Genomic DNA, 141,191 nt, shown 5'->3' on the forward strand with positions numbered 1-141,191 from the left:
CCTTTATAAGCTGCATTTTGCCCACAAAACATGCCCAGCCTGCCAGAGGGACGCAGGAGTCTCCAACCAGTGCCCTGGTAGGTAAGCAATCGCTCAGACCTGGCAGGCTGCTGGTGCAGACCTCGCTGTGTCTGTGCTGCCGTCTCCTCTCCAGGGCTCATCGTCTCCTTCCCCTTAGCCCAGACCAAGCTGAGCCTTAGCTCAGCTCCACGGCCCCAGCCCCAGCAGGATGACACCAACAGCGAGCACCCGATAGCCAATGCCCAGCCTCAGGGAAATCAAACCCAAAGCTACAAAATCCCACCGCTGACCCCACGAGCCCCACAGCTACGGGGCCAGCTGAGGATACTGCAGTGCTATTTTCTCTCCCCATCACTCATGCCGTCTCTTGTAATCTCCTCACTTCTGCTCCCCTCTTTCCCTCCCTGCTCACACTACTCATTCCTCCTCCACCCACCTCTCCCTATCCCCAGATCTCCGCATTTAATGCTCCGTTCCCGTCTCCTTGTTTATTCTCAGCACCATGTGCCAAAGACACGCCAGGCAGAAGGGCTGTGACTCTCTCCTCTGCTGCCCTAAGCGAGCAAGCCCACATATGCTGCACTCAAGGGGAAGAAAAACAACAACTCTGTTTTTTTAAAGACTCCGTACATCCTGCCTGTCCGCAGAGCATCCTTGGGAGGGATCTGCATGGCTGTGACCGCCATTACCTGCTGCAGTAATTAGAAGCGGTATTTACAGCCATGATACCATTTTAATGCTGGTTTGCATCTGCTGTACTTCCACTTAGAGAGTAAATGTAGTGGGGAACAGCTGTTTGCTGCCGCTGCCTGATGCGACATTCCCCGGCCAGCGATTTCGCCCTCGTTACGGTGGGCTTTAATTGTTCCAATTACCGTCAGAGGGAGAGGTCCCTGCAGCAACAGGTACAAGTCCTGGCCCAGCTTTTCAAGCAGACATTACCTAACACCGGTCCTTTTCATTTCACTCTTCTAACAGAGGGGAGAGATGCCAGTCTGGATGCAGATGTTGCCTCCATTTTGTGGAGAAGCCGTCATCAGCCAGCAGGAGAGGAAATCCAGCTGGGGAAAAGGGGCCACGAGCAAGAACTTGTCCCAGCAGATGATGGAAAGGGAGAAATGAGGGCTCCTTGTGAGAAGGCAGCAGCCCTGAGGTCTCCAGACCCACAGGCAGCTCCAGCACATCCCTGCCCCAGACACGGGGTGGTACCTGTGCACGGATCAGGCTGTTGGCCCCCAAAGCAGCCTGGGGTTGTGTCTGGCTGCCTTTGCCTTTCTGTTATGGCTCAGGGGATGCAGAGCAAACCATGCTGCTTGGCCAGCATTTCCCTCTGGGAGCTCGTGTCCCCCAGCCAAGGGGCTTCCAAGTGCATACACCTGAAGGGGGGAGGCTGCTGTGAAGTCTCAGGGTCACTCTGCACAACTGATCTTCTCTGACCCCCTGCAGGGCATTTGCCTTAGCCCTGAGCGCTCCCCCCTGTGCTCAGGTGACAGGTTATTAAGCAAATTCTAGCTCGAACCAAGCTCCTGTCACCAGACCACACCTGAAAAACAACCCAGAGCTCTCTATATGGGCAAAGTCACGAGTCAACCTGCACATCCCAGGCCAGCTCTGCTCTCACCACCCTCTTTCCCAGCATCTTTGATTAGTACAACCAGAACAGCACTGACTATGCTAAGAAAACCATCCTCAGGGCCCTGGGTAAGCATCCTGCAGCCTAGCTGCTCCCTTCCCACTCTGCTTGTGCAAGGTCACCTCAAACCTCCTCTCCCAGCTAGTCCTGAAGTGCACTGGCAAATCCTCAGCAGCGTTTGCTTTTCCACAAGCACAGCTTGTTTGCTGCTACTGCCTTACTCTAGAGCAGTGGGGCTTTAGAAACAGAAGATCTGTTCAGCTGGTGATTCCTGGACGCACAGACATGTATTTAACTCGATTTCTCTTCTCTACCCACACGCCCAAGCCACCGGTACATGACCTCGGGCACGCTCAGCACTTGCCGCAAGAGGGCTCCTGCTGCTGCCGCCTCCTGCGAGTTGCCAAAGAGGAGAGGTTTGGCGGAAACCCGAAGTGTTTGTGAAGTGCCATACCCACACAGCTGTCCTGGATCTAGATCTGTGAGCTCCTTATTGTTCTGGTCTGAGTTTTTACCTGCTGGGAACGAATCATCTCACAAGGTGTAAAGCGGGGAAAGCACACGCAGAGCCCCCAGGGCTTGCACGAAGGAGCAGGCTGCCACAGCTCCTGCAGCAGAGGAGGGAAGTGGCTAACCCCTGGCCGACCAAGCTCCCGTGACAGGTTACCGGCAGGCTTGAGGTAAAAACAACAAGTTCTGCTGCTCCTGCCCAGCCCTGCAGCCTCTCCCAGGAGCCGCAGGATGGCTGTGCCCTGCTGCTCATCCTCTCCTCTGCACTCAGCAGAAGAGCATCCCCCAGCCTAGACACGGGACTTGTCTAGATGAGACAATATCATGAGTGCAGCCAAAAAGCATCTTAAATCACTGTGCTGACATAGATATGGACACAGCCCTACTCACCCTGCTTTTGGCTAGCACTGGTACAAGCACCTGCTCTTTGGCTTGCCCAGGGCAATCAGCGTTATGCCAGCAGAGCAGAACTGAGCTCCTCACAGCACAGCTCAGCACACGGGCGAGAGCTGGGCAGCACTCCTGGCCCGAGGCTGCTCTCCCAGAGCAGGCACAGAACAGTCAGCACAGATCTCCGAGGTCAGGCTCAGGCAGCAGGAGCAGGACCAGCTGCTTTCCCAACACCTGCCCCAGCTGCAAGAGGGTCTGCTCCAGACAGGGCACCAGATGAGATGCTCGAGCATCAGAGCAGACGTGGGGAGACTTCCCTGCAGCTGCAGGGCTCACTTTGTGTAGCCACAGGGGTCTGCAGCCAGAGCCTTTCATTTTAATTCACTACCCCAACCCATCTTCCCTACTGAAACCCCTCTGCTCCAGGTTGGTGCTGCCTCCTCGCTGAGCACACCTTCCTCATCTCAGGGCTCTCAGAACTACACCACAAGTAGCTGTCAGTAACAGCAGCAGCTTGAGGCTGCACCGTGAAAGCCTCTCTGCTGTTTGAGGAGAGTGAGGGTTATGCATTTCCCCCCCCATAAAGCCAACAGAAGGCTCTTAGTTTATTTAGGTCAATTAACTTCGGCTTTCAAATTAAGTTCTCATCTCGTTTTACAGACAAGCTGTAAGCAAAGCAGAAAAAGGGTCAGCTGAGGAGAGCACGGCCCAGGATTCCTAGGCTGTTAAGTAATTTAAAACCAAAGGGGAAAAAGAAAATTGAGATCAGGGAAGAGCACGGACCACCTAACCACTCCTGCTTCACATTCGTGTTCTTCCTCTGCTCTGGGCATCATCAAACTTACAGAGCAGAAAGAGTAAAGAGGAGCTGATATAGAGAGCTGTGCAGAGGAAGCCATTTGTGGCACATCGTTTTTATTGGTCTCGCACACCCGAGAATGATGCTCCATATTCTTGAGTGCCATCTACTGGCATTTTTATCTCTCTGCTATATATTAAACCCAACCCCAGTGTTAAAAGAGCAGTCAGGTTGCAGTCAAGCACTTGGAAGCAGAAAAATGCCAGAGCCCGGACTGCACACACAGCACAAGCCCGGTCCCCTTGCATAAATGCATCAGAACACGCTCTGTAATGACGTGGTCAGGGAGCACTTTCTGCACGAAAAAGCCCCCTTTCATACACCAGATGGATCGTGCTCTCTTAATGAGCAGCTATTCAATATTTTTCTTTATCCTCATCATTCAATATGTAGCTCCATGTCCTGTGTATGGCATGCTATTGAAGTCCTGCTCTAAATAATGAGCTATTAATTTTCTCCTGGGCTTTCACAGCATTTATTATCATAGTATCTGAGTGCTTTGCAAACATTAATTTGCCTTACAACAGCCCTGCGAGGAATGGTGGAATTATCCCCGTACAGATGGGGGACTTGGGCACGGCCACAATAAAATCAGACGGGCACAGCGTGCTGGGGTGCTGCGTTTGGGATGCGGGAAGGACTCATTTCTCAGAGCTTTGGGAACCAAAGCTTTCGGTGCATTCAGAGCACTGCTCTGACAGCCTCCACAGCCAGCTACGAGCCTGCAGCTTCCCCAGTTGTGCCCAGTGCCACCTCCCACAGTGGCTGGGAACCCAGCACTGCTGGGGTTCATCTGAAAAGAAGCTTCTCTGCATCTGAGATCACATCTAGCAAGTCTGCTGCAAGCATCCAGGCTGCCCTAATGCCTGCAGAGACAGCCCCCAGGAGCGATGCTTCCTTCTGGGATGGTTTTCTCTCCCCACAGACTGCACATACAGCTGAAATAATTGCCTCCATGGGACAAACCAGGGCAGTTACATACTTCCTATGGAACATCTTTGTCACAACAACCTGCCACAAAACACTTCTGAGCACACCTCTAGCAGGCTGCAGGCTGGCAGCAGATGACCAGAAGCTGTGGTAGAAGTGTGCCAAAGGCAGAGAGCCCAAGAGCGTCATAAGAATGTAGAGGTCTGGCCATTGCTAAATAATAAATAGTCCCTGCTGATTCAAAGGAGCCCAGCAACTCTCTGAAGCTTCAGAAGGTGGTAAAGCAAGCCAGAGCACAGCCGGCAAGTCAGGGACAAGGACAAGGAAAGGATAAATCCCTTCTTGACACCTACTGCTGCCCACACAGTCCTGATGCCGGGCTGTAGTCCTGGCATCCACCCAGGAGAGGCTCACAGCCAGCAGCCGCCTCACATCACCACAGCCTTTTTGGTAGGGGTAGCACTTTAATCCCTCTCCCAGGCTAGTGCATCACGCCAGCGCAGGGCTCTGCCAAATCAGACATTCATTTTGCCCTGACAGGGGAATTTTCCATCCCCCAGTCACTGTTCTCATTCTGCTCTTCACACCCAGCAGAATTGCAAGACCCTTTCAGGGTACAGAACTCATTTTTTGTTGTATTCAGAGAAGGCAGCACCGCTCGTTTGCATCGTGACAATATTACATTTCCTCATTACTTTCCATCCTTTCCCATCCCTCACTCCTCTTAAGATCTTATTTGCATTTTTGATCAGACCCATACGCTGAGGAGATGCCTTCAGGGAGCTGGCTGTAACAGTGCCCAGGTCTTTTTCCTGGGCTGAATCAATTAATTCACACCTCTGGGAATACAACGAATTTTTTCCTGCAATGTGTACAATTATTCCCAGTTTTCATTGGTAAGAGAGGAGGAGAGAGGGGCTTTGAAATGCAAAGTCATATGTGCAAATCATCATCTCCAGCAGCGAAAGCTGTGCCCACATGCTGCTAACACAGGCGGGCAGCATCTTACCTGGGCAGGATTGGCCTTGGCCTCTTCTGCAGCAACCCGCCCGGCTCATCCTCGCACCAGGTCCCCGGCGGTCAGCGATGGCCCTGCCAGGAGAGGTGGGGATCGCTCAGTTAAAGATTGAATCACCCTCTGCAACACCCCCTCACGGCAGCCCCGCTGCCCTCCCCGTTTCTAGTTTTTAAGCTTTCAGCTCAGAGCTGGAGCCTGCAGAGCTTAACCACAACCCCAGCACAGAGCACAGCGGGGTAAAAACCCAGCGCAGGGCTGCTGCCAGGTCTACAGAGCACATTTTGCTGACCTGAGGTTCCTCAGCCCAACTTCCTCCTGCGTTGCTACAACATTTCAGTCTGTTTAATCTGCTTCGGCTGCTCAGTGCAGGACAAACCCCGTCCCCCAGCAGCTACCTGCGTGGAAGTGCTTTCATTTACCAAACTCACAGAGGCACAGCCGGGAATGCATTTTTTTTCTCATATGCTATCGAAATACTGCCCGAGAGGAGAGCAGGAAGAGCCTGGCGTGCTCCAGAACCTCCCTGGAGGTGGCACCAGAGCTGGTGCTCCCCTAGCAGGCCCCTCAGGGTGCTTTTTACTAAAGGTTTCCCCATGCCCTGCCCTGAAGCAGGCTGTGCTCTGTGCCCACAGCCCCTACATGCAGAGGGTGCACAGCTCGGGTGCTCCTGGCCCCTTTTTCTCACATCCCCCCCAGGCCCAGGAAGCTTTCAGCACCACACAGCCTGCAAGAGCAGCAGCAGCACTGGGAGCAGCTGCTGAACCAGCACAGCCCATCAAAAACCAGTCCCACAAACCTCCGCCAAACTGGATTCTGCAGGTCCCCAGCTGGTTTTGGCTCGGTGCTGCTGGCCTCGTCCTGCTGAGGGGATGTAAAGGTGCTGGGACCCTGCCAGCAGCACTGCGTGCCTCAGTTTCCCTCTCAATACACAGGAGGAGCTGCAGCCACCTCTCCGAAGGGCTGAGGCATCTCAGGTGCAACACCGACTCCAGCCTCAAGTGTGGCAACTCGAAAATGAAGTTCCCTTCCTTGGACAAGCTTTGGGCACACCACCTAGGTTGAACTCTACGGAAAACAGTTAATTAATCTCTCGTGCTGCGGCCTAATTCTCTTTTCAACATGTGGCTGTCACTTCCCTGTCATCACAGCTGATTTACAATGGGGTTTAATTAAATCCTCCGTACATTATTCAGTATTCTCTGAAGACAACACCAAAGCAGCCAAGGGTATTTAAAATGTCACCTGCTGAGACGTATCATCTCCTTCTAAATAAATATGACAGTGATCAAACTTTGGCTAATTACAGTGACTTCGTTATTTGTTTGTATGTTTTAATATTTAATTGCTTTCGTGTTCATCCAATTACAAAGCAACAGCAAATAGAAATTAACTTTTTATCAGCGTGTTCCCAGCCCGGCTAATCAGCACTTCAAAGGCCAGACACAATAGGAGGCCATCCAACCTGAGAGCGCTTTACAATATATTCTCTGCTGAATGGGCCGTTCTATTAAATTAAGGGAGAATTGTGTTTGTCAGTGTATTCCCAGCTCCCACCCGGATTCCCTTTATGTGGCCATTTACCGGCCTCCTTGTAGCATCCTTGCAGCAGGAGAGTAAATTGTTTGCATTGCTCCTGCCCTCCTGCAGACAGCACCTCGCTCTGCATCAGCTGCAGCACGGGGAAATCGCTTCCCTCTGCTAGCTTTGCCTTCCCACTGCACAGAGGTGAGGCTGAGCTGCCAGCTCGTGCCCAGGGAACAGCACACGAGCAGCAAGCTGAGCACACCCATGCCTTGAGAGCACGGGCAGCCTCCCACAAAGCCCCCGGGCCAAAGTCACCTCTTGGCTTGAATGGGGACAGAAGCTCAACCTGATGACTTCTTCCCCCTAAGATTGAGGGCTGTTGGCATCAGCAGAACTGCAGCAGCAGCTGGAGTGCCAGGGGGGCAGGGGTCTGCAGTCCTGTTATATTCCTGCTCTGTCACGTGTGCCCACGGCAGTCGGTCTCGGATTTGCAATGGGTGCCATTGCATGGTCTCTGGCCGGCTCCCTGGGAGGTCTGCATCCGTTTTAGCAGCTATCAACAGAGGGCAAAACTAGCAAAAAAAAAAAGAAAAGCTTGAGGGCACATGATCAATATAATCAGAATGATTTTTGCCAGTGCAACAATCTATCTGCATTGTCAGAAACGTGATGTGGAGAAGACGTTAAGCAAGCTGGCTGCCCTCCGCAAACCTGCCAGCAGAAGTGCATGACAAGTGCAGAGAAAGAGTGATTTAGAGTCAGAGAAAACAGATAAATAGCACATTTACCAAACATCAGGGGAGAAATACAACCAGACCGGCACATGCATAAGGGACCCACATTAAAGAGAAGGGATCTGCGCTGCATTTGTCCTGCGCTGCCTTGCCGTTGCTGCTGTAAGAAGCCAAGCCTTTCAGCTACCACATCAGAAGCCTGGACAAGAGCTCAGGAACCGGGCCTCAAACAAGCACGGTTTTAGGAAGCACTCTGCATAATAACAATACTAACCAAGTGCCATCTCCTCATTTTAAAAACTCAAGCAAACAAATCTTCCCATACATAAAGCCAGGCCAAGATTAGAGGTTTTTCCCTTGGAAGCATCCACAAGTTCTCACATTATCCCTCAGCCTCGCCGCCTTCTGGATTTCATAAGGCGCCTTTTCATGTACACACAAAGAATAAAAACCACATTTACACAACTGAAGACGAGACCAATTTGTAGGCTCCTTACCACACGTGCCAGTATTCCTTAAGCAAATTGCAGCCAAGCCCCGAGAAGTAAAAGTGTCCAAGAGTCGAGGGCAACTGCTGGGCCTGCACACAGTGCCAGGAGATGCTCCAGTGACTTCTTGTGCCTTGGCCTTACCTATTTCTGCAGCTCTACTGCAGCAGGAGCATAGTTAAAAGAAAAACACAGACGACCTAGTTCTCTAGACCATGCTGCAGCAGCAAGAGCTCATCTTTGACCCTGGAGCACCAGGGGACCGACACCCAGAGAGGCACCACCTTTTTGAAAAGGCTGCTGTGACACAGCTTCACACAGAAATCCTGTATTTTTTTAATGGAAAAAGAAAAAAGTATTTTCAGATTTTATTAAAAAAAACACAAAACAACCTCTTTTTTCCCTACTGAGAAACAACTTTGTGGATAATTTTAGGCTTATCTCATAAAATATTAAATGAACAAAGAAATGTGTTGGAAATACTTTGATTTTATTGAAATAAAATATTTAATTTGACCCAAAACACTTTCAGATTTTTTTTGATCTTTGAGACTAGATTCATTTGAGAAATCAAAGATTACAGAGTTCTCCAGGCAAACAGATCTGATTTCTTCCCAGCGTTAGCAAGGATGCATTCACTGTACTGACTTGCTACTGCTTTTGTTTTCTTAAATTTTCTCCTGCAAAGTTATTCCAGTCATTAAAGGCCACAGAAGAATCAGGCTCACACCAAGAAGGAAGCTGGAATAACTTTGATCGGTCCTTTGAAACAGCTGGGCAATCAGCACAGCAGCAGCAAGGCAGAGGTTTTGGAGGAAAAGAACCGAGAAGAAACGCAGAAATATGCATAGGAAGAAAAACAGGCTTCCCACTTTGATGAAAAATCTGAGCATTCTGAAGTCTATGCACAAAGACTTCAGCAAAATGCACTGCCAGTGACATGAGAAGGGGCAGCAAAGGAAAAACAAACTTCCAGCCAGAAAGACGTTTGGCATCACAGGAAAGTCACATTTTTCTCAAAAGCAAGAGGATGGGAAAAACTGGTCAACGTGCTTCAAAATGCTTCATTCCAGACAAACGCTTGAGATACAGACCCTTCAATAAGGAAACTAAAGAGAGGAAAATATCCTGTTTTTCCCGGCCAGTACTGCCAGGCTGCTCCCTGCCCAGCAGCCGTCACTGGGAAGCCACGGGGGAGCTACAAAGCGCTGCTCTGGTCCTGCAGGAGCGATGGGGACCGAGGCTTCAAAGCACTGCAGTGGCCCTACCTGATACTGCTCTGGGGTTGCTACATAAAAAAGCACACAGCCACTCGTTCCTAGCAAAATCCTGTTTTGAATCAGTTCGGTATCTTTTGACATAAGGAAAAAAATTGCCGGAGAAAGCTCTGAAGTCACCAGGATATCATCTTCCGACACGCAATCCCCCCAGCTCGGAGGGAATTTGTATCCCCAGGCCTCAGCGAACTGCAATTGTACAACGCCAACCGAAACACAAAACCCCAGGCTCAGCTACCAAACCCAGCCTGGACCAAATCAAAGGTTTCAGCTGGCACAGCCTGTTCCCTGTGTGACTCACTGGAACTTGGAGTTATGATTTACCACCCTCATCTGGGCCAAGAACAGTACTGATATTATTATTATTACTGTAGCTAAGCCTTGAATGTTTTCCAGGCTGGCAAAGCTATCTACCACTCAGTTTTACTGCTTAGTTTCTGCATTTTTCAGCTCTAATAGATGGGGTGACGGAGCCCAGGGCGTATAACCAGATTTCTGAAGCTGTCATGTCATCAAAACTCCAGAAGTAACACCACACACATGCTGGGGATAGCATGAGAACCAGGCCTTCCTCTTGGCTTCCCATTTCTCTGCTCCTGGGCTTTTATTGCAGAGATGGTAATGTCTAAATCGAAGATTTCACATCAAAGTCCTAGATCCAGACTCAGAAGACCACAGGAGAATCCCAGCTTACACCCACTGAGAATCGAGTTCCTGACCTTCAAGGCTACAGAGAGAGGTAACACTGGAAGCTTCAAATTCAGGAGGAAAAATGTAGGATGGTCAAAAAGATCCATCGGGAACAAATACAACACCTGCAGTGGTTTTGGTCAGCACCCCCTGCTCAGTGCAGGTGTCCCCAAAAGGCCAGGACACCACACGCACACCCAGGAGCCTAAGTGGGACCGAGGCAGGGCCTGAGCAGCGACCTGCAGCTTGGTGGTGCTGCCCCTGCTCCGTCCCCGTGTCTGAGGGGGGCCATGGCAGCTCTGAAGGCTGCGGGGTGAGCTCTATGTCCAGGCTGAGGGACCCAAATCGCCAGGATCCCATCTCCCAGCAGGCACGGAGCTGCTCAGGTGCCTCCACAGCCCAACCCAACTGATCTCCTAGGACAAGCTGAGCTTCGAGATGAGGCCAACGTGGGTATGGTGGATCTCCATGCACAGCATCAAGATCCACATCGTCAGCAAGCCAACACGAAGGCCAGACCCTGGGAGGCAGCGAGCAGCCTCAGAACCAGCTAAGCACGAGCTGAAGCTCTGAGGAGCCCCAGAGGCAGCAGGGCAGGGACCAGCACCCTCCAGCTCCGCATTTCGGCGCTGCCCTGCCCCAACACACAGCTTTTTCTTCTGAAAGAGCTCCCAGGAAAACCAGGCGAAGTCACAGAGAGGAGCGGATCGCCTCCCAGCACACACAGAAGGAAATCAAAGCCAGCAGTTTGATACAAGCCTCGCATTTGCAATTCTGAGCCTCTAATAGGAAATGGCTCCCAACTGGGGGAGGGGCAGGCAGGAAATATTACAGCAATGTTTTGTTGCACTAATTACCAATAATGGCACATACCATGGTACCGACCACAGCCAATTCATTTTGAAAGCTATATAATAATGTTTAGGATCAGGAATTAATTTTTATAGCCACTGGAGCGGATTTACTCATACTGTAATGCAGATTTATTACAAATTAAATTTCCCAACTCCAGAGGTTGACTTGGAGAGGCTCAGCAGGACTCGAGGTGAGACACCCTGATGTCAGGGGGAGCCTCAGCAGCTCCAGGTCTCAGTGCCCCTTAGCACAAACATTTCCACGTGCCCACCCTGTGCTGCCCAACTCGGCCCCGCAGCACCGACATGAGCAGGACCACACTGGGTGGCCTTCCTCCAGGCAACTGAAGGTGAAAGCCTGGTTCTTACTGTCGTAGGGCTTTAAAAGGTAAAATTGCAGCACTACAGGCTTCCTGCGTAAGGAGAGCTCCATAAAAAATTCATAAAGTGAAAACTTTGAAGCATAGCCAAGAAGATGCAGTCATTAATTTGCAGAAACATCTCTGGTGTCAGGCGGTGACGAGGAAGTGGTTCAGAACATCTTCTGCTCGGGAGAGCGCTGCTGGAGCGGGACGGATGTGCAGAGCTCTGGGCACAGAGCTGGGCCTGAACAAGGCAAGCCCAGCCTGCCCAGGGCTCCTAGCGCCATCCCAATGGGGACAAAGCATCACTGCTTCCATTAGTGCCAGAACCCAACCCTAAACCCAGCTGAATTGTTCATGTATTATCTTCACACCCCCACGACGGGCACCCACCAGGATGCCAGTCAGGGTGCAGACCTGGGCAGCACCCAGCTCCCACTAGTTTCTAACTCGGGAAAGAGGTCCCAGCCCAGCACTTGGCAGTGCCTGAAATAGAAAATCCCATTCAGCCTGAGCTTTGCAAGAGCTCCAGCAACAGCGCAGCCGCCAAGAAGGGCAGGAGGGGGCTTGCAGCAGGGTTTCAGCATCAGCTCTGCACCGTCTGATCGGTGGAGGCACCAAACAAAAACCCACTCAGATTCCTTCGGAGGCAGAGCGACCGAGCTGGAGCTGCTCCAAGCCCTCTCCTGGCTCGGAGAGGCTCCCGGCCACAGCCCCATGTCCCAGCCCGGCCCCCTCCTGGCCCCAGCGTTGCAGAGGATTGGAACAAGCCTGTTCTCACGTTGGGTTTTAATGACAGTCACAGATCCCGCCGCATTAAGCCTCATCCTGGGAGAGGGATGCGGAGGGAGGAGAGTCATTAGCTTATCCCTGACGCCCTGCAAGGAAGAGGAGGAGGAGGAGGAGGGGTTTCCTATGCTAATGCTGCGCAGGCTGAGCTCCCACCGATGCTTTCCTGTGCTCCAGAATAAATGAGACTTTCCTAATTCTTTCCCCACTGCAAATAAACAGACGGGGAGCCTGCACCATGCGGCTTGTACTGCCCTATTCATCACAGCATCCCGACTGTAGGTAGCGGTGATTACAGCTAATTATTGGCAATTACCACCGCTGAGCTGGTAGGTGTGTTTCCCCAATAACTTTCAGCAGCTCCCAAACCTCTTTGAGGGCTTCTCCATGCTGGAAGGAGGAAGGAAACGGCTCTCCCCTCTGCTTGGAGCCAGACCCCCCTCCCAAAGCCTCTCATCATCAGGCATCACGGCGCGATCATTAAAAAAAGAACAGGAAAAAAAAACCCAACCCCGTAAGCCCCCAGCACCGGCGACGCACCGACAGGTTGACGGGGAACCTTTCTGCTTGGAATGACTCTTTCTGCCTTTTGCTCCTCAAAAGCTCCTGCAATCGAGCCCGGATCCCCTTGCCCCTCCTCAAGCATCTAATTCAATCCATACACAAAAAAAAAACCCACACCACAGAAAAGCGCATGTACAGTCGGCGCCTTTCCCGCATATAAAGTACCACGGCAGCGGGTGAGGGATGGACCCTTTGAGAAATTCGTATGCCAGCCTTCCCACTATAGTAATTTCATTCTGTCTTTGTAATTGTCTGATATTACATTGTTCCCTGCCGGAAGATTAATTAGCTAGTCTTACCCTCCAACATACCATCCCTCTGCAACCCTCAAGGAAGCTGGAGTGGTGCCAAGTCGCGCGGATTTGCTATTCTGGCTGGCAGCTGCTACTGTCGCTGCAAAAAAGCCTCCTTTTGTCCCCGAGCAGCAGTTGCTGTGCCAACTGACCCCCGCGGCCCCGGCCAGCCCGAAGCCACCGCCAAGGAGGTGGCCAAGGTTCAACGCCGCGGGCTGGGGGTGGGAAAAAAGGGCGGAGGGGGGAGAGAAGAGGAACGGGAAGGGGGAGAAAAAAATAGGAGAAAACGCAAAATAACAAAACAACACAGCCAACCCTGACCACCCCCCCACGCCCCAACCCTCCGCCTGGCATAATTACTCACGCTCGTTAAGCATGGCTGCATTGCGTATGCGAGTCACGCGGCACGGGCGCGCGTCGGGCTGCCGGAGCGGCGATGCCGCGGTCCCGTCTGGCGGTGGGCAGGGCGCTGTGGCACCCCGCGGCAGTGTGCGCCCTCAGGGGGGGACACCCGGCACCCCGTGCCCCCGGGGAGGGGGACACACGGCACCCCGAAGCCCTGGCACCGAGCCCGGCCCGGCGTTGCGGTGGGTTTGCAGCTTTTGTTCCCCCTCCGCCTTCACTCCCCGGGCACGGGTTGGGGAGTTCGGGCTTACGGTGCCTGGTGGATGGGATTTGTATGGTTATCTGCTCGAAGATGGGGGGAAACCCTAAAAAATAAGGTGTCCCTCTAACATCTAACACTACAAAGCGATGCTGACAAGCATGTCGGCTGCCGTTCCAGACCGCTCCAGAAGTGGTATTTGTTCTGTGCTCCACAGAGCGCACTCAGCACCGTGTACGCCTCCTGAAAGCACCACGGCAGCTCATATTGCTGGATTGCTGCCTGGTTTGCCCCAGCCGTGCTGTGCAGCTGCCCTCACTGGCTTTGCAGCCATCAAGGCCATGGGGCAAGGTTGGAAAGAGGCACCAGGAGCACCTACAGCTCATGGTTAAGGGAAAAAAATAAAGGGAAGGGCAGCCCGGCAGCGGCAGCTATGAGCAGAGAAGGTTGGACCGGATCCTTCACACCCCGGCACGCAGCCTGCCCATCCCCTGCACCGACACCCCAAGGGCAACCCCACAGTGGCAGCACCTTGTGCTCTGCTTCCCTTCCATCACCACACAAAAATGACCAATTTGGGATGTTTTATCCTGGGCAGCCAGAGATCACCTCTCCCCAAACACTCACAGACCAGCCCCACAGGGACAGGGGCACATCTCAGCAGAAGCTCTCCACCAGTGTGCACGAAACCAGTTTGAAACTGGGTATTACAGGGCTGCAGAAAAACAACCCCACGCCATCCCAGGGGCTAATTAAGCTCCTTGACGAGGCCAGCAGCTCTGGACCACCTCAGCGCCCGCCTGCACCACCAGCCCCCCTCCCCGGGTGCTACGGAAACAGGAATTAAGCGGTGATGAATGCGGCGTTAATTAATTAAGAGAAGACGCGCACGAAGGGGGGGCGGGAGGCGGGGGTCCTGGTGCCGCAGGCATCACCCGAGGAGGGGCCGCCACACGTTTGTTCCTCGCCAGAAGGCACCGTGGCACCCGGCCGTCCGCCGGGACGCAGGGAGCGGGAGCAGCGCCCGCGGCTCCACGCCGCCATCTTCTCTCGCCACGCAGGCCGAACACCACATGGAGTCCGCACAGCCCAAAATGGCCGCTCGGGAGGGGTTAGTGGTGGAGCTCGGAGTGGGTGATGCCAGGGGACCGGAGCGATCTGCTTTGTGTGTGGAGGTTGTTGGCAGATAATTAGTTAAAAATGTGAAGCTTCTGAAGGAAAGGCAGCAAAGGGCGCTGCTGAGGTTTGGTTTGCATTCTGAACCCCCGTTCACCACACAGCACCCGGAGAAAAAGGACCTGGTCATTGTTACAGACAGCTGGGTCTCGGAAAAGGGGAAAAAATGGTTAAAACCCACAAGCGACAGTGGTAGTCGGTGCTATTTGTCACACACAGCCTCCACACAAGGATATCAGATCACACACCGGCTACAGCACCCCCACACAGCTCAGACATGAGCTCTGGGTCCATGCTCAGCAGACCCAGTTGGCCAGACCCTGACCTGGGACATGATCTCGGTGAGGATCCCAATTTGCCAGGCCTTGCTCGGGTGGCAGCAGAGCCCACGTGTGATGGGGAGCACTCAGCCACGGCTGTCCCCACCACAGGCCAGTCCCAAATCCCCTGCGCCAGAGATGCTCCGGGCATCACCAGGGCACCCTGCCAGGTATCTGGGAGCTGACTGCTTTCTTCCTCCTCCCATTTTACACACCTGGGGCTGTGACCCAAAGGTATGGCCATGCCTAAAGCCACTCCACGGATTCATCACTGGTTTTGGCACACTGCCTCCAAGTGTCCCTGGCCCCAGCTATGCCATGCTGGTGTTCAGCTTCACCACCCTCTGGGCTTTGCTCAGAGCTTCTGCTCCAGACAGACTCCACCTGAGGGAGCTTAGTCCTGAGCCCAGCAGGGTCTCAGGGGTGACTTATGGGTTTATAGGATCCCCATTCAATACTGGGCTGCACATGTAGTACCTCAAGCTATTTCTCCAACCCAGAGTCTCCACTGCAGACTCCAGTCCTACATCACCTTCACAGGCCAGCTTTTTGGGATCCTCCAGAGACATAACTTCCCTGTGCATTTCCTAATATGCCAGCAAAAGCCTTTCAACTCCCACCACCCTTCCCTATGCCATGGTTTTAAAGCCACTCTTTCCTGTTATAGAAATAACCCCACCAGGGCACTGCTGCACCAGCAACCTGGTTGCTACTCCTCCTCCTGACTCTCACCCAGAGCACGTTATTTATATAACATCTTTTAACACTGACATTTTCAGCACACTTTTTCTTTAACCACTTGCATTTAAAGTAAAAATGCCAACTTATGAGTGACTGCCCTCATTACAGTTCCAGTCCTCCAGCTAATTAATGCCTGTTAGCTTTGGCTTATACGCCAGGATGCCTAATTCCAAAATACACAAGACTGCCAAGTTACTTTGCAAACAAATGCTTGCCTTGAAGAAAGAACCCAGCATTACTCACCTCGCTTCTGTGACCTTACAATAACCCTTACTTGCAAGGTGTCTTAGTCTGCAGAGAAGGAAAGCTACAGCTTGTCCTCCTCAAAAGGAGATTGTTAGCAAATCAAAGATAAAACGAGGAGGAAAGCAAAGAGAAAGACAGATCTCCAGAAGAAAGAGAAACAGCCAGAAGTCCCAGGACTGCTTATTTAGCAAGGTCACAAAGGGGACCAAGGGTGCTCAAAAGAAACAGCAGGATACGAAGGTGGGAGCGGTCCTCCCACCAGCCCTCCTGACAGCACCAGCACATCTGAAGGCAGCAGGTTTAAAACTGATTAAAAAAGGAAAAGCCTTATGCAAACTTAATGCATAATTAACCTGACACACGCACTCACAGAAGATATTATTGAGGTCATGAGAGCATTAGAGCCACAAAAACAACTCCATAGTTATATGAAGAATGAGAACATCCACTGTTAAATTATTTGAATACTCATCTAATGAAAAGGATAAAACCTGCCGCATCCTAACCATGACAAGGCTCCTCTCCAGGAGGATTATAGATCTCTTACATCTTCCACCACAGCATCTGACGGTCAGAAAGGAGAACGTGGCCTGGATGAGCCCCTCTCTAACCCCTGCAGTTTCCTCTGCCCCTTCCTTCAACACCACCCTCAAGGCCTCAGAATGCAAGCACCCTTCAGACCCACCCAGCCCTCCAGGCTGGCATTTGGGATCCCTGGCATTTGGGATCCAAGGCCCCAGAGATCTTCCTGATGCCAATTAAAAAGAAAAGTCTCCTGTTAGCCAACATCTGCAAGTGGAAACACCCGCAGGCCTTGCCCTCCTCTCAGCTCCTGGCTGGCTTACAACCAGAGCAGCTGTTTCACATTCCCCAGTTTTAAAACCTCATGCTAAATCAGGGTCTCTCTTGCCAGAAATCCAGCAAGAGACAGACTTTGTGAAACATTTCTGAGACAAGAGCTGCCTCTCCCTAGATCTCTCTCAGGGGGATCATGACCCAAATGCCTGAGGCTCCCTTGGGAGAAAGCCAAGGACAGTCTCTGGTGGTCCCCAAAACCCAGTTCTGCTTTCACTGCACCCTGACACCTCAGGGCCCACCCTCCCAACCACCCCAACACCTCACCTCAGGGGCTGTGATGGACTCACCAAGGCTGAGCCTTCATGTCCTGCCTGCCCCCAGGCCACAGCTCTGGTATTTCCCCTGCACACAGGCCTGAGGCACTGCCAGCAGCCCTGAGGGGCCCGGCAGGGCAGTGCCAGGCTCTGCCTTGCTGCTCCAAGCACTCTGAAAACAAATAGTGTTTCCAAATACTTAATTTTACAGCTAATTTTATGGTATTTTGCTATTATAAGCTTGGGATACTGGTTACTTGAAGAAACAAATACCTTTGGGGGGCCTAGGCTCCACCCTCCCAAGGAGGGAGGCAGCCTCCCTGACTCTCCTCAAAGTCCCCAGAGGCAGGAATGTTTCAGCTATTGGTGTGCCTGAACCCCGGCTCCCACAGTAAGGCAAGCATGTAGGCAGTACTTACTATATATTATATAATATTATATATTACAGCCTTTTATATTTCAAGTAGGGAGGCAGCTGTCATTCATGTAGCATGGAAAAGCCCTGATACAAACACAACATCCGACGTTGGTCCATGTTACTGAAAGGGAAAACTGCTGGTGGTAGCCCCGTGCCTCTGAGATGCAGTTCCCCCATCTATTAGAAAACAAATTCAACCCTTCCTTAGCTCACAGAAGCATTTTAATTCACACAGAACCCCCGGCAAAGCCATTAGTGCTGGAGAGGATGAGGCCACTCTGCCCCCTTGTCCTGCCCCCTCGCAGTGAGTTACCGCCACCAGCTCCTCAAGGTGAGAGGCAAAAGAAGGTAGCTTGGGTTGGCATTATACTGCTTTTGAAGTGGCTTCTCACACGCATGCAGGACAGGGCAAACAATGCCATCACCAGGTCAGATCTAATTCCCTAGGGGGAATGTGGAGCTTGCCCATCTTCTGTAGGCAATTCCCCAGAATCTGTTAATTCCTCACCCCAGTCAGAATTAAAACCTCACCTTATTCAAGCTGGAGCCATGACTAAATGCCAGTGACTGCCTGTATCGACAGCAGATCATTTGTGCTAAGTAATCCTGTAACACCAGCCCTACACCAAACTTCCTTCCAGTGCCAGCTCAGCACAGAAAATTCACAGCACATGGCTGCTAATCTTCCACAGGCATTTTACTACTGACTTTTGGCAAACTCCCCTGCTCAGTGCATCTTCCCTGGCTGTACCCCTTATCCAGCCACACAGCCAAGCATCCAGCAGGGAATGGGAAGGAGAACACGGCCAGGCTCTCTGTGCATCCAAGCACCACTAACACAGCCTCCCATCAAACCGGGATCTGCCAACACGACGCTCCTTGCCCCCTCATCAGAGGGACTTGAACTCACCAACATCAAGGTCCCTTTCCTGACTTGCTCGCAAGAGCCAGGAGGAAGCCGCAGATATACTGTGAGCACTTAGGAGGAAAAACATTACAGCATCTAAAGGCACTTTAAATGATTTAGATACAAACTTGCCTGTAATAAGACATCTATTTTGGTTAATCTCTTAGTTGCAAATCTTGAAACTCTTGAACCTGCCTCAGGCTACTGTCAGCAGCACTTCATTTAACACTGCTTATTGGGAATAACTGCTATTTCCCACTGTAACCTCCAAACCTCTTAAAGTCTTATTGCTTTGCCCAAATATACTTGCCTTGAGGATACAGCGGGTTTTTCTCACTAAGAACTGTTAAGATGATTTGAACACGCTGAATCAGAAGAGACCGTTTCCCAGGCAAAGCAGCCAAGGCTCAGAACACCTTTCCTACGACATTTAGGGAGCAATGCTTCTTTGAGTGCTTGCTGAGGTTACGAAGCTGAGTGTCTGCGGTTTGATCACTCATCACAAGCAGAGGATCACAGGAGACAGGCACATGTTTGATGACAGCTCCCTGCCCTCTCCATCCCACCCAAAGCACATTGTGGAGGCACAGGGGCGCTCGGTGCCACCAGCTGGTGGCAGCTCAGCCACATTCCTGCAGAGAATGCGGTGCTGCTCCCCTCCACCAGCCCTGCTGCTCACCTGGCCCAGCCTGGATCTGCTCAGCAGGCTTAGTTTAAGCACCACCATTCACACTGCAGGCAGCTGGACCCCAGAATAACTAGCAGGGACTATATGGGTAGACCACCACAGCTCCAACCCCAAGTAACTGATGGGAGACACAGGAGCCCTGCAGCAGGGGTGGTGGCCATGCTGCCTGAAGACACAGGGAGCATTAAGTGACCAATTTGTCCCCAGCAGCAGTGTGCCACAGGCAAGAGTGACAGCAAACAGAGGTACAAGAGCCCTCCAAGCACATCATTTCAATACAGTACCTACATCTGTAATACAGGATTTTCCAGACCCATGCCCAGGGCATCCAGGCACCTCTGCAGATTTGCAGGCCCCCAGACACAGCGCTGCAGCCACAACTTCCTCCTCGCCCAGCAGGAAAGGCCTGGCCACTGCTGTTTTGGCCCACTCGGTGGAGGATGTGGGGACCACGGCCCCCCAGAAAAGGAAGGGCTCACACCATGCACATGGCCAATATGGGACCAGCTTCTGGTCCCAGCAACACACTCAGAAGTACAGGCTCACAGCTTGTGTGACCCGAAGCACTTTATGACATCTCAGCACCGCTCATCCCACCAAAGGTCACGGCACAGATACTCCACAGCTGACATTCGTGCTCCAGCACCCTAGCTTCGCTGATGATAGGGAAAAACAAACTAACAAACTGTTTTAATCAGCTCTCTCCTGCAGCGAGGAGCACAAAGCGTGTGCTGCACCCTGCTAAAAATAGAAGAGAAGCTGCACTGGGGCAGGTTGGTGGACCAGAGCCCCCAGAGCAGTGGGACGTGGGGCAGCTCCTGCCCTCTGCTCCTGCGCTGCAGAGGTGCTCAGAAAAGGCACAGAGCATCCATCACCTGTCCCACATGTGATGGGGAAAGGAGCAGAGGAGATGTGCTTAAATAAAAGCGCTCATCCAGCTCCTCCTGTGCTCCGACTGCAGCCCCCTTGCTGGGAACGCTCCCCAGCACCCCTCACCCATGGGTGGGTGCCCCTGGGCAGCCCTGCTCAGTGTCCTTAAGGTGTCAGAGCAGGGAGGAACACCATCAGCGATGCCAGTTCCACCTCCTTCCCAGTGCTCCGCACCTTCATCCATCAGATGGCTTTCTCCTCTGCTAGCTGAGCTCCCTTCCCTTTTGGAGAGCCTCAGGAGTCATTTGCAGACATCTCAGCTTTCTCAGTGATTCTTTTCCTTATTAAATATTGCTAATGGAAGGTTTTTAGACTCTCTGCCGTACATCCACTTTCTGTTCTAGTGTAAATCTTCATCAATCTTCCCTCTTCCTTCTGTTCGAGTCTTTAAAAAAAATAAATTACTGGAATAAAAAGAAAAGCACAAAATAATTGAAAGGAGCAGCTAAAAACAGAAGGGTAGGGAAGCCGAAGAAAGTTAACGTGATTGAAAGGCTCAATAAAATCAGAGGAAAGACGGAAAAATCCTGTTTTCTAACAAAACGGATGATGAAAAGGGCCTTTTTTCAGCTAAATATTTTTACCAAGAAAAATGTCACCGGGCTGTTACTGCCATGCAGGCCCGGTGCAGTGCCCCACTCGGTTTCTGCTTTGTGCAGACACATTGGCACCGCTGAGCACGGCGCACGTGAAGACCCTGCAGTGAGGCTTCTCAGGGGGACATTGCCTGTCCCTTCAGCCTTATCTGAAAGCTTTTCTGCTGCTGTTTTCCAAATGTAACCAGTAAAATCTTGGCAAATTGCTTGTGGGAAAAATGTTCCAGCTGAAGGCAGCCTGAAGGCTGGTGGCTTCAGAGAGCGCTGCGCAGAGACGGGGAGGTGGGTGCGCAGCCGGGGCTCTTACAGCCTGTTCTCGGCATCATTATGAGCACATACATGATTAATGAAAATGTTTATCCCTGTGACCTGCCATAGTGAGCTAATATTTAATCCAAAGCCCATGTGAAACCCCAACCTGGCTCCTCATCTACCTCCTCATCTCGCTGGAGCTCTCCGCGCTGCGAGCTGCCCTGAGGTTGGGCTCTCCGGGGCTGACCTGGGAGCCACCTGGGCTTTGTCTGGCTTCCCGCATAAGTCCCACACCTTTTGATCCTGTAACCGCTGCCACTCGGGACCTACAAGGTTCCTCGGATAATCCCGGAGAGCTGGTGCTTTGTAACTCCTCTCACTTTGATATTCAAGGCGAAGCCGGACAGCCCACACATGAAAAGGCAGGCTTCCCTTTCTTCCCAGCCTTAATTTCATCTGCAAATTAAACATATTGAGACAGTTGTTTATAGAGGAGTGCCCTGATCCTCCCAAGAGGGCCGTGGAGCCTCCGGTGTGTAATTTGGCTTTAGGAACATGGTTTTAATCTGGGCTTTCTGCTGCAGCGGAGAGAAGGGCAGGGAGGGGCCAAGGGCTGAGCTGGTGCCTGGCGGGGCCAGAGCACATGAGGGGATGAAGGCTCCTTGAGCACCTCCATCCTTGCCCTCAGCAAGGCTATTTCAGGATGTAGTTCATCCAGGCTACAGGTTTTACATCTAAAATAAGGTCCGCCAACTTTGTTAGCAAGGGTTTCCAGCTGTGATGGACAAAATGAAGCCACAAGATTCCTGCTTGCTGTCGGTGCTGCAGGCATGTATCCTGCTCCTGTGCAGGGGGGAGCTGCTGGGGGCTATGGGGGTGGTGCAGGGGAGCAAAACCCACAGGAAAAAAATGGCTCCAGTGGTTATCCGAAGGGGGAATTTGGTACACTACCATGTGCTGCGGGGTATGGCTTTAAGCTTCAGTAAAGTTTTGGAGTCTCTGGGAAGCTCGTAATGTGCCTCTGATGGAAGCACCACTTCTGAAATCACAGTTTTTAGCTTAGCTGGGGAGTGTTAATGAGAAAATACTGCAGGCTGCAGGTGGAAGTCTCCCAAATCCCATAAGTTAGAAATAAATTATTCTGTTTTCCTAAATGAAGCAGTGCAGCGCTGCTCCTCCACTGGGCTGCCGGTGAGAATTAGCAATTTGTGCAGGACCAGCCAGAGCTCAGCCAGGTAAACACAGAGCAAAGAGCTACAGACTGGGATTTGCTGGCAGCAAGGAGGAAACCCTTCTGCTCTGGCTTTGAGAAGGAGCAGCAGCGGTGGGGTGGTGCGAGGGGGCAGCGGGAACGGACGGACAGACCAATCCTTCCCACTGCAGCCAGAGCAGAGATGATCAAAAACTGCTCCCAACTGCAGAGCAGCAGCCTCACGGTAATTAAAGCTGGAGCGAGGCAGCTCTGCCTATGCCTGCTGCAGGCCAGCTTGCACATCAAACGGCGGAGCTTCCCATGAGGACAGGTCCCACGTCGCTGCGGTGGGGTTTTGATGAGCACCACAATCGGTGTGGAAGTTACCGGCCAGGAGAGCCCCTTGGCAGCAGCTCAGGCTGTGCGGGTGATGTGCAGCCGTAGGCAAAGGTGCCCGGCCTCTCGGGTACCAAAGGCTCATCCGAAAGGACCTTGAGCACTGCTGGACTCCTTCCCAGAGAGGGTTTGTCCATCCCTGGGCAGGTCTCCAATGAGGTTACTAAGGAGGGAGATGGGTGAGTACAACGCCGGGTATTGAGTGCTGCGGGTGGGCGATAAATCTGGGTGCCGATGCCTGGGATCAGTCAGGAGCAGGTGAGAGAGAGGCAGGGCAGCACTGTGGTAAATCCATGTGCTTTTGGAGGTGATTACCCTCTGAGTAATTAGTTTTTAAATCAGGCAGGCATTTTGGGGAGTACTGGCTACGAGCTGCTTTAATTATTTATGCTCCCTTTCACTCTTTCACTCTGCAGGCAGCCTCTGCATGAGATACTCGCAGGGCTGGCTGGACAAGGAGCCCCCTGGCCGTGTCCCTGTCCCCCTGGTGCCACCCGGCCGTGCTCAGGTTCCCCCAGCTCTGCAAAGCAAATGGGAGCAAGCGCCCATCACTGCGTAAAGCCCTGCTCTGCTCGGTAATTAAAGCCTCACTCATCTTCACTTCCCTCATTTGCTGAAGCGAGGCCACTCCACGAGGTGTTAGTGCAAGGCCCTCTGCCAGCCACGGCATCGTCAGGCGAACGTCCCCCCGGGACAGCCGGGGCCGTGCACGCAGCCCCTTACTGACTGCTCGGCCCCAAACCTCCCCAGCCGCCCCTCCTGGGACGCCCTGGGGGAGAGGGGGTGATTTCACAGCAGCGAACCCTTCCCTGAGCTGGGGTTTTGCTGTGGCACCCCACAGCCCCCTGCTCCTGCACCCCATCGGGGCGTCCTGGCTCTCCCCTGCTCCAGAGCCTCCGAGCACCTGGGAGCCACCCCCACAAACCCCCCTCCGACCCCAAGAGCTCTTCCCTTGGGCTACACAAAGCTGCTGAGCAGGGACCTTTGCCCGCCTGTCCCTCGCCATGGTGAGAAACCATTTCTTGGTCCCCAAAAGCGCCCATCCTGGTGCAGCCTCTGCCTCATCATGGTGATTTTTCCCCACTAAGAGTTTTTGCTCAGGGTCTTGCTCTGGTTATAGCACCAAGAACGCCCCATCCCCATCCCCATCCCGGAGGAGCAGGGGCTGCGAGGAGCCTGAGCCAAAGCCACCGCAAGCTGCAGGGTTTCACGTGGCAATACTTTAACACGGGCAGCACTTGGGCTAAGCTTAGCACTAGGGCAAGAGGAGCCCATCAACGTTGAACCTCCCTGGATGCCATACATGACGGTCCCATCTCCACTGCTCCAAATCCCAGCTGCCAGCAGAAAGAACAGGTCCATAAAGCCGGTCCTGCACCCTACAGCCCCCCAGGGAGCCCAACCCAGCCCAAAGCTGATGGAGATGAGCAATAAATGAAACCTTCCCCCCAAATTGGGCACAGTCCTTTCAGCCTCTGCCCTCACCCCCAGCCCCGCAGGATCCATGCAGGAGCGACCCCATCCCGGCTGGGGACGTCCCCAAAAACCAGACGTTTCCAAACAAGCCTCCTTCTATTTGCATTCGAAACATTTATTTTGGGAAATACATATTAAACACTATTATTTATACAAAAATGGACTAAATTTGTCATAATGCTTATAACCCCCAAAAGGCCATTTTAATAGATCTGGATGAAGTTTTTTTTTTATTGTATTATTTTCTTTTTTTCTTCAAAAAAAAAATCAGGTTACAAAGGAGAAAGCGGCGTGTCTTGCTTGGCCCAGCTTGAGATATCGACTAGAGGAAAAAAAAAAAAGTTGAAGATGACATTTGCAGAAGTGCCTCACACAAGAGATTTTTCTCCCCCTTAAAAGTCTTTTTAACACTTGAAATATATATACTTTTTTTTTTTTTTTTCAGTTAATACATTTTGTTTTGTTTTTGCTAAAATATAGCAAGTCAGCAAGTACATAACTGTTCCTCCCCAGCAGCCCAGCAGCCCTCCCAGTGCTGCTGCGGAGGGGAAAACACGAGGAGGGGGAGAGCGCAGCCTCCGTGCCATGCGCACCCTGCGCCACCGCTACCACTTCCCCGGGGCAGCACGGGGCTGGGCACGGCCCGGGGACAGCCCCGAGCACCCCTCTGGCTGCCCACGGGGGTGAGGTGTGGGGAAAATCTGCAAATTGCCCCCCCAGCGCAAGGTTTGGGCAGCCTGAGCAGGGCGAGCGCATCCCCTCTCCTCTCCTCTCCTTCTGGCCACCTGCGATGAAGCCGCTGGGTGGGCTCTGCGGGTGTCCCCCAGTGCTGGGGACACGCTGCCCTCTTAGCACATGCCGAAAAAAGGGTGATTTGGGTAAAGTTTCGTCCCTTGGAGAGGGGAGCGGAGACTGATGGGGCTGACAGCAGAGCGGCAGGCGGGGCAGAAAGGTTGCAGAGCTCTGCGCCAAGAGCACCTGCTTGCATGCCACGCGGTGTTGTTGAACACCCTTGCAGGGTCTTTTTTACTGCAGACCCATGGAAACACGAGGCACACGGGGGGGCAGAGCTGAAGGGAGAGTGCCCCAGGGCTGGGGGGGTCCCAGGAGCCCTCCCCAGGGCCGGGGCCGTGCACGCGGGCATGCGGGGCTCAGTCCGATACGGGCACGGTCTCCTTGCACGAGGGCTAGGCAGATGGAGGAGCGTGTTACGCACATACACATCACACAGGGGATGCAAAAAAATAAAAAATAAAATAAAAAAAATACCTAACGGCCTCCTCTGTCTTATGGAAAAGCCTGATAATGACAAGGGTCAGACAGGACAAACTCCCCACCGCCGCTTTGCAGAGATGTTCCGCTCTCAGCCCCCTTCGGACAAAGAAACTTGGAGCCTTCGATGGCACCGAATTACAAATAAATATACAAGGCTTCCCAGGAGCTCAGCCACACTTGTGGTCCAAGCGAGAGGGGAAAAGGAGTCTCTGCAAAGCGCCGCAGCTCGGGGAAGCATTTTCCAGGCTGCGAAGACGGCCAGCGCGAGCCCCCCGCCCCCCGGTTCCACCGTTGCAAGGTACCAGTCCCAAAAGGCACTTCTCCCAGAGCGGGCAGCTCTGCCGGGCTGCGGGAAACCCCTAAAGGCTCCCAGGTTATTGCGTGTAGGCAGGGGGGGGTCGGGGTTGGGGCTGGCTGCTTCTGGAGGACTGCAGAGGGCTCGCGAGGAGGAGGAGGAGGAGGAGGAGGAGGAGGAGGCAGGAGACAAGGATGTCACCGTCTTGCTCTCTTCATACCACCGTACCTTGCTTCTGGAGGCTACATTCACACGGAGAAACCCTTGCCTTCAATGGACGGAGAAGAAAAAACGGCAAAGCCACAGGGCAGAGGTCCTCAGCCTTTGGCAAATGCCCCCTGGAAACAGCCACGGAGGGGGCAGGAGACCCCCGCCCGCTGCCCTACCCCTAAACCCCGCAGCTCTGGGGCAGCGGGAGGAGGCTGCCCCATTAGGCTGGAGGACGGCGAGAGCCCGACCCCAACGGGGGGACGGTCCCCAGCCCGGCCACCCCCTCCTGCCTGAACGGGGCCGAGACGGAAAGCCGTGCCACGAGGCGGGGGGACGAGCGGTCACCCCACTGCACGACAGCTGGTTATTTGGTCAGTTAACATGGGCGGGGGGCTGGGGGCAAGGAGGGACAGTGGCAGAGGATTTATATAAAAATAAAGGGGGGGGGGGAGAGGGGAGAAATAGCGAGCGTGAGCGAGCGAGGTCCTGGCTACAGAGTGAGACGGTTACATTTCGTTAGCCACCAGCTCCTTGTCGGTCACGCCGTTGGAGAGCGAGCTCTGGCCCTCGTTCAGCCTCTTCACCCTGTAGGCTTCGAAGTGGATGTTGCTGGTGATGTCCTTTATGTTCTGCATGTGTGTCCTGCACCAACACAGACAGGGGGTGGTTGCAGGGGGCCGGGGGCTCACCCAGCGCCAGCCCCAGCCGCCACCTCGCACCCCTCACCCTCTGCTTTCCAGCTCCCTCCCAGCCCAAATGTCCCCAGCCCAAACGTCCCCAGCCCCTTCTCTGGTTCCTGACACATCCTCAGGGTGTGGGGTGGAAGCAAAGGCAACGATGGGAAACTGAGACCCGAAGCCTTTGCACGTACTGACAGCCCGTGCTGTGGTACGTGGGGAGCCCTCGCTGCACGACACCCTCCTGGGAAGATCCCGGTCCTACAAATCCCTGGGGTGAGGCTTTGAAGCCCTGCACAGCTCTGCCAGCAGCAGCTCCACGTGCGGGGCAGCCAAATTGAGACCAACGTCCCCTCCAGCCAGCTGAAGGGCTCAGCACCCCGCTCCCCCAGCAGGGACACCCAGACCTCACAACAGCACGATGCAAGAGGGTGGCGCTTTGGGACTGGGGAATGGTGCACCGGGGAGGACCTGGGGCTGGTGTGGGGTCAGCAGGGCAAAAATACCCCTTGGGTGCTCCAGGCAGGTGGGATGGAGGGGAGTGAAGCAGCGGCTGTGTCCCGGGGGGGGCTCTCCCCTTTCCCTGGATGCCACCCGCTGAGCGCAGGCTGCGGGGAGCAGCACGGCCCTACTGACCTGATGAGGAGGTCCCGCAGGTAGGCGAACTCACAGTGTGTCGTGTTCTCCACTGCGAGGGGGACAAAAGAGAGAGAAAAACCCATCAGCGTGCAGCCAGGGCAGAGAGGGAGAGCACGACCGGCTTCACTGGGGCGCAGGGAGCTGAGACAGGGACCCAGCCCCAGGGCCACCCGTGCAGGATGCTCAGGAGTCCTCCTTGCTGCCGTGAGGCCAGAGATTTCCCCACCCGCCCGCCCAGCTCAGCACGACCCCGTGCTAACGGGGCTTAGAGCAAGGAGCAAGAGGCTGGGGGGAAAGCAAGGGGTGCTGCTCTGCCGCAAGTAATGACAGCCGGCACTGTGCCAGGTGTTTGAATTTAGAATCTCAACTCCCCTTTTTGATTTTTTTTCCACCCAAAATGATTTCTGCAATCTGTTCATAAGAGAATAAGTAACATTGTTCTGCAAAGGCTGCCCACGGGCACGCTGGCTCCTTGTGTGGCACCTGCCTTTGGCACGGGGAGACCGACACGGAAGGCGATTCGTGTCTCAGCCCTCCCTGAGCCCCATGAACTCAGAACTTCCCAGGACACAGCACAAGAGGGCAGCAGAGATTTAAAATACACTGATTTTCCTGGCAGCTTTGTTAAGCAATCCTTCAACGCGGGATTCCTATAAAAGAGAATCATAAACAAGAGAAAGCTGTCAAATGGGGGGGAGGAAGGCAGGGGGGTGGCACCAGTCAGCCGGCTGCCCACAGCCAGGGACCAGGTAATGTGCTGATGGGCTGCAGCCATAAGCCTTTGCCTAACCTTTAAACTCTGACTTAAAATGGTGGAAGGAGGAGAAAAAAAATGTTAAAAAAGAAGGAAGACATCGATGGGATGAAGACAGAATGAAGAGATCCCACCAGGGCACCACTAAATGCATGGAGACCTCTGGATGGTGGGGAAGGCTCTAAGCTGGGCTCGAGAAAGAGACCTCAGCACTGAGCTTGTCTGCCCTCAAACCCAGCCGGCAGGCAGGTCACAGTGTGGGAAGCAGGAGCCTGGCCAGAGGGGGAGACAAGACACTGAGAAGCGTCCCCTCACACCCTCAGCTGCCCCCTGAGCTGAAGGACCTCAGCACAGAAGTGGCTGAGTTATTTCCAGTCCCAGAGACGGGGGAGGTGGCTCTCCCGGAGGAGCAGGGAAGCTCTGGGTCCATCTCGATTTCCACTGCTGCTTTTGGAGCTCATCACCTTCTGCCAGGGCAGGGAGTCGGGCTCGGGAGGTGGGGAAACAAGGGCAAGCTACCTTCAATGGTGCCCCACTTGGTCTTCCTTCCAAGGATTCTTCTTCCATTAACCTGGTACTCCTGGTCGCTGCCCACCACTGCAAACGGGATCATTTCCTGAGGAAAGAGAAAAACAAGGTCACGTTTTCCTCCCGAGAAATCAGTCAGGAAACCGAGCTGGTGAGCAAAGCCCTGGGCCAGGCTGTTTTCAGAGGAGACCTTCACGGGACAGGCCAGCCTGCCCCTGATGCCGGGGACCTGGGCAGCACCCAGCCAGAGGAAGGCAGCAACCCGGGGCTCGGTCACCCCCTGACCCCAGGTGCTGTCTTGGTACTTTGGAGTCCCTAATTTTTATTTTTCTTCCTTGATTTTGCCCGATCCAATTTTCCAAGTTAGAGACTCGTTCGCTATTTCCTGCAGCAGGGAATTCACCTCCACAGAAGGAGCAGGCTGCGGGCAGATCCCCTGCAGCCGCCAGGAAGGGGGCTCCCCGTGCTGCAGGGGGCATTCCCTGCACCTGGGGGGGGGGCACGAAGCCCCCAGACCTCCCTGCCTGCTGCTTCCTGAGGGCACGTTAAGACACAGAGCTGGGGGAAGGAGCAGCAACAGGGAGGCAGCCTTCCCCAGCTGCCTTTTTTGTACTCTCTGTCCCTGCTCTGAGCTCTGCCATGACCCCAGGCAGGCTGCTGCGGGGCTCAGCACCTTCAGAGAGAAACCACAGACCCTGGTGAGGACCCCGCGGCATCCCAGGTGCTCGGAGCCGCAGACCCCCCACCCGAGCACATTTAACGGCGACGCCAGGCACTAACCCTGAATTTCTCGTTCACTAGCCGATCTTCAGAGTCTTCATCAAACTCCTTCTGCGGGTACACGTCGATCCCGTTGGCGAGAAGATCGGCTGTGATCTGGGAGGGGAGGAGCAGGGGACACGTGAAGATTCGGGCAGAGGAGCTCGCCCCCACCACGGCGCTGCCCCAGCCCCTGCAGGAGGATTCAGGAGCAAGCCTGCAGGGCACAGCAGTGCCCAGGCACCGTCACCTTCCCTCTCTCCCCCAAATATTGCCCACCTGGGGGACAGGGACCTATGTTTAAGTGCCACACACCTCCAAGAGCCTGCCCTGTAAGGTCTGCAGGAACCTGGTGCCAAGCCAGGCTGAGAGGGAGCTGCAGCTGGATGAGCTGGGCTTTGTGTTGGCATTTAACAGTACAAAGACACAGGGTGCACCCAGCGATGGGAACACAACTGCCAGGCACGCGGTGCTGGCCCTCACGTTGTTTTTTGGCACTTGCTGCCCTGCCTGGAAAGGTTTCACAGCACTGCCTGCTCTGAGCAGCCAGGGACACAACTGCCTGGAGCGGTCTCCAGGACACTGCCTCTGTGCAGGGCAAAGGGGCACCAAAATCCGAGTCCTGGGAGGTTAGGGTTAGGGTTAGGGTTGGGGTTAGGGTGAGGCTTAGCTCAGGTCAGCACCAGGAGCACAGAGGTTCAGCCTTGAGCAAAGCTGCAAACCCAAACCCACACCTGTGCGCCTGCTCCTGTCGCTTGCTATGGCCACCTACTCCCCCCACATCAGCCTGCACTGCAGGCTGGCAAAGGAATCAGACCAGAAAAACCCCAAACCAGTCCCCACACACATACCTGCTGGGGATGACCACTATTTTATGGGAACAACCCAGCAGAGCCAGCTCCACGGGGCATTGGACCCCATTTGACCAACTCAGTGCCTTGCAGGCACCAACCTGACGCGGTGCCCGCAGCCCCAGGCAGCTCCTCACCTCCTGCACTCCCCATCCTAAATCCCCGTCCCTAAAGCTGTCCTTTTGGCGAGGCCACGCTGCCCCTTTCCCTTCGCTCCACTCCCTGCCCGGAGGGGAGATGTGCTGCACCCCGGCAAGCACTGAGAAGCGGAGGCTGCTCAGGCTGACCCTGTCCCGTTCTGGGTCTGCGTGTCGGTACCAGGCTGCAGAACCCAATTCCTGCCCATCTCCTCCCTGCCCTACAGCACCCGGTGCCCGAACCATCTGCATTGCAGCGGGGTGTTTGGGGAATGCTGGCTGAGTGACCAGTTTTGGCAAAACCTGGCCAGTTCCTGCTCAAAAATGCCATTCTGGCTCAGAGCAACGAGCCACGCGGTGGCCAGGGGCTCGCTGCTTTGTGCAGTGAGTGCCGGGGCCGGCACGGCCGCAGCCACGCCGCGGCTTTCAGCGCTGTGTGAGCAGCCCCCAGCTCCCAGCAGCACGGGGCCCGCAGGGAGGGAAGCGAGCACACACCACACACACCTTCGGTGGGCTCAGCCGCCGCTCCTCGGCTCCCCACCAACGCGATCAAGGGAATTTCGTGGCTCGCTTCCCCATAAATCTTGCCCGGCTGAGCTCAGCAAACCCCCCAGTTTTTGCCTGGTTACCGTGTGGCACAGGGAGGGTTCTCCAGGCTGTGCGTGCAGCGCCGCCCGCCTCCCGAAATAACCCAACCCAGCCCCAAAACAACAACAACAACAACAAAGGAGGCAGGAGGAACAGGCCCCGAGACCACGAGCTCCAAACGTACTCCGCGCTGACAGCGATCCAAGAGAAACACAAGGAAGCGTTTGGAGCGAGGGCCTTCCCTCCTGCCACATGGGATCGCTCAGGGCTGCAGCCCGAGGAATGCGCCGGGCTCCCAGCCAGGCGCTCGGCTTCCCAAAGCTGCCTGGGGAGAGGGGCAGGGGGAGCTGCGGAGCCCCCCCAAGCACCCCCGGCCCCTTCCTTACCCTCTGCTTGAAGTAATCCCTCTCCTCCAGCGTTAACGTGTCGGCTTTGGCGATCACCGGGACGATGTTGACCACCTTGCTCAGGCGCTTCATGAACTCGATGTCCAGCGGTCGGAGGCTGCAAAACACGGCAGGAGAAAAAAAAAGGGCTCAGCCTCTTTGCTTTCCGAGAGGAAAAGGAGAGACATTTTCTCAGAAGCTCGGCGGCATGTGGCAGCAAGGTGCCCAAAGCCAAGTGTGTCCTCGGCAAAGCCGGGATGCGAGCACGGCGCCGCAGCCTGCCCGCGGCACACATCAAGCTGGGGAGAGACCACGGTGCAAAACCTCCAGCTGTGCCCACGAGGACATGCTGGCAAGGGCCAGGGCCAGGCCGGCACGATGGGGACGTGGCCACAGGTCCCTGCTCTGATTCACCCTTGCTCTGTCACACGCGAGCCAAGATTTCATCCCTCACCCACTGGCTCGGATGAAAAAAAGGCTCTGCCCATTCTCACGCGGCACAGAAGAGATGCTGCTTGTTCCAGAGGGCAAAAACATTGGGAAACTTCTACAACCAAAGTCTCGGCAGAGCAAAGCTGCAGCGATTGCACAGCCGAGCCATCAGCCCCTGGGGAAATCCCTCGCTGCTGTGCGCTCCTGCTGACAGCGCGGCCGCGACCCCCGGTGCCACGCTGCGCCTGGCCCTGACCCTTCCCTCTGCCCCTCCGTCCTCTCTGCTCCCTGGAGGTATTTTTATCACCGGGGGATCCCAAGCTGGCCAGATAAAAGCCTGCCTGGGGATGCCTCTGCCCGCTGCAGGTCCCCATCGGTGGCTCTGGAGGTGACGGGGACACGGTGGCCACGTGCGAGCTGAGCAAACGCTGCTCAGCACCTGGGGAGAAACCCAAATAAACGGGGCTGTGACTTAGGGTGCTCAGGTGCTCCCGGTGTGGGGGAGCACAGAGCAGAGCCCAGTGCCCAGGGAAGCCAAAAACGTGCTTAGAAGCAGGGAGGAGAGGGCCAAGAGAGCACCTGCTGCCAGCATGCTCAAGCCAAACCCCACCGGGGTGGTCCCCTCAGGCCCTACAAAGGGCTCAAAGGCTCCCACAGACCCCACACAGCTCCCACGAACCCAGTGAGAGCCTTGGGAGCCCAAAGGGAAGGGGCTGATGCTGCTCCTCGGCAGTCCCCAGGTGGCATCTCCACCCCACAAGGCCACCCCTGCCTGGCCCCACAGGGACACCCGGCCTGGAGAGACCCGGCACGGCGCTCCTGCTGATCCTAAAACCACAGCTCGAGGCTATTCCAGTGCAGACATCAGAGCCCGTCCCCGGCCAAACCCCATCTCCTCCTTGGGGCTGGGCACACCCCGCACCACAAGGACCTGCCCCAAGCCCCCCAGGACCTGCCCCGAGCCCCCCGTGCTGTTTGCACGCACGGCCCCAGGTGCTGGGCAGGCAGCGTGAGGACAACCAAGTTCCTACCATGAGCTCAGGAGCCACAGCTCACCCTGGGCCCCAGGAAAGAAAAGGAGTTTGGCTATTTAAAAAAATTAAAAAATAAAAAAGACTGAAAAAAGTACAAGGAAACCCCCACGGACACATCTAAGCAGAGTGCTGCTGGCAAGCATTGTTTGGAGCTCTGCAGAATGTATTTCCCAGACCTCCAAGGAAGCCATGCACTCATGTTCCTTTCCCAGCAGATTTCTTTCCCCTCCTTTCTCTTTACCATTTTTCAAACAGTTTTTCCCCTTTAAAAGCCTCTTCCCCACCGAGACTGTGCTGCTGCCTCCTCCTCCAGCTCTCCTTTCGGGATGCCCACGTAGCTGAGTTTCAGGCCGGGCGGCACCGAGCCCACCCGCCCCGCCACCAAGCCCCCCGCCACCTGCTGAGGACGTGAGGGTGGCGAAGCAGCACCACGAAGCTGCTCCCAGGACACACGAGGACTGGGTGGGACAGGAGGGGATGAGCACAGGAGCCCCGTGAGCCAGCAGCACCAGGGGGCAGCTCCCTACATGTAATTCCTCTGAAATTCCTGCTGCTTGGCACCACCCGGGAGAGCAGGGACAGTTCTGGTGCTCCGCCACCACCGTCCTGCCACCAGGATGCCCCCAGCACCGCCGTCATCCCCTGGGAGCCCAAACCAGGTTCAAAGCATCGACACCAGAGCTCAAAGAGCATCAGCAATGAAATCACTAAATGTACCAACGAGCAAAACAGCATGAGAAAGTGAGTTATTTCTTTTCAGGTCCGTGAGATCTGCTCTTTTCACAAGCACATCATGAAACAGATGCTCAGGAAGAAGCAGCACGTGTTTTCTTCCCCTTCTCCAGGTGCTCCTTAACTGTGCAAGCTTGCAACTAGACACACGCACGCTTTGGACTGTGCTGGGAGGGGCTGGAGGAACAAAAAGGGAGCAGGCGAGCTGGAGCAGGGGCTGCAGGAGGGGCTCCAGCCCACCCCAGCGGGTGCTGGTTGCTCCCGGGTCCCCTCTCGCTATGGGGCTGGGGAGAGCAGCGCACCCGGGCACGCGTCCCGGTGGCTGGGCACACACCGTGCCTGCACAGCCCGCAGCCACGTGCACAGCACAGGTCCCCTTGAACTGCCATTAGAGGAATAAAAATTCCCCACAAACTGCAGTTATTTCCTTCGGGTTGTGCCAAGGAGCTCAGCAAGACGCTGAGCCGTGCTTCCAGCCGACACCAGCGAGCACCCAGCGGCCACCCAGCCCCGCCAGCACCCTCGGGGCACCCAACCGAGTCTGCAAGAGGTGGAAAGCGGCCGTGAGGTGTCCGTACGTCAGCCAGCACCTCCGGCACACGCAGCAAAGGGGGCTGCCGAGCCCAGGGCAGTATTTCAGAGTCACATTTCGCAGCCTGGCGGTGCTTCACAGGGGTCAGAGCTGAGAAATTTATTGGGTGGCAAAGAGCTCGGCTTGTGCAGCTACAGCCAAAAGCCCCTGCCAGCAGGTTACTTAGCCTTTGCAAACATGGTTTTACGGGAGTGTTACAAGAAGGACAGGGTGTGTGCAAGCTAGATGGGTTGCAAATCCTACCCTGACCTCCCTGCGAGGGGAGAGACAGCGGCAGCAGAGAGGAAATCTCTCCCTGGATTAACCCTTGAGCAGCACGGCGGGGAGGCACCAGCCTGCACTGAACGCTGCAGCACCCGTGTGGAGCTGCAAAAACGAGCTCAGAGCCCTGTCCCTGCTGCAGGACGGGCCCCACGGCTCATGGGCAGTGCGGGGGGAGCACGTCGGGGCGATGAGCACCGTAAGGGGAGGTTCACAAGGGGCAGAAGGGGAGCCACTGCCTCGAGCTTTCAGAGAAGCACCACTTCCCATGGATTTCTCGCACCCTGTGGGGTTTGCCCCCCTTTCTGCAACCATCAGCTTCACTCTCAATCTATTCCCATCCCCTTCCAGGAGGGGATGCGTGAGCCAGCTGCGGGTGGGGACCCCTGGGCAGGGAAGGTCCCCGAGCAGTGGCCACAGCAAGCGCTGGCCCCAGGCGGGCCACCAGGACCCGCCCGGCCGAGGCTGCAGCAGGGGGAGCAGGGTCTGTGCACGGCTCAGCAACAACGTCCTCCAACCGCCAGGCTAGCTCGGATATTGGAAACACATGTTGAGTGCAGAGAAAGAAAAAAAGCAGCTGAACTTCCCCGCAATTACTGCTAGCCGGCGGGTGAGAGAAACCAGAACGCGCCGCTGGAGAGGCTCCGGCAGGGGACGGGCTCTGCACCGCTGCTCCCCGACCCGCAAACTGCGCCCCGTGGGGGGCTGCACATCCCGGGGGAGCTGAGGGAAGCAGTGCCTGTGCTCCTTCACCACAGCACACCCAAATCTGCCACCTCTGCCTGCTGCAGCACAGCGCTCCATGCCCGCAGCACACACGCTGGTAAGGGTTAAACGCCTGAAGCCAGGAGAAAAAGCCAGAGCGTGGCTCCTGCTGCAACACCCCGACCTGCAGGACCTGGTCTGCAGATGGTTTGCAGATCGGTCCCGAGATGAGCAGGACCGGCGAGCCAGACTGGCCCAAAACATCGTCCCCTCTTAAAGGGTTTTTGCTTTACCGGGTTCTCTCACGTGTCAGCACGGCCCCCGCTCCTGCTCAGCTGCCCCAAGCAGAGGGGGGTGTAAAGGAAAAGTCCTGACCGGCCCGGTGGTGAGGCTCCTGCTCCCTCCTCAGAGGCTTTCCAGCCTCATCCGCACACGCAAGCCGTGCCTGTTACACAAGCAGAACATAACTGGCCCATGCAGTCATTCTATTCCAGCGAAGAATGCATTTTTGGTCTACCCACTGACAGAAGCAAAACAAAATCTTTTCTATTGAAATAAATCTCTACATGGGGAAGAGGAAAGGGCTGGCATTAATACAGCTCTGGCAGTCCGAATCTAACTTTTGAAAACAGAAAAAAAAAAATTCCCCAGGCAGACAAAGCCAGAAGTGGAAGGAATTGACACAAATCAAAAGGAAACTTCAGTCTCAGTTCGTGTCGCGGTGCTTTACGTTGCAGCTTTCAAAACACTAAAGTTCCCAAGATTTCCACTAGAGGCTGTGTCTTTAAAAAAAAAAAAAAAGAGGGGGTGGGGTAACGAAAAGCACCAGGTTTAGCCCTTTGATGCTGTCACTTGAGAAATGCCAGAGCCAGGAAGGCGCTGCGCAGAATAAACGGCATCCCACTCGCAGACTAATCAAACAACCTACAAAATGCCCTAAAAGGGTTAGGGTGTTTGCTCCCTCCGTACGGCAGCACTTCGCCCCTTACACAGGCAGGGGAGCTGGGGAAAAAAAATAAATAAAATTCTCCTGTTTGCAGAGGCAGCCCCAGCAAATCTGAGAGCTTGCTGACTGACTGATGCCCATCGGCTGGGCAGGCAAGGTGGCCAGGGCAAAGCGATCAACTGAAGCCCTGAGAGGCAGTGAGGGCCCTTGGGGAGAAGAGGAAACACCACATTTTTCTTGGCTAAAGCAGCTCTGTGGTGTCGTAAGGAGTGCAGATGCTACAGCCTTAGGAAAAACAGCTTCATGCGGGCTGCCTGAGGGGCTGCAGCAGCCTCGCACAGGAGCCCTACCTCACCTGCCCCGACTGCCTGCAGCCAGATGCTCGTGAATGGCCCCGAGCTCCTCCGAGTCCCCTCAGAGATCCCGAGGGACCCGAAGGACGTCCCCGAGCAGCTGAGCTGCGAGACTGGAGGCAGAAAGGGAAAGGCCAAGGGGCTGAGGGCGGGCGGTGGGTACGTACGAGTGGCCGGTGGCGGGGATGAAGTATATACAGCAGTGCACCCGCGTGTCGGGGATCCGCTTCTTGCGGTTGATGTTGATCTCCTCCTGCAGGTACTTCTCGTACTGGTCGTTGATGAACTTCATGATGGGCTGCCAGCTGCAGAGAGCCACAGACACGAGGTTGGGTTCGGGGGAGGGACCGGGACCACCCTCAGCCTCCCCCCCCGGCCTCTGAGCAGGGGATGCCTCGTAGCCCAGGAGCAGGAGCATCCACCCCAGCTTGGTATGGGTAGGAGCTCCTGAAGTTGTCCGGTCCTTTCCAACACAAAAAGGGCCCAGAAAGCCCTAGCAGGCACGGACATGTCCCCGTCCTCCCAATCCCATCCCTGCACCCCACTGTGGGGCCTCCTGGTTTGTGCTTTGGGGCAGCGCTGCAGCAGAGCAGGTCCTCGGGGGTGTTTTTGGACAGCCCCCAGTGCCCAGAGCAGGACACGGTGGCTTCCAGGGCATCCTGGAAATGCCAAATACATGGGGAGCGAATATGGGACAGGAGAGGGGAGCTGAATGCAGCTGGGGTCCAAAAACCCCCCGTTCCTCCCTGCCCCGGAGATGTGTGCACACACACGGGGGCTCGCGTTCGGCACATCCTGCAGCCACCCAGCACAGAGAGCCACTGTCCCGGGGCCATGTGGCAGGGCCCAGCCTCGGGGCCACATGAGCGAGGCCCAGGGACGAGCCCTGCTGGCACACAGCTGCTCCCGGCCCCGAACAAAGGGCATCTCACGGCACGGACAGCACGATGTTTGTGGGTCCACAGCAGGGCCAGGGAACGCGGCACCGCGCTGCCACCCGCACCAGCCCTGCTGCTCTGCAGGGACAGCACAGGGACAGCACAGGGACACAGCTCAGCCCCCAGGACCAGCTCTGGGGCAGGGTGTCCCAGGGATCAGACGCTTTCCCCCCCCCTCCTACAGGCACGGCTGCCCAGGCAGCTCACCAGTTCTCGTTGTTGATGTGGTCCCCAAAGCCCGGGGTGTCGATGACGGTCAGCTTCATGCGAACCCCCTTCTCTTCGATCTCTGCAATGAGAAGGAAGCAGCTGTGTGAGGCAGCTCCCGAAAACACCTGGAGGTCCGGCCCAGCCCCCCCCAGGGAAAAAAAGTACCTTTACAGCTTTTCCCAGGCACAAATCAGCCCTCCAAGGAGCTCAGCACCACCTCTGCCCTGAAACTCAGCCCCCCACCACCAACGCCCCTTGTTCCCTTCCATCATCATTAGGTCAGTGCTGGAGGGTAAAAAGAAGAGAGGCGTCTTCCCAGCCCCACGAGCACCTCTGGATGGCCACAGCCCCCTCATGCAGATGGGAGCAGAGGTTTGGGGGGCCCCCAGCCCCCCCAGGCCTGCCGGGCCACGAGGCAGAGCAGGACCGAAAGCCAAAGTGCCAGCCGGGCTCTGCGGGGTCTCACCGTGAGTGATGGATTTGATTTCAATGGTCTTGGGGATCCGCTCCTCAGCAGTTGGCTGCACAGATTTCCGGCTGATTTTGGACTTGAAGAGGGTGTTGATTAACGTGGATTTCCCCAGGCCGCTCTGACCTGGAAAGCAGCAGGACAAGGCACAGTCAGCACCGTCCCTTTCATGAACAAGCTCGCCTTGTTCATGCTGCCACCCAATTCCCCAGGCTGCAAACAGCCCGCCCGGAGCCTGCCAGGGGAAGAATGAGGTTTTGCAGGCTCTTGGGATCGTTTCTCCCAACAAGGAGCCTCAGCTCAGCAGGGAGGGAGCACGGGGAAGCCTGGAGCTATCGCCCAGGACATTCCTGGAGCAGCAGACGGGTGGGTGGGTGCCTCTTCTGGCAGGGGAGCGGGGGCTCAGCCCTCGGGATCTCATGTGCAGGCTCTTGGGATCAGTGCTGTGATCCCTCTGCCCCGGGAGTGCTGCTCAACTGGCTGCAAAGAGCATTTTTTACATTAAAAATGTCACGGGAGCCTGCACAAACTGGTCCTGCAGTGAACGGGTTCACAGTGACCTCCCAGCCCACATCCCAGGACGCCCTCCTCTCCCAGACCCATTTCTGTAGGAAAAAAAAATCGAAAAGAGGAAATGCTTGGCATCAAAAGAGCCCGCTGGGAAGCTACAGGGCAGCTGCAGGCTTCAGAGAATTAATAAACTCCTTGGGTCAGGCCCTCCTGCATCCCCAGGATGCTCCCCAGGGCTCCTGGAGGAGTTTCCCAGCACATGAGCATCCCTACCCGAGGCTGCAGCCCCACACAGCTCCTTGCAGGAGGAAATGATGGGAAGGCCCCCATCACACCACGGCCACAGCCTTCCCCCTCTCCCAGGAGCCCCCAAACTCTTTTATCAAATTTCACACCCCCAGAAGAGCCACCAGCACCCAGCTGTGAGCCGAACAAGCCCAGCCACCCAAACCTCTGCTGGATCTGCACCGCCAAACACCCGCAGCGTTTCCTCCCTGGCTTCCCGAGCCCGTCCTTCCCCTGCCCCGCTGCCCCCCCAGCCCTCTCTCCTTGGGGATGTGCCTACAGGGGATGCACTGCAGGAAGGTGCACGGGACCACAGCCAGCTCCAGGCTGCGTCCCAGCCCTCTGCAAGCAGGATTTGCTGGCTCCTGCAGCAGAGCCACCGCCACGGAGCTGAACTGCTGCACCCGGGGAGGGCACGGAGAGGACAAACCCTGTCCCAGCAGCAAACAAACAGCTCGCCGAGCACGCGGCCGGCAGCTGGCCCGGGGGGAGCGCTCACCCACGACCATGATGTTGAACTCGAAGCCCTGCTTCATGGCTTTCCGTCTCATCTGCTCCAGGATGGCATCTATCCCCACGTAGCCGAAGTCTGCCGCCGGCTTCTCCGGCCGCGCCGGCGCTGCCTGCTTGGGGCCGGCATCCCGCGGGGCGTCCGTCATGCCGGGTGCGTGGCTGGGAACGGCCTCGGGACCTGGGGAGGCAGAGAGAGAATGGTCAGGGGTGGAAAAGGGCCGAGCACACCGCGGTGCTCCTCCGGGAGGAGCTGCCTGCCCTGTGCCAAGAAGGAACGAGGCGCACGCGGCATCTCCGCACCAAGCGGGGATTTGGGGCATCTGGAGGCTGGGAGCAGGCACCCAGCATCATCCTTCGCCTGTAATTACCTCAAATCTGGGATTTCACTTCTTAACACGTGCACATTGATCCCTGCCCCCATTACCGAGACTACTGGAGCACAGCAAAAGGACGCGGCCCTGCAGCCGGGTGTGCAGGGGGAGCACCCCGGGGTGTCCCGCTCCCGGCACCAGGGAAGCCCTCAGCACGAGCCTGGAGTTCATGCCACGAGGGTGACGAGGGCTTTCAGCAGAACAGCCCTGTGCCAGGACACTGCCATTAAAAACTCGCATTCCTACATCATCCTACAGCTGTAATTACAGCAGTACACTGGCTGCCGGCGTAGATGCCTCACAGCCACGTTTTGGGGAGCCGGATGGCTCTCTGTCACACAATGAAAGTCTCCAAGTCCCATGCCCACTCTGAGCTGCCTCTGACACGGTGCCCGCAGGCCCCAGCTCGCCCCTCACCGCCCTACCCCAGCGCACACCGCTGAGAACTAAAAACTAACACATCTGCCCCAAAATGGGCTGCAGCAGAAAGCGCCCACGCAGTAATGGAGCCGTCACGATGCTGCCCCAGTTCTGCCGCCACCCGTCAGAGGGAAAGCAAAAAGCCTTCAGCTTCCTGGAGAAACGGGGCGCTTGTCCCACCCGCAGGGTGGCTACGGGGCGTGCAGCTCACCAACGTGCTTTGGGGCTCCGGCTATAAAGGAGGCAGAGGTCTCTGGAGGATGAGAGAGAAAAACGTGCACCGATCTGCTGCCTCCTTTCATCTCCTCGCCAGAAAAGGTGGTGGCACCGTCCTCTCCCGTGGGCAGGACCACCACAGGCAGGCAGGCAGGCGGCCGTGGGGGTCACGGGGCGATGCACTCTGCTCGCAGCCCAAGCACGGAGCGTGCACAAGCTCGGCCCCGGCTCTTTGCGGGCTCCTGGTGGAGCCGTGAGCCACGGTGAGGATGCTCCTGGAATGCAGGCGTGGAGAGGGAAGCAGCCGAGGGGTCAGGAGACACAGCGAGAGCCTCCGCTAGCCTGGGCTGCTGCTGCTCCATGCCCAGCTCCCTGCATGGCCAGCCGAAGCCTTTCATTTCCTTGTGGCTTTTTGCCAAGCTCTCTGTTCTTGTATCCTAAAGCACCACTACGGACTTCAGCTCTTCTCCCAGCTTGTTGGCCTCAGATGAGGCGCTGCGTGCCCTCCTCTCCCTGCCTCCCAAGGGATCTGAGCGCAGGGTGCAGGCGGTGCCCAGGGGCTCCCTCCTGGCACCACTCCCCCCGTCCCTTCCCCCCCGGTGACCGGCACAGCCCGGGGCCCAGCACCAGCCCAGAGCCAGCTGCGAGGCAGAAGCCCTCACATCCTGCGAGCACAGCGCGCTTTGAGTCAAGCAGGAAAAAAACCAAACCAAACCAGAACTGATCACCCAGACCGATACGGGTGGCTCTGAGCGCTTTTTTTCCACCCCCCAGCCCCGGGCTGTGCAGAGCAGCGTTACTCACGGGGCCGCTGGGGAGCAAACACGCAGGTCTGGCCCACGCAGCAGCAATCTGCTCCTCCCGGCTCTGCACCAGGCGCACACACACAGATTTGGGCTGTAGCACAGCTGGCAGCACGCTGCCGGCTGCTCCCTGAACAGATCACAGGCCCGGCACGCCAGAGGTCCTTCCACGGGCCCTGGGTTAGCGCTGCTTCAAAGTGGCAAGGCCAGAAGTGGAAAAAAACACCAACATACCGCTAGAAAAATGATAAATCACGTGGGAAGTGTGCTGCCACCAGAAGCACGAGGTTATGAAACGCTTCAGCTGCTGCCAGCAGCGGGAGGGCTGCAGGTAGGGCACCCACGTGTGAGAGCCCGAAGCACGCTGGCCCTGTAGGACAGGGCAACGGCTACAGGTGAGGAAAATTAAACAAATGGAGTGGGAAATCAGCCTCTGGCGGTGGGGCCAAAAGCCACGGGAGGCGAGGGGTTCCCACGCACCACAGTTTGTGGCCGCGGAGCGCGCAGGCGCACGGCCCCCAAGGTGCACCCGCGCGGCACGGCCAGCAGCACGGCCCCCGCTGCTGCAGCTGGCCCGCAGGAAGAAGGGAGTTAAAGGACAAAGAGTCCCAGCATCTGGCCGCGGCTTGGGGAAATAATAAATAAATATGTCGCAACGAGGAGGGATCTGCGGGCCAACAGGGATGCACAGACACCAACTGCCCGGCAGGCTCCCCAAGGAAATGTTGCAACCCACACATTCGCTCTTCCCTTTGAGCTTCCCATCGAGGCAGCAGCCGGGAAGGAGCCGAGCCTCTGCTAGCAAGCACGGACCCAAGCATCCCGCTTGGCTGCAAGAGATTTGTGCCAGCTTTAAAGGCAGGATGCGGCCGAGCCACGGGACCTCTGCGGCACACGGCGCAGGCACAGGGGGCTGAGCTGATGGGTGCCAGGGAGCGCTCTCGGAAGGCGTTTGGCTGAAGTAGGAAGATCCTGGAATGAAATTGGAGCAGAAGTGGTGGCTGCCCACTCATCTGAAGTAGAAAGACCCTGGAATGAAGTTGGAACAGGAGCAGTGGCTGCCCCAGACAGCTGGATCCAACCCTCGTGTTCTCCACGGGGACGGCGCCAAAACGGCGGCACTCGGTGTGCCAGCACCGCCCGCCTGGCCACAGCGCGGTGGGAAGGGATGGATTAACACACACAGCGCTGTGAGAAACGGCCTGCTTGGTGCTGAGCCCTGGCAGCAGCAGGATCAGGCCTCAAACAGCGCTGCCTTTCAGTGCCACCGGGACCCCACTGCTCCGGGCCTCCCCCGCGGGGGCAGCCGGAAAGCGCAGGGGCTGCTCGGGTCGCCCATGGGACTGGGAGCCCTGCGCTCCCTCCAGCTCCCCTGCACGTGTCCCTGGACAAACAGGAGCTGTGCAGCAACTTGTGCACAGCCGTTCCCAGGTGTCCTCGGCCAGGGAAAGCCCTCCACGCAGGCACTGGAGACCGCAGGGCAGCGTCGAGCACAAGGCAACGCGTGGCTGCAGCATGGGCTGCGGGGTGACATCGGCCAGCTGCTCCCCAGTTGTTTTGCCAAAGGCTCGGGGCTGTTGCGCTGTAATTCATGCACGTGAGATGGGAGCCAAGGCCAACAGCCGCCAAAAGGCACCCCCAGAGCGGGGAGCCCCAAGGGGACACAGCGAGAGGGTCCCCGTGGGGTGGGTTTCGTAAAAAGACTTTGGGGAACCGCTGCACCGACAACAGGCTGCAGGCAGGGTTGCAAACACCAGGGTGGGCTCCCTGCTCCCCCCAAAACAGCCCACCTCGTGGAATCCTCACGGAAAATTTGGGAGAGGGGCCAGCGGGAGACCAGAACTTGCACTGCGGGCACACAAAGCTGGACAACCTTCGCAGAGGCTGAAGCAGGAACGTCTCGGGCAGCCCCACGACCAGCCCGCAGAAGACGAGGATGCTGCACAGAGCTTTCTGGGGTGGGGATAACTCGCCTCAGTGCTAGACTGGGAACACATCAGGCTTCCAGGTCTGCTGGACGGGTTTGTGCTATCACGGAGAGCAGATTCCTAGCAGGGAACAACAGCGTGTATCAGTCAGCTGAGGGCAGGAAAACATAACAGCTTCCCAGGCAGCTGAGCATCCACAGATGTTTTCAAGAGAGCAGCGCAGACCCAACTAACCTTCCAGTGATTGGGAGAAACAACCCTCCAAAATTATGACTGTTGGGTGTAACAGAGACATTTTTAGAAGCAAAGAGTGAATTTATAGCTCCCAGCTAGCTCAGAGCAGACTGGCAGGGCTGCAGAGCACGCCGCTTCCAGGGCTTTTCTACCTTGCACGCCAAACTCGCAAGCTGTCGGCTCTGAAGGCTTTGGCACCGTTTGAGCATCGGGGAAGGGCTGTTCTCCAGGAGCCCCGGAGAAGGGCACAACTTTCCCCTGATCTTCCGAATCAGCACCAAGCTCTCTCGAGCTGAGCACAGCTGCTCGGCCGTGCCCCAAGTGATGATGATGAGGATGGAGGGGAAGGCTGAGCCCTTGTGGGCAGCCCCTCTGCGGGTCCCCCCTCTGCTTCCCGAAACGAGCTGCAGAAACGGATCCAGCCCACGCAGCAGGTTGCAAAGCCACAGCTTTCCCCTCCGAGGGGAGGGCAGGAGGCAGGCAGCAGAGCCAGGGCTGGATGCAAACCCTGCGTGGCCCAGGAGCCGCCCGCAGCTCACCCTCAGACCCAGCGCGGGGTCCTCCAGCCCTGACTGCAGCCCACCCGTGCTGGCCCCAACAGGGGGGTGCAGGAGCACGAGGCAGCCCCCCGAAATGTCAGTGTCCTGGCAGAGGGCCCAGCCTAGTGTCCCAAAGCCAGGCAGCAGCAGCCGAGGGTACCTAAGGGACGTTGCTGTTGTGTGCTTGCAGCCGAGCCCAGCTGGCACAGCCAGGCCCCGAGCTGGAGCCGTCTGCTCCCGTCCCTGGGCACCAGGCTACGGTTTTGGGCTGGCCGCCAGCCCGGGCCCATCTACCCACTGGTTACGCTTCCTCCTCGGCTTGCATTTCCACCGGGCTGACAACAGCCGTGACCCAGAAATAGCAGGGGACGCTCAGCTACACCTCACCAGACCAAATCCTCCCAAGAGCCGGCGGAGCGGCGGCCAGGTGGCCTGCAAGATAAGAGCAAACCCCTTCCCTTTACACCCTCGTGGGGCAGCCTGGGTGGAAACAGAGGCACAGCCAGGTCCTGCTCTCTCCGTTGGGGCAGGGGGGGCGGTCAGCCCGCAGTGTGAATTCATCTGAAGCAGATGAATTCAGGAGGCAGAACCCCCCCCGCAGCATTAACACTGCCCTACAAAACACGGCTGCACGGGATGCTCCGGAGCAGCTCCGGGTGCAAAGCCTTCTGACTCACGTGAGGGGGAAATACATTTTCATAGCGAACTCTGGGGAAAAAAATACAACAAAACAAAACAAAGCAAAGCAAAGCAAAGCAAGCAGTGGTTCCTGCTTTGGGACAAGCACCCCCAGGGGGACGTGGTGCCGAGCCCTGGGCACACGTCGTGTGCGTGCGCAGAGGCTCAGCCGTCCCCATGGGTGCGCTTCCCCCTTTTGGGCTCCGAAAGCAGCCCCCCACAGCCCAGCCCCACTTTTTCCCCATTTTACACCAGACTGGGACCCCGCAGCGCCGCTTCCCTTCCAGGATTAACCCTCCGGCTGCCGCAGGGGCTGCAGGGCTGGGAAGCAGAGCGCTGGTGCCGGGACCCACCGCGCGGTGCCAGCGCCGGCCACGTGCTCGCCCTCCCTCCCGCCGCAGACAGCGGCCGCACGGCCTCGTTTCTGCGACCACGTGAGGCCAACGCTGGGCTGACAGACAGGAAACCGCTCACCGAGACCTGCAAGGAGGAGTTGTTGTTGCTGTCGGCCTTTTCCGTTCGCTGGGAGAAACTTGAAAGAGAAGAGGAGGTCAGAGCCGACCGCCAGGCTCACCACGCCGGCTGAGCACCGAGCGCTGCGCACGCACGTGGGGGTCTCCGGGCACCCGGCCCGAACAAATGCCCTGCTCCATCAGAGAGCCCCCCCGCCTTGCTGGGGGCTCTCCTGTACTCCTGTACCCACACCGTGCAACCCCACGCAGTGAAACACTGGGGCCCGTGAAGCCCGGTATAATTTCTGCCCCACTTTCTGCCCCGCTGCAGGAGGGGACGCGGTGCCAGCCCCCCGCTGGGTGAGGATGCTCGGCACGGGAGGGACAGCGAGGCCCCGGGGGAGGGGGGGGGGGCAAAAAGCACCTCTGCCCCCGCTGCTGCTCATCTGCAGAGCTTTGTGCTTTTGTGCAAGGGGAGCACAAAGCTGCTGAAGCGCTGCGGGATGCTCCCACTGCACGCACCCGGGGCTGGGGCTCGCTGCCTGCGCCCCCCCCCCCAAGCTGCGGCCCCAGGCGAGGAGGGGGCACCCTGGGACCGAGTTGTGCAGGAGCAATGTACGCCCAGGGCCGCTTTTTTTTTAATTTTTTTTCCTTGCCTTTTTCCTTCTCCTGTTCACAAAGGCCAATTGTGTCCGGGTGCCCCGGAACACCACGCTGCAGGGCCAGGCTCAGACCGGGGGGGGGGCTCCCCAGATGCAGGCTCCCCAGCATCTCGCCCCCTTGCTCCAAGCCCCCATCCCCGCCCCCCCAGCCCCAAACAGTCCCAGCATCGCCACGGGGGGCCGGGGGAACAGCAGCCCCCCCTTGGGGAGCCCACAGCCCGCAAGGAAGGTCCGGGGGGGGTCAGCGGGGGGGGTAGGAGTGGAGAGCACCCAGCCCAAGCCGGGGTGCCCCCCTTCCCTTCTAGGCGAACTCGGGGAGTTTGCACCCCCGCCGGCAGCAGCGAGCCCCTTTGGGGTGCCCCAGAGCATGGCACCCCAAATGCGCCCCCCCAAAAAAAATAAATCCCCCCCCTGCCCTCTCCTCCTGCCCCGGGCACCGGCGACTCACCCGCGGCGGCGGCGGCTCCGGCAGCTCCCCGCCTCCTGCTGCTGCCCTGCCTCCTCCTCCTCCTCCTCCCCCTGCCCTCCTGCTGCCTCCTCCTCCCCCATCACCCCTCCTCCTCCTCCTCCTCCTCCTCCTCCCCCTCCATCACCCTTCCTCCTCCTCCTCCTCTCACCCCATCACCCTCCTCTTCCCCCACCACCCTTCCTCCCCCTTCCCCCTTCCTCTCCCTCCATCCCCTTCCCTCCCCCACCCCCCTTCCCCTCCCCCAGCTCTGTTCCGCTCCCTTCCCCCCCCCCCTCCCCAATTCCCCCCCCTCCATCCCGGCCGCTGCAGCCCCGGACAAAGGGGTTGATGCAGGGACACTGCGGGGACAAGGACGCGAGGCGCCCTGCCCTGGGCGCTGCCCACCCCACAAGCTGGCTGCTTCCTAAAATCCAGCCCCTGGAGCTGAATACAGACGTTATGGGGCCCTACAAGACCCCCCTGCCCTACACCCGCACCACCGGGGCTTCTCCTCCTCCTCTGGTTGTGGGGAGAGGGAAGGGGGCGGCTGCGAGGTGCACGGAGCCGGACCCCTTCCCTAATCCCCTACCCCAGACCCTACAGTTCTCGGAGGTCCCATTACCAGGAGAGGGCCTGAGGATGATGGAAGGGTGAAGAAGGATCACGTCTGTGGCCTTCCAGACCCCAAAGGGCTCCCTTTCACACGCACAGCCTCTGGGGGACATGTACTGCCTGCAGGCACCGGGCACGTCCTTGGCCCTGCAGCTCCCTGCAAAACTGCACGGGACCAGGGGCAGGAGAAGAAGCAGGATGAGGAGAAGCAGGAGAAGCAAGAGCAGGACAACCAGGAGCAGGAGAAGCAGGATCAGAAGAAGTAGGAGCAGGACAACCAGGAGCAGGGCACCCAGGAGCAGGGCACCCAGGAGCAGGGCACCCAGGAGCTCCCCACGCTCAGCAGCCAGCAGAGCAGGGCCCCCGCGGTGAGCACCCCGCCGCCAGCAGCAGTGCCGCCCCCCGTCTCCCCTTCCCGACCACTTCCAGCCGCCGCCGTGGCCGAGCCTGCCCCGAAAACGCTGGCTGCAGCCCGTGGCCGAGCCTGGCGCTCCCCCACTTCAGCAAGTGCCACAAATTGCAGTTTCTGAGAAACCTCCACCCCAGCGCTGAGGCAGGAAATCCAGCCTCGGTCTGCTTACGCTGCAGCTGTGCGCAGCTTTCTGCTAGATTACGCCGCGTTTTATGACTTAAAAAAAAAAAAGCCTTAACCCCTATCAATGGGCATTAGTGCTTTAATCTCCCTAATCTCCGGGAAAATCCAGTGCTCGATGCCAGAGCGGGCTTGCCCAAGCAGCAGCGGGGGCTGCTTGCGGGACGCTCCAGCCTTGCGAGAGCTCGGCACGAGGCAGGAGCAGGACGTGGAGCTGGGGAGCGGCGCTGCCCGGCTCCATCGGGAGCTTCCCAGGGGAACCAGGGGAGCGAGAGCCCGGCTGCACCCCGCTTTGCAGCCGGGCCCCTCTGCTCCTGCCCACGCCGCCGGCTCGCCGCCACGCAGCGGCACGTCTGCAGCTCCACGCAGGTGGAAGCACCCAGACCCAACCTACCGCCTGGGTCCTCCCCGCGGTCGCTGCAGCTCTGCAAAGACATTTTGGGGCAGGAGGCGAGCTGCCGCGGCGCACAGGCTGCTCTCCAAGTCAACTCGTGCAAAATGTTTTGTTTCGACTCAGCGCTTTGCCTCCGCGCACCTCCTCCTCCCGAGGAGCGCCAGAGGTGGGGGGGGAGCGAGCAGCAGCGAAGGTCAGCGCTGCGGCATCCTTGGGCTCGGAGAAATAAAACCATGGGGCTTTCGTAAGCGTGCCTTTCCTCCCGGCGGTTTGGGGGCTGTCTGCATGGAGGAGGCACCCACGCAGGGACGGCAGCAGCCTCCGGGATTTGTTTTCCCCGGGGCATCTCTCTGTTCCCAAAGCAGGAGCCCTGCTGCGCTGCTTCTGCCCGTGCCCGTTCCTGGCTCGGAGCTGGGAGCGAGCAGGGGGGAGGGAGGCAGCCTCATCCCTGCCTTAAAACGAGGAGGAGAAGCATTAAGCGACTTGCCCAAGGTCACACACAACTTACAGCCGCATCCAAAGCCCCGGCTCAGAGCTCCTAACCACAAAGTCATTGTTCTCCTCTCAAATAAAATCAAATAGAAGCACAGGGTTAGGAGCAATTCTGGCGAGGCCCTGCTGGTGTTGTAAGCACCAAGGGATTTGAACTGGCTGCAACGAGTTCTGGGGGAGATCCCAGCCATTGTCCTTTATCTTGCATCAGAGAGCTGCCCGGCAGCGGGACCAGCCCTGGGCACAGCCGCCCGGCTCCACCGCTGCCCGGCGCTGGGGAAGACCCCAAACCTGCAGGCGAAGGCAGCTTTACCAGGACTCACCGGCCTGCGAGGGGGATCTGCACCAAATCCCTGGAGCACAGGGAGTGGGGACGGCTTTCCCTGGGTGCACGATGCAATATCGGCGATATTCACCACGCTGCGCCCTGCCGAGCCCCGGCACGAAGTGCAGCGTTTGGGCTTCGCAAACATTTTTTATTTCCTAATGGTGCAGCTGTGCTGACCACCCGCACGGCCCCGCTGACTCCGGTGGATGCGCCAGACGCTCAGCCACCCTGGCAGTGTATCGATGCATTTACCTTCCCAGCTGTATTTATCATAACCCCGGATCGATAGCAGAAGGAAAAGCACAGCCAGAGACCCGGGGGGAGCACCAGCAGATGCAGTCGAAGCAGCAGGACCGTGGAAAAGGACACGGCCTCGTGGATCAGAGATCCCAAAACTGAACACCAAAAGAAATTGTCCCTGCCAGCAAGGGCAGAACGTTCCTCATTGCCAGCAGCACCTCAAGCAAAGCAGCACTCCCCAGCAGCCCTGCTGCAGGCCTGCCCCAGCCCCCAGGCAGGAAGCGCTGGGGCTGATAAGCCCTCGGTGCCCTCTGCATGTCCCGAGGGCCCTGTGGTGCAGAGCCCAGCGCGGCCCCGGCGTTTCCTCCCTCCCACCAACACCCCCACGTCTGAGGGACACCAGGAGCAAGCGGCTCCTCTGGCCCCAGGAAGGCAGGAGGAGGGCAGGCAGGAATTATCGCGCACACGTGCAGCTGGCACCGCGTCCTTGGCACGAGTCAGTGCCGCGCGGGGAGGCCGCACCTCAGCACCCTGCCCTCCCACAGCTCCTCGCCGTGCTCGAGCAACCCGGCGGTTTCCAGCAGGGAAGGGACTCTGCTGGAAGCTGCTCCAGGGTCACACACGTTTGGAAAAAAAAAAAAAAAAAAGGCAGGGGAAAAAAAGTTTATCTCAACATCCTCCCGCTTGCAGGGGTAATATTGCCGCTGGCGTGCCAGTTCGGACAGAGGCAGAGGGCACCTGGGATCTGCTCCCCCAGCGTCGCAGATTTGGGCACAGATTTTGCTCGTTGGGGGCTGATCTGTCTGTGCATTGATGGCTGTGTCTGAGAGGGCCCTGGGACAGACGGCACAGCCCAGAGGGAAGGAAACGCACCTCGCTCTTGTGGCCGGAGTGATGGGTGGGATGGAGACACAGGAGCATGAGAGGCGCGTTGCTCCCTGCCCGCAGCCCCCGGGGATGTCAGCCAGCCCCGCTCGGTCCCAGCTGTGCCGGGGCCGGTGGCCCTTGGGGTTGTGCTGGCTCCAAGGCCTCTCCCAAGCCCTGCGTGGGGCCGGGGTCAGCGGGATAATTGGGTGCAGCTGTGGGGTGCTGCAGAGCACGGCCGCGGCCGTTTGCCTCGGGGCGATCGCGTCTCTGCGTGTAAGGAGCGGAGGGGTGAGGGAGAATGCAGTGGGCATCCCTCAAAGTCCTAAAGGGCGGCTGTTCGGGGGCCCTACCAACTGCTCCTGGTGTCGGTTTGATTCATCTGGGATCCCAGTGGGGAAATCCCTGGTCTGCCCTTACCGGGAGCTGCCCCGATAACCAGCATCGGGCACGGCCACCTTCACTCGTGCTCGGCCATGGCAGGTCAGAGCCAAGCAGCGGGTACCAAAACAAACCCAACCCAACCCAAACAAACCCAATCCAACCAACCCAAACCACCTCCTCGCACCCTGGGCAGGGGAGCTGGGAGCTTCCCAGGAGCCATACAGGCACTTTGGGTTTTTAACAGCCCTGCTACAGGCGGCGATCGAGCCCTCAGCTCCCCTGCCCCAAGGATGCCTCTGCTCCAGCCTGTGCCAGCGCCTGGCTGGGCACCAGCCCCACCTCACTCCTGCTGCCGGCCCCATAAGGGCTGTTTTAGGGTTTCTGGTGCTGGGGAAGGACCCTGAGCCCACCCTGCCCCCTGCTCACCTCCTGTAGCACTGCTCGGGGAAGCTCCTGGCGCCCAGCACAGAGCCATTCAGCAGCAGCTCTGTGTCCCCCCCGGTCACAAGGGGTTAACGCGCTGCAGCTGGGCCAGCAATGCTGCAGGACAAAGGGAGGCTTCATGTCCTGCCATCCGCCAGCGCAGAAGAAGGGGCCCTAATCCGATTCCCAAAGAAAATGTGGCTTTTACAGCCCCGCGCAGCCGGCTGGGAACCCACGGCCAGTGGAACCCGCCGGGGGGAGGCCAGAAAGCTGGACAGAAATCATTCTGCACCAGGAGGGAGAGCTGGATGAAGGCGACAGCCCCCGAGCAGTGCTAGGGGACAAGGGGGACACGTCCCCAGACCCCAGCATCATTTTTCTGCCATTTCCCCCAGGCTGGAGGCAGCGCTGCCCCCAAACTCCACCTGGGTGCCCCGCACACACAGAGCCCCCTGCCAGCCCAGAGCCCCCCCCAGCCACAGCAGCTCCTCCACAGGGGGATTTCCAGCAGATTTGGGGAGAGAAGCTGCGACCCCGGGGCCACCACCCGGCCTGTGAGCCGGGGACAGCACCCACATGTGCTATGGGGGCAGCTGGAGCATCCCCACACCCATGGGACACACGGGATTTGTGCCCCTCGTGCTTCTGTTACCCCGAGACACCGCCTGCCGTATGTCTGCTCCCAGCAGGATATGTCTGCTCCCCCAGCAGAACGTCTCTTCTAAAGGCTCTGAGGTTGGGTACATCCCCCTGGAGCTGCCCACGAGCCCCGTGACCCCACAGGTATTCTGCTCTCAGCACACAAAGTCATGCAGCGTAACCACAAAAGCAGCACAGGGGCCCCAGCTCCCCGAGCTCTTGGCTACGCAGCCTTCCACGTGCTCCACGCATTTGTTTTGTTTCTTTTTTTTTGGTCCCCGACGTACTGAAGGGCCCTGAAATGGGGCTGTGAGCCGGGCACGCATCCTGGGTGCGTGATGGTGCTGTTCCCTACCACCTGCAGCCACGACTGGACGGGGAAGCAGTCCGCAGGGGTTCGCACGTACCCGTGGCGGAGGCCGAGCCTGACGGAGGCAGCTCGTGCTTTCACAAGGCGGTGCCCAAGTCATCGCTGGGCTCAAAACCACAAACTCCATCAAGCGTTGCCTGCGCATGCAAATCTCTCATCGCCCCAGCCAGGCCCACGCACCCTGCGGGGGAATTCAGGCAAACAAACGCCCGGCCCTAGTGCCGGGGAGCCCGGACCCTCCGGCAGCGGCACACGAGCTGGGGCTGCAGCGCCGCTCCCTCTCCGCCCCACGCAGCATCTGCACAGCCCAGCAGTGGGAACGCCAGAAAATAAAGCAGCTCGCTTACCACACGGGACAGTGGCCCCCAAAGGCGCCCGGTGCTGCAGTGAGATGCTCCTGAGCTCCTCTGATCCGTGCGGTCACACAAGTCCACCCCCAAAAGCGGCGAGCGTGAGCCCAGCTCGCGGTGCACGGCACAGAGCAGGCTCCAAAGAGGAGCAGGGACCTGGGATGCGCATGAGGGAAGCCACCACAACGCTCCGTCAGTGCCCCCTGGCCCTAAACGATGAAAGCCACAGACAGACAGCTCAGTGTGCTGCAGCACGGCACCAACAATGGCCCCGTTGGCGCCCAGCTGCTCCCCAGCCCCGAGCGGAGCCGGAGAGCTCTCGGCCCTGAGCGTGTCCAGCCAGACCCACCCTGGATGCTTCTGGTCTGGTTGCACAAGAGGTGGATTTAGCAAGCGAGGACTGAAGCTGTCCAGAACAAGCCCTTCCCAGGCAGGAGCCCCCCGCTGCGCGTAAAGGTGCCGGGTGAGGACGCGCGCCCCGGGGACAGCAGGGAAAGAAAGAACATTGCCTGCAGGCACGAGCCATGAAGCTTCAGCTGCACGGCTGGCTGGGCTGGCACCCCGCTCTGCCTGCACCCCGAGCTGCCTGCACCCTGCTCTGCCCGCGAGCAAACCCAGGACAAACCGCGCTCAGCACATCCTGAGGGTTCCCGTCGTGCCGCTGAAACACACGAGTTCCCGCTCTCCCACGATCGTTGTGCAAGCAGCCGTCCCGAGTGGCAGGAGAAGAATAAGGAGCTGTTGTTAAATTATTATCCTAAAAAAAAGAAGGAAGAAAAGCCCTCCCCTCCCCAGCTGTGACGGTTCCCACTGATGCATGCTCCTGATGCACAAGCAAGGCGGCCGTGCGCCCCGTGGAGCAGGCAGCGCTCACCGGCCTGTGGCACGGCGCTGGGAGCTGGCAGCAGGATCAGGGCCTGTGCTGCCCACCCCAGCCCCAAAAGCAGCCCAGGAGAGGCTGGATGGGGCCCTTCCGAAAGAGCCAGCTCCAGAGAAAAGCAAAGGGGGATGGGGAGGGCGACACAGGAAGGGCCCCCCTGTGGGGCCGGAGCCCTGGGGCAGGAGCCCAAGCATTTCCCCAGCTGGAAGGAATTAGCCCTGCCCCTCCCCCTGCCTTTTCTTTATTTTTTATTTTATTTTTGGGGGGTTTCCCCAGGCTCAGAGGGGCTCTGAGGTGCCTGCAGCCTGCCCAGCCTGAGCACAGCCCTGGGCACAGCCCTGGACCGGCAGTTCTGCTATGGGGAAATCCGTCCCGTCAGCGACTGCGTCCCCTCCACAGGCAGCGAGTTGGGGTCCCAGGGCCCCTCCAGCTTCCTTTAACCCTCCCCTTTCCCCCCCCCAAGCCCTATCACCCCCTCTCCACCACCAGCCTTCAGCACAGAGGCCGCCAGCCCCCCTTACACAGCGTGCAGGCTCCCCGGGGCGCTGCAGGGCCGGGTTTTCCAGCAGCGGCAGCGCAGGAGCCGCGCCAACGCAGACGGCGGGGCCGACACGGGCACGCACGTGCCAGGCAGGCGAGGCTGGGAAAGGAGCCCCCATTGCTCAGAACCAGCCTCTGTGACCCCGTTTTCCTGCTCCCCGGGTGCTCCAGCCCCTCAGGAGGCCGGTCCTGCCTCCCCCTGAGCCATGGGCACAAACCCGGCGCCCACCCCGGCGCGCAGAGCCACGTGCTCAGAAAATCCTCCCCGTCCCGCAGGCCCTGACAAAGCGTTTCCCTGTGCTGACGCCTGCATCATGCCCCTGGTATTTCTCCCTCGCTTCCTCCCCTGTGCTCAGCCACCGCTCTGCTCCCCCCTCCTGCCCTTTCCCTTCCCGTGTGCGCCCCTCGGGCTCCAACTCGCCTGCACCGAGCCGCGGAGACCCCAGCCCGGCCCTCGCCACGGGGATTTGCTCCCCAGGGTTTGGGGATTGCTCGGGCAGAGACTTACGCAGCCGGGGAGCAGGGGAAGGCCAACGCTCGCCGGAGCTGAGGATGCTGCAGCGCCCGTCCCTGCTGCCCCCCGCATACAAGCACGTGGGCCCGCTGCGTCCCAGCTCCCCGCCCCGCGTCTCCCAAACTTCGGAGGAGTTTTCGCCCAGTTCCCCTCGCACGGGGCTGGCGAACCAAATCCCTCCTGGCTCGCTGCCTGCCTCGCAGCCAGACATGAAAAGCACTCGGGTTTCTCCCAGGGCAGCGCGGGTAAATCCTGCCAACATCAAAGGCAGCACAGAGGAGCTCCCCCCCCCCCCATGCAGCGAGGCCGGGGCTGCCTCCTCGCCAGGCACGGCTCCGTGGTTAAGGTGCCGGCTGCACCAGCACTCGAGACGTGGCTGTGATTTTTTTTTTTTTTTTTTTTTTTCTGTCTCTGTTTTAAACTCAGCCACACATTTCCTGGGTAACTTGGGGCAAATCAGAGCCCCACAGCAGCCGGGGAGTGGCTGCTGTGGGTCCGCCCGCTGTCTGCCACCCGGGCACCAACCTTCGTGGCTTCGGGAGGTGCGCAACACCAGGAAATAGCTTCCAGCTCCGAAGGGATTTACAAGAGCCAGAGCAGCACATGGTTTCTTGGCCCACGTCGGAGCGCTGCTCATCCCTCCATCCCACACAGCAGTTGTTCCTGCCAGATCACCGCTCGCCCGGGCTGCTGGGTTAATTTTATGGCTGGAGCACTGAAAGAGCCTTCGCTTAAAGGGGGAGGTGGGAGGGCTGTGCCATTTAACACTTGGCTGTGTTTGTGCTATGATTAATATCATCCAGCGCACAGATACCAGATGTTCTCGGGGCAGGCTGGAGCGCATCCTAAATTACACCAGGGTGGAATTTTTGGGCAACTTGCAGGGAGTGCTGCGGGCAGGAGCTAAAGGGAGAGCAGAGATTTGCACAGATGCACACAGGGCTCTGAGAAAAACACCCTGTGGGGTCACTGCCCGGGTCAGCATCCCAGGCTGGCTGTGATGCCACTGGCTGTGCTTTTTCATCATCAATGAGTTGGTATTTTGTTGGCAATTACTCCAAATCCCACTCTGAAGTTCCCAAATCCCACAGCTTGGGCTGTGACCACATGTGAGCTCCACAGCTCAGAGGCTCCCCAGCCGCTCCCCAGAGGTCTGGCTGGAGGAGGGCATCACTTGCCTGGGGCCAGCCTGCTCCCGGCACCTAAGGGACACTGGGAAGGGGCACGGGGGACCCCAAACACCCTGTGCTGCCTCAGGGATCCTGCAGTGAGTGTACAGCACCCCCACAGCCCCCCAAAGCACCCCGCTCCAGCGGCAGCTCCCCCACGGCTGGCTGCTGCCAGGAGCACCTCGGGGTCACCGACGTGGGCGTCCTGCTAATGAGTTCCAGAGGGGCTGGTCTTTGGAAAAAAGCAGGAGCCAAATCCTGCTGCGTTGGAAATGGCCATCGCAGCTCTTTACAGGCCACACAGTGTCCTGGGATAGAGCTGAGCTCCGTCAGGGCTTCTCCTGGCCGGAGAGACGGGGCATCTGCCCACGCACCGGAGCAGAGGACAGTGCCTGTTCCACCTTTAGGGCTCCCCATACATCGCACGAAACCTACAGAGGTACCCAGGCCCTGGCCCACACACCGGCAGAGCTGGGCACTACTGATTATACGACTGGTGACACTTGCTAGCATCATTGTCACTGAGACAAACAAATAGCACCCAGGGCAGAGGGCACCAGCAGGAGCCGTGCCTCCCTGCCGCACAGCAGCCCCGCCTGCTTCTCCCCCTCCTGGAAACCTCAAACCTGGGCACCCCGAGCAGCCCGTACCCGGCTTTGTAGCATTCAGCTGCAAAAACCAGCAAGGAAACAATTCCTCCTCCCCAAAGCACCGTCACTCACCGCCGCCGTGCCGAGTTGGGCAGCGCCGCGCTGACCGCAGGCACGAGGAGTCCAAGTCCCACGGCGCTGCCCTTCCGTCCCTGCTGAAACGGCGAGGTCTGCCTGACACCTAAAGCCTGCCCTGGCGGAGTTTGTTTGAGCAGGAAGGAAGAGAAAGCTCTCGGCAGGCCCCCGGAAAGTCCCGGTTACAAAGGAGCCCCGAGTGATGCGCTCGCTCCCGGCTGGGCTCTCCCCCGGCTTTTCTGCCAACAGAATCGTGCCGTGCGTACAAAACCGTCTCTGAATCGTAAATTTACACCCAGAAACCAAAAGTAAAAGACCCCCGTTATTCACTTCTTTGAGCAAAGGTTAAATCCAGCTAAATACATCAGCTCTGGAGGAAAGGAGGAGGGCTTGGCAGCCAGGGGAAGGAACGGGAACGTGGGAATTCCTCCTACGATTTGGCAACGCGCTCTTCCTTCTGCATGCGAGCCCTCTGGGGGCTGCTCAGCCTCCTCTAAGAAAGCCCCCCATTCACGGGCCCCGTAAATCCCACGGGACGTCCTGCGCCCAAGGAGGAGTTTGGAAGAGGTTCAGGATGGAGCCGAGCCCTGCCCTGCCCCTCTCCTGCTGCCTGCAGCTCGGCGCTGCCACGGCGGCGGTGCTGAGCCCTACCGGGAGGGCTGCCTGCCACGGGCTCCATCCTTCACAGCAGGCACCCCACCACCAGGACCAGCCCCGAGGGAAGGGCTGATGGTGGTGTTTAACCCCTGTGGGGCTCGCAGCCCCCCCCAGCGTGGCATCCAGCCCCCTCCTCGCCCTTCACCCGGCTCCCCGTCACAGAGCACACCGTGGGGTTTGGGGCATTTGTTCCTCCAGTTGGGGCAGGGCTGTGCTGGGGGATGCGGAGGGGTTAGGACTGACAGCCAAAGAGGTGCTTGGCCACCTAATCCCAATTTTGCTGGCTCTAACAGCCCCCAGGCCATCTCAGTATATACCGTGCCCACAGCCATAATTTGGAGCTGAGTGGGAACCGAGTGCCTGGGGCTCGGCATCACCCCGGCACTACGCACACACAGGACAGGAGCAGCGCTCAGCACCAAGAGCACAGCATCCACACACACGTGGCAGAAGGCAGAAAAGCCTGAGGATGCTGTCTCTGGGCAAGCTGAGGCCCCCCAGTTAGCAGCTGCTGCTGAAGAAGCCCTCCCACAGGATAAATTCGGAGCAGCTCTCCTGGACACAAACCTCTCAGACACCAAGGGTCCCTCCCTGGCCTCCTCCCCGTTTCCTACAAGGACCAGAGCTTGCAGCAGGCTGCAGGACCGGGGCTGGGGATGCTCCACGCAGCAGTCCCCAGGGGCTCGGCACCGCGCTCCCCACCAGCTCGCACAGCCCCATCCCACAAACCCAGCCCCAAGCTGCAGCGAGCCCCATCGCCCCCTCAGCCAGCGCAACCAGACGGGCCCCATGGCAGCCCCAAACCCTCTCAGAGCTGCCTCTGTCCCCAGGAAGCGGCGCCGCAAGCTGCAGATGAAGGCAGATAAGAGCAGTGCCTCGCTCTGCGGCTCTGCAGGGCGCCGTGCTCGCTTCTTGCCCCAGTGCTGCTGACTTCAGCGCTTCCTGGGCCCCAAACCCTGCTGTGCCCCGCGGCACTGATAAGACTCGAGGCACCAGCCCCTGCTCAGACACAAGGCAGAATTGGACCATTTTGGTGCTGAAGGCAAAGCATCGCAGAGGCATCCAAGACCAGACCCTGGATCCGGAGCTTGAGGGCATCCAAGCACAGGCTGAGGTGCAAACCTATCATTTAGGGTATTTTTTTAAGCAAACTCTGAACAAAGCAGGATCTCAGGGCTGCATGAAAACCTGCTGAAACTCACCCCCTGCATCCCCAGTTCCCCCCCATTTTGGATCGAGGCCCCCATAGGGAGCAGCTTTGTCTCCCCGATAGCCGCAGCTGGGCGCGATGCACCGACCTCTGCGCAGCATTTGGCCGAGCCCTTCCCAAAGCCTTCCCAGCCGCTTCCCCCAGCACCACAGCCCGGCTCTCCCGTCCCCGCAGAGCCGTGGGAAGGGGGGCACGTCCCACACCAGGTCGAACTGGCCCGCGGAAGGGCTCAGAGGGGACCCCGGAGGTCAGCCAGAACGAAGAGGAATAAATCAGCCGCCCGGCGATTCGCACAAAATTCCCCCTTCCCGCAGAGCCACGGCTTCGCCACAGCTGCTCGGCAGAAAGCAGCAAGGCTCGAAATGCCTCAGCGGCCCCAAGGAGGACATTTCCTCTCCCGCTGAATTCCCTGAGGATGCCCACGGCCCCAGGAACCCGCGTGGGGAATCGCTTCGCCGACTTCTTCCTCGAGGTTTTGCTCTGAGACGGGCGAGCAGGGCAGCTGCTGCCCTCCAGCCCCTGGCGTGTGGCCGCCCTCCTGCTCCTTGCACCACGTACAAGGAACGGGGACAGCTCTTCCCCCACACCCCCTGAAACCATCCTGCACGGGGAAAGAAGGGACCGAGGACAAAACCCCCAAAGGAGGCCGCTCTGTGCATGGCTCCGTGCACCCACCCAGCAGGGCACCGCAGGCGCTGCTTCGGCTCCTGCCACCAGAACGAGACGTCCCAGCACAGACACAACAGCCTTCGTTTGTCTTCCATTATGGGCAATTTTGGGGATTATCAGTGACTACCAGGGGAAAGGCAGCACGAGTGAGATCAGAGTTGCCCAAGGTGCTGTAGGGCACAGCCTCGGAGGCGTTGGGGTTCCAGCTCCCACCTCAGTGCTCTCCTTTAACCCACATTACTTAGGTCCTTCTCAGACTCCTGCTTGCAATTTGATTAAATTTGACTCAAATTACCTAAATTTCCATGCTCCAACCAACAAGCTGGGGTTTGGAGCAGCCTTCCCTAGCGGTGCGGCGATCCCCTGTGAGCCGTGTCACATCTGGAGCCACACAACCTTCCCCAAAGCTCCCCAAACCTCCCGTTTCTCTTCCATTTCTGTGCATCCCCGTCCAGCACGGACAGGCAGGGAGCTGCTATTCCCTGCCTGGCCAGGTAGATGGTGCTCAGCCAGCACGAAGTGCAAAACTGCTTTGGGAGACAGCTTTCTGACCCTGCCTGAGGCCGTCATTCAGCATTGTTCCTGCTGACAGATGCAGGAGGTCCCGCTCCTGGCCCCAACCGCGCGAGGCTGACTCAGATCCTCGTCATTCCTCTCTTCCAGACTTTCCCCCGTCACTGGGGGATGGCAGGGGCCCTCTCGGTGGCAGATAAAACCGCAGCGAACTCTGCACCAAAACTCAGCGCCTCTCCATGCACCGCCTCCAGCCTGACCCAACCTCCCTCATTTTCCCGACGCAAAAAGCCCTCCCGCTGCCACGCTGCCCCCATCTCCCCACAAAGCCCAAACCCCGAGCCCAGAGCAGCAGGGGACCGTTTGCCCATTTTTCAGGCTGCCCTGGCTCACCCCAGGCTCCTCGCCGGGTGCGGGACGCCCAGGATCGCTCCGGAGCCGCGCTGACACCACGGGAGCAGGAAGCTTCAGCCATTTCCTGCAGGCACCGCTTTGCCCTTCCAATATTTGCGCCTCTGCAAATCGTTTGGGGAAGCAAGCCTGGCAGCTGGGGCTGTGAGAGCAGAGCAGGGGCTCTCCTGGGGAAAATCCGTGCAACCCGTCCAGTCCCTGCTTCCCCAGAGCAGGCAACAAGAGAGAAAAACCCAACTTTGCATGTCTAAAAATGAGACGGCCTCAGTTTGCTCCCTGTTCTAGCGACCACCACACAAACCACTCGAGAGGCTGAGATGAGGCCAGAGCGACGATTCCTGCTCCCCCAGGGCTCTGCAGAGCAGTTTTGGGGCACAGGCGGATGCCTACACTGCTCCCATCGCCTCCCCGTGCTCCTTCCCTGGGTGACACACAGGGGCACCGCCTTGCTGCTGGGGGACAAAGGCTCCCTGGGTCCACAGAGAGGCATCTGATTCACCGAGCTCATCCTTTGCGAGGCTTTTTCTGCCCAGGAAACGAAGCCAGGGAGCAGAGAGGAAATCCCAGAGCTCCTTCGGGGCCGGGCAGGAACCCTTCACCTCCCAACCTCGGGGCGCGCGCTCCCGAGCTGTAAGGGAACTTCTGTGTCCTACTCGAAGTAGGGCAGGGAGGACGGTGTCCCCGAGGGACGGCAGGAGCTCGGATTTCATCCCGCTCCCCCATAAAACAATCTCTGGAGACAGCAGGGGCCACGCAGGGCACCGGCACCACCACGGCCTCATCCCAGCCAGGTGCCCCCAGCCCATCACGGGCGTCCTCTCGTCTCCTCCGAGGCCACAAAAAGGGGCAGTTGGGGGAGCTCAGGGGTGGCACGACCCCAGGGAAGGGCTCAGCAGCCAGTGAACTCAGCCTCCCGCTTCCCCCCCCCCCATTTATCAGCGCGTTGGGCTGCAGGAGGAAGTGAGTTCAGCCAGAGTTTGTCTAAACAATTCAGTTTTATCAGAAACGCTGCTCACATCTACTCCTTCTTTTTCCAGGACAAATCTGGACAACTCCGAGGTAATCTCCATTCTCCTTCCTATCTGCACAAGATGGAAACAGGGGAGGACACGAGGCAGAGAGCATCCCAAACTCCCCGCCCGCGCCTGCTCCACCCCTCCCAGCATCAGGAATCTCCATCACCGTAAATCAGGAGGCAGCATCCATCCATCCATCCATCCATCCATCCATCCATCCATCCATCCATCCATCCATCCATCCATCCATCCATCCATCCTTTGCTCCCTCCCATTCACACGCATCCAGATGTTACCTTCCCTGGACTGCACGACCCGTAAATGACTTCACTGCAGCCCCGAACAGCCCCTTGTCATCTAACCACCCAAGAAAATCCAAGAGAAAAAGGCAAACAGATCACCAAACACATGGGTTTCTGGAGACCACCCGCTGATTTTCAAATTTAGGAGAAAGCAGACAGAAGGGCGGAGCAGCCTGGAGAGGGCTTGATGCAGAAACAGGCGGACATCCTCCCTCTCCCCCGGGCCAGCTGCAGGACCCCCCGTGGATGAAGGAAGCAGTCCATGCAAGGACCAAACCCCAGACCTCTTGCCACATCCACCAGCTCTTTATTAGGACAGAAACTGGAAGGGGTGAAGGGCAGAGGGATTCACCCGAGGTGATGCGCGACTGATGCGCGACTGAACACCAAGAGCAGCTCCTGGCCAGGCTCTCCTGCCTCCCAACCTTGAGTCATCTTCTCAGTGTTTTCCAGGCTCCCAGTCCCTGAATTTATTACCGCTACAGATGGCCATGAACCTCCAAAACACGTTGTGTGTGTGATGGAGCACAGCACCCTCCGTGCTGTAGCGGCAGGAGCTGCACAGCAGGCTGTAACTGGGGACTCATCCTGCACTCCCACGTACCAGCAGAAGGCTGCAGAGGACACCAGCACCTTGCTGCATGGGTTAAAAGCAGCACAGCCTCCTGGATCAGAGAGATCGGCATGCAGGGTAAACACAAACTCCATCCAGAGCCAAAACGTGCAAGGGAAGCGAGCAGGCAGGGTCCCAGCCCAAGCCGGGTGGGCAGTACCCGCAGGCCCCTCCAGAGCTCCCTGTCACACATGGAATACACCCAGCTGCATTCGTGCTGGAGTTAAAAGGAGTAAAAAAGCCCCACAATTTAAGAGAAGTGAGCTAACAACTGAGAAAGCTCCTTAAAGACCTTACGTATCATTAACTTTTATCACCGCCCTCTGCTAGGCACCATTTGGGATTCCCACCTAACCTCCGTTGGCTGAGAGCTCCCCAAAGGGAGCTTTAATGTGGGAGGGGAGGAACGCGCGTCCTGATCCACGCACAGCAAGGGAGGAGGGAAGGGCAGAAGGCAGAGCCATCATAAAACCTTACAGTACTGTCGATAAGCATCAAAGCCAGTCTGATCCCCGAACCTAAGTGAATGACAGCCCACAGCAACCCGCTGGCAGAACAACCCAACCCAAGGGCAGCAGCTTTGCAGGGGGGCTGTGAAGCACCGTGGATAACCAGGACCAGCAGCTCGCACAGGTCTGTCCTGCTGCAGCACCCTCACCCACCTCTGTCTCTGGGAATAGCGGCCAAGGGGAAAATGTGCCTCGCCAAAATGGATGTGTCTCCAGCTGAACTGGGTGCCCAGGGTCTCTCTCTTCACACTCAGCAGAGAAAAAGCCTTTTGGAGACCCAGATGGACACGCAGGCGGTTAGCTCAAGCACAGACCTCTCCGCTGAGATGGGGAGAACACCACACAGCACACACACACGGAGCCACTGGGAGCCTTCCCTGCACAGGTCTCTCTCACTCACAAAGAGGCAAAAGGAGGTAGGTGCTCGGCTCCCACTAAATATTTCCGTGCCCCCTGTGAACACCAGCCGAAGGCCGTGCTGGAGGTGCACCACGGAGCCCCTGCAGCTCCAGACCTCACAAGGGCCAGGGCTGCCAGGACCCCACAGCTTGCACACAGCCTGGACGCGTTCTCTGGGGCTGACAAGCTAGAACATAAATCCAAGGTTATGCTCATTTTTGCTGAAGCATCAACAGTCTTTGGAGCTCAAGATGTTGAAAGATGCTTTTAGTCATTTATAATCCCCATTAAACAAATTGCCTGCGCTATGCAAAGACTGACCTGCTGCTTCTACCGACCAAACTGCAGGCAATAAAACCAAGGAGGAGCCAAGCGAGTGAGAACCCCGTGTCAGCACGGCTGAGCTGGCACAGCGACCTTGCACAGTTTGTTAAAATTATGTGCTTTTCATAAATTCATAAACACGCCAACTTCTGCTGTTTGTACAACACTTTGGAGCAGTCCCTTCGGTCCGGCTGTCTCTCCGAATGTCCTCTGCTGCCTTCATGCCAAGACAAGAAGAAACAATCGAGGAGGGAAACATTTGTGTGATCCTACAGCAATCCAGGTTGCTTCTGCTCTGAGACCCGTCCAGAAGACGGACAAAACAAAAGCCCCAAACTGAACTAAGCTGGAGGAGAGCAGCCCTGTGCCCAAGCCCCCTGCACAAGCAGCTGGGAGGCGAGCAGAGGCAGCCACCCGCGTGGAGCCGCTGCTTCCATTTATAGCCACACTCCCCTCGCCTCCACAACGTCTTGGACAAGACAAGAGTGTCTGTGGGGCTGTTTGTTTGCTGGGGGAGCAAGGAACATGACTGGCCAGCTGTCAAGTTATCTGCTTCGGTCACAACAACGTTTGATCTTCCCCAAACAAGTTTATCTCCGACCCATCTCCACGCGGTTCCTCCGTCACGGTTTATGGCGCTGGCACCGTACCCAGCCTGTGGTGTCCTCTCAGCTGCTGGCCAACAGAAACATCTCAGGCAGGGACAGAGCTCTAGAAATAGTTCAGAAGAAAACTATTTCTTCGCGGCAGAAGGTTCATCACCATTGCCATCACTTCCCTCCCCCGGCCAAGACACAAAACGAGCGGCCGGGCCTTACTGCAAGAGATCAAAGCAAACCCTTTGTTTTTATCTCGGTCAAGATAACGGGTTTTATTTGCCTTATCAGCCTGCAGGATGATTAACCTAAATGTGAGAAAGCTTCATGATGCCAGAGGAGCTCAAGGGTGGGGAGCATGTCCCGGAGCACAACTGCTGCAGGCTTCAGACAAGGCACAGAGCGGGCCCTCGCCCCGGCCTGCACGCGATGCCCGGCCATGGCTGCGGGTCCCGTGGCCACAGGCCATGGTGCTCACCCACGGGCTTGGGTGCAGCTCAGGAAGGGCCCTGCAGCCCCACGAGGCTCCAAGGCCACCGTGAGGAGCCCCACGGGACCCCACAGGCCTGCAGGGCCAACGCGCCGGCCTGGTGCCCCCATGGTACCGCCGGTCACCTTCTGCCTGCACTGGGAGCTTTTGACCTCTGCATGGACACGCTCAGCCTTACACGCTCCCTGCAGGTTTCTGGGAGCACTGATGTCGATGCACAACCTCGTCCTTGATGCACAATCCCATCCCCAGGCCCAAACCAGACTTGGAGGAGCCCTGCCAGGTCGCTGCACGGGGCCACGAGCACCCCGCGGCTCAGCACCCACGGCTTCGTCCCGTTCCCCCCTCAGACAGGGCAGGGCAGGGGGAGCTGTCACATCTCTGATGGGAACCTCCTGCTTCCCATAATGAATCCGGCTGCTGAGATCGCTGCTTTGACTACAGGCCCTCAGGGACCTGCAGTGGGGCAGATGAACTCCCTGCTTGTATTTGTCTCCGAGGCACAGCCCGCGTCTCCTGCAGGTCTTGCATGGTGCAGGAGGCAGCAGCAGCTCGGAGATTGCCCTGGCTCCCCTCTAGGTCACCCTGAAGGTGTGCAGAGGAAACACAGCAATGGGCACACAAATGCTCACGCTCACCCCGATGACCACAGCTGGACACGACAGCAGCTCACGCACTGTGAGTTGGGGAGCAGTGCTCACGGTGGGTGAGGACGCGCAGCAGAGTGCCGACACATCCACATCCCCTGGCCTCTATCCCACCCCAAATACACCCCAAAACGAGCTGAGCTGTTCCCTGCACAGCCAAGGGGAAGAGAGCAGGGTGGGAAGGAACAACCAGAAAGCTGCCAGCCCCCCGCTGCCCTCCCCGCGCAGGCACACGGCCGTGCACGTGGCCTCGCGTGGCTGCCGGCGTCCCCGCGAGGGGACACGAGCATCTCCCACGCATCGGGCTCCTCGCACGCCCTCCTTCCAAGTGGCTGGCGCGGCAGGGCTCCATTTTTCCAGATTATCTCATTTCTGGCGCCTGCCCCGAGCACGCGGATTTGGGACTCTCTGCGTTTCTCATTCAGAGCCTCCCCGTTTGGGATCTTGGGCTGGAGGCACTTTCCTGTTAAAAATAATAACAACAGAAAGAAAAAAAAAAAAAAAGGCTACCCGTAACGTAGCCCAAATGTGTCAGCTGGTTTTAAGGAAACGTTTCCCTACAGCTTTAATCTCCCCGTACAGTTAAATTGCTGTGCAGCTCAGGGAGCTGGAAATGATTACTCACTGTTTATGCACACAGGCCTGGCCTCTTTATTGTGGGCAGAGCCGTGCTCGTTGTCTCTGGATCCCTCCAAACTCCTTGCTCCAGCCCTGCTCTCATCCCTACAGAAGGGCACCAAAGGAAAGGTGCCCGAGGCTCTGCTACGAGCTGGGGGCTCGAGGCTCACTGCAGGGTCCCCAGTTTTTGGCTACGTCCTCCCCAAGGAGAGCTGCACATAGCTAAGTCCTCTCCCTCTCTGCTCACTCTCACGGAGCCTCCAAGTAAAAAAACAGCAAGTTCTGAGGACAAGGCTCACCGTAGGGGTCCAGGGCTGGAAAAAAGAGTGGAAAAGTTGAGCTGCTTCGTTCTTCTGAAGTTGTCACGCTCTCTCTGCTGAAGAAGAGGAGCGGGGACCTCGCTGCTATTTCAGGGACCCTGGCACCCACGTGGCTGTCCCAAAGGGACCAGGGGGGCAGCAGTGGGACAAGGTTCCAAAAAGCTGGAACCTCGGGCTCTTTGCAGCCAGTTTTACCCACAGACCACCACGGATCAGCAGAGCTGTGCTTTGTTCAGACTGACGGCTGGAAAAACTCACTGCAGAGGACGGTCAGGCTCCTGTTTTGGGTGAAGGTTCCCATTACTCACCACATTTACCTCAATTCACCAACCCAAGCTGCAGAGCCTCCCTGCAAGGAAGGATCCCAGGGGGAACCACCATGGCCTTCCTAGCGTGCAGGAGCAGGGAGAGGGGCAAGGGGAGGCTCTGGCAGCAAAGCCACGGGCAGGGACAAAAGGATCACATCAAATCATCAGGTCAAAGCGGCTTCCATTTCTCATCTGGGCTCACTTCTCATCTGTCACCAGCCTCAACCCCGACTACAAACAGGTCCAGATCTGGGGGCAGCACAGATAGAGGATAAAGCTGACATGAAAAACACGAACCTTGCTGGGCCCAGCGATGCCCTTCCCCTCCCAACCATCACCAGTTTGCAAGACACAAAGAACAGCAAACGAGATCTCCTCCTGGACGAGTAAGCCACTGGAGCAATGCTTCACAAGCCCTCAAGCAACAACCCCAAACTTGTGAATCTTTCAACATGCCTCTGAAAACACGTTTCTAAGCCTGGCATTTACCCAACCTCTGGCACCCTGGCCAGGATTTCCAGGCCCCCTTCCCGAGGGACGGGCTGTGCCGCTCAGCGCCCCGCTGGGGCACGCAGCAGCCGAACAGGGGGCCCCTCTCCTGGTGCTCCCCCAAGGAGGGACACGGCTCTGGACAGCTCTGCAGCTCCCCCCCGAGCTCAGGCACGGCTCTGTGTGCCCGCCTGGGTAGGCTGGAGAGAGCACACGTACCCGGGCACAGAGTTACGGGGTATTTTTAGAGCTCTCACATCCTCAGCTCAGTGACGGGAGGCACCAGTGGAAGGGGAGCTTCATCCAGACAGCAAAAGCATCTCCACCACCCAGCCCTGAGCAGGAGGAAGGTCCCATAACAGAGAGCCCTCGGGGAAGCCGGGTGCCTCCAGCTGAAGGGAGGTCACGCTCAGCGTCCTCGGGCTTCACAAGAAGCATTGGGAAGGCCGGGTGGAGGCAACCACCCCACAACAAAGCCTGGGCATTTCTAAGCACCGAAACCCAAAGCTGTTCACGCCTCTTTTTCCCCCTTGGCACGTTCTCCCCTTGCGTTTGTCCACTGCAAAACCTTGCCCCAGCTTCTCTGACCCACTCTGAGCCCAGTCACCTCCTCACCCAGTGCATCTTGTTCTTGCACCCCACCGAGGCCCCACCTGAGCTGCTCCCTGGCGGTCTCAGCCCCACGCTTAACGAGGCTCAGCTCTGATTGAGCCTCTGGCAGCAGCTGGGGGAGATGGAGAGATGCCGCCCCCTGCCCAGCATCACCCCCCGGGTGGGCTCCTGTGCTGACCAGTGGGGGGAGAAGCAGCCAGGGCCCTTCCTGCTCCTGCAGCTCTGCTTCTGGCTCTTCTCGGCCGGATTTAGACTGAAAGCCCCTTTTGTGGCAGTGCCAGGCCGTCCTGCTCTGTAAGGCAGGCCCCAGACAGCTGGGCTCTTTGGTAAAACTCATCCCCAGCAGCTGCCCTGGGTTTCTGGAGTCCTTTTTGATGCAAAGAGCCCTCCCTTTCCCCCCTCTGGGCAGCTGGGGCATTCAGCAGCTGAGATGGTCTCCTGCTCTTAAAGCGCCCAACTGCCTGCAGCCCTGAGCCCGGGGAGCTCTCAGCAGCCCGAACCCAGCAGGATGAGGCCAAGCACAGGGAAAAAAACAGGTCCTGGGCATCATCCACACTGCTGCTGGGGACAGGGCGCCTGGCAGGGCGGCCCAGGCTGAGCCACCACTGAAGTTGTGCTCAGACCTCAGCTAGAGCCTGAGGGATGCTCCGGTCCCTGACGTTGTCGGGCTTTGTCTCCGGCGGCCAGGTTTCTGCCCGCAACCCCAAGCAACAAGATGAACAAAAACCATCCCAGAGACACCTCCAAAGCCACCTCCGAAGGGACACCTCGGTCCACATCCCACCAGAAGCTGCTCTGGGCGCTGCGCAGGTGCTGGCTCTGCGGGCAGAGCTGGTCCAAGCACCCTTTTCTGCAAGCAGCGCGCTTTTGGCACTCTCTCATTTTATTTCTCCGGGGCTCGATAGCATCTCTTATTCAAACTGACAGCTCTTTCAGCCCGAATAAAACCAAGCTAACAGCCGTGTATTCAGACATGTGTGAGCCCAGAGCCGAGCCCAGCCCCGAAAACCATCGCTGCCTGGGCTGGAGGAGCAGCACCCCGGGCTCAGCACCCTGCACAGGCGTTGAACCCACAGCGAGGAGCGAGGGCAGCTGTGAACCTGCCTCCCACCCCCGTCCGCAGCTGTACTCACCCTCTTCTCTCTTTGGTGGGCTCTCGACCAGCGCTGGCTGTGGTTTTGGCTCTGCCTGGGGCGGCTGCGGGGCCGGGGCAGGCTCCAACCCCTCCACCTGCCGCGCCGGCGGGGCCGGGAGCTCGGTGGCCTTGGCTACCTGGATTTCCACTCGCTTGGTGGCCACGTCGGGCAGGGCGGTGTTGGCCAGCTCGGCTCGGCGCTGGGGCATCTCGGGGATCTTTGAGGCCGGCGCCTCCGCCCTGCGGAGCCCGGGCTCCTGGGGCTTGCCGAGCGTGATCTCAGTCCTCCGCGGGGTGGGCTCCGGGGGTTTGTGCCCCAGCACATCTGCTCGTTTGAGGCCGAACCTCGACAAGGCCGAGGTGGAGTTCTCCACCTGCTTGGACGAGATGTCAATGGAGATTTCTGTTCTTCTGGACACCGGCTCGGGCAGTTTGGGTCCGGAGAGCTCCACTCTCCTCAGAGAGGATTTGGGGGATCGCTGGCCCGTGGGGTCTGCATGCCGGGCAGGCGGCTCCGAGTTCCTGGCACCGAGTTCCTGAAACTTCTGCGTGGAGCTGGACACCGTGGACCTGAGGAGGGGGTTCGGGGTCCGTCTCTGTGGGGTGGAGGAATTTGAAGACTGATCTACCTCCTCGACCTCAAAAGATCTTTTCAGAGCTGAAAGACATTAAGGGGAAGGCAGAATTTAGTTACCAGCCATCAACGCACCCCAAGGGACACTTACAGGAACCGTCTGAGAGTCGTGGCCCTACTGCTGCCACGCGAGGATTCACAGCCCCAGTGACTGCCTCTGGGGACCGAGGGCCAGGCTTGGCCTCTTCAGAGAAGCTCCAGAGCCAGAGACAAAGCTGGCACTTGGACCAGGAAATTCAACCCCAGAAGCATAACCCGGAGTGCCAGCCTCCCCTACACCACCCCCAGCCCACCCGGCCCTGCTCCCCACCACGGCACAGCCCCAGGCCCAGCGGCCCCGCTCCGAGTCCTTTCCTTTGCCTCTCGTGCCCAGAGGATGCGCAGATAAACACCGGCTTCCCGGTGACCCCTGCCAGCAAAATCCTCGTCCGGAACATGCAAACAATCTCCGAAGAGCCCTGAACCCAAATAACGCAGCTACAAAAACAAAGGTGGTAGCCCCAGGAGCGCATATCCTTAAAAACAACCCCAGAGACCGTCGGAGCCAAAGGCTGCAGTGCTTCACAAACAACAGCACGAGACCCCCAGCGCAGGAAGGGGCAAACCGGGAGGTGTGAGGGACATCCAAAATCTAAACAGCATCACCCCTGCTTTAACCAATGGGGAAATTAAGAGGCAGAGAGAGAGAGAGATGCAACACCAGTGAGCGGTGAGATTTAAGAGCCAATTTCCCACGTAACACGTCCAGAGGCAGCACAGCCCCACTTTCAGCTCCAGGCAGGGTCTGACACCGCTCCCACCACCACCCGAGCCACGAGCTGCCCTGACGTGGATGCCCAGGTCGGCAGCAGGCGGCACAGACACCCGCCTTTAAAAGAAAAAGAAATCGCCTTTAAAATCCACCCCGAGATCCCCCGGGATGCCAGGGATGGGGGGAGAGCCTCGCACGTGGCTTTCCCTCCCCCCTTGCCGTCCGGCCACCCCTGGTCCCCCCTTGTCCTGCACCCCGGGAGGAGCTGCAGCACCTGGAGGTGTCTGCGTGCCGCGGAGCAGCCCCGGGCTGGGCCACGGGAGGCGGCTGCCGGCTGCGAGCAGGGGCAGGGAAGCGTCCACGTGGCAGCCGCTCGGCTCCGCTCCGCCAGCAGATCGCAATCGCAGCTGCTGACACGCACGGCTTTGGGCTGTTCTCCTTTTAGGGGGAATACCCAAAGAACTGGGAAATGCGAACGCCAGGCTTTAAAATCCATTCTGAAAGCGTGCTGGCTGGGGGCAGGAGCCTCCCTGGGATGCTCGGTGTGAGTGACCCCGCAAACGCGGCTCCCGGGAGCCGTCCACGCCCAGCAGCAAGCACAAAGGGACATACGGACATGGGCAAACATCTCAGTCCCCCCCCTCTGCAGCCCGAAATCCCACATGGGAAATGCTGGAAAGCAACAGCGTGCATGGGACGGGCTCCTGCCCCACATGCAGAGAGGCTGCCCAAGCCTGGAAACCCTGCGGTGCCGTTTGGGTACGGCATCCGAGCTGCTCGTTTGTGCCCCCCGGTAATGAACAGTAATGACAGGAGGGGCCCCGGGGGGGGGCAACTAGCAGTGATAAACCCTGCACCTCAAAATATTCAGGGGTAGAGGGCAGGAGGCAAAGCAGAGGATGGGGAATTGTCCTGCCCCACGGAGAGGGGCCGTTCCCCGCGGCACAGCCAGAGCCACGCGGGGGCTGCCACCTGCGGAGCCACCGCACCTGCGGGGAGGAAATGGAGAAGCTGGCAAGGAAACTTGCATTTTCCTCCATTTTATCTGCTCTGTTTCCCAAATCCCCAAAAAGGCTGCATGGCAGGCCCGGCAGAGCTGCATCCAACCCTGTTATCAGCACCCAAGAACAAGCGACCGATTCACAGCAGCCCCAGACTGGGAGCTGCTCCGACGGGTCCAAGGCTCTCCAAAACCAAGCGGGAGCGCAGACATCACCACTCCCACTCCCCAGCACGTCCCCTACTCACATTTCAGCCCCCTGCCCCAAACCCCAGGTTTCAAACACCGCAGAGAAGCCCAGGCTGCACTTTGCAGGGAGCCAAAGGAGCAGCAGGGACGTCCCGAGAGCAGCTCCTCCTGTCCCCAGGCAGAGCCACGCGGGGAAGGGGACATGGGCAGAGGACACGGCCACGAGCTGCCAGCTCCCCGATGGATGGGATCAGGGTTTTGTCCACATCAGGCTTTTGGAACCTGCTCGCCACTCCTCCTGCCAGCAAACTCGGTCGCGTTTTATTCCCCTCAACAAAGCAGCCTGACAGCCTGGTGACAGACGTGTCTGGAGGAGCTGACGCCTGAAGCAAATGCTCTCAAGGAACCCGATAGCGAAGGAAATGCTGGCGAGTTTCTCCCCTTTGTGAACGTCCCTCTGGAAATGTCTCTGCACCCAGCGGCTCGGGGATTTCCTCATGAGCTGGCGGCGAGTTTTGGGTATGAAGATCCCCACTGACCTCCGGGATTTGTGGTGTGAGCCTCCCATCATCCCAGCTCCCTTCAGCCCCCGTGGGATTTGCCAGCGCCGAAAGAAACGAGGGCAGCAGCGACCTGGTGGTGAGGAACGTGGTGGCACTGCAGGAGCCGCTGCCTGCAGCCCTTCCTGCTGACCCCAAGCCTCTCCAAGCGCCCTAAGCCCGGGGCAAACCCACACCCGCAGCACGGCCCCTGGAGCGCTGCCACCCCCTGTCCTTATCTCAGGGCTGGCCTGGGTACAACACCCACAAATGGCTTTTCTCCAGGTCTTTCTGGGCAAAATAAATGAGGAAAAGGTCAAAGCCCAGACACAAAGGGGGTTCCCAAAGTCTGAGGAAGAGCTGCAAAGCCGTGATTAGGGGCACAAAGGACTGGACCCAGCCAAAGATCGCTGCCCATGCCCACGCTGCGCCCACGAGCAGCAGCGAGGGGGTCTCCAGGGGGGTCCACAGGGATGTCACCTCCGGTGACACCAGTCCCCAGCACGGCCGGAGCTGCCCTGCACAGCATCACCGCGCTCCTGATCCTCGAGCAGAAAAGAGAAAGAGCTTGGGAAGCAAAACAATGGCCAAAAAAATTAAAAAAAAAAAAAAAAAAGGAGAAAAGCTTAAAAATAGCCTGTCCTGTCCAGAGCCAAGAAAGGAAAGCAAACAGCCTCTGCTCCGCAGGACCCTCCCCCGGCTTCCTGCGGGGAAGCTGGCGTATTAATTAAAACAACAGGAGCCCGAGGCCCCGCTGGCAGCCGTGGGCAGTGCCCGGGGTCCCTGCAGGCTCCAGGGCCACGTCCCTGATGTCCCAGGCTGAGCAGGGAGCGGGACGGCCCTGCTGCGGGGTTATATCCCCGCTGTGACGTTTTCCTGGGGCTGTTTGGTGTTAGCAGGGCTTCCCCTGCCCCGGCAGCAGCATCCCTCCCGCTGGGGGTGGTGGCGGAGCGTCGCCCTTCCTCCTCTGCCCTTCCTCCTCTTCCTCTCGAGGTGCCTGCGCTGCGGGGTGTGAGCGCCAAGCGGGGTTGTCACTTACACGCCTTTCCTTTTAACCGATTCCGACCCAATTCGGGCAGCCACTGCCTCAATCCGTGCTGCGGGAAGGCAGCGGCTCCCATCCCATAGCACAACAAGCTGGAAATCCCCTAAAGCCAGGTTCCCAAGCGCTCCCTTTCGGTGCCAACCCAACCCGGGCAGCACCACCCTCGGCCCCTCGTGCCTGTGCTGCGGATCTCTTGCTCGGCCCCTTCCCAAAGCCCTGGAGGCAGGGACAGCCGGGCAGCCCCTGCACTAATCCTGGCACGTGGGGCTCTGCATGGCAGCACCTGCTGCCTGCTGCCTGCACACAACTGCGGCTCCTGCCAGCCCCCGGCCTCGACCCCCCGGCTTGGCAGCCTGGCTGGAGCAAATGCCAGCGCGCGCGGGGGCCGCCGCCGCTCTGGGAAGTAATTTTATCCTCCGAAAATGTTTTGACACATGGAAGAAAGCAAATCTGCACTTCAAGTTTCACGATTTCCTTCTGCTGCTGATGCTTTCCCCACTGCTTCAAGCCCCGGTCTGGAAACGCCGCTTCCCCCATGCACCCCTCCTGGCACGGCCGCGTCCCGTCCCAGTGCCTCTGTCCCCTCTGCCCTGCCTCTGCCACCCAGGGGGCTCGAGCCAAGTGGTTGCAATGCCCGTGGGCTGCTCCCCGCCAGCCTGGTGCTGGGGACAAGACACACACGCCTTCATCCTGGGCTCGAGCACTGCCAGAGAAGCAGCAAAACGCTCGTGCCCCCGGCTGCTGCGTGCTGGGGATGCTCGCACAGTGCGGCTGCTGCGTCCTGGTTGCGTCAAGGTCAGGCCCCAGTGGGTCCTGGAGGTGGTTAAAGCTGCTCTTTGGGGGATCCTGCAAACTGGGAAGAGGGGGCAGAGGTCTTGTTCAGGTCCCAGAAGCACGTACGACAACAGCCAAGTTTCCAGAGAAGCCACAGCCACGCTGTGCTGGGGGCTGGGGGCCGCGTCTCATCGCTCCCCTCCCTGCAGTCCAGTCCCTCACCGCATCCCAAGCCCTGGGATCGAGGCAAAGGCACCCCGGGGACACGGAGGGCTGGGTGGCTCCTGCCCCAAGGCCCCGAGCATCCCCGTGGGTGCTGGGAACCGGGGGCGCCGCGGCTTGCCCTGCCCCGGGCAGCACGTGGGAAGGGGCTGTCAGCGCAGCAACATCTGCTCCTTCTTTCTTTCCTTTTCCTTTTCAACACAACACCCCACGTAACAGCCGAGGGGATGCTTTACACAAGGAAACCTCTATGCCCAGAGCTCCGGAGGAGACCAAAATAAACAGCGAGGGACGCTGGCTCCTCCCGGACCTGCGCTAGCTGCTTTGCAACTCGAGCCCCGGGCTGTGCCGCGGTGCTGAGCTGCTTCCCATTAAACATCCTCTGCCCCTCGCGTGGTTTCTGTAACCCAGGGGTTACGTTTGCTTGCTTGCTTAAGCACTGAAAGCTTTCCTTGCGCTTTCAGACACATAAGAGCCTTATGGGAACGGGGCAGCCAGTCGCCCCGGTGTTTCACACGATACAATGGGCTCGTTTCAGAGCGCTGACTTTCTCTAAACTGCTACCAGATGGCGACCTCCTGTTCCCGGGGAGGAAAAAGGGGGAGGCAGCGGCCGCAGGTGTCCTCTTTCAGCGGCCCCCCCCGGACCCCATGCCAGTAACTGTTCCTGGCTGTTTGTGGCCATCCGAGCTGCCCGGAGCCCTGTCCCCCGGCAGCAGGAAGCTCCCTGCCTCGACTGGCCCCGCCGGCACCCTCCCCGTGTCACCGTGGGGACACCCAGGTTTGGTTTTTAGCGGTGCTTACCCAAAATCACCGCCCGGGGTGCTGACAGGAAGCTGCTGATGGATAGCTGCCAGCATCCAGGACGCCTTTAGGAGCGAGACCCTTTGGCTATGGGAACAACACGATGCTCTTCACCTACCTGCAGGCCACGTGTATGGTGTGCTCCAGCCCTAAAGCTCCTGCAGCAGGGCACGCGTCCACCCGTCCCCGCAGCAGGGGGCTCCCGGCGGTGCCAGGACCCAAGAGCCCCCAAATCCACCTGTATAATGAGAGCTGCTGCTGTGAATGGTTTGTGCAAACACAAAACCCCTTCCTTGGACTCCAAAACCAGGGTCAACGAGAAGCTCCCACACGTTTTATGGCCTGACACGGGGAGACATCAGCGGCGCCGCGCTGTCACCGTGCAGCGCTTCGTGAGCTGTGCAAACCGTAACACGAACTGAATTACGGGGGAAATGTGGGGATAAATGCAAGCTCGGAGCTCTGCCGTTAAGCGAGGCCATCCGAGCAGCATTTCACTCCGGCGCAGCAAATTACACAGACAGCCTCTGGGAGCGGTGCAGCAGACCCAGCCATTTGTCAGCACGCAAGAGCAAAGTTGGAACTAAGAATAGAAAAAAAAAAAATAATCCACACTCAGATTAAGTCAAAATCCCAGATTTCCAGTCCCTACAAGGGAGCTCTAGAGAGGTTTTAGCTGCGATTCTCCGTTGCACTTTGTTTCATATCACCACTAACCCTCAGCAAAACGCTTCCAGATCACAGCAGCTATTTGACTTCCCTTATGAAATGAATATTTGGGCTTCGCACACACAACCCCGCGCCGTGCAGGGCACCCAGCCCCACAGATTGTGTTACTGGCTCTCCGCACAGCTTTTGCCTCTGCTCTGTGCTCCACTTTCCTTTCAGGAGGGGAGAGGGAAATAAATCCTCCCTGCCTCCCAGGGGACTGCAGCTTTGTTTTGACCCACTGGGGTTTCTCAAACACTTCGCAATTATCGCCCAGAGGGTCGAACTGTGATGCAGATGGTCCTACAGCCCCACACCACTGCCAGTTTCGGCGCTGGCTTGCAGGGCACCGGTGCTGCAAAGGGTTACGAGCAGGCAGGGCCCTGCACTGCTGGCCTGAGAGAGCCCAAAGCACTGAGTGGCGTCAGAGGCGCTGCCAGATGCGGCCGGGGCTGAGTCACATCCCCAGGCACACAGAGGGGACATCAGGAGTGACTCAGGTGGGCGCTGGGTGATTAAGCTGATTCAATCATTCGGTGATTACATCTCAGCTCCATAATGTGCTCCGGCGGGCAGAGTTGCAACACAGCTGGTTAAAATGCTACAGAAATGGATAAATCAGCACAAGGGGTTAGAGGAGGGGGGCACCTCCACCAGCAGTAACTCCAGACACAGCTCCCTGCCTGCTGACCCCAAGGAGCCAAACCCCAAAAGCAGGTACCCCCAAACTACCGATCCGAGGGAGCTTCACCCCAATGAGAGCTGAGAACTCCCCGGTGCTGGTGCTGCTGACACCGAGAGCACCCCTGGGTGCCTGTCAGCTGCAGGGCCACCCGAGGAGCAGCAGCACCTCGTGGAGATGTCCCCAGGCCAGCGTGACCTTAACTCAGGTGCCAACACCAGGGCCTCTGGCCTGGGGGACACAGCGGACGGGCGGCACCGCCACCAGCCCTGCCACCAGCCGAGGTGTCCCTGGCAGCCCCGAGGGCTGAGCGCCGTCCAGCAGCCTCGCAGAAGCAATCACAGTAAAAGCCTGAGTCACGGCGTCGGGAGCTGAGAGCCCTCCTTCATCGGGGGCCAGCTTTTTGGGACAAGCCAAGGACAACGTGGCACATCGCCACCACCCCAGGGCTGCTCCCCACCGCTGCCTTTCGGGGCAGGGAGGGCTCAGCAGCACAGCGGGTGGGTGCCGTGCCCCCACGAGCAAAAAGAGGGGTGCCAGCACCAAAGGGCACCCTGTAAATGTGGAACAAGAGGTGGCCAGGACACAACCCCAACCCTGTGCCAAAGGGCACGACGATGCAACCCAGCCCTGCCCCATAAAGGGGCCCCTGATGGATGCTGCCCCCACCAAAAAGACACATCCCCATCAGCAAGCAGCCTCAGACCCATCGGCTCGCTTTGCAGGCTTCAAAGGAGCTGAACCAGGGCTCAGCATCACTGCTGCCTCCCCGGCCCAGCTCTGATGGCCAGGAGGTGCCCTGCAGGGGCTGCAGCACGAGGAGGGAGGAAGGGGAAGGGGAAGAGCCTATGTAATGGCACTGCAGAACGACAGCGCCTTAAATATCAAATATCAGAGCTAGAAATGTGAATATCTGGGGTGATTATGGGCTCTGAAGCCTCCATTATTGCCTTTGGATTTCTGACAAGTCCCAGCGCAGGCTCTCGCGGCTGCTGTCTGGGGTCTGGCTCCTGGGAAAAGGGGCTGAGCGAGGAAGGGCTGCAAAGCAGAAATGGAACCAGCAGCAGGCAGCGGGGCCGCAGGGCACCCGGAGGTGTCAGGACGCTCACTCAGCAGCAGGTTTGCTGGCGTTTGTGAGCCAAGAGACGTAGGCACGGTCCCTCGGACACAACGGCACGACCCTGAGCGCTCCAGGAGCGCTTCCCCTCACTGCTGCCATAACCTAACAAGAGGCACCAAGGAGCAGAGCGGCACGACTCCAGTTTGGGTGATAGCTCAGGAAAAGATGCTACCAAGATCCCAGAGAGCGGCGAGCACTCGGCAGACGTGCTCCAAAGCTTGACTTCCCTCCAGGCACCAGCCGTGCCGTGCAGCCAAAGCACTCAGCCTGGCCCTGGCGCACAGACCCGGCCACCCTCCGTCCCTTCCCTGCAGCCCCTTTGCCAGGTTCCTGTCTAATTACTGCGGCACCGTGCTCGCTTGACCCAAGAGGGATCTCAGACGAGCACCAGAGCTCGCCCTCCCCGCTGACACAGCTCCTGCCAAGGACGCTCTGCTCCACGCTGCGGTGGTTTGCCCGTCCCCAAGGGCACACGGCCCAGCCCTCGTTGCATAAGATGGCCATAAACAACAACCTCTGGCCGATCCTACATCCTAGCCGGGGCCAGAGGCTATCCCCAGAGCCCCGCTCACGTGGATGGAGAGATCCACGTCCTGTTCTTCCCGTTCCCACTCCCTCACAGCCTCTCTATTCCCAAGAAACCAAATATACACGGGAAAAAAAAAAAAAAAAGAAAAGAAAACAAGCCACAACTGCAGGTCTCCGCTGCTGTATCCAGGCAGATGCAGTTTTTCCACTTGGCACGTGAAAGGCCAGTTCCTCCGGAGGAGACGTGGCTCCTGCCTTCCCAGCGGCACCTTCCCCAGCTCCTGCCTCTCCCCACAAGGGCAGAAAGCTCCCCACCAGCCCGTCCTTTTGTCTCGGGCTCAGAAGTGTCTGTGAAGCTCATCTCTGGGCCTGCTGGAGGTGGTGGCTGTCTCGGAGCGGGACACAACTGATCAACCAGCTGGGAGAGCGCTGCCAGCCCGTCCCGCACCACCCTGGTGGTAAGGAGCATCGGATGCCCCGGCTGCAGGATTAAGTTTTTTTGGGGATGGCCCAGGAAACCCAACAAGTGGAGTCCAGGAGCTTCGCCTCGCTCTCCGGGTTGCGATGATCCTCGATGTAATCTCCAAGATCTTTTTGCATTTCCTTTTCCAGGCATTGAGCCTCCGCACACCCGGGGCCGTGAGTCACGCAGCCCGGCCCCCTGAGCTGAGCCTACAAAACCCCCCGCGGGAGGGACGGAGGGGCCTGGATCCAGGGAGGCGCTTAGGGAAAGGCGAGACAGCCCCGCTGTCACTACAGGGCCTTTCCCCGTATTGAATTCGAGGCACACCACCCACATAACACCGCGACCATCCCTCTGCGGGCTGCTGCTAAGATTAGCACGGGGCTGAGCCCTCCACGGGCAGCAGCTGCCGCCGGGTGCAGCAGGGACGCCAGCCCCGAGCCGGCACGTGTAGCCCCGGGCACCCCCATCTCTGCTTGGGACAGCCCTGAGGACGAGCCCGTGAGATTCACAGGCATAGAAAAGGCAATTTCTGCAAGCCACCTGGCCGCTTCTTTTCGTCTTGAATGACCCCAAAAAACACAACATCACTTGGCCCTACTCATTGAGACAGAGCCTGTGGCTGAAATCCTACAACTAGCGCTTGCCGGGCAGCGCGAGAGGTACCTACCCGAAGGGAAGGCGCTGACAGGGGAGAAGGAAAAACAGAAGTGATGATGAGAAAGCCTTCCAGCAGCACCGAGGGGTGCTGGCGGGCTGGGTACCCCGCACCCTTGGCCCCACAATGCCAAGGTTTGGGCACCAGAGAGGCCATCACTCGCTGGCAGCCGGGGATTCGGCTTCTTAACGTTGTCCCAGATTTCCCAAGAGTTGGGCCAGGGGAATGAGTAAGGCAGGGAAAGCTCCCCAGGGGTTCAGCCGCTGTGGATGAAGGCTGGCTGCTGGTTTCTGCCGGAGCGGAGCTGCGAGCCCAGGCTCTGGCGTCTGACCCCGCCACGCTGCCCTGTGATTTCTGCAGTGACAGCCCCGCTCGGCACCGCTCGCAGCTTGCATCTCCTGGGATCTTTGTGCTTCGGCATCAGCACGTGGCGAGGGGCCTGGCACTGACCCGCAGCACTGGCAGAGCGCTCGGCGTCACCGCTGCCAGCGCCATCAGCACCTTCCAGCATGCCAGAGCCTCGGCTGCAGCCGCGCTCCCAAGGGAGCAGCTCGTCTCTGCTCCCCCTTTCAGCAGGCCACGCGCTGCTTTTAGCTTGGTGGCAGCGAGCAGGAGGCCTGCACCGTGGGGTTATCTCCCTGCATCACCACCAGCAACCACCAGCCGCGAGGGGAGCATCCTCCTCTCTCCAGTCCCACAACAAGGGCCTGCAGCTGAACGCCGAGGACACCAATGCTGCAGTAGGGCTCACCCTGAGCAGGATCAGGATGGTTTGGGCTTCACACGATGCTCACCCTGCCCCTCGTCCCACCACCCAGCTTGACCCCCTGCGGCAGGTTCCTGCAGCCCCAGCAGAGGCGAGCTTGGGAAGTCCTGGCACAACCGCGGCTGAGCCAGCGGCGCTGCCGAAGACCTGCCAGAATCTATAAAGCCCTAACTCACGTCCTGCAAAGCTTGGCAAACCGCAGACCCGACGCTGCTCTCCCCCAGCTGAAGGTGGGGAAGCCCTTGCCAGAGGAATGAGCGGGGTTAGGGCTCCCCTGAGGTGCTGCTGGCTCGGCGCGAGGTGGGCGCGCTGCTGCTGCCTGGACGTGGCCATCCCCACCGCAGCACCGGGCACAAAGCCTGCTAAACTATGAGTATTTGGTACTCTTTCCTTCTCCAAAAAGGCCCCTGCATCCCCCACAGAGCTGGGGGTGATGGCAGTCATGGATGCTGCCCCTACTGCCCTACAGGCCAGAAATTAATTGCTCTGTACTTGGTACGCTGCTGAGCAGCCCAGAGAGCGAACTGAACCGTGAACCAGTCCCCGGATCCCTGCTCAAGGGCAAGGGCAGGCCTTTTTTTGGCTGCAGCTGCACAGAGCTTTCCTCAGCCTCTCCCTGCCACGAGGCACCGCGCAGCAGAGTGGCACCGCGCACGGCTCAGCCTCACCAAGGAACACGCCTGGCTCAGAGCAAGCAGCCCCAGGGCTCCCTGCAGAGCCTTTACCGTACCCGAGCTGGGAATTACTCCTTCCTCGGGGATTTAAACACAACAGGGGCAGGCAGGAGACCTGATATACACAGCTATAACCACAGATACAACCACACCAGCAGCGCGGAGCCCTGCGTGGGGACGCTCCCCAGCCCCCAAAGAGGGGTCACGACCATCCCCGTGAGCCCTGGGGCAACAACCCCACGGACATTTGGGCTGCTCCCTGTCCCCGTTCCCCTTGGCCCCGGCCTTCCTACAGGATGTGGCTTCCCTCGGCCTCCCGCTAACCCTCCGCCCCCACCCCGGCGCTGCGGCGGAGCTGGGGGCGGCACAAAGGGGTGTCAGACGGGGCTGCGTTTTAGGACGAGGGCACCCCAGAGCCCCGGAGCAGCCCGCTGACACCCCAGCCCTGCCACCCGTTTCCTGCCCAACCTGGAAGAGGAACCGCGGGGCTTTCAGCTTCCTCATCTGCCCAGCAGGAAAAACAACACTTCGCTCCTCCGCGGAAGGCAAGAAGGAGCGAGGCAGGAGGCGGTGAAGCTGCCTCAGCCTATGGCAACGCACACGGCCCCTGGACAAGCTTTCATCGCGGCCCCCCGATCCCTACGACTTTTTTTTTGTTTTTTTTTTTTTTCTTTTCTAAAAGCCGCTGCACAGAGCTCGCCTTGGGTCGCTGCCAGGACGCGGGAGTGCATGCGTGCAGGGACGCTGCTGCTGCTGCTTTTCCACAACTCCGCTCTGGAAGATGAGCTCCCCCCAAACCACCCCCTCGCTGCCTGCTCCAGGCAAATCCCCCTCTCTCCTCTCGCCTGCCTCTCCCCGGCTGGCAGCAGCACCCTCTCCACAAACCCATTTTCTCGTCCCTTCCCCAAAAACCCAGGCCAAGAGCCGCAGCCGCCCGGGTTGCCGGCATCATCCCCTGCAGCTCGCCGGGGACTGCAAGGAGATACCCCAGCGGGGAGCGGTGCAGCGCTAGCAGGCAGCTGGAGCCGTGCCACAGGACAAACCCAAAGCTTTCTGCCGCAGGCAGCTCCCGCTACGGCCGTTGTTGTAGCTCAGACTCGGTACCCACGGCGCAGCTTGCATCCAAAAATCAGGGAACCGACAGAAAGGCCAGCGCCGGGGGATCCACAAACTTTTCACTGCGTCACGCGCGCGTCCTCGGCTGAAAACCCACCGAAAGCAAGGGGGAAAGGCAGGAAAGCAAAGCGTCCCGCAGGACCTGCGTTAGCAGCCGGCAGCGGGGCGCAGCGCTGCTCCAGACAAAGCCACGGAGCCGAGGCAGAGCCGAGCACGAGCCCGTCCCTGTTCCCCCTTCCCAGCCCTGCTGAGCCCCACGGCTGGACCCGCACAGCTGGAAACGCACAGCTGGGATCACACAGCTGGAAGCTCCGGGGGGCTGCAGGGGATGGGATGGGGACAGGAAGGGCTGTGGGACCCCAATAGGGCTGTGGGACCCCGATAGGGCTGTGGGACCCCAGGGAGAGCTGTGGGACCCCGATAGGGCTGTAGGGTCCTTGGGGAGGGCTGTGGGATCCTGGTAGTGTTGTGGGACCCCTGGGACAGCTGTGGGGCTCCAGTAGGACTGTGGGGTCCCGGGTAGGGCTGTAAGACCCCAACAGAACTGCATGGTCCCAGTAGGGCTGTGGAACCCCAGGAGGGCTGTGGGGTCCGGGGAGAAACTAAAGGCTCCCTGTAGGGCTGTGGAGTCCCGGCCAAAACTGTAGGACCCCAGGCAAGTCTCGGAAGTCCCCCCCGACCACGACGAGTCCAAAACCCTACAAAAACCCCGCTGACCCCCAACTTTTCCCCGTTCCACCCCCTCTAACCCCCCCCTCTTCCCCCCCCAGTTCCTTTACCTTCAAAGTCGGAGATGATGCCCTCGAGCTGGGCGTTGACGGCCGGGTCTCCCATCCCTGCCCGCTGCCTCCCGCGGCCGAATGAATGGCGGAGACCGAGCGGCAGCCGCCGCCTCCCCCCTCCCCGACCCCCCCCCAAGCCACCCCCAGCCCCGGGCCCGCTGCCACGGCCCGGCCCGGCCCGGCCCGGCCCGCCCCACGCCGCCCACTGGCTGCTCGCACAGCCCGTCAGCACGGCCCGCCCCAAAACCGGGGGGGGTCTCCGAGGGGTTGTCCCATAGAGAGTGGGGCTGGGGGAGACGGGTTAGGGGGCCTTAGGGGGCTGGGGAAGTGGGGCGGGGGTCTTGGGGTCTCGGGGCTGCCCCACACGCACGCAGCCCCCGTGGGGAGGGGGGTGTGGGGGTGCTGGTGGGGTGGGTGAAGGGGGGGGGTTGGCTGCTGGAGGTGACTTCGGGGGTCCTGAGTAGGGCTCTGGAGGGCCCTTTGCTGGCCCCAAACTGGGCTTCAGAGGTCCCTTTGCTGGCCCGAAGCAGGGCTCCTCCTGAGGTCCTTTCACTGGCCATAAACAGGAGTCCAGAGGTCCCTTTGCTGGCCCTAAACAGGACTCTGGAGGTCCCTTTGCTGGCCCTAAGCAGGACACTGCTAGAGGACCCTTCACTGGCCCCCAGCAGGGCTCCTCCCAGGATCCCTTCACTGGCCATAAACAGGACTCCAGATACACCCCTTTGCTGGCCCTAAACAGGGCTCCTCCCGAGGTCCCTTCACTGGCCATAAAGGGGAGTCCAGAGGTCTCTTCACTGGCCCTAAGCAGAGCTCCTCCCAACATCCCTTCACTGGCCATAAACAGGACCCCAGAGGTCCCTTCACAGGCCCTAAGCAGGGCTCCAGATGCCCCTCTTCTGGCCCTAAGCAGGGCTCCTCCCGAGGTCCCTCCCAGCCCGCAGTGGCTGCCACCAGCAGTGGCACCCTCACCAAGCCACCCCCAGCTGCTGGGTCACACCAGGGATGCTCTCAAGCACCCCCTAAATCCTTCTTAATCCCACAGCCCTGCAGCTCCCCCAGTCCTCCTCTTTGTTCTCAAACCCGAAGCAGGGCGCTAAGTGGCAGCAGGTACCCAGCACTACCGACCCCAGGCCGCCTCCGCAGCTCTGGAAAATCACCACCAACACAACCAGGGAGGCTGGGGGCCTGCCCCGAGCCCCGCAGCACTAAAAACATCTCCCTCTGACCCAAAACACCAAGGAACGCGGCAGTTCCAGGCACCGACACGAGCCCCTTCCATGCACATCAGCCCGCTCGCCACGTCTCACCCTCTCTGGGTTTCTGCATCTCTGCTCGTCATCGGATGTTTCTCCCCTCCCACGTCGATTCACATTTTGCCCTCTTGACCCTCTCTTTTTATCCTCCCCACCCCACGCTTTTGTAACCTCATTTAAAAGCGATGATACCCCTGAAAATGCGTCCAGACACATCAACAGGAAAAGCACAATTAATGGGCTTGGATTTTACTCCACCTGGGGCAAACCATAAAGAAACGCTATGCAAAGCAGTGGTACTGCTACCGTACACCACTGCTGAAAGTGCATGCTTCATCACATGTGTCATACTCTTAATTTTACAGCCCTCCCACCTCCAAAGAAGTCTGCAGACACCACAGGCTCTCCAATAGTGTATGTGAACCAGAAAATGAAACCAACAGTGCCAATTTCCCAGACTCAAGAAATTCCATGTTAAAAAAATAATAATAATAATAGGAGAATAGAAGGCCAGGTTTTACATACTGGTAATAGCTTGAGGTTTTAATATACGGAAAGGCATTATTTTAAAACATGAGAACTGTTCAGCCAGCCTTGAGAACGCACCTTTAAAATAGAGGTATGGTATTCTAAGGCAGAGGCAGTGGTTTTCTTCTGCTTTCACAAAGAAAAGTGCTCAGCTCTTTCATTTCTTGCATACTTGGTGATGGCAGGAACCACCATACCACAACAGTGCAGCGAGGAGCACACTTTGCACCTCCGTGCAGTTGCAGATACGGAAACGTAAACACAGCCCTGCTCGATACGCTGTCCATAAAGACACTGGTGCAAATCTCCCCGACAGTCCCACTGCCTGGACCCCTCACCTGCTCCGGATTTCCTAGAAGAGACCGAGAACCAGCCTGGATTCACAGTGGGGGCTGCAGCTCTCTGTGACGGGCTCACATCCACTCGCAGGATGGTGCCTATTGCCCTCTTACACCCGATCCCATGCTGGCTGACCTGCATCACTGGCACTGAATTTCAGATGAAAGTGGGTTTGTTTCTCTCTTGCCAAGTGCTAGCATGCAGGTCACATCCGCAGTCCATTCCAAGCGAGTAAAACATAGCTGTCGATATTTAGCCGGAGCTACCAGAGGAGTAAAAGCTGCTTTGTTAGGAGCTGTTGATGACTCCCTGGCCGGAGCTGTTACTGACATTGGGCTGTTGTGGAGGCTGTTAAGGATCATCAGTCCCTGCTGCACCCTCATCACAAGGCTCCAGAAAGAGTTTAAAAGGGAAAAATGAACTCATCAAGACAAACTCAAAAGCAATACTGTAAAAAAAAAAAAAAAAAAAAAAAAAAAAGATAGGGCCAATGTTAGGAAGACTGAGCACACTTTAATGTTCAGAGTCTCTCCCCTGTAACCATCACAAGATTCAGCATCAGGCCTGCTGCTCGGAGCTTGGTGGCACCCTCTGCACCACATCCCATGGGGAACGTGTGGCACAGTGATGGGGACTGTTTCTGAGGCCCACTGGAGGTAATAAGAGGTAAAATTCCCAAGACACCAGTGAGGAAGCTCAAAGCTTTCCAGCAGAAGAGTTCAGGCAGTTTGGTTTGGTTGCTGTGCCACTCCGCAATCACCCTGGATCTAATATCTGCTGCTAATAAAGGTTTTAGCAAGCCAACAGGCCTGGAGAAGAGCCCCAAGAAGTGTCAAGTAATAACCCGACTATTAGAGTTCATTTTCATTACAACCGGCTGCCAGGAGGGTAAATATTGCACCCATGCGCACCTAAGGCACTGAGCTGGGGAGTGGAAGATGGAAAAGCAGCACGACTAATCGCGGGGATATCCAGAGTTCTCACAGTAAATATTTAAAGCAGGGAGGTGTGTAACCAACTCACCCCACAGACCGTAACCCCAGCGCCTGCTACGCGGTGAAGGAGTGGGCTTTCTGGGGGACACAAGCCTGTCCTCCTCTCTCCTGGAGACTTTCATGCACCTTTATCTGATTTAGCCACTGCTAGAGGCTTTGCAAGACTAAAAAAATCACTTCCTCATCCAGCCCACATGTAACAACCAAATAGCACATCATCTACTTTGCTAGCCACCTCCTGAACCCCAAAGCTTGTGCTGAGCTGAGGTGCCGGGCAGGCAGGCAACCCTGGCAAGAGAGCACGGTCCCAACGGGACGGAGCATCCACCTCCCTGCAGCTCCTTCCTGGGGCTCCCCAGCAGCCCCTCGGAAGCACGTGTGGCACTGCTCATCCCAATTTAGCTTCGGCAAGGCCCTGCTTTGCCCTTGCCTGGCAGATGGCAGAGATTAAGGACCCTGAGCCTGCTGCTGACACTCCCACACTCAGCACGTCACCCACCTTCCTCCTGCTAAGTGAATCGGGTCCTGTTCCTTCTGTCCTCCGGGGCAGGTGTTTTCTTTGGCCTCTTAGTCATTTATTCAGCTTTGCTGCTCCTTTGTCCCAGCTTTCCACAAGTGTTTGTTGATGGATTTGCTTTTAAAACAGGGTGCAAACAGCGTATACTTAGGTTGTGCTCAGTGCAAATCTCTCGTGCTGGCTGCTCCCTTGCTGACACAGTCAAGGGCCTCACTCAGGTTGATAAACCACGGGACTCACCTGGAGTTCCCTGCTAGCTGGGACCCCCAGAACATCTCACACAGTAACTGCTGCCCCAGACACGATTCCTGTTTACAAACCACCGGCTGCAGGAGGGTTTGAAGTGGCCCTGCTCACCACGCTACAGCTCCTGGTTTCCTCACCAACCCAGACCACCGAGGGCACCGACTGCCCAGCCCTCCTTCTTCCACCGTCACTGCTCTTCAGATGAGCAGCAAGCTTCCTGCAAAGCTGTTTTGCTGGCCTAGAAGTGATTTCCTGTCCCGAAAACACAGCCTGTGAAATCTGCTGATCAGTCACCCAGCTCAAAGTGGCACGATGCCGCGATAGCTGGCAAGAAACCTCAACCCTTGTCCCTGTGGCACCATCCCTGTGCTGCCACTAGTGGATGGAGGGCTATTGTCCTGACTTTTTAAATGTTTTTCTCCAAACTTTTCTTCCACAGCCTCTTTCTCCCAGGCTGGTGAAACCCCAGCAAGGCAGCTGCACTTCCCAGCACAGGTTTTGGTAAAGGCTGTGCCAAATGGGAGGAAAAAAAAAATGTCTTTTTTTTTTTGGAGAGGGAAGGCACTGGCATAACAACATCCCTCATCAGGACAGGTGAGGGCAGACAGGGGACTTTCCTATCCACGCACAAACTTTGAGCAGCACTGTACCGTCTGCTCGCAAGCTGCAGGTTTTGGTGCAGATTTTCTTCCTCCCACAAGCCGAGGTTTTTCTGAGCAGCTCTCTTATCATTCTCAAAATCTGCTGCAGTAATGAGCATCAGACTTGGTCAGACGAGGTGGCATGAGTCACTGTGGCTGCATGAATCAAATTACCTAGTTCACAAAAGCCAGTAATTCATCCCCAGCATCTTCCTTTTCCTCCTCCTGTTTTAATTAGAAAACAGAGCTCTTTATAACTGTGGCCGCTTCTAATAAAATGCTTGGAGACTTTCTGACCAAAAGTACCAGGCAGGAGCAGCTAAACACTGTCATTAACTACCTAATGCTTCTTTTGAGAATCCAATATCTCTTCTTGCTGCTGATGGAGGATGAAATGCCCTTCCCAGCCTTTTCAGGTTGGTGTTACGTGTAGGTGGAGGCTCTCATGGCAGCAGCCCCCACCACCCACATCTCCACAGCATCATTTCGTCCCTAAGCACAGCACAGCGCTGCTAGCAGCTCCTCTCAGACGGGCAGCACCAATGCAGGATAACATCCAGAAACAAAGGCATGACAACCCACACAAGGCAGATTTTGGAGGAGAGGGAATGGCAAGTCACACCTTTCTAACCAAATAAATAAAATTTAAAAAGCTCTTGCAACTGCTTTCCCTTCCACTCGTGTGCTCCCTGCAGCTTCTGAGTTCCTGTGCTTCTGCTCAAAACCATTTTTGTTGCCAATCCCCTGTGATTGAGGTGCAACGATCACCATTTTACAGGTGGGGAAACTGAGGCACACAGCCTCCAGCACTGAGAAATGGGGAGCTGGCGAGTAATAAACTCGCAGGAGGAGCTGGCCTGGCTGGGGCGCTCGCTGGGAAGGGCAGCGTGCCTGGCAGGGGACGTGGGGGACACTGGAAGGAAACCCCGACGCTGGTTCCCATCACCTCCGCCCAGGCTTTCATGTCGATGACGCCACGAATCCAGCCCCGCTGATTACACAGGAATTGTCACAAAAAAAAAATAGTCCTTCACAAGACTTCAGACCCTTCCTGCTTCCTAAGCAGTGGGAAGTGCAGTGAGGACAGCCATATTTCAGTGCTAGTCACGCTTCCCTTCCTCTGGAAGGAAACTAAGATCATGGGAAAAGCTTAAAAAAAAAAAAAAAAAAAAAGCAGAACGGGTTTGCTGATTTGAGACTGCTGGACAATTGACTGGTTTACTAGATAAGGGAAACGCAGCCAGATCGCATCCCCCGGTGCCACAAAGCTGTGAAACCACGGCTGCAAAAACAGAGCCTGGGTGCTGCAGACCAAAAAAAAAAAAATAAAAAAAATCTGGATGACTTTGGAGCCTGGAAAACAGAAACAGATGAAATCTGGAAGAGGGACTGAAGGTCAGTACCTAAAGGGTTTTTGGCAAAGTCTTTGCCCCCCGAGCAGAGGGAAGCAGTGGGAAGGACCTTGCTGCACTGGGGGTCCCAGCATGGCCACGAGCCACTGATGCGGTGCAGAGAAAGTGAGGGCGCTCCTAAAACGCAGTAAATTAGATACTTTCAGCAGCAAAGCGGAAATCACTAATGCTCTGTCCTGACTCATCCTGCCCACCCAGTACCGGTGAAAGCAGGCAGAAAGGAGGGCTGGGAGGGGAGGGGATGTGACCGCTGGAAACATCGCACGCGGATGCGCCGCAGGGAAGAGGTGTTGCGGGCAAAGATCACCGTCACCAAGGGAACAACAAAAAAAAAAACAATCCAAACCCAAACAGGGCCAGGGCATAAACAGGTCGGTAAGAGCTGCGGGCTGGAAATTAGAGGAAGATTTTTAACAGCCAGTAATGGGAGCAATAGCAGGACTTGCACAAAATCAAGGGGGCAAAAAGTGAAACAGTTTTTGAGGTGGGGCACAGCCGGCCCTAGGAAGGAATGAGGCACGGTGCCCACGGCAGCAGGCGTATGGGGACAGAGATGTCCCCCTGCCACCGGCTGGAGCACAGGGTCCCCAGCACGCTGGTGGAGAGGGCTGGGAGCCTGCAGTGCCTGGGAAGGGAAGGGAAGCGCAGTTCTCTGGTGTTGATTAAGCGGCGGGGGACGCCTGCATGGGAAGGAAATGGGAAGAGGGTCAGGAATCGCATCTGCCTGAGCCTCACGCGGGGAAAACAACCCCAGCCTCGTGGCCTTGCTCTCCTCGTTTATTTTCAGGTTAGTCTTTCTTAAGAAAAGGGGAGGTACAGTGGTTTAGGATCCAAGAAGCAAACCTACTTAATTACTTCAACTATTAAATAAAGTATTAATTATTAACCACTCCATTTTAATATTAAGACCAAAGAGGCATGAAGGCCCGGTTGCGTGACAGCACAGACATTTTCATGGAAATGAGAGGCTTCAGAAACCTTGCTCACCCCCTGGCGAGTTCAACACACGCATGGCATGGCGAGTTCCCCTTTGCAAAACCCTCCTGCTTGCTTGTGGGGTGCCCCCGGCTCCAGAAGGATTCAGGGTTCCTGTTCCCAGAGGTAGAGAAGCGCCCCCAGCCATTTCCACCATACATGCACTACAGTGGGTGCAAGGTAAAAAGGGGGAGGCAAGCATCAGCCTCATATTGAACCCCTCAGAAACAGGCTTCTCCATTTCTGAAAGCTTCCTGGCAGTCCCTAATTCGGGAAAATTTGCAGGAAGGGGTGAGTGGGCAGAGCCACGTGCACGCACTCGGCTGCAGACCCGTGTCCCATGCTTTTGTAGCCACCGCCGCTTTCTGCTGCCTGCTCGCGACCTTTCCGACCCCAAACTTTCCAGTCATAAATACCCCAGCGAATGGCAGGAAACTTGCTTTTCTGATACTTCTCCCCTGCTTCTCAGTGAGCCGTGTCCGGCAGCTCACACTCCCTGTGCCAGCCCCCGGCCGGCTCTCCCGGCTCCTCCGAGATATTTCAGGCACGCAGCAAGATCTGCCGCAGCACAAAGACCCTAAAAACTCACGGCCAAGGCTCAGGAAGCAACGCGAGCCGCGGATCAGGCCTCGGGGGCAGCTGCGCCTCCCGAGTTCCCTTGGTACCATCAAAGATTATATTATTATTATTATTCTTTCTTGACGAAAAGCAGCTTGATAAGAACAATTCCCACACCGGCCGCAGCCCCACGCCCACTCGGCTTCCTCCGCGCAGCAGGGACAAAGCGCCGGGAGCTCGGCGCACGGCGCTGAGATGGGGAAGGAAGCGAGGGCAGGAGGAGAGGAACGAGGGAAAAAACTTTTCCCTCTTTTTTTCCTTTTCTTTGAAAACGGTGGTGGAGCTGCCACCGGTCCCTCTGAGAGCATGAGGCCCTGTCAGACCCCGCAGTGAGGATGCTGAGGCGCGGATCCACGCAGCGCTGAGCACCACCAGTGGCTCTCCTGTTCCCCTGGCTCCAGCAGGGAGGGATGGGAAGAGGCACAAGGACACAGGGACGGGAAGGGGGCACAAGGACGCAGGCAGCACTGCCCAAACCCACTGCAGCAAGCCCACGCACACGGCAGGGCCTTTGCCTTCAGCTCCCTCTCTCAATTCACCGCAAACGCTACCAGACCTACCCGAGTTATCACCAAGATAATCCCCCCCCAGCCAGACCCCGATAATTGCACTGGCTCCAGGGCCCCGGCAGAGCCATGGGCTGCACGTGTGAGGGAAATCCCCCAAAAGCAGCCAGGGCTGGACTGCAGCAACTCTCCTGCTGGGAAAGCAGCGCAGGGCAAAGGGGACCACAAAGGGCCCCTCTCGCCAGGCTCCCCCCAGCCCCCAGCACGCCGCTTCTGCCTCCCCGACCTCCGTGACACCAGATGCTGAAATTGCACAGTCAATTAAAAAGCAAACTATTGATCCAAACACAAGGTTTGAGGAGAATTTCCTTTTAGCCCTGTCTCCCTTTCACATGTTCAGCCACTTGTGCTTGCCCCCACCTCTCATGCACACAGCTGTGCCCACGGGCTCCCTGGCACAGAGCACTTTTTTTTTTCTTTTTCCTAAGATTAAGCCATTATCACATGATGGACTCGATGATGTTGGCACAGCCTCTTTTGCCAGGGGATGGGGTCAGCACCGAGGCTCAGGCAGGGCAGGGCACCTCAGGCTTCCTCCCACCTCTGGTGCTCCTTTCCACGAGCCCCCCTTGGCAGGAGCCGCAGCTGGCACACGCGGGTGGGAGACGCCGGGGATTTCAGCCTCCACAAACAAACGAGGATCCAAAATCAGTTCAGAGATCTGCTGCAAGCTGGCCAAAAGCAGCGTTTTGCCTTGCAGAGTTTGCCCTAGATGGAAAGGGGCCCGGGAGCGTGCTGGGGGCCGAGCACCAGCTCTGGAGCGAGGCGGCACCGAGCCAGCCCGGAGCAGCAGGAGAGGAGCAGGGGGCTCCAGCTCTGCCCAGAGCACTATGGAGGGGGTGGAGAAAATCCCCATGGGCAATGCTTGCCAGCAAAGAGGGAGAGTAAAAATCTGGGGAGGTCCTGGAGCTGGGAGAGGTTTGGAGCAGTGTGTCACCAGCTGGACACACGCACCTGGGCAGGATGGAGGATCCAGCCTGGCGTGGGGCTGGCCGCGGGTTTTCAGCTTGCATTTGGCACCACGAGGCGCTGTCACAAGCTGATCTCTGCCCCCACGCAGAGGAAAAGGCTCCGGCCATCAGCTGCGAGCCAAAACCCCTCCCTGGGCAGGCGTACAAAAAGCTCAGGCATCGTGCTGCAGGCCCCAGGACGCCTACCTCTGCTGCTTTTGTTTGTAAATGAAGATCACAGCCTCAAAATTTCCTGAACGAGCCGAGCTTGGCCCGCTCCCTTGTAGTGACAACCCAGGGCTGCTTTATCTCCACCTGCACACAGCCCGCGCTCCGCTCACACCCATGACCCCTGCAGCCAAGCCTAGCAGGGAAGAGGCCAAACACCACCTCCGATGAGCTGTGGCCACCGCCATCACACCCAAAATGAATCAGAGCAGCCCGCAACACAAAGTCCACACGGTGCCTGCACACTGCATCGCTTCCACAAGCTCCAGCCTCCCACGAACTCGGCCTCGCCGCGCTCGTTTGTTGTTCGCTCATTTTAATTTGCACCGCTGGCACCTGTCATAGCCCAGGCGTTCCACCAGCAGAATCGAAGTGCTGTTCTTCAGGAGAAGTTCAGACGAGGGAGAAACCAAACGTGAAGTGTTTTTATGTGCAAAGGAAGGATGGGAGGAAGGAGCTGCCTGCATTAAGCATCAGCCCTGTTCGGCAGGGACTGTCAGTGTCTGTAAGCTCAAGGGTGCTGTTCCTCCCAGACGAGGAATCACGGGGCCGACCGATACAGCTGGCATTTATGTTAACGCACGGGAGTAATCTGCCAGACCTGAGCTCTTTCTCTACATACCTTCCTCCTCCCCCTCCTCCAGAAAAATCCCCGCACCCCGCAGTACTCCAATTTGGCTGGTTTAACGACCAGACAACATTCCTCAGAGTCGAATAAAACTGCCCTGCTGCCTGGATCCTGCGCCTGGGTCAGCGCTGAGCCCTCCTCGGCAGGAACACGAGCCTCCAAGCATCAGCAACACCTCCCACACGGGTCCTCCATCACCCGCAGCTGCGCCCAGGGCTCGGCGCGGCTGCCGCCGGCTCTCCATTCAGAGCTGCACATCTCCTGCCAGGGGCACCTCGCGTCCAAAGTCTGCAGCTACGGCCCCGCCGCTGCCAGCAGTTTCCAAACCAGACTTCTCCACAATGCCTGCTTACAACTCGGGAGCGTGGTGCCTGCCAGCTGGAGGGCTGACAGGGCCCTCGCACAGCACAGAGCAGCGCTCAGGGCGCAGAGCAGCCCGGGGCAGCTCAGACAAAGGGTGCTGACCCGCTGCAGCAGCAGGGCCGGGCTGTGCCCATCCTCACGTTGCCTGCACTAACCCCCAAAGGCTGGGGCAGCTCGGCGAGGGATGCAGAGGTGCTGCCAGGGGCACGTTCACATGCAACTCCAGCAAAACAGGTGCCATGGAAGCAGCTCGCGGCTGGGCTGCACATAAAGCAGACAATTACCGGGAGAAAAGAGCACCCAGTTGTTCCCCTGCCAGCCTGCAGATGGATTTAAGGCACACGGGAATTGGACCTCCGGGCCAGGCACTGCTTTGGCCAAACGCCGCCTCCTTCACTGGCCGCTGGGAGAGCCCCTGGCAGCACAGTAAAAGAAGTATTTAGCAAACTCACTTGAGAAATCTTGAGGATGATGAGCTATTTTGCAGCCAAGCTTCACATAAACATGTTGATAATGATGTTAGCATCAGCGCTGGTGATGAGCACGGCTGCACGGCAACAGCAACTCTCTGTCCGCTTCAAGAAAGCCTCTTTCTTGCAAGGCACATGTTGAATCCAAGATCTGCGTCTGCTGCCAGCCACATTCATACCAAAATCTGCTCACCTCATATATCTTCTATACATCCCCAGACTGAGGTAAAGGGGTAGCAGAATTGCAATTTTCTCACTGCTTTTGGTGCTGTTGTAGAGGACACAGCTGCACCCTGCTGCCACCCTGGGCGCAGAGGCCAGGGGACATCCCAGCACCTGAAGCCAATGTCACCTCTTGCTCGCCGAAGCCCTGCTGCACACTGGGCACCTCATGGGGAAAGGCCAGCCCGAAGCTGCAGACAAGGAACGGCCTCACCAACAGCCCTGTGCTGCTCAGGAGCTGAGATACAAACACACCAGCTACAGCATCGGATCAGCCCAACCTTCTGGGAGCAATGCATGGTTTGGGACATGTGGCTTTGAGCCCCATGGGTGCAGTCACAGAATAAAGCCTGCACGCTCATCCCCGGAGGATCAGCCTTGGCACAGCCATCCCACTGAGTCACAGCACTCAGCAGCCTTGCTGCCTGCTCGAGAAAACTCGGGCTTGATCACCTCCTCGCTGCAGCCAGCGGCTGATCAGCTGCCAGCCCCGAGCCGAGCAGCCCTGTGCCGCCTGCAGTCGGCTGCACAAACGCACGAGAAGCTGCCGCAGACACCAAAGGCTCGTCCTAGCAGAGGAGACCAACTCCTGTTGAAGCACCTGAAGACATTTCATTAAGTTCAAAGCAGCAGCCAACCCTCCTCAGTTATTGCTACCACCCTACACCACTCAGACGCGCTGACCGGTTACAACCTGCCATGATTCTCATGGTCATTCCCGTGCAATAATTAACGTTTTATTAAAACTCTGGAGCGAGCACTCCACAACATAATGAAAACTTGTGCCTTCCACAGCAAAGAGCCGGGATCTGTGCGCAGTACAAGCCCTGCAAAGTCTTCCCCATGCGCTTGGAAGGCACAAAGGCGTGGGAGTTGAACAAGGATCAGTATTATCCACTAAACCACAGGATGAGCTTGCAGGAACTGGCAGGCTGGATTGCTTCCAGTAGCTAAAGAAGGCAAATAGTCCAGCCCAGCTCTCTCATGCCAGATATGCCGAGTATCTATGGTCTTAAGAATGCAACGACAACCCATCCCCATCCTGAGAACCAGACAGCTCCTTCAGCACACCCCTCGCAGTGCATCTGCTCAGAGGCAGGGCAGCGCTAACGAACTTAATTTTCCTGAATTAGGCATTTAAAAGGCAGATTGAACGCAGCGCTTTCCTTCTATGTCTAACAGTCTTCTGGCTCACAGGGAAAAGAGCTGGCAAAACTCAAGGAAGGCTGGCAAGGAACGAAGTGAAATAAAACCCCGTCTTGTAAGGAGACAGCAATGGGAGCAGGCACAAGCCCTGCGCAGAGGCACGGCCAGGGGGTTGCCGGGAAGGTCTCAGGGGAGGTGGAAGGGGCACGGCGCTCACGCTGTGGTTAAGCAGCAGGATGGTTTAGCCAGGGGTGAATCGGGCTTCTTCCAGGGAAAACGTCCCAAGCCAACCATGGTTAAAGGTGTCCCACACCAGCTGGGGCTTCCTGCAGAGCTTCTGCTCCCCAAATGGGGACCTTTTTGCAGCTCCCTCTTTACCGCTCCTGATCTTTTACAAGACATTAACTCTATCTTTCGGCCACATCTGAGGACTGGATGTCTTTCTCCTATCACAAGGGCTCCCCCATTGTACACCAGTCACCCCAGGACGAATTTCGGGCCCCAGCAGTCAGACCTGTTAGGCATTCGCAGGGTGTGCTTGGTCGGCATTTCCCTTTGGGGCCTCTCCTGGGGGAACCACACACACCGGCAGGTCCCCTAGGAACAGCGATGGTGTCACCCCGGAGCAGAGGGCCACAGTCACATTTTGAGGACAACAAAATCTCCAAGTCTGGCAATGAGAAAGCCCCACAACGCGTTATCTCTGCTTTTGCTTCCTTTCCCTTCCAACCTTCACACCCAGAGCTGGGAGCTCCTCGCAGCCAAGCCTGCGCTCAGCGAGCGCTTTCTCAGTGTGAGAGCCAAGAGGAGCCCCTGTGGATTACCCCCCGGGGCTCCATTTGTCATCAAAAAGCAGCGTGTCAGAAATCGCTAGAAGGGCAAGGGGCTGTTATTCACGGCCCAGATTTATTGTCACCCTCCTTCCCCAGGGCCCCTGGAAACACGTGCCAGATCCCAGCGTCTGGCTTCAAGGCAGAGCCACGAAAGCAGCTCCAAGCCCGCGTGCTGCTCCTCCACTGTCCCGCTCCACCCAGCCCCGAGAAGCTCCCAGAGGTGTGGCATCCTCCCCGGCCTGCCAGCGCGGAGATAAACACGACTCCTACGCTTTCACGGAGAGGAAAACCTGATGGTGGTGCCTTTGGTGCCGCAGATGTGCGGGTCAAGCTCCTGCAGCATCCTGAACTGGTGGAAAGTTGCATCTGCAACAGGGGTTTAGGGAGGCGCGGGAGTTGTCAACAGAAATAAGAGGCATGGGACTTCAGGTGGAGCCACACAAGGAAGCCAAAACTCCTGGGGATGAACTTTGCTGTGCCTGTTGGCTTGATCCTCCTGCTACGCCTGAACCTACAAGACAATTGTGCATCCCCAGGTACTCCTGAGGAGCATGGATGCTGCACAGCTTGGCTTTCTTGGCACCTTTCCTGCTGGATTTCTGTAGGTCTGGACTGTCATAGAACCATAGCATGTTTTGGGTTGGAAGGGACCTTAAAGACCACCTCGTTCCAACCCCCCTGCCTTGGGCACGGGCACTTCCCACCAGCCCAGGCTGCCCCCAGCCCCATCCAGCCTGGCCTCAGGCACCACCAGGGATGGGGCACCCACAGCTTCTCGGGGCAGCCTGGTGCCTCACCACCCTCTTGAGGAAAGAATTTCTTCCTAATGTGTAACCTGCTCCTACACCCCCTAGTTTAAAGCTGTTACCCCTTGCCCTGTCACCATACTCCCTGACAGAGTCCCTCCCCAGCTGTCCTGTAGCCCCATTTAGGCACTGGAAGGCCACTCTAAGGTCTCCCTGGAGCCTTCCCTTCTCCAGGCTGAACAACATCAACCTTCTCAGCCTTTCTTTGTAGGAGAGATGCTCCAGCCCTCTGAGCATCCTCACAACCTCCTTTAGCCCCACTCCCACAGGTCCCTGTCCTTGTGCTGGGTGTCCCAGAGCTGCACTCAAGGCTCTGGGGGGGGTCCCATGAGAGCGGAGTAGAGGGGACAATCCCCTCCTACCTCCTCCGTGTCACACACTCGGTGACTTCTGGCATCACGAGCCCACGTTTCCAGAGGGACACCTCCAGCCAAGCACCAAACCACGTTTTGGGCACCCTGCCTACACACGCTCTGTTTTCAGCTCCCAGCACTTCTCCAGCAGCAGCAGGCACTGGGCCGAGCTGCAGCCACCGCCAGAGCTGAGCACCCACCTCCTCCCTCCCTCGGCGCTGCCCAAGGCTCTCCAGCAGCTCCGTGTCCTGCACGGGACAGTCGGCAAGCTGCGGATCGCACGTCCCAGCCCCATCCATAAAGCAGAGCTGTTTACATAACCCCAGGGAAACGCCGAGCGCAGCAGAATTGCCAGGGAAGACGCTTTCAGCTGCTGGAGTCGGCAGAGCTGTGAGCCCACATCAGCCGAGAGCCTGTCTTTAACTCTTAACATTAAAAGGACAACTTCCTATTCAGCAGAAAAAAGCAAAGTCCTCGCAACACAAGATCCTCCTGTTCACACCAGATGCAGCTGATGAGCAGGGTGTTAAATCCAGCGGGCCACTTCCAGTGCTTCCTGAGAGACCAGCTCCCTGCCGAGCAAATTCTGCATCTCTGGTGGAAAACAGGAGGGCCTTTCTCTTCTGTTTTGTGTTTTTTTTTTTCTTCTTTTTTTTTTTTTTTTTCCAATGCTTTCTTTTCCAAGCCAGGAAAATGATTGAAAACCAGACCGACTTTATTGTTTAAATCCATGCAGTACAAACGGAGAGGGTCACGAAGGGGACATATTTAATGGGTTAAGTGATGGACCAGACATGCTAACTCAAAAATTCTTCTATCCACACATGAGCTTCACGACAACGTAACAGATATTGGCAATCCTAGACAGTAATTTGCTTTTCCAAAGATGAGAAAAATACTTGCCCATCCAAGAGGACGTGAAGAAGTACGTCAGGGAGCTGTGAGCTAAGACCCAAAGCAGCCAGAGGGAAAGGTGTGACGGTCACCGGGAGCTGAGGACCCAAGGGATGTCCGCACGAGCACAGGGTTTCACGAGTACAACGAGTGCCTGTACTGCTTTACCTGTGATACTCCTATAGTCTGAAAATATAGTAATAAATCTTTCCAGTAGCAACATCTCATCTCTCTCTCTCTTTTTTTTTTTTTTTTTTTTTTTTTTTTTTTTCCAACTAGGCAAAGATGCTAAACCTTTATTTGTTAGGACACACAGCTTCACCAGTGCAGGGAGGCTTCCTGTGGGGGGATGGAATTTTGGATCGTGCTCTGCACAGAGGCAGGTTTGGATTAATTCCTGTCCCACTGATTAAAGCACCCCACTGCCAACTGCAGCAGAGGACTGTGGGCTCCGGGGAGATGTGGTGCCTCCAAGCCTCTCGCATGATCCTCGCCCTTCTCACAAGTGTTGCCGCACTCTGTGTGTCCTGCAGACACTGCTGACTTGCACAGTTTAATGTAATTACTCTTACATTATTACAATATTACGCTATTACAAACGGAGAAGGAAGCGTGAGAGAGTTCCATTACTCCAAGAGCTTCTCCCAGGTGGCCAGAGGCAAGCGAGGGCACAGCCCTGCTGCTGCCGGTCCTGCTGAGCCCCCAGCTCCTCCTGCATGCAGCTCCCAAAGTGACAGAGGCAGAGAAGCGACCTGAACTCCAACTCGAAACTAAGTGAACTCCTGCTCAAGTTCAGGCAAATTCTGCCCCCTAAAGCTATCCTTCGTTTACACTGCCGTGCCCTAAGGATTTTAAGCCAGAAGCAGCAAAATTTGACAGTAAAAGCTTACACTTCAGCTGCATTTGTATGTCAACAGCTAGCGCTTTTTATTTCATGGGAAAATCTGTCAGCCAGAACGTCCTGAGCACAGCCAAGGTGCCTTTGAACGGGACTTCTGACACAGGACCGGATTTCCCATTATTTGTGTTGTGCAATGTTCACCGCTTGCTGTTGTCAGGGCACAGAGGGGCTCAGGCCAGCAGCGGGGCACTAGGGAAGGCTCAGCCTTGCACAAAAAGAGTTTGACAAGGAAAAGGAATAAATAACTTGCTTGGTTTGGATGTAGCAGTGCTGCACAAGGAGCCCTCTCAATGCAGAAAAGCAGGGCTGGGCTGTCTGGGCGCTGCTCAGGCTCCCAGAGGAGTCTAAGCTGGTAACCAGCAGCAGAACAAACCTCCCAAACCCCTGGCCCTGCCCACTGAGCCAGGAGCACTGCTTCTGGCAGAGCTCGGGGAGCTGTGCAGCCTGAGCTTTGCCAGCGGTTGAGCTGAGTCTGGGGCTGCGCTGGCCCCCAGGGAGGAAACGCCGCACGAAGCGAGGAGGGGGAGGAAGGCACCGAGCCAAAACCAGGGAGAGCTCAAAGACCCTGCTCCTGCAGAGCACTCCTGGTGCTCCTCTTTCTGCCTCTCACAGCTGTTTTTTTCCCAAACGCTCCATCTTCTCTTCCTGCAGGTCAGAGCGGGCTGCAGCGCTCCCAGCCGTGCAGTTCCCTCGCCCCCTTCCAGCCCCCACCACCAAAAACTCCCCACCGCCCGCCCTTGCGCATCCCCTTCCTCCGCCCCCCCCCCCGTGTCCCCTGCACATCTGGCTGTCAGCTCTTTGCCTTTGTACAGAGCAAGATTAGGTTTCCTCTCCAGCTGCAGGCGAAGGGCCCCGTTTCAGAGCTGCCTCCAGCACTGTCGGGGCTAGCGGGGAAGTTTCCCCTTCTCCAAAACATGGCCGCAGCCCCTCAGTGGGGACGTGGCCTACTTTGTGCGGCGCTGGCACAGCCTCAGCAGCTGCCCCAGACCTGCATGTGGCTCCCGGGTAAGGGAGCAGCAATATAAATGAGCACAAGACACCAGAGGTGGGTCTTACCCCATTTTGGGGCTGACTGGGAGATAAAAGGCCGGTTTTGGCAACCCAGCTTCAGGACAGCCCCAGGTGCATGGGTGTCTCTCACTGATGCCGTGACCTACCTCTTGCTGTCTCATTTTGGAGAAAGGCTGGGAGCAGACATCCAAGCCAAGCACCCGAGCCATCCTGGGGCATTGCTGGAGATCCAGCCACACCGCCTACACTCTCAGAGCACAACCAGTAAAGAGCCCCAGTACAGAGCCCTGTGCTACCAGTAACACCAGTCCGATAGAAAAAAACTGATGGGTGAAGGGCAAAGCGATGGCAGAGCACAACCCGCACTCAGCAGGGCACTCCAGGGGTGTCCCGAGGGGTGAAGAGCCAGAAGAGAGGACCCCAGGAGCTGCTTTTCCCTACAGCACTCACCCCTTGCTGTGCAGGGGAGTGGAGAGGGAAGGGTTTCCTGGTCTGTGGCCAACACTGCTGCTCCTCTGGTGGAGGATATTGCCTTCCCCAGGGTGTGTTTCATTTGAGAGCACGAGACACACAATTAATTTCCATAGCTCACTTTCCCTCTCCACCCACTGGGAATTTTTAAAGTTTTCTGGAAAAAAAAAAAAAAAAAACAACCTACCCTACACACAAGGAACTGCTCACCAACGACGGCACTTTCCAGGAGGGCCCCTTCCCCCGAGAGCAGGGGGTCAGCAAGCGCCTCTCAGGTAGCCAGAGCTGGGTCTGACCAGTTTTCCACTTGAAGTGTTAGAAATGTGAGAGGGGAATGAAATGGTAAATATTTCAGGTGCTGAAGAACCCCTGTTTCCCAGCCTAGCAGTTCTCTGCTTTGTCTCTACCTAAATAAAAAAATAAGCCGCTAAACTCTTAAACACAAGCCCTCCTTGTGAGCATTTCTACATGCCTCACTTGCTCCAAGTCCTACAGACCTCACAGAGGTGAGAGAAGCCACAGGCAAAAGAAAAGCAAGAGAGCAAAACCGCTAAACCCTTTATGGTCAGGGGAAGAGGACTCAGGGTGACAAATGGTGGGCAATGGCACGTCGTACCAGGACAACATCATCTTCCCCTAGCAGAGAGGGGGCAGCACTGACAGGCCAGCTGCAGGCAGCAGGGGAGGCTGAGCAGGTTTACGTCCCCTCCTGTCTGCCTGGTGAAGGCAGGAGAGCCGCATGGCTCTTGCTGATGAGCAGAGCAGAGCAGAGCCATGATCCCAAGTTTGCTGCTGCTCCAGCTGGGAACAAGGCACTGGCCGGTGATTTTGTACCACTCAGCACCAAAGTCCCCCTGGAGGAAGCTCTGCCTGCACCTCCCCTGCCTGTGATGACCGACAGATGGACATCACAGCCCGGGAATAAATCCCATACTCCTGCTCTTTGGCCCATGCTCCCCAGCACAGATGAAAGATGGGTCCGGTGAGATCCATTCACATCTCCAGCCTGACGTGCAGCTACTCGCGAGCCCCACAGCTCAGATCAGCAGCAGGAGTTGCCTCTACCCCATAGAGAGCCTCAGCCCTGCCCTGCACGGGGGTGCCGGCATCTCAAACAGGTCAAATTCCCAGCTTTATCACGACAAATCCCTCCCAGCTGCCTGGCAGGGCATCCTGAATTGCCTGTCTATGAAAAGCGGAAAGCATCTACCTCATTTTCCATATAGGAAGTTAGAGCACATGTGTTAAATGATTTACATAAGGATGCAGAGTAATTTAGTGGAGGAGCAGGAAAAGGACTCCAAAATTCCTGCTTCTAATTGCCACAAGATCACTCCCTCCTGGTACAGTTTAAATCCTGACTCACTGCTAAATAAAAGCTGTGCCAAAATCTGATCAGCTTAGGAGAGGGGAACCCAGATGCTTTCAGCAACGCGGTGAAAAAACACCCATCTATTTTTATCAAATAAAGTGCCTCCGTATACACACACAAAGGACTTCCCTCTGCTGCAATCCTCAACAATCATTTATCTTTTTCCAGAGGCGGAATGTAGTCCCGTGCCTACTTCTGGAAGCAAAATCCAAAGCAGACAGTGTGGGACGTTGCAGCAGCAGCAGGCGCAGCAGCAGCAGGCTCACGCCGCCCCCTCCCGGCCTGGGTGGCCACAGGCGCAGCTGCATGCCCCAGGCCACCACTGCCTTGCACCCATCGTCACCCACCCAAGCTGCACAACCCCAGCTCTCCCGGCCCCTCCGAGCAGGGAATGGGTCGCTGGGAACAAAGGAGCTGTGCCAGAGGAGATCCAAGGTGCAAGTGTCTGGGGAGGGGGACACCCACCCTTAGCCTGCTGGCAAGCAGTGACTGGTGCTGCTGGGATGCAGCTGCCGACGGGCTCGCTGGAAGCACTGAATGACCCATACTGGGGTCTCACAGTCCAGGGTCGGCAGCCACCTGAGCCCCTCAGAGGCACCCAGGTGGTTCAAGGAAGCCCACTGAGATGTTTCTGCGGGCACCCTTCCTGTATGCATGGTAAAAAGCAGCAGTGAGTTCCCGGAGAGCACTATTTATGGAGCGTAGCTTTGCAAAGACCAGCTGAAGCTGTTAAAATGGCCTCCCCTCTCCTTTACAGGCAGCGTAGTCAACGACGTGGGTCTCTGGGCAGGGAGCCTGATGCAGACACTTGGGGCAGCTCACCCCATCGCTGTACGTGGTGTTAGGACCTTGTTTCGGGGGGCACCCAGCAGTCAGCACCCAAAGGCTGACCAGTTTTGTGCAAATTGTCCCAGTAACATCAGGAACAGCCAATTGGCACAAAACTCTCCCACAAAGCAGATCACTCCATGGGCTGGCCAGCAAGGGGTGCTTCAGCAGCAGGTGCAGGTACAGAGCTGCACGTACATTCAGACCCTTCCCCTCATCTCACAGCCCAAAGCCCCAGCGAACACCTCAGACGCTGAGTGGGGGGAGCCCGTGGCTTGCTGGATTCCGCATAAACCAGGGGCACAGGGACAAAATCTGGGACACAGGCAGTGAGCACTGGGTGCTGGTACTGCCATGAAGCTCCACGCACCACCGCTACCCTCACCAGCCCAAGGGAGCATAGAAATGGGTTCTCAGCACCAGGGCTAAGAACTCAAAACACGCAGCCCTGGAAAGAAAAAGCATCTGAAACTAATAAAAAAGCATGTCCTGCGCTCACTGAACTGCACTCATCGAAAGCAAAGGAGAGCATGTCACACGCAGCCGAGCCCACAGATCCCATGTGAGGAATCACGCTTATCACTCCCCAGATCAGCTTCCCTGGAACCCAGAGCTTGCTCCCAGAACTACTGCTTTAGTTTAGACGCTCTCTGGTAGGGATGTGATCACTAAACCAACACAGGCCTGTTTGTGTAGCGCCAACTTCTCATGGATACAGACCAGGCATAGCAAAAAAAAAAAAAAAAAAAAAATTAATCCACTTTCAGGTTTATTGCGTGATTATTGCTTGTAAAACTAATGCATTTCATTCACCTGTAAAGTCATTCCCGTTCTCCCCCCAGCCACAAAACAGAGCTATTTGCCTCTGACGCTCTTAGCGTCAGCACCCCAAAGTCCTTTTGCCTGTCCCAGCGAAGCAGTGTGACACCCAAATGGCGGCCCCAGCCCCAGCAGGGCACCGAGGCCCTCCTGGGCCAGCCCGTGGCATCCAGGTGCCAGCCCAGATAAAATAAAGACAGCAGGGACAGCCCAAAGTGCCACTGAGGGGGTGCCATGGCCTACTCAGTTGCCCTTTCTGTGCGGGTGTTCATGAAGGAAGCTGCACGTGCAAACAGCCTCTGGTAAGAAGCAGGGGCAGAGCCTGGCTCCCAAGAAGCTCAGTGCAAAGGGGATGTTATTGAGGGAGCTGGGTTGAGCACATAGTAAAGGACAGGGTACCATCTCCCTCAGCTGTTCTCGGTGGGGTACCCACCAAGCACTAACAGCACGGCTGGAAGCTCCTTTGCCTGCAGAGAGCTTCAGCACAGACCCCCAAAGGCCAGATCCTGCCTCAAAAATCAAGGGGTAACAGGACCATAAATGCCGTTTTCCAAGGAGCTACAGGAAATCTGAGGCAGAGCAAGAAATCTAGCCTGAATTTTCTCAGGCATCATACCGTGCAACAGGACTCGCTACCCATTAAACTTTCACTGCTGTGCATACGATGCTGGGGCCCCGCGCCCCACTGCAGTGCTCGCAGCCCAAGGCATCGCTGCTCTCTAACAAATTATTCTGTCCATTAGTTACAGCTGCACTACAGCATGGAGAAGCCAACAGGACAAAGATATTGTGATTCTGAGATCATTAAGGCAACAGAAGACATGTGTTGACCCAGACATACTTCCCTAACTACGTACTTGCTCCTACTCAGCATTATGGTATGCTGGACCTTGGAAGCGCCCTGACTTGCATGAGAAACGTCCTCCCTCACCCCAGCAGCATGGGAATCGCTCTGCTGGGAGGCTCCGAGTCATCCAGCGAAGCACGGAGCAGGAGGGCAGGCGGGAAGGGAGCTCCTGCCCCGGGCTTCACCAAGCTCAGCAGAGCGGTGCTGAGAAGCGTTACCTCCGCTGTCAGGCCAGAGATGAGCTGTGCGCCACAGCGGGATTGTATTTAATGGAGATGAGCAGAAATTCCAGCAGATTTAAAAGCAGACATCAGGAAATGGATAATGCTTCATACCTTGACATGCCTCAGACAACTGCGGGAATGCATCCACCGGCCAGGCAAGAGCAGGCTGGGAGCAGCCGAGCACGCTGCAAACATAGCTGTCTGCAGAGGCAGCTCTGCAGCCCCAAGAAACCCAAACCCTTCCTGAGAGGAGGCCCAACGGGACCTATCTGGTTATTAACTGAGCCAAAACCCGCAGCCACCGCAGGCCACAGTGTGGCACCTAGGAAGTGGGTGAAGGCAGATGCTTGAACAAGAACACCGGCAAAAAAAAAAAGCTGCAGACTTTTTTGCAGTGCATGGCACTTCGGGGACAGGGCATTGCACGCCACAATAAACCATGGCTGTGGGCACCAGGTAGGAACAGGGGACAGTGAGGGGAGAACTAAGGACAGCCCAGTGGCTGACAGCAAAGGCAGGACAGGCAGGAAAGCATCCAGTGTGCTAGGGCTGGATGGAGGTGGTGGGGTCTAACAGAAGGTAGAAGCACCCACACTGCAAATGTCTGACCTGGTGTCCCACACCACAAGCCAGAGCAAAAAGAAACACATTTGGTAAAGGAGAGCCTACAGCTGTGTGAAGACCATGAAAAAGCAATATGTCACTGTCCTAGCTGCCATCTCCTAGGAACAACAGTGGCACCAAAAATCTTGAAGCAGAAAAGACAGAGTGATAAGAAGCAACCCCAACCCTGCTGCATGCTTTTTAAAGATTAACTTGGATAAAAAAAGTGACAAAAAGGCACATTCCCTCCTACCAACCCTTCACACCTCCAACACTCACACACAGTATCACTTCTCCCCTTCCCTAGCGCTCAGGGCAGGCACGTGGTGCTTCCCACGGGGCTCTGAGGACCACCGAAGATGCTCGGTCTTGATGTACTCAGTGTGAGAGCTGCTGCCTGGGCAGCCTCCAAAAGCCCCGTGCTGCAAGCAGGGGCCATCTTCTCACTGCTCTGATCATTGAGGTGCACAAATGACACATAAAACATGTTAAATTCTGTATGCATGCACACACACAAGCATATACCCACAGGTGGTGCTTTGTATAACTGAAAGATTACAAAAGGATCACCAGTGGGTTAATAAACAGTTCCCCGTTTGTCCTGGAGTCCAGCACATTGCTTACAAGCACCTCCAGCACTCCCAGCTGCCTGCTCCTGGGCCCTGCACCTCATACATGCCACTCATCGCATCCAGGTGTTATAATTACCTGCTAATCATTTAGTAACTTCTACACTGGGTTCTCAAAGTGTAATTTTAAAGGCAGCATTAATAATTTACCTGGGAGATCAGACTTCCTTTCCCACGGTGGCTGCACCGATCCCATCACTCCCTCATCGCAGTAACCAGACCCCGGCCGCCTGGCATGCTGCTGACCCTTTCCTTTCAAGAAGAGGTAAAGGGCCCCGTGGCATTAACAATCAGGGCTTTGTAGAAAGATCTGGACTAATCAAACCAGCCATCTGCTGAGGAAAGCCACCTCCAGCTGAGGAACACCCCTGCTGCCACCAAAGCGCTTGGAAAGGCAGAGCGGGGCACAGATGTGAGCAGGGCCACAGCCCCCAGCACAGCTGCCCAGCCCCAAACCACCAGAGCAGGATGCCTGGAAACCAATTTGATTTAGGCTTTTCATGCAGGATTAGCGTGTGGAAACGTGTGAGAGATGGCTTAACCGGATTAAAAGGAATCAGCAAGTTGTATGAGGGGGTGTTTCTTATACCTGCACCCAAAGGCACCACCGGAGCCCGGTGCCTCCTTACAGAGCCCGAGGAAGACCTCGCTGCCTGGAGCGAGGCACAGCCCCAGCATCACCCCGTGCATTCAGGGCCTTCACCCACAGCGCCCATCATCATCATGGGATCTCAGACTGGGGACACTGCTCCGCTGCGAGGAAGCCTGGGCTCTGCTTGGGCGGCGCAGACCCCATGGGACGTGCTGAGCTCCAGCAGCTGTGGGAAAACAGCCCTTGAGGAGGAGAAGAGGCCCAATTCCCACCCGCTCCGAGGTGCCCTCACCCCGTCCGGCAGCGACACAGTCAGCTCTGGAGTCAGCTCTTCCCACCCACAGCAGAATATTAATTAAAAGCATGCTTAGGGCCAGAACAGTGACGAACGTGGCCCCCAGCGCTGCACAGATCTGCTTTCATCTGAGTCATGTTTCGGTTTAGTCACTGAGGCCGAAGCTCTGGCTCTCCCTGCCTGTGCTGGGAGCGCTGCCTGCCCGGCCACGGGGGGAGAGCCCAGCTGCCCGTGTTGTGGGCAGCGCCTTCTGAAGGAGACATAGAGCCAGCCGAGCTCCTCTTCTCCCCCGTGATATTGCCAGTTTTGTGCCTGAAGCCCCATTAGGGATGATTTTCCTACATCATTACATTCCCCATCCTGCCAGGCACAGCCTGCTCCTGCCTGAGCCAAGTGGAGCAGCCACACGCATGCCCCACGTCCAGCCCCCAGGCACGGCTCCTTGGGGTAAGGCACGGGGCACGCTCCCCATGCCCGGTTTGTGCATTCTGACCCCAAAATGATGCAGCCCCAGCTCCACCACATCTGAACCACCCACAGCTGAGTCAATTCCAGCAAGGGCCAGTGAAACATGCACGCACTTGGACATTGGTAATTTGCAGATGCTGCTCATGCTCATGCCTTAGCATGAGTTTGTGCACCTCCGCACAACGGTGCTCCCCAGAGTCCTCCTGCCTGCAGCCCCAAAAGCAGAGCCAGCCCAGGCAGGGGGCTTCGTGCTCCTTGCAGCATCTTATGGGCTGGGAGAGACCCACCTGTGATGCTTTTCGGGAACAAAGAGCCTCAGATCACATCACCACAGCCAGAAATCTTAGAAGTTTGGACAAGACCTCCAAGATCATCCAGTCCAACATTCTCCCTACCATCCACTAAACCACATCCCTAAATCAGAGTTCCCTTTCATACCAGCAACTTTTTGCAACCCCCACCTCTGCACAGCAGGAAGGGACCCAGGGGTGCACAGAGAGTGCAACAGGAGCTGTGGAAGGCCAAACCACAAGGGGAACAAAGCCACCCTGCCACCTCCTCCTGTTCCCCCAAACCCTGCCTTGCAGAGGCCTGCACGTAGTGGCAGAGGGCTTCCCAGCCCAAGGCACTGCCTTGCCGAAACGCACGCCAGCCGCTGTGTTAGGAGCAGCTCTCAGGAATGCTTTGAAGTGGCTCAAACCAGAGCAGAAAGCACAAGCAAGAGAGATGGAGAGAGGGACGAGGAGGCATCAGCTGCGCTCTTCGAAGGCAGTGAGGAGCGGAGGATGCTCCTGCAGGTAAGTTCCCTTCCAAGGGGCTCTCAGCACATGCCCAGATGGGGCCCCACAGGTTTGTGTGGGGCCAGCCATGGCAGCAGCTTTCTCCGGCCACAGTTTCGCTCCACCCTGGCTTGAGCGTTTCCTCTCATCCCTGTGGTTTCCCTTCCAGTGCCGATGCCCAGCAGCCGCCTGGGAACGCCCAGGAGAGGCCTCGTGCCCGCGCCGGCTCAGCACAGAGGAAGGAGACCCACGGTGGCATCCCGTCGGCTGCAGCACACCGGGGATTTTACTGCTGGCCCCTTCCCCTCACTGTCCCTCTTTGATCCTGACTGTCCTGCTCACACCCACCAAGCCAGAGCCTCACGGTGCCACTGTGCTGCCCATCCCATCTCCCCGTTGCTCCCTCAGGATAAAGGGTCCCAGGAGCAGCCATCCTGCAACCGCTGCAGGAGCAGCTTGCAGAGACACCGCTCCCTGCCAGCTCAGCACACCTGGGAGCGGGTTTTGGAAGCACTCAGGCATGCACCATTAGCCGGGATTTGCAGGGAATCTGGAGACCAAGACAGAGTTATTCCTTCCTCCTCGCAGCGTCCTCCACCCGCCCCCCAGCCACCCCAAACACCCCGTGCTCGGCCAGCGAGGGGAGCGAAGCCCGAGCCGGCAGCGCTGCAGGGCGAGCAGCAGCGGTGCGGGACACGCAGGCACCCGCGGGGCCGCATCCTGCAGCTCCCCATCCTGCAGCTCCCCCCCAGCGAGGCAGCGGGCACCGGAGGGTGAGAGACAGACAGAGAAAGCTCAACCCCGACGCACAGCCACACAAAGCCAGGAGCCAACCTTCAGAGCAGAAATGCGTCTCCATGCCAAGAGCTCGGCTCTTTTCCTCCCTCTTCCCGACTCGCAGCGCCGAGCTAACAGGCTCAGCATTCATCCCCCCGCGCCGGGCGGCACATGGGAACGGAGGGGGGGAGAGGGAGGCTCAAATGAAATCCAGACCTAGAGAGCAGTTTCTTTTTTCCCCCGCTCCCCCCCGGTTTCTGCTGGAACCACCTTCTGTCTAGAGGGCTCAGGAGGATGGAAAAAAAAAATGCAAAAAGGAAACGTTGCAGAAAATAAATAAATTAAAGAAACTGCTGAAACCGAGCCGGAGCGTGGCTGTTTCTCTTCTTAAAGTGCAGAAGCTACTGGAAAGGTAGGGACGCAGAGGCAGAACAGAACATATTAAAAGATCGATAGCCTACCTGAAATCCGGTCCTTCTCCATTACTACGGGATATATTTAGCATCCGCGTGTCACGGCCGTCCCTTTTTTCGGTGGCGTCCCCTTCTTTCACCCACTCTCCCTCCCTCCTTGCCTTGCCTCCTCCTCCTCCAAAAAAAGCTCTTTGTCTGGTCTAATTTCTTCAATCTGTTGCAATCATGAATGCATCCAAATTACCACATTTCCATGTGCTGATCATATGTTTGTGCTCCAAACTGAAGTAGCTTTGTCTCTTTGAAATGAAAAGAAAGAGTAAGAGAGGAAGAGAAAGGAGGAAGAAAAAGGAAAAAGGGGGTGCATGACCCGAAAATCCTGTAACTCCCTGAAATACTCCACCAGGCGCACGAAAACTGGAAATCCCAAGTCCTCTGTAAAACAGTCTTAAAGCTACAGCTTGCGAGAGTCCAGGGGAATGCTCCGGTCTCCACAGCTCTCTGTTAACATCCACCAGGAGATGCTTAAGGAACTTGGCTCCTCGCAAGAACAGAGCGAACAACTCATCCAGCTTCTCAAATCTCTCCCCGCTTCCCCAGTCCTATTTTGCTGCTATTTCCTCTATCCCCTCCTCCTTCCTTGGCGAGAGCATTTGAAAAGAGCAAAGATCCTGCGCGTTCCCCCACCCTGCCAGGTCTGAAGTTTCGATTCATGCATAAACTATTCGGCTGATGAAGGCTGACTTCACTCCCGGCGCAGCATCACGGGGCTGCCGCTCCCGGGCAGGACCCGAGCCCCGCGCACGTTCACACTCCCCCTGCGCCCCTCCGGAGAGCTTCAACGCCTGGTCCTGGCGAGGAGTCCCCGCTCTGCCTTGGCAGTCCCCTCGGCGACGCCGTGATAAGGGGAGGATTACTGCAGCCAGCCTCAGAGCAATAACCAAAGCCCTCGGCCTTCCTCCTTGCTCCCAAGGTGGAGCGCAGGGGGGCTTTGGAGGCGCCCGTCCCTTCCCGAGGGGCGCGGGGCACGCAGCGAGCAGCAGCCGGCTCCTCGCCTCCCCGGCGGGCTGCAGGGATGGATGCGCGGCCGCAGCGATGGGCTGGCCTTCACGGAAACTTCCACTTGGCTGGCGGCCAGGGCAGGGCAGGCAGGCAGCGGGGACGCAGCTGTAACACCTCCAGGACACGGCGCCTGCCCTCTGCCCAGATCCCACACACAGTCCCCCCGTGAGTGCTGCCGTCGGGCACAGAGTGGGGGGATGCTGCCCTACTAACATTGGGGTCACCACAACGGCTCTGCGCCCCCAAAGCTGCTGGCTCAGGGGCAGGGACACTGCAGGAACCCCTGGCACAGACCTGCTGTAGGATATGGGTAAGGCTGAGCAGCGATGCTGGCTGCCAGCGGCCACCCCCCGTGCCACCCACCACCGATTCCTATTGATGCTCTGCAGCCTGAGTCACCCGGCCAGCTGCGAGGGCACAGCCTCCGTCCCCGGGCTGGAGAACAAGCCAGCTGCGGGCCCGCAGCCCAGAGTGCTGCAGGGACCTTGGCTTTCACAGCCTGAACCCCTCTCGCGTTGCTTTTCAGGGGCAACACAAAAAATCCTGGTAAACTCGCGTGTTTCCCCAGACAGCTGCTGACGGAGCATCACTGTCATCAAACAGAGGGAGGAACAAAGCGAATGCCACGCGGGAGCAGACACACATTGGGGTCCCAACAGACAGGGGGAGGCAGCTCTCGAGCACACCAGTCCCCAGCAAAGTTCCTAATCCCCAGGGCTGGGCTTATTCTGTGCACAGGGAGCATCAGATTCCTGCCCAAATTCCTGTTTGTTCTCCATTTGCTGTGAAAGCTTTGCGTGCTCCTGCTGCCAGCGCCTAAGGCAGCAGAGAGGGGACAATAAGCGATGCTTTCCCATGCACAGCCCAAACCCTGCTTCCTGCCGGAGACCGCGAAGGTGCTGAACACAAAGTGAGAGCCCAGGGGAGCTGCATGGCCCCGCAAGCACAAGCCGCAGCCCACGGCACCACTGAGCAGCCTTTATCGTGGGGCTCCTTACACCATAGGCAGGCCTGCGCTGGAGAGGAAGGGAAAAAACTCAGGGGAAGTATCAAGAAAGGAAGAAGGTGAATGGAAAGGAAGGAGGGACGGGGCAGCACGCATGTTTCAGCCTGCTGATTTTAACCCGTCGGGACCCAGGTGATTAGCCGTGACGAAGCAAAGGCATTATTTCTCGCAGGGTAAATCAGCGTGAGGCACCCAGTGAAGCGGATCCAAATGATGATTAATGCTAGCGAGCTTTAATTTCACGAAACCTCAAGGTTGATGCTCTCATTCAGACTCAAGTCCTCGAGTGAATTTTGAAGGATTCTCTTTAAAGGCACAGCCAGGTGCCTCCCCTTGTAGCAGCGCCCACCAGGCTGCCCTGCCACCGCTGCAGGTGGCACCGAGGTGCCCGTGGCTGTTGAGGAGTGAATGGGTTTTGGTGCACTGTATGAGCCTATATAGAGAACGATAAAATACACTGCATTTCCTAGAACCACCTTTAGAAGGGCAGGGGGAAGCCAGGCACACGTCTAAGGTTTGGGAAGGGGCAGAGGAGGCTCTTCCCAGCCTGGGGCTGCTTCTCAGGGAAGAGGCAGAACCAGCAGCAGAGGAACAGCTTTTAAGACAAGCCACCGTCTGCTGCAAAGACAAAAAAACAACTCCATTTGCAGAGAAAGCTAGGAAGGAAACTGCAGGAAGGTAAAGCAAACCCCGCTAGCAGCTCAGCTCACATTTTATCGCTCTCACACCTTTCCAATGCTGGCCCAGCAACGCCCCAGCCCTTTGCTTAGCAATGAACTGTTTGTGGTGAACTGTTTGAGCATGCAGAGAAGCTGCTGGGACAACAGCAAAAGCTCAGCCCCGAGCATGGCCATGGAGTCCCAGGCCCAAAGGTGAGGATGCTGGCAGGGAAGTTGGGACTCTCAGCACTGACAGCAGCTGCAGCAGCAGCTACCGCGGTGTAGACCCCTGCAAATACTCCAGCAGATGCTATGTGCGGTGCCCCTGCCTCCCCAGGTTCGTGCCAGGATTATATTCCTGTAGCATTTCACCAAGCAGAAGCACTATTTTCTTTTCCACCCGGCTCCCTCACACAGCCCCAGAGCTGGAGCCTGCAGCTTCAGGCAGCCAGGCATCACCTGGTAACCCCAGCCCTGGTGCTGGGGGAGCTGGAAAGGATGCACGCTGCAAGTCAGCGCAGGGATCGCAGCCTCCGAGCGCGCTGACACAGGTGCCAGAAACCAGCCAGAGCCGCCAAAGACCTGGAGGGCCTGGGGAGGCCGGGGAAAACGGGGATTCAAGGGGTTCTTTCTCCAGCTCAGCTGTCTGCAAGGTTAGTGAGATGGGAGGGAGAGCAGAGGGGGAGGACAGCGGGGCTGTGTGGAACACACCTAAATCAAATTGTATTCGGCGAAGCATTTTCACAGGAGACAACACAGGGCTGAACTCAAACAGTGCAATCAAGAGTTGCTCCATTACACTCCCTCCATGCCATTTATCCCCAGGCTGAATCTCGCCAGAGGATGACAGTGGCTGAGCCTCCACTGCTTGCTCCAGGAACCTTTCATTTACAGTTATGAGCCCCAGGGATAGAGAAGAAAGGAAACGCTGGCTAAAATCCTCTTCTTCATTTGAAGAGAGAGAACCAAGGAGATGCCCCTCTTTCCAAGGGAAGTACTTAGCCTCCGAGTGCTGCTGCCCTGCTTTTTGCCAGGGATTTTTCCTCTCCCTCCCCTCTCCTTCCCCCTCTCCCATCCGGCAGACGCGGAGCTGCCCAGCCCCGGAGCACGGGGCTCTCACTCCACATTTGCTGCCAAGCGCAGTTCTGCCCCTCCCTGATTATTTTTATGAAAAATCACATTTGTTCAACCCAGGGAAACACAGAGCCTCTCGGGTTATTACTTTTCCCAAGCCAAAGAGCATGTCCAGGACACAATCCAAAGCGTGCCTGACGGTCAGAGCAGGGGATTGCTGAAGTGGTGGCAGCAGCACAGCACATCCCCTCCTGCCCCGAGCCCCTGCACACACATCTCCCCCATCCCATCCCATCCCATCCCATCCGTGCTGGGAGCAGTGTGTCTTTAAGAAGAGCCCCTCTTCGGGCTCTCCTCTCTGCTGGCTCCCAACCTCTCTCCTCTGCCTGCAAGCCTCAAACTGCCGGAAATCCCTAGCATATCCTCCCCGGGCTTTCTGCTCGCGCTTTAACACTCATGTGCTGAAGTATTAATAGCAGCTGGCAGCGCTGAACGAAAGGCAAGGCAGGAGGAACCGGGCTCGCACCCTCCCAGATAAACCTTAACTCTTCCAGGGCCCTCCATGGCCACTCTCCAGCCCAGACCCTCTCCAGCCTGGCCCTGGAGCCCTCTCCCCAGCCACCCTGCCTCAGCTCAGTGCTCAGGGACCCCACAAAAGCAGGGGGCTCCTGCAGGGCTGCAGTGATTCCCCCTGGCAGAAGGACCCACTAAGGAGCGAACGAAGCCTTTAAGAGAGTGTAAGAGGGTCTCTGAAGCAGGCAGAGTAAAATAAATTAAGACAGACTGCACCAAGAGCTGCACGCACCTTCAGGAGCTGCCTTTTTTATTTTCTGGGCTTACTTCAGCAGGCAGTGCCCAGCCTGTGCTGCACCCTGCTCCCCTCCAGCATCCTCCGAGCAGCTCGCCCAGGGGACTTGCACACCATAACCTGCTTTGGATCAGAGAGTCAGTTACAAAAAAATGAAGCCAAGGAGCCTTGGACCTCATGTGTTGCTTTCACGGCTACCAAATTTTGGCAGGGAGACCTCACGCTTTGCAGCTCGGCCTCAAACACCCAGCTGCGGAGCTGCCCGGCAGACACAGCCCTCTCATTGCGGAGACGGGCAGGAAAGGCTGCGCTCCCATCCTTTTTGCAGTCCTGGGCACAAGATAAATATAGCTGGGAGTAAATCGGTGCTCCCTGCCCAAGGTGCAATTAGGGGTTTTGGTAAAGGCCAGACACCGCCGGCCGCGCCGGCTCAGAGCATGCCTGTGGTGTGCAGCCGGGGCTCGGGACCTCGCCGCCATGCCCAAAGGCCGCCAGGCTTTGAGGGGAAGAGGGAAAGCTGAGCAGCTCTGCCAACGTGCCCAAGAGCAATTTGCAAACTGACGTTTCAGCAACAAAAGGGACGGGGAAAACAAACGCCATGGGGAGACGCACGTAGCTGACGGAGAGAAATGTGACCGCATGCAGCTACTTAGGTAACAGCACCACAGGAGTTAGCACACCCAAAGCAGGTCCAGGCACACCAGGGTGCTCCTTCCTCCTATGAGCAGGGGTGCCCTGCTCCACACCCCACACTTGGGCTGGAAGCAGCACCTTTGGCTCCCTCCAGCCCCCAGAAGGATCCTCGCTGCCTCCATCAGCTCCCCGCACGGGCTCAGGGTGGCACCTCGGGTCAGCAACGTCCCAGGGCAGCTGTGCCCCTCGCAGGATCTGTGCTGGAGCTGGCAGAGGTGACAGCAAACTTACTGCTCCACTTACTGCTCTGCGTCCTGCTCTAGAGGCTGTTTTTCCTCCATCCTTCACAACAGGATGAGACAAATGAAGTGAATCAGATAAAACCACATTTCTGTGTTGTTTCTCTGCTCCCCCAACTCCTTCCTGCCACAGCTGATGTGAGCATCTCCTGAAAGGGCCCTGGGAGCTCTCTCCAGGGAGGCCTGGGCCAGGGGCCATCAGAAATCTCCCCAGGGCCAGCCTAGGAGCAGGTGCTCGCTGCGCTTCTGCCTCTCCTGTCCTCGGGGCAGCGCTACGGGGCTTGTCAGCACTCAGCAACAGCTACAGCGAGGAAGACAAATATCCTAAAACACAGCCAGCAGCTGAAGCTGTTTTTTGTCCCCCAAACACTACAGAGCAACAACTCTGCAGTCATTCCTCACCTGCTGACTTATATTGTTACCACCTCTCTTGTCCTCCCACCAGAGCCCCCGGTGCCAGGTGCTGCAGGATGAAAGCCAAGCAATCTGCCTGCTCACCTGTCCAGCGGCCTTTTGGGACTAACTCAGCCCATCACAGCACACAAGGCTGGAGATGATTCACAGATATTGTAAAGGAACAGGACGACAAGCCAGTGCTCAGCACATCTCCTCTACAGCAAATAGGCCCAGGGCACCTATCACTACTCCTTAATTTCTTAGCTTGCACACAAGCCTTGGTCCATCATTCACTGTAACTAATGCACATCTCCACTCAAAGCACGTGGCATCCCCACAGGACCATCCCAGGCAGCTCTGAGTCCACGTGTCTGCATTATGCAAGCACAGTGCTTGTGTCCGTGCAGGAAACCCAGCACCTGAACCAGGAGCAGCCTTTTCTTTTTAACTTCTTGCTGCCTGGAGCTGCCCTACTGCAGAAGGGACTCTAAAATGACCAGGCTTCACCTTTTGCTGCTTTGCCTCTGGATGAGGATGACCGAGAGGACACGTGTCAAATGAGGGCTTGTCACTCGGGAGCCCGAGGAGAGCAAGTGGTGCATGTGCACAGGGACACTCTTTGGCACGGAGACCCGCGCAGCTGGTGTGACCAGTGTGGTGCTTGAAACAAAGGGGAATAGAGACTGCCCAAAGAAATCCGCATGACCTCATCTAGGGACACATCCAAAGCAACCAGGCTGCAACCACGAGCCTCAAGTTAACCCTTCTGCAGCTCTGCCAGGGAGAAAGGCACAGGCTAGGAGAAGGCAGCAGCACCAGGACGCCGTGCGTGCCCGCAACTCCCAGCTGCAGCACCAGTGCTGCGCTCCCAGCCTGGACCCTGATGGGCCGAGGGGAAACTAAAGCGGGATTCAGTAAAGGTTAGGACTGTCTGAAGGTCTGGACAAAGGTTTACAGGAGGGGCTGCCACACTCAACTCGCTCAGATGCTATGATTATACGCAGACGGCTGTGCTGTGTAGTGGGGGTGCCCACGTGTGAGCTCCAGGAGGTACCTGACAGTCCTGGCAGTATTTCCCTGGGGAAAAAAATCAAAAGACCTAATGGCTTTTATAGCACTCTGAATTAGCTTATGTAACTACATACATTTGTCTATTGAGCCCCTAGCTTTGGAGATTTCTTTTATTTCCACTATTCTGGTTCACCTGCAGCCTAACATAACCCCCTTCTAAAGCTGCTCTCTTGCAGACTCCAAGCGTAAAGAGAGGAGAAAGCCTCAGGCCATGGGACTGAACCGAGAGATGGAAACAGCAAGAGCTATTGCTGTGATTACCTTCAACTCACTGCATGATTGGGTACATCACTGCAACATCTGGCTTCAGCAGGGTTCACCAGTTTGGGATGCTCCAATTTAAGCTGTGCCCACAGCCGTGCACCCACCCCCAGGACACACAGCTTCCCATTTCAGTGCCATGGGGAAGGATCCCCAGATCTATGGGCAAACAGCACTGCCACCACCCCCAGGACAAGGCACAGGCTCACACCATGACCAGAAACTTTTCTCTTGTGTCCCACAGCCCCAGCCCCTGCTTGCCCACCCACTGGGGCTGCTGTCTACCACTGACAACCTAAAGTATAGACAAGGAGCCCGAACTGACCCAAAAAACACACGGCCTGGCACAGGACTGCCTCCAGGCTTTATACCCAGCAGAAATATTTAAACACCATGAGACAAACCGCTCTGATGAAGGCTTTCATGACATCAGCGAGTGCCCCTTTATAATGCAACCCAGATAGCTGGCCTGGAGCTTTACGCCTCCCTAAAATTATGCCCTGTGCTTCCAAAAAGTGCCGAGACAAGCTGTGGTTGATCCCTGGCCAACTGCTGAGGATGCAGAAGTGGGGCCGCTCGCGCCCCATGCCCCTGGCTGGGAGCGCTGTGCCTGCCCCGCTGCAGCTGGCCCTGGCAGCCTGCCCCTGCCCCGCTCGGCTCCGGGCGGCCGAGCAACGAGAGAAAAGCTGGCGCAGGGAAGAGCAGAGGCACCTGTTCCCCTGCTGGCCCTGTGGGGTTTCTCACCAACAAAGCACCTGACCCTAACACAGCAGCAGTGTGGCAGTAGCTCTGCCGTAGCACAAGGGGAAGGCATCCTCCTCCCGCCCCAAGCTGCCTTTACCTTCGCAGAGACACGCTGTTTTAGCTAAATCAGTAAATTCTAGCTTTTTTTTTTTTTTTTTTTTGGACCCTCCTGCGTTGCCCCTGCAAGAGGAGTTCCTTCCTCTTCGCAAAGCCCAACCTGTAAGTCTGGAAGCAAATCAAAGTCCGGAGCGCAGCTGCCTGCCCACAAGGAACACGATGCCGATTTCTTCCACTCCAACTGCTCTGGGGTTGTTTTCTGGCCTGCTCAGGAACACAGCCCTGCTCTGGATGGCAAATGTCAGCAAATATTTCTCTCCTTCAGATTCGTCAGGTACGGTTGTAGGAAAATGAGGTGGGAGTAACTTCCCTAACACACCGCTCTTAGCCTTGCAAAAATATTACCCTAAGCTACCAAAAATCAGGTGACGGTGGCATTTTAGGGGCCAAAATCCCAAACCACAGCAGAGCCTTTTAGGAAAGGCTTCCCGCTCCTCTCGCTGCCTGTTTCCAGTCGTGCATTGAACGGAGCCTCCAAACCACTCACAAAATATTCCCAAGGGCAGGGTTTGTGCGCCTTAACCGAGGGGTGGTGGTGCCAAACCCCAAATTCCCCTGCCCTGGATCTCATGCTGAGGCCCCTCCAGCCCCACTGCTGCCAGGGGGAGCCGGGAACCCATGGCCAGCATCACCCCAGCCCACGGCAGATCTGTAAGGCAGAAGGACCAGCAACCATGGCATCTCTTCACATAGCGGCCCAAGCCCCCTCTACAAGCTTGAGGCACTCGAACACTGCCTTATCCTGGCATCTCCTCCCCAGCACAGCTCTCAAGAGGCTGACTCCACTTTTGCAGTGAAAGAAAAAAACTGAGACAAAGCACAGGATTCCCATACTCCTGAATATAACTACCTAAAGAAGTTACATTCCCCTATAATCCTATGAGGACATGGGTTTCTCCAAGAAGCTTACACCTCCCAACCTCCAATAGGTGCTCTGGATGGTTTCTGAGTTTCTGACAACCCCCAGCTCTCTCCACGGCCCCACAAGAAGCCCAGATGGGTCCCAGCGCAGCGGCTTTCCCAGGACTACCCAGCAGACCCACACCAAACAACAGCTGAAGCTCTCGAGTCCCAGAATTGCAGCTCTCTGAGCTACGCTGGATGCCACTGCCACACGACTGCTGTCAAAGGGACAGGAAAAACCATGAGGAGTCACATAATAGGGTTCCCAGAAGAAGTCAAGGCCAGATCCAGTGTCCTAATGTCACTGCATGTCCCAGGGCTAAACGTGGTCTGCAGATGACTGTGGAGCTATCTAGAGCCCGAGAGTCAGTGGCTGTGGAAATGCATGTCATCCCTTTCTTTGTTTAGGGTGGCAAGGAGCCCAAAACAACCCCCCCTCCTTCTGTGATGCTTCATTTACAGCCACTGCTCAGTCATCCCAGTCCCAATTTATCTTTCACAAGAATAAAAACTTCTGGGTGCAGGGCCAGATGTGCAGAGGAGAACATTTGGATCCGAAACAAGGGGAAATTGAGCTGCAGTTATACGGAGCCATAAATATTTACTGCAGCGTAAACCGGAGCACTGAGTTGCTCATTTGATTTTAACTTGAAAAAAAAATACATTAAAATTTAAAAGGTCTCTCACCAGAAAAGTGGAAAAGTATATAATTAGAGCCTAAAGAAAACAGGCTTGAACAAACGTGCTGTGTCTTTCAATTTAGATTCTCCACACTCCAGTTACCTTTGGAGCTGTACCAAATCCCCTTTCTGTCCTTGGACATATGTATACGAAAACACACGATGCGAGGGCTGCGACGGCAGCTTTGTTTTCGCACATGCAGGAGATAAACACGCCATTCAGTTCAGAACCAGCAGCTTCTGCACCGGTGGCCAAGTTTTGGAGCGGCAGCTTTGAAGCACAGCTCAGCTCCCTGCTCCCGGGCTCAGACCAGCACTGCGACTCCACGCAATGCATTTCTCCAGCCATTTGCTATTAGCTTGTGGCACAAAGGCCTGCTCTGACCATATTTACGTCCTCCCACCGATACATCGCAATGCCCACATCGGAGACCTCTGAGGTCTGTAGGAGGCTCCCAGTCTGCAGCAGTGAGCGTCCCAGCAGCAGGATCGTGTCACGGCGCACGACGTCCCCTGTCACCTTGCCTGGGCTGTATCTGGAAGACCTGCCTCTGTGTTTATCTCTAGCTTTTGATGAAGGCCAGGCAGGCAGTGTCACAGCTTCCCAAGTGGCTAAGTGCACCCTTGTCCAGATGTCTGTGACTAATCCCCATGCCGCGTGTGCTCAAGCCTTGATACAGCAAAATGCTGAAGTCACCGCTCCAGGAAGGCTTCCCGAGGGTGGCTTTCCCCCCAGCACGGAGGGAAAAGCTGACAAAGACTGTTTTGATAAGTACATCTGGGAGCTGAGACAGGATATGAGGGCTGAGAAGATGAATTGAAATAGCAAACAGAGCCCAGAGGGAGTGACTGTGAGTGACAGAGACCAAGGGAACAGGAGCGGGTGGAAGTCCTGAACCAAACGTGGCCATGACGGGGTGCTGAGGAGGCAAGCGGGGCTCTCGGGGTGCAGCAAGCAGCAGAGGTGACTGTCGGCATCCCAGAGAAAGTGAAGAGGCAATGCCAAAGGGAAGGTCAAACAGACTAAAGGAAGGAAGAGGTGAAGAAAGATATCAGCTGCACCAAAAGAAAGGTGAAAATCCATGGTATACAGGGGACCACGATTCCAGAGCCAGATGCTGCCCCACGTGGAGCAGCACAAGTCCATCAGAGGGACTAGCAGAGCCAGCAAAAAGGGCCAGCAAAAAGGAAAAGCCTAGAACGGGGCTATCCCAGCTTCCTGTTGTGTGCTTTAGATAAGAGGGAAATTTTCTGCCAGCATCAGGGACCTGTCTGTGTGCCTGAGCGCTCCCAGCAGTGTCACACACATGAACAACTCAGCAAATGGTCCCAGGTACCCCAGGCGCTAAGACTGCTGCCGCTGCTTTCCAGAGGCTGGGAAACACCTTCTCTGAGAAAGGAACCCTCCCACTCGCTTCCTTCTGAATCAGAAACAGCCTCAGAAACATTAAACTGCAATTAGGAGTGTAAATTAGTCACAAGCACACATAATCCATAAATCTTCACATCCAATAAAAAATAATAGCTAAGGAGAGCAAGAGAGAGCCACTAATTGCTAAAGCTATATTTCAACCTCAGGCCATTCCTGCTTTCTGCTACCTGGTGTCAGACCCCTTGAGTTAAGATGGCTTTCTAATTATTCTCTCTGGATCATTATTCAGTAAGTAATTAATCTTTTATTTTATATTGCTCTCTCTTTTCAGTTATTTTATATATACTGCTCTCTTTTCTATACGTGCTGCTCTCTCCCTGCAGCAGAGAGCTCTGCATTTATTGGCAGCCAGTATTCAACGCACAGGAGGCAGGAGATGTGCTTTCTGCAGTCACCTCTTGCATTCTCCCAGCCCGTTTTGTTATCGTTGTTTGTTTTTATTGGATGAGGCAGATTCACAAGGAAAGATTCGCATAACTTACTTGGACTCGTCTGGTCACTGAGTCTCCGCAGTCTCCCACTGGAAGTCCGGGTGATTCCTAAAGCAAGAAGAAGGTTTGCATGGGCTAAGGGAGTTCATGTGGAGAGCATATGTGGAGCAATCTCCATGCTACGACTACAGCTGGTAAGGCACGTATTCTGTTGGGAATCTCCTGCACAATCTGCGAGGGAAGGAATGTTGAATGTAATAAATGTAATAAAAATGAGCACCTCAGGGATGGGGCATCCACAGTTGCTCTGGGCAACCTGTTCCAGTGCCTCGCCACCCTATGAGTGAAGAATTTCCTCCTTATATCTAATCTAACACTCCCCTCTTTTAGTTTAAAACTGTTCCCCCTTGTCCTATCATTATCTGCCTGAGCAAAAAGTTGCTCTCCATCTTTTTTATAAGCCCCTTTTTCAGTCCCTTTGGATGTAGCATCCTGGGAATGCACTGTCTCTGAGAACCCTGCTGTGGGACAGGACTGGCCGAAACACCTGATGGATCACTTGTTGCAGGCAGATGCTAAACTAGAATACAGCGATCCAGATGTTGGGCTAATTTTGCTAAGTCTTTTTTCAACTAAAATGTTTCCTTTGTGTTCACTGGGGTAGCAGATGGTTAATTCACATGCATTGTGCTGGAGAAAGATCATGCGGAAAGCTTAACTCACCCTTCATCACACATTATTTTGAAAGACAAAAAGCAGACAGACCTGTCTCCTTCATTCCCATAGCAATCGCTGTCTGAAATAGGTAACGCCTGCATGCCTGCCGGTCTCCCAGGCTCACAGAATCACAACAGGATCACTCAGGATGGAAATCACCTTCAGGATCACCGAGTCCAACCATCACCTGGACCTACTGAGTCCCATCACTAAACCATGTCCCTCAGAGCCACATCTGCACATCTCTGAAATGCCTTCGGGGATGGGAACTCCACCACCTCCCTGAGCAGCCCATTCCAACACTTGGCCAGCCTCTCCATGGAGAAATTCTTCCGAACGCCCAATTTAAATCTCCCCAGATCAACCTGTGACTGTTTCCTTGCTTCACACAAGACAGAAGGGCACGCAGCTACAGCATCATTTCTAATCCATCAGCAACTCACTCACTTTCTCTGCACTCCCAGCAGCTTTTTGGTGAAGGTCACAACGCTCAGCCCCCTGGTGGGCCAAAAAAAAAATCAACGAGAACAAAATTTCATGGCAACAAGCCTTTGATTAAAGCTTAGCCATCTGCAGAAACTGTAACCCGATCAGTGCCTCAGCTTCCCTTCTTTTACTTTTTTTTTTATTTTTTAGCACAATAGAAGTGGACAGGAAAAGAATCAGCACAAAGCCTGCCAGAGCACACACCAAGACTGTCAGTTGGGATATCTACTCTGCCAACAGGTAAGAAATTTCCAGATTTGTTAGGCGGTGTTATATAATTACAAATGATTGACTTTAAACAAATATCCCCTCTTCTCAACGTCTACCAGATCTGTTGGACAATACGCAAAAAGAATAAAGCAGCAGCACCATTATAAGCTGCAAAACATCCTGAAACTGTGATATCTGACACAGCCACAACCTTACAAACCTTGTCAGCTGTAGGAATTTGCATCATACACAAAAGAGGAAAAAAAAAATATAAAAGGCAGGAAAACTTTCATACCAGTGAGCCCGCGATGGAGGGAGGGAGGGAAGGGAAAAGTGCTGCCTGGCAACTCGACATGGAAAAAATGCCTCACGCTCAGAAGCCTCTGCTTGTATATATGCATACGTGTGTGCATTTTCTCTCTCCCTTTCCTTTTTTAATATAAAAAGCCTCTGTGCCTACGAAGCCAGGCGGCTGAACCGCAGGGCTGGTCCCAGGGAGCGGCAGAGCTGCCTGGCCGCAGGAAGCCCCGGCCAGCACCGCCCGGAGCCATTCCCCCCCCCAAGTTCTGCACCCTGCCAGCAGGTCCTGGCCCCCACCAGCCAGAAACCCATCTGGGACCATCCGGCCATGCTGCAAACACCCAGGTCATCCTCCCGAGAGCTTCACCTGCACTGCCACAGAGCGCTCTGCTGCTGCGCACATCCCTCAGCCCACAGCTTCCATTACTCCGAGAGAAGGGCTGGAATTTCCAGGCGCTCTTGCACTATAATCAGCATTAAACATTTTAACCAGTATCATATTTTTGTTTCTTTTAAACACAGTGCCTCATTTTTTCTCAATTATTTCCTCCTCCTAAATGCCTGTTGCTCTGGCAGGGATGACAGGGCACGTTTCCCATGCCCAGCAGGGTTTTAAATGCCACTTCAGATGAGCTGCAAGAGAGCTCGAGCCCTGGCTCAGCTCCTTGCAGGGAACCAACACCTCTGCTCTGCGTGCAGGCAAGGTGAGGCACTGAAACCTGGCTTTCATAATTGCTGAAAAAAAAGAGGAGGAAAAGGTCCCTTATGGGTGGCATGCTGAACAACGCAGATATGCAGCCATGCTGAGCTAGTTAAATACATCCTTTCATGTTCAAAGACTTCATTCAGTCTGCGGGAAAGCAGGATGGAAGCAGAGCGAGAAGCTTACAAGCTTGGACAGGATCGCACATAGGAAATAGGCTTTATTCCCTTTAGCAACAACTCCAGTGGAAAAACACACATACGACTTGGAGTGTCCAAGGCAGCCCGGCCGTCAGAGCATCCATGAACGACTGGCTGAGCATGTACTTTTATGCAAACATTTCTGAGAGGTTTGCTTATCTGCCCTGTCTCGCAGGTTTTCTCTGGGGATGTGCAAATACCATTTGCAAGCTTTTTAAACAGGTAACTGAAAAGGTGGGCAAAAAACAGACTTGTATTGGAGGCAGGAGTAGAAGGAAGCTTTCCTGACGGCTGCTGCTCCAGCCCCTGGGTCACACAATAACCCACAATAATGCTGTTAATCCCCTTTCAACAGAAGGGAAAACAAGGAGCAAAACACCAATTCATCCAGGCTGGCCAACACCTTAAGAGCAAATCTGGAAAGGGGAGGTAGTGGCCTCCAGTCCAAACACAGCAGGCTACTCGTGGTGCCACGCTGCCCTGCCACTGAGCGAGGATCCTGACTCCGTCCTGGAAAGCAGATAAACAGCAGGGAAAGCTGGTGGGCCGGCAGGACAGAAGAGAAGATCTGTCAAAAAATAAATAAATGAGAAAGCAATAGCTAAAAATATGCTGCTCTGAACACGCTGCCAGGAAGCCAGCAATGTGGCGTGCTGACAGGATTCCGGGGTTACCTCTATTTATAGCGTGGACGCAGCAGGCTGAGCCCCAGTTTTCGGCTGTGGGGCTGTGAACCAAAAATCAAAGGTTTCCACCCCAGACATAGCGTCTATGAGCCCTCCCTCTCCACACTGTTCAAGTGCCCTCGGGCCATCCTATAAATTTATTGTAGCACACTGGCCTAAGAAACATAATGAAATGTGCTTTATTTGGTTGAAATTTGGAATGCTTCCCCACACCCCAGCAGGATGACTTCAAACTGGAAGAGTCCAGCAGCTAAAATAGGTCGATCCAAGAACAGCTCATTCAGCCCGGCGGATGTGTCAGAGCAGCACAGAATTATAACTTTCACAGAGCTTCGCCTCACCTTGGCTGGCTGGCTGGACAATACTTTCTCACATTCCATAATCGAGGACTAATTCCCTCCAGATCCTCATGGCACCCAAGAGGAGCAGCAGTACTGAAGGCTCTAGGGAACCTGCTTTGGCAAGGGGTTGGACCCGATGATCTCTTGAGGTCCCTTCCAACCCCTACAACTCCGTAACATAGCACACCGTTGACGTACAGCATTCCAACACTGCAATGGGAGCATTTCATAGATCCTTGCCCTGATGTGGGGGTGCAGACATGGTGCAGGGCAGCAGGGAGACTGGATTCGGTGTGTCTGGGAAAGTTATCCCTACTGCAGCGTGTCCTTTCCAGTTGGCTTGGCTAGCACTAACAAGATGTTAGACATGCCAGAGATGTTCAACTGCAATACGGGCAGCATGTACATTCTCCAAAGCAAATCAGAGTTTTTGCATGGTAAATCCCAAACTTTCTACATGCACATGCACTGGTGACAAGGCCACTTGAAATCTATTTTCGCTTCGCAGTGAGTGCTTCATGCCACTACACTCATACCATGCAGAAATCAAAGAACAAATGAGCAATTTCCATTATGAAGAGAAACCACGGGGTGAGGACAAACAATAGAAGATGTAGCCCAGGAACTTGCTCTCTACACATTCCAGTAAAAACAAAAAACAAACAAACAAAGGAACCCAAACCAAGCAAGGGTCGCGGTGGAACAGGATGGGCCAAAACCAGCAGGAGTCGTCCCATGCTGCTGGAGTCAGCAAAGCGGCACCAGCTCATCCGAGCAGCCAGCACGACCTTTGCTTCCGTTAAATGTAGTTACTGGTGGGTCTGAGGTCAGAGAACTCAGCTTCCTTCTTCAGAATGAGCACGGCAGGGTGTCTGGACAGCACTGGAGACGTCTCCATCCAAGACCAGCGCCCTCCCACAGACACCCAAGCTCCCTCCTGGGGTGTGTTGGTCTGGGCCAGGCCACAGAGCCCTCCCCAGACCCCACCAACAGAGGACCTGGGGTTGGGAGACCCCCAGCACAACACCACCTCAGTGGTGTCCACAGCACAAGCAGTTTTGGAGCAAAAGACGACATTTTAGGCTCCGCTCTCTCCAGTAGTGGCCCCCAACCCCATCTCCTCTAATCCACCCTGCCCTCCGTTGTCACCAATGCTGTCTGCTGGGGAGGACATGGCACCAAGGATGTCACCTCGCTTGCCCTGCAGGGGATGCACAGCTGGCACAGGTGTCCAGATGGACTGCTGGGACAGTTTTCCGCCCCCTTTTGAGATCTGCATATCCATCACATTACACTCAGGACCATCTGTTCAGGACCATACAGCGCGAATTCTCCCTCATTTTATCTACATCGTAGGTACTGCCCAGATAGCAAGAGACCTGTCGTCACCAGCAGCTGCATCCCTTCCTGCTCCACAAGGACAAGCTCTAAAAGCTCCTTAGATAAATGACTGGAGAAGTCTTCACCAGTAACAGAGCTGTGAGCAGAGGGAGGAGAGCCCACCCGGGGCTCGATCCGCAGTGCACAACCAACGGTGGCTTCTCCAACGTACCAGAGGAGGTGCTGGAGACTGAGCTGCACATTTTGTAATGCCAACATTGGGCTTCACCTTCAGAAGCAGAGCCCTGCAGTCAGAGCTTGCAGAGCCACGGGGTCACTGGAGGCAGCTGGGGACTGCGAGGGAAAGGCGCCTGCTTGCAGAGCAGGAAAATAAGTCTCTATTGCTTCAAACCCAGCTCCAGCGAACCACACAATTACAGCTTCACTTTTATTAACTTGAAATCCACTTGCAACATTAACCTCAAAAGGAGTATGTATGAAAAAAAAATAAAAAGGAAAAAAAAAATCATGCCTATTTCCAGCACTAATCAGAAACATGCGCTGAAGGATAAAGACACTTTTCTCGTTTCTGTGTAATGGAGACTCTTTCCAAAGAAGCTGAGCACAGCTAGAAAGAAACTTCAACCCATGTGCACGGCTTCATTCTGGATCAAATATCTCTGGCAGCAAACTGAGCTTTTCACAGGGATGGAGGATGCCTTGGCTGTTCCCAAGGGGCACAAGTGACCAACTCGGGAGGGATCGATGCAGCTCGTGCCCTGTGGGCACCGAAAGCAGTTCCGCACCTCGTCCCGTGAACCCTGTGCCATCACCAGCTTGCTCATGTTTACAGGCACCAGACAGCCCTGCTCAGCAGCACAGCACCATTAACACAACCAGAGCCATGAGTTCACATGTAGGAAAAAAAGGGCCCATAGCTGGATCAGAGAGCCCTCGAGGAAACCTCAGGAAAAATAGCATGAGCAAAATGCAAACATTCCTCCTACGTTATGCTTCTGGCAGGTGCCAAGTGCATGCTCACACTAAAAAAAATATCACTCCAAAAGCTTATGCTAATGATAAGAGGCAGCAGGAGTTAAGCCTTTTTTTTTTTTCTTTTTTTTCATGAAGTTCGAATGGTTTCCCCCAGCCAACAACTGGGCTGCTGGACACAACAAAGGGCTAAGCAGGGAACGGGCTTGGCCTGGCATTCCACCTCCCATCGCATTTAGGCTTTGATTCAAGCTTTTAACCCCAACTGCAGCAGCTCTCAGGAAATCAATTAACACAGCCACAGAACTGGAGGCCAGGGAAGATCAGTTAAAGCTGCCCGGCCTGACCCCGAGACCCACACCACGCGTTTGTACCCAGACATCCTGAGCCATGCCTGGCTGATCGTGCTCAAACCTAAGGTTTGTCAGAGACATTCAACCTCTGTGTCAAGACTGAAACACCACAACAACCCCAGCTGCTTTGGTAGGTTGCTCAATACCTAAAACATCCTTCAAACAGTGCAGAGACCATCCCCTTCCCTGCATATTTGTTCTTGGGTGAGCAAACTCAATCCTCAGGTACTGAGTTGACAGAAATACAGCATTTCACCACTGTATGTCACGGTCTGCTCTTTACTGTCCACAAAGCCCTAGACAGCTGATAGCCATTGAGAGATATGCTGGCCAACCATGAAAGCGCAAAAAAATTAGCACAAGCACAAGTTTTTCTTATGAAAAAGCCTGTTAGTCATCATCTGTGATCCGTCTGGTTGGAGCATTTCAGTAATCTGACGGGGCAGCAGGAAGGGTGCCACGTCACCACACTGACATATCCGAGGATTTGCACAAATGCATGTTTATAATGCAAGCATCCACACAGATTGGAAGGGACTGGCAAAAGTGGGTCTTGCGTATGTGCTGTCAGTTTTGCTGATTAACACAATTCTTTTCTATAGCAGCAGGGTGGAAGAGAAAAAGATTATAAAGGAACAGAAAACTTCTTGCGAAGCCATGCTGACTGGGAAAGGAACTTGTGTGTACCGTCAAGTCTAAAATCATTTCCAGTTCACTGCTGAAGTTAACCAGATTTCTGAAGAGATGTTGTCCCTCTAAATTCAACCTGTCCTCACCACTCTCCTCATCTGCAAGCAGCCTTCACCTTCTGAAACCCAAGAGAGGGAAGCAGCAAGACCTGTGAAGTTCCACAGTGTCCTCATGGCCTCTTTGCTAACTGAGTGGGATGTGCAGGGCTCAGCCACCACAGAGCAGCTTGGGCTGGGTCCCTGCATTTCTGCAGAACCTGCAGCCTCCCAGCAGAGGGGAGAGGGGGAAGGCACTGAACTCACCCACGCTGTGGCCTTGCTCAAAGAAGGAAATAATCAACCTCTTACATTAACCAGCTGCCACAAGAGCTTCTGCAAGCTAAAAATGTGTTAGTTAATGATTACCTTTAATAGCACAAGAGTACCCGAGTGCCTGAATGGATGAGGGAGAGGGCTTAGCATGCAAAGCACTAAGCAAACAGAGAATGAAACAAATGATCGCTGCTCACCCCTTTCCCCTCGAGTTCCAAAAACCCCTAAACATTTACAGCAGCCAGACTCATGTGTGCCCTGGACTTTCCCAGGTTCATCTGGCAATAGCCATCGATTAGTTGGAGAAAAACGCTGTCAGATTTAAAAGACGGGAAAGGAATTTTAAAACTGCAGTGTGGTATTTCCATATGGATCGAATACTCCCACCAAGGCACCCCGCTGCTCTCCTCCCCTCTCCCCACAGGCCCGCACCGCTCTGGCCACGCAGCAGAACTGGTGCAAGCTTCCCACCCCTGCATCTGGCTCTGTGCTGTGCTCCAACGCTGCACAGCTTTATCACACTAAGCAGCAGCGTGTTATTTTTTTGGGGGGAGGGAAGAAATCATCCTTAGTTAAGATTTTAAATCCATTTCTTGCCACCTTCGTGCAACACCAATGCAAATTTTATTTTCCAGCTGCACACACTGCTTTCCTGCTCTTATTTTGGACAAGCACAGGTCCCAAACTACTACTCCAGAGGGTCCCCCTGCAACAAGCATCCCTGGATTTCTCGTTGGAGCCCTGCAAGCCTGAGGCTGCCATCAGGATGTAATACAGATCCCTTCTGTTTGCCACGCTCTGAAAGGCAAATGTTGATTTTTCCCAGAGTAATGGGAGTGAATAAGGGAGAAAAGGCAGAACAAAGAGGCAGCGGCTCACTGACCAAAGTGCTGCCGCCAACAAAGGGTGGAGGTGAGGAGTTCTCCTGAGCCATGGTGACCAGACAGGGTGACCAGCCAGAGAGCTTGGCCAGCAGGACTCCGGGAACAGCCCTGAAGATTGCCCAGCCTAAATGAGCAACTGCTTGTTCACAGCTGGAGGAGGTAAGGGGCAGCCTTCACCAATTAGGTTTTCAGACCAGAGTCTGTCTCTGGAGACACTGCTGAGGGAGAAACTCAGCCAGGAATTTTGCTTAGATGCAAACACACAAGTTCAAGTCCAAATGCCCTTTTCCTCCACCTGGTCCAAGAGCTGCTCCGCTGCCACTGTGCAGCGTCCAGACAAAGGCACTGGAGGCAGGTAAAGGAGCAGCCAAGAGACCGGAGTCACTAAACCCTACTCCTCCCTAGCCAGAGTCTCTGACAGATACACAGGGTCACAATTTTCAAGTCTGGCCACGTGCTTGACAACAAGTAAGGTGGGAAAAGCTGTAAAAGCACGAGCAAACTTTTCTCTCCATATCAAACACCCACACCAATGCGCCGTGGGTTCCACCTGGAGCTGATTCAGCAAAGCACCCCTAACAGCAGCCTGAGCACACACACTCGGCCATCTGGATCACTTCAGTGGGAGCCTTGTGATCTGCTGCTATTACACAGAGCTGCCTGGAAGCCAGAAAACCCTACACCCAAACTGCAGCCCAGAAACCAGCTCCCTTGGTAGCCCCGCATAAGAAATTTAAGCTCAGATTGCAGCTACCCCCTTGGGACAAACACCCCCGTTCTTTCATCTGTCTTTAACAACAACCCCAGCAGCATCTTGATGCTCTGCTCATTTGAAAAGCAGCTGCCCCAGGAAGAAGACACAGAGGATGGCCAGGGAGGACGAGCTCAGCTGCAGGGACAAGCCATTGGCACGGCCACGAGCCAGGAACCCTCCGCTGCTGCCACAGCTCGGCGCACGTAACTCTCCTCCTCCACGTATCCTTTTCTCTGCTTTTAAAATGAGGTGTCAAACACTTTCCTCTGCTTATATCCTTCCTGCTCCTATATTATTTAACATTTTTACATTTTAGCTGTACTGTAAGGGATGACTCAGGCACTATCTATAGCTTCCAGAAGCAACGTCCACTGCCCTTAAATATCAGGGAAGAAGGGAAGTTACAATTTGAGACTACCATGAGGCCCTAGATTCATATAATTGAGTTTTTTCCCCCCTATAAAATCTGCCCAGAAGTAGCCAAGGCAATCCAATTTCATAAGCTAGTAACATTCTTTGAATGTTTTCCCTTGTATCTTACAATTATATTTAATAGTGGCTGTAGCAGGGAAATTGGAATAGAAGAGGACTTCAGCCAATTCTTAGGAAGTATTTGAGTGCCTAATGCTGCAGATCAGCTTACACCAGAGTTTGCAAAAGCGCCTTTATGAACAGTAGTGTGACTCCATCTCTATCCTGAGAGGGCCTGAACATCCCCAAAACATCAATGCTGCATTTCCAGTTCCCTCTTCCAAGTCCGACAGACCCGCAGAAAGACAGACCGCAGCCCCCAGGGCAGCTACATGAGCACTAGGGGCTGTGTCTGGGAGGCCTCAGCGGTGAGATTGAATTTCGTGCAACCTCCCACCTCCCCCATCCCTCACACAAAACACGTTAAAAGGCGCTCGCAGAGGGGCTGGCTTCTGGGGAGCGCCCATGGCCCGTACCGAGCCCCACATCTGTCGTGTCCTGCTGAGTAAAGCACACCCCCAGCACGAGAGCACTAACTTCAGACTTTTATTGATCGAAAACTGGACACGGAAACAACCTATGTGTTAATATCTTATTAGCTTATCCTGTTAAAGCTTTGTCAGGGAGCAAATAAGTCTCGGCCCAACACAGAACTAGGCTCTCCCAGCCGTTGGCTCTGCAGAGAGGGCGAAGGAAAAACACAAAGGGGCTCAGCTACATGCACCCAGTTTTAGGACCCCCCCACAATATCATCCTGATGGCATGCTCTCCTCCTGGGCCACGAGCAGACCCCGTGCAGCCCCTTCCTCTAAGGGATTCCTGCAGCTGGCAGCAAGGAGTGGGCTCTGGGAGGGCAGCGTAAAGCACCTGGCACCTGGGCACAGCTCAGCCCTGGCGAAAGGCAGGGTGAAATCACTCCTGGCACAGGTGGAAACCATTTCAAAGCACCGAGCACTGCCTGCAACCTTTGAGGAAGTTTTTCTCTGATAGAAGAGGGCTCGCACAGAGACACAAAGCCTATTCTGTAGGACTGCCTGAAAGGCAGCATTGTACGCGGCCTGCCCGGTGTAACGGAGCCAGGCAGCAGAGGTCGAGGCAGAATCCAAAATTCCTTCCACGAGTCCCTCACCACGAAGATACAAATTTTCAGCCTCCACTATGAAAATACTCAGCAAAAAAAAATGCTGCTGCTGCTATTCAGGTGACACGGATGTATGCCAAGCCCCCTCATCATGCAGAGGACCCCAGCACTGCAAAATGCGTGGACCTGCAGCACATGCAGTGAAACAGGCTGTGCGTGACCTGCTATTGATCAGTTTGAACCATTTCCAGACATTTTGGGTCAGAGAGGAGGTACAGGTTATTAGTCTGAAGGGAGCTGAGTGAATAGCAATCCAGTCTGAACCCACTTCATCTCCAGGAATAGGAAGATTTACTTTGTTTTCCTTTCCTTTGCCTAATCAGCAGTGGGATGAAGCGGGTGAGAAGAACTGAAAGGCAGGGGGTTCAGAGCTCCCCTGGGCTCTATGTGGTGTGGCAGCAAGGCCTCGAGCACACCACAATGCCCGACTGCCTCGTGCCATGGGCATGGCACACACAAACTGCTGCTGGCCACACCTGGAAGGGTTTTCCCTGCCTGGAGGCTCAGGTCACCACCACTGACCACTTCCAGAGCTTATTAGACAAGCTGGCTTCTCACAAGCCACACCTTCTGATGCCTCTGGAGATGACTCCAAGACCTCCAGCTCAACCTGCCCCAGCCCTTGGCTTCTCCTGGGGGAGCATCACCCAGGCTGCAGCATCCCCAGGCAGCCCTAACCGCAGGATTGACCAGGGGAGGATGCTCTGGGGGGGCTGGAATTCCTGCCTTATCTCCAGGGGCTGAGTTCACGGGGAGAAAATGTTTCTGTGTTGTCTCAGCCAGCTTCCTGCTGGCATCTCTCTTCCTCTCCACAAAAGCACCTCTTTGTGAACACTTTTGGAGCCAGAAAGTGCTGTTCGTTGGTACAGACTAAATAGATTTAGCAGTTCTGAGACTCAGGACCTGCGGCGGTGCCTCTCCTTAACGCAGCACAGCTGTGCCTCAGCCAGGTGAACGGGACCAGCCCCAAGGGATGCTGCCACGCGTGACACAAAGCAGCCCCCTCCTGCACAGCTGCCAACCAGTAGCCACGTGCTTTAGCCCTGTGAAGGAAGGATGCCTGCTCTGCAGGATGACAACCCGAATCTCAGCAGGCCTGGGTTTGACTCCTCTCTCTGCCGCAGATGCTTGGAGCCCCAGGCAGCACCTGCCTGAGCATTTATAGACATAACATTTGAGCAAGAGCCCCAGACACCCTTCACAGAGCAGAAACAGGCACCGCAGCTGCTGATTCACCTCCACCCTGAGATGGAAGATAGGGGGATCAGCCCCACAGCCCCCGGCTGGAGAGTCTGCAGGCACCGGCTCTGATCCAGAGCTGCTTTTAGATGGATGAACTTAGATGGCAAAATTAAATTCAACCTTGGACTTTTCCCAGCCTCAGTCCTCTGTAATACAGCAGATTGGCTCTTTTGGAGCTTTACGAGCAATGTATGAACGACTCGGGACTTAAATTTGCAGTAATAATCACCCCTTGGGTTATCTGACAGTCATTAGACAAGGAGCAGAGGCAGGATATCTGATTAGGGCATAATCTGGGCTCACAAACAGAATGAAACAACTTCTTTCTCCGTAGCTCATTTTCCTCAGCAGTAAGGTGGCCGTAATCACATTTCCTACACAGAGTCTGTGAGGTGCCTCCCCCAGACACTCGGGAAGGCTTTGGGAGCACCAGGGAAAAGTGATGTGTATTCACAGTGCCCCAGCCCCTCTGCAGGGCTCTGCACCAGGGACAAGCAGGGAGCACGGCCCCTACCAGGGGAGCCTCGTGCTCCAGGGGACCATGAGGAATGGCCACGTCCCTCCCCAGGGGGACCTGTCACACCCCAAGTGCCCTGTGTGTAACCTCCAGGTGCTGGGCATCTGCCACCACCAGCTTATTCCATAAGTGAGGGATTTAGAAACAAAAACCAGCTGAACCAGTGTTTAATCTCGCAAAGATTATGACACAATTTGAAAAGCAGCTGAGGCTGTGGAGTACCCAAAACACAGATCTTGGCTTGGTTCACAGTCTTATTCTGCCCACAGTCTACAGGCAGCAGGGCTTGGATGCCTCCAGGATGCTCTGAGGGACTTTGCTGAGGGTTTTTAACCCGAAGTCTGATTTCTCAGCTGTGCTTTGGCCTAAGGATATAGCATTCATTAACCACCTGAAATGTGAAATACAGAATTATAAAAGACAAAAATAATCCCATACTGGGATGAAATGGTAGTATGTTAGAAAATACTAGAATTCAAATAAATCCCCATACAGTGGAAATGGACAAAAACCACCCAAACAGGATGCGGTGCAATTCAGCAAGGACCAGCACAAAGGTCTAACCCACATCCTAGATGCCCTCAAGCCAGTGGCTGCAGGAGGTTCCTATGAAAGATTCAGATCTTGTGTGGGCTGAATCACCAGATTTTATCAGCAGCAGCTACAGAAATAGCTGAGGGTGACAAGTTCTCCAAGCAGGTGCTTGCAGGGAGGTGGGATGGAGCCGACTGCGAATCGAGGTGTGGGAGGCTGTCAGAGCCCTGTGAGAGAGGGCTGGCAGCATCCAGGCTGGCTTCCACTGCCCCAGGAGCAGCAATTCACCTTGCAGAAGCTGCGGATTAGAGCTGCTCCCTCTGCAAACCTCTAACGCCGTGCGCTGGATCCTCAACATGAAAAGCCACCGGGTACCAAGCAGAGCAGCTCTGCTTCCAGAGCTTGTTGCACTTAATCAGACAGTTTGCCTGGAGTCCTACCACATGCTCAGGCTTCCCTCCTGTGTAAGAAACAAGGACAGAGCAGCTACAAGAGCCAGAAAGCCTGACCCTGTGCTGCATGCTTTGCCTGCCCACTCCCAGCAGATTCACACAGCTCCAGAGCCCGGACATCCCTGCAGCCCCACGAGCACAGAGCCTCCTGGAAACACCCAGACATTCCCCATCGAACAGGGCCAACAGAAGGCCCTCCAGGCTGTGTTAATAAGCCCCAATTTTGCCACAAAACTGAGAGCTCCTTGGAATCGGACAACATGCCGTGTGCCACCTGCTCGGCTCCACGTGACTGCCAGGTATCGGCTTAGAGGGAAACGCAAACAAACCCACCCCTGCACGCCTCCGAGAAATTCAAACAAGGTCATCTCCAGATGGCAGGCAGGAGGGCACAGAACACCCGGGGTAAAGCAGCCGCCCCGGTGCCAGCAGCCCAGAGCCAGAGGCGAGCAGGAGGAGGAAAGGCACAGCTCACCGGCACGCATCTCAGCAGCCTCCTCTCCATGTGCTTATTGCCACACTGAGCTCAAGGTGTCTGAACACCACCTCTCCCCCTCTCCTGACCCACTGTGCTCCATCCAGTGGTACCTTTTGCAATAAAACGTGCACGTTCAAACACCACCCAACTCCTGGTCCTGAAGGGCTTGACCTAAGAAACCTGTGGGTTTGTTTTTTTTCCTGTAGTTGTCATTTTTGCTGTCCTGCTGAGAATTAAAACCAACCCCACACATTCTAATGTATATCAAAAGCAGCACAATTCCTGTGTTTAGGGGCCTGGGCTCTGTCTGGCAAGTACAAAGAGAGCCCTGCATCCTCTACCTGTGCTGTGCTTATACAAGGGAAGCTCCAAAGATGACCCTACAAACTGTTTATGGCTCCTGTGCTAGTGATGGCAAGGGTGAACTCCCATGCAGGTGTTTAACCTCGCTGTGAAGTGTTCAAAGAGCAGAAATCATCAATAAAAGCTTCTCTCTCTGCTCACAAGAACTCAAACTACCTCCTCACCAGACTACCTGTAATAACACAAATACAACCGTGAAACAATCCAGGTGCTACTTGTAGAGCTGTTACCTCCTCGGAGGGCATCACAGCTCTCTTCCTGCATCCCACCCAGTATGACCCAGTAAAACTTCTGGGTATTCTGATTCATTTTTGCAGACCTCACTAAAGAATTTGCTTACCTTTGTCTTGATGTTTTCTCTTGCATCTTTACAAGAGTTCACACCTCTCCTCTACCTGCCCTGGAGCTGAGCAGCTTTGGCCCAGCAGCCCACAGAACCCAGTTCGCTTCCTGTCCCCAAGTTCCCTGCCTTCAGGGCAAGTTAAGAACACACTGCAGAAATGATAAAAATATCTGTAAACCCACCACAATCAAGGCTTAGAGCAAAGAACAGCATGTCCTAGATCTCACCCACATGCCCAGGGTGTCTGAGGAGCGAACATGCTTGGTTTGTCCGGAAAGTTTCTGTTTCTTCCTTCGCTGCTTCTCATCCCAGAGCTGCATCCTCCAGGGCCGCATCCTCCCCTCCTGCTCTGCCCTCTCTCCTGCCCTTCTCCTGGAGGCTCTTTTCTCCCAGATCTGTGTGGTACACAGGGCCAGCCAGCACCGCTTCTGCTTTTCCACTCCCTGCTTCTGCCATCCCTGCCCTGCAGGAGGGGGGGTTTCAGAGGGGCTTCACACACAGAAGTGTCCCCGGAAGGGAATGAGGGGACTTGGCTTTTACCCAGGACTAAGGTTGGGTTTTCCTCCTAGAGGCTGTGGCTGATGTCCCACACCAATCCTCCAGCTCCTTGCTTCCCGTGTACAGAGCTGCCAGCCCTCCTCCTGTGCTACAAACCCTGCCGACAGCATCCCACAAAAATCCCACAAGTGAACAGGAGCAGTTTGTGAAAGGATCTAATGCAGATGCCTCCCATAACAAACACCCAGCATGTTACCGCAAGAGGTTTTTCTGGCCTATATCCATTCCTGGGTGCTCCTGTGCTTATATTCATGCCCCAAAGGGCATAAGAGGCTCAGTAAAATCTGAACATTAATCCTGACAGATTATGAAACAGCTTCTTAACCATTCCTTCTCCACCATGACTTAAGCGCAGGGCTCTTGTTATTCCATGATGATCTTAAAGAAGTCAGAAAAAACAACCAAAAAAATAATTCAGCTATCCTCCCCTCTGCCACCCACCTCCCCTGATGCCCCTAAAATCATGGCATTTATTACAAAACCTTGCTGTGTGATGCTGATTCCCAGGACAGGGGCTGACACGGGCAGCAGAGCAGCTCTGCCATGCAGGAGCACTCAAAGCCTTTGCAGATAGATCGAAGACAGGACAGCTGAGCTCATCCTTCATACCCTGAGCTGCAGAAATCAGCTGTCGGATTATTTCACATCACTGTTCAGAGGTTTATCTGACAACAAAAATCCACTCCGGGAGATAAATCCCAGCCTCATGTTGCAGCTGCCAAGGGGAAGGGAGAGACCACCCAAGCCATGACATCCCCTTAGAACCGTGCAGCACCAACAGCCTTCCCCTGCTCAGATGTGGGACTTGCCAACTAAAGCATCTCACTTGTCAGTACAGCAATCTGAGAAAATGTTTACAGATGCAGATGTAGCTGAATGACAATTAATGTCAAAGGACAATTAGCTACAGCAATGTTAGCCCTTTGGGCTGCGCAAGTCTGATCTATTCAGTAAATATGCAGCACTTTCGAGAGCTGTAACCTACCCACTGAAAACAAAAACAGGCACTTGAAATCAAAGGGTAGGATGCAGTGGGTTTGGTACAGCTTAGGCACAACTCAAACTCACATCTCTGTGTTATGCCTGCTTTGATAAAAACACGTTCTTAAACACGTGAAGGCAGGACACCAGAGGGGAAAAATCCCTTCATGCGGCAAACAGGGCTGTGAGAGCACATAGCAAAGGTCTGATTTTAAGGATTTCCTGGTGCTTCTAGCAACTGACCTCAGATAAAAGCAATACAGCACACGTGACTCCCTTTATTGTCAGGACACCAAAGATCAGGGAGGTCAGAAAGCTTCCCCAAAGCAAAGCAGAGGACTGGGAGAACCACAGCGTTTCAGGAAAAGCAGCAACGTCAGATTTCCACACTCCAAGTTAATGAATAGAGTTCCAGACTCACTGATTTGAAAAAACAGTTGCTTTTGATTTTAAAGATTGAAAGTCATCTTGGAGGGGAAAAAGGGCAATCAGATATTAGGAAGCAAAGCCCTCAGACAGCCCTGGAGCATGCCAGCCCCAGAGAAGCTGGGTGTGCCCCCATCCAAGCCAGTGCAGGACACTTGCTCCTCACGTGAGCGCATGCTCTTCATGCCCACATCTGTATCCTTCCTGCAGGCAAGCCAAAGCCTCCAGCCATGTTAACTCACAGCTTTTCATCGGCCTTAAACTCACTTGACTAAATCCCTGCAACCTCCCATGGTCTATCACGTGCAGCTCCTTTGTCCTGACTTGTAACTCGCCGAGATCTGTTATTCTTCTCAGCAACTTTTCTCTGTACATGTCCAGGCACTTTTAACTTGGCTGCTGAGTCATTCAACAACAGCTCTTGGCTGTAATTGCTGAGGGCATCTTGTACTCATTTCCTTTGTTTATTCTGTGCATTATATAAGGCTATAGGCAATCCCCATTTCCCTTGATAACGGCAAAAATAAACTCGCACCCAGGGGCTGCTCTTGAGGATTAGGACTCCAGCTTGCTCCCCAGGCAGACATGCTTGGGGTTTCTCCAGCACTGCTGCTGCAGCCTGCAAAGGGACGTAAGGGATGTAAGGGATGTGGCTTCAGGCCCTGCGAGAGGACAACGCTGTGCCAGGGACTCACTGTGTCTCCAGCAGCTGATTTGGGTTCAGCCCCGTGGCCACAGCAGGATCTGATCTCTTCCCAGGGAAGGCTGGTTTGGTTCCTCTGCTCACCAGCCCCAACAAACACTGTCTCCCCCTGGGAACCAGAGCCCGAGCTCTGCTGTTCCCTCAGTCCCCAGAATAGCAAAACTCCCACACCAGGAAATTATGGACCTTCTCGAGCATTACCATGACCTTTTTATTTTATTTCCATTATGCTTTTAACTGACTCCTCCCTCTACACTCCTTCTCTAAACAAACCTCCAAGCTGCACAAAGTGTTTCCTGTAAATAATACTCATCTGGCATGGACAAGGAGAGGGGAACAAAACCCTTTTGCTGCTAGTTGCAGCTTGCAACAGCCTCTCCAGTTCAGCTCCCATCTGGGAGCCTTGAAGGCAGTGCCATGTTGGAGGGGAAGGAAGGGACAGTCGCATGCTCTGGACAGCAGCTCTGAAACTGCCCTCCCCAGAATGGGAAACTCAGGTCAGAGGTAATGTGTACTGTGCCTCAGACTGCAGTAACACAACGAGCAGTGCTAATGCTAGAGTGATAACTTCAGTGAGCCCCTTCTGCCCAGCTGCTTTCCCAAACGTTGTACCATTGGGCAAAAAAAAAACCTTTCCCTTCCTCCTGTTACCATCACACACCGATGCTGTTCTCTGCTCTAGAGATCTGCAGGTGTCCAGAACCCCACTCTGCCCTGGGACAGTACTTTGTGCGATAGTGAAATCTGCCTTATAGGCACAAAGCCAGGAATCCCTTCTGGGCTGCTGCAGGGACAGACTGGGTGTTCCCAGGCTGCACTGAACCCCCCCTCTTAAGTGTCAGATTTTTAAAGGGCACTTCAAGCCATTGTTCATCCCTGTTTTGCTCTCAAATCAGGCTGGGAGCTGCAGTGCTGGGTCTCAGCACTGACAGAGAGCACGAGGCATCGCATCCACAGACAAGGCAGGGCTGGTGAGCATCACCCCTAGGGACAGACAGATCCCACCCTCCCCAGCATGTCCCAGGTTGCTTCGAAAAAGAAAGTGGAGACTGCACAGCTCTCTAATGTGTTAAAGTTTCACAAGCTGCACTTCCATCCATGGCAATACAAAGTCCTGTGCTATTCCACAGACTTTGCCCCGGACGTGTTTCTGGCCTTAAGCTGCAAAAGCCATTACTACTCTGGCACGTGCTAAAAGGAGGCATGTAGGAGGCACGTTAACATCATGCAGAAAGCTCTGCTCACTATCTGGTATGAGCAGCACCGCTCCCTAGGAGCTTTCCCTGCCTCACAGCAAGCAGTGGCTGGGCAGAGGGGAGCCAACGCTGAGCCTCCACCAGTCTGAGCTGTGGCCAGGCACAACTTCTGCACTGGTCAGCAGCAGGGAAGGGAGCAGGAGCTGCACACAGGCCAAGGGCAAGTCCAGGAGCATGCCAACAGTGATGGAAGTACAGGAGGAAAGAAAGGAATGTCCTTAGCTCCCCTTTCCTTGTCACTTGTGTACCTGCTTGCCATGGAATTGCTCTGCAGCATTTCCTCACTGCACATGGCACTTCTTGTCCTTGCCCATCCTGAGCAGCACTGAAGATGATGATGGTATTCTGTGAGAACAGCTTCTCACCCCATCAGGCCCTGGACAGCTTTCTTCTTTCTACATATCACAATTTCTTATGTGGCTTTCTCAGCAGGCTGGATTCCTCTGCTTCTCTGAACCTTCCTAGCAGTCATTGGGATGTTTCCTACCCAAACAAAGCTCCAGCACTGCCCGTACATGCAGCCAAACCTGGCAGTGGCAGAGCACCCAGCCCAACCTGTCAGGCTGATCCTGCCACCCCGGCTCCGTGTGACACTGCCGTTGGAGAACCGTTCTGCTAACATCACATCAATCATCTCAAGCCATCAGAAACATGACTGCAACACAGGGTGTGTTGACACCTAGAGCAATATATTCTGTCAGCAAGTGGGTCCGATATAACAACTGTGCTTTGTATTGAACCTCCTGCGCTTGCCTTTCAATTTCTGCAACAAGCAGAGAGGTGAGTTTTCCAGGAGTGACGCCAGGTGCCATCAACAGCTCTATCTGCTGAGCCACAGAAAGGCACGGAAAGGCCTCAAAGGCTGCTGAGGGTTTGTCCAAGCACCAAGGTGCTTTGCCCCTTGGAGACACCAAGAATTTGTAGGACTCTGGGAAAATTACTAACAAAAGAGGAGGATAGGCACATTAGAGATCTAGTTCTGTAACGCACACCTTCTCCATTTTAGAAATAATCAAAGTACTCAAAGGTTTTTGGACATTAACTTCATAGTGCAAACCTGCTATTGAGAAATCTAGAGGCACGGGGAGGGAAAGATGTGCATTTTCACCCTATAGCCCTGCAGCACTCAGCCTGTGGTAGCCCTTCTCTCCGGGTGCCCCGAATGCTGCTGTAGCTCATACAACACTGGGGCAGCAGCCAGCAAGGATGTCAGAGGCCACATCCAACCCTCACACAGCAAAGGGAAGTGGCTCAGGCAGGGATGGAGCAGCAACTGGCTTGTTGTGATGGATCAAGTGGTAAAAAAATAAATAAATGAAGGGGGCTGGGGAAAAAAGCCCACCAGGCAGAACGTGTAAACACGACGAGGCACCGAGGCCGTTGTTTACTGGTTGGAAAATGTGAGTGAGGCATGGACTAATCAGAGATGCAGTTCCTAAAACAATAAGTGAGTGTTTGCCATACAGAAACTGGATCGTGCCTGTTTTCTCTTTTGTTTGGGGATTTAAAGCAAGAATAGGGGGCCGTGGACATTTGGTATCAGCCAGCTTTCACACAGATCTGACTTATGGCTTCTTTTAAGTCCATGCAGCTGACCAAGCCAACCTGTAGACCTTTCAGCATCCTGAAAACAAGATACAAAGCCCTTTGTGCACCAGCCTCCTGCTATTCTTGGATTATCAATAAAGTTCATTTTGCAGTCCTTATTTTCCTTCCTGTTACGTCAGTAACACAAGGTATCACAATGCCCACACCAAACCCAGTAATGCACAACTTGTAAAGCCTGAAGTTTTGACCATGATGTCGGGACTGGCACTCCTGGGGAAGTTCACCCCACGGTGGCACTGCCAGTGCCATCATCCCATCCTCTCCCCGCTTTCCTCCTGCCCCTTCAGGTCTCCAGCATTTGCATTGACTTGACAAGTGCTTCAGCTCTGCTGCTGGAGGAAAAGGCAAGAAGCCAGCTTGGGCTTCACTGCTCTGCCCATTTTCTGGGTGCAGGAGATTTTTGTTACTCCTGCTGTTCTGCAGAAGCCTTCCCAAAGGCTGGTGCGTTTCCCTCACTGCAGGCTATTTGCACAAGCACTACGCAGCTGTGCCAGTGCCAGCCGTACCTGCTCCTTCACCAGTTCCCTGCTGAATAACTGCAAAGTGCTTCGGTCTCAATACACAGAGGCTGACCACTTCCTTGCAACAGATGCACCAGGAATATGCTTCAGTGCATCAGGCAGCTTTGTTTCATCCAGGGATAACAAGTGGAAATGGTGCGAGGGGACAGTTCGTTCAGCTGACCTGGCAGAGGCGTTGCTTGCACCGAATTCAGGTTTGGAGCAATAGGTTTGAACAGCCGCAGACTGAGGATGCAGCTTCCTCTGGCTGCTCGCAAATCCCCAGCGCAGTCATTTATTTGTGAGAGCTTGTTGGCCCAGCAACGCAGCTTCGGGAGACTAAGAGCTATCTGGGAGTTTGAGCTCAAGGAAATGGCTTTCTACATATTTCAAAACAAAATATTGGAAGTTTCTGTTAAAAAAACGACAATTTAAATTAAATCAGTGTTTTTGTTGGATCCAAGCTCTATTTTTTTTTTCCCTTGATACTACAGCTTGAACAAGGAACTACAAAATAAAAAAATAAAAAAATAAAAAATCAGCCTGAACAACCTTGCTCATTTTTCCATGGCTTAGACAAACAAAATGCCACTTGGCTCTGAGGACACTGGGTCTGGCTCAGGAGAGAACAATGGGGCTCTGCAAGCCCCGTGTCATCTCCGCCCCACCTAGCAGCTTTTATCACAGCAAGGTTAAAAGCCACGGGGGGAATTACACCAGGCCTCTCACGTGCAGTGTCAGCCTGGAAAAGATTCCCTCTTGAATTTTCCCATCTCAGCTGTACTGAGGCCCCTCTCAGCAGGCGCCTGCCCAGCCACAACCCCTGATGCTTGCTTTTAGGGGGGGGCCAAGCCTACCCACCACTCTTCACTGTGCTTCAGCAAGCTCCTGCATTTCCTGCCAGATGATCTCTTGCTGCACTGCACATCCCAGGGCTATCCCAGCTGCCGTGCTCTGCAGCGCTCCCGTCACCACCAAGAGCAGCACTTCCCTGGAGGCAGCTGCCTGGTGCTTTGGGGACGTGGCTCTGGCAGCAGGCACCGAGCAGCTGGCATTGGGCTCTTCGAGTTGGAGCTCAAGGTCACCCACATGTCCCTGGAAATGCACCTCAGCTGTTTGCTGTCTTCAGCCACACAGCAAAGCAGATTTATCAGGGCCTCATCTTCAGTCACTTGCCTTCCCTATCCTGTTGTGCATGTTTTATAGGGAATCTGTTTGTGAGTCATGATGAAGGGGAAAAAAAAATCCCGAATCCTAATGCAACCATCAGGTCAGTTCCCTGTTACTTCTGCATTTTTCCCTATCACCTTAGCTCATATGCAAGCAGTTATTTCTAAATACGTGCCTTACCAATAAAATAGGACTTGATAATTAAGGTAAGGGTGGGTCACATATGACAGTTCTGCAGCTACTGCAATTAGTGCAACCCTTATTTCAGCATATGCCAACTTACAAACCTGAAACTGTAAGCAGTCTTTGGCTAAAACAGTTTGCATCATTCTTGAAAATGCCTATAAAATATTGTGGCATTTGTCATGAATCCTGTCTGTTGCTTCTTTGGCAATGCAACTGTGCTTGAGTAATGGAAAATGAGAAAAAAAAAAAAACCCTTTAAAAAATAATATTTCAGGACAACTAAAATAACTCAGAAGAAACTCTCCTTTTCTCAAGCATCTGAAATAATAGACATCCCTAAAGCAAACATTTAGGAGTTTGCTTCAGCAGTGGTTATTGCTCATTTTTAACTTGCTGTGTAAAATCCCTTTTTTGCCCTCTTCTCTCCTCTTGCCAGGAAGTTCCAGAAGACAGCTGCGGGCTGAGCTCCAGCGCCTGCAGCTACAGGACAAAGGTCTGAACCTCTCGTTATCAGTAAGAGGTAAAGCATCCGAAGGCGAGCACTATCCCAACCACACCTATATGGCATGTGCTCAAGAGCTGTAGCAGATGGGTAATAATTTCCTCTGAAGGTCTTCAGCAAAGGTAAACCTCGCCTGAGGTGGGGAGCAGCCTGCTAACAGAGCACACCACAAAGTGTTGCTGCGTTAACAGAGGAGGACAGGGCTGGAGCTTCAGCCCCACAAAGTCGTGAAATCTTCTGGTTAGGTTCATTGGAAGCTGGTCCACCATATAAATTCAGAATATATGGAAGAGGCAAGGATGGGATGCTTCCTAACCTCAGAGGGGTTGAGGAAGCTGTTTCTTTTGTCCTAATTTTAGGGCAGTTTCTCAGCAAAGCAATGAGTTTCCAGGCTGTCAAGGCTGCCAGGACAGTGCTTGAGAAGTGAGGCTTTGCACTGAGAACTTGCTCATCTGTCATCTCCCTGCTTTCTCTATCCGTAGAAAGCCTGGAGGCTCTGCAGCGCTCTGTACCTCTTACTTGTCTCTTGGATTCCAAATGAATTTCCCCAAAGCAAGTCACCGCTGCTGCTCCCCGATTTGTAAAGCCATCAGATT

General features: G+C 56.1%; 1 protein-coding gene across 6 annotated transcripts; it reads right to left on the bottom strand.

Moving 5' to 3' along the window:
• Positions 1-24,084: 24,084 nt before the first annotated feature.
• SEPTIN9 (septin 9) lies at positions 24,085-107,308 on the bottom strand. 6 transcript variants are annotated; one of them, XM_032199635.1, is made up of 12 exons: positions 106,689-107,308; positions 67,173-67,832; positions 39,056-39,247; positions 37,759-37,887; positions 37,290-37,371; positions 36,312-36,449; positions 31,090-31,207; positions 29,149-29,244; positions 28,360-28,456; positions 27,084-27,135; positions 26,281-26,412; positions 24,085-24,312 (listed from the first exon to the last, which is right to left on the bottom strand). In XM_032199635.1, exons 1-12 carry the CDS (start codon positions 106,708-106,710, stop codon positions 24,258-24,260), a joined length of 1,773 nt encoding a protein of 590 aa, XP_032055526.1. In that variant the 5' UTR covers positions 106,711-107,308; the 3' UTR covers positions 24,085-24,257. The 6 variants fall into 6 exon arrangements, with proteins under 6 accessions (XP_032055526.1, XP_032055525.1, XP_032055527.1 ...); XM_032199634.1 differs by lacking the exon at positions 106,689-107,308 and adding an exon at positions 80,626-80,708; XM_032199636.1 differs by lacking the exons at positions 67,173-67,832; positions 106,689-107,308 and adding an exon at positions 55,334-55,725.
• Between the last annotated feature and the right edge of the window lie 33,883 nt (positions 107,309-141,191).

This window comes from Aythya fuligula, chromosome 18 (assembly GCF_009819795.1).
Source record: "Aythya fuligula isolate bAytFul2 chromosome 18, bAytFul2.pri, whole genome shotgun sequence".
In the NCBI taxonomy this organism is placed as follows: Eukaryota; Metazoa; Chordata; class Aves; order Anseriformes; family Anatidae; genus Aythya; species Aythya fuligula.

Bases quoted from the DNA above. Each gene is read 5' to 3' on its own strand.
- SEPTIN9 (XM_032199634.1), bottom strand. From the start codon at position 80,680: ATGGGAGACCCGGCCGTCAACGCCCAGCTCGAGGGCATCATCTCCGAC. The intron at 37,372-37,758 runs GTGAGACCCCGC...TTCTCATTGCAG, and splicing joins AATCAAATCCATCACTCACG to AGATCGAAGAGAAGGGGGTT. The intron at 36,450-37,289 runs GTGAGCTGCCTG...GGCTCTCTGCAG, and splicing joins CACATCAACAACGAGAACTG to CTGGCAGCCCATCATGAAGT.